This window comes from Opisthocomus hoazin, chromosome 1 (assembly GCF_030867145.1).
Source record: "Opisthocomus hoazin isolate bOpiHoa1 chromosome 1, bOpiHoa1.hap1, whole genome shotgun sequence".
NCBI classification, from domain to species: Eukaryota; Metazoa; Chordata; class Aves; order Opisthocomiformes; family Opisthocomidae; genus Opisthocomus; species Opisthocomus hoazin.
In genome coordinates this window covers 138656050-138792712 of record NC_134414.1, presented here as the reverse complement: position 1 = coordinate 138792712, position 136663 = coordinate 138656050, and the positions used below count along the sequence as shown (strand labels likewise).

Here is a 136663-nt window from a genome sequence, read left to right as displayed (position 1 = left end):
TTGGTCTGTTACCAGGGCCACCAGCGTAAATCAAACCATTTGAAACCAGTCTCGTTACGCCTCTAAATACGGCTAATGTGGACATGCTCAAGCCCCACCTAAGACAGCACATTTTGAAGTGGCATAATTAAATTTGGTGAGTCCTTCAAGCAAAGGATGAGGCACCTGCTCACTCGGCGCAGTCAGACGGAGAGCCTGCGGGCTGCATGGCTGCCTGCCCGGGACACTGACGCCCCTCCTGTGCCCGCTCGCAGCAGGCGGGCGCTGAGCCGCAGCTATCGCCCCGGCAGAAAGACGGCTCCTGCTCCCCGGGGCAGCAGATGTCCCGTTCCTCTGCGAAAGGTGCGAGAGGCGGATGGCTGCCCAGCACAGGACCTGCTGTGGGGGCTGTGGAGGCCGGGAGGGGAGGAAGGAGTCCCTCTCTACTCAGCGCTAGTGAGGCCCCATCTGGAGTACTGTGTCCAGTTCTGGGCTCCCCAGTTCAAGAAAGATGAGGAGCTACTGGAGACAGTCCAGCGGAGGGCTACAAAGATGATTAGAGGACTGAAACATCTCTCCTACGAGGAAAGGCTGAGGGAGCTGGGCTTGTTCAGCCTGAAGAAGGCTGAGAGGGGACCTTAGAAATGCTGACAAATATCTCAAGGGTGGGTGTCAGGGGGATGGGGCCAGGCTCTTTTCAGTGGTGCCCAGCGACAGGACAAGGGGCAATGGGCACAAACTGAAGCACAGGAAGTTCCGTCTGAATATGAGGAAGAACTTCTTCACTCTGAGGGTGACAGAGCACTGGAACAGGTTGCTCAGGGAGGCTGTGGAGTCTCCTTCTCTGGAGATATTGCTGAGCCACTCTCCATCATCTTTGAGAGGTCCTGGAGGACAGGAGAGGTGTCCAAGGACTGGAGAAAGGCCAATGTCACTCCAATCTTCAAAAAGGGCAAGAAGGAGGACCCAGGGAACTACAGGCCGGTCAGCCTCACCTCCATCCCGGGAAAGGTGATGGAGCAGCTTATCCTGGAGGTCATCATCAAGCAAGTGGAGGAAAAGAAGGTTATCAGGAGTAGTCAGCATGGATTCACCAAGGGGAAATCATGCCTGACCAATCTGATAGCTTTCTACAATGGCATGACTGGCTGGGTAGATGAGGGGAGAGCCGTGGATGTTGTCTACCTAGACTTCAGCAAGGCTTTCGACGTGGTCTCCCATAATATCCTCCTAGGGAAGCTCAGGAAATGTGGGCTGGGTGAGTGGTCGGTGAGATGGACTGAGAACTGGCTGAATGGCAGAACTCAGAGGGTTGTCATCAGCGGTGCTGAGTCTAGTTGGAGGCTGGTAACTAGTGGTGTCCCCCAGGGGTCAGGACTGGGCCCAGCCTTGTTTAACTTCTTCATCAACAACCTGGATGAAGAGTTAGAATGTACCCTCAGCAAGTTTGCTGATGACACAAAACTGGGAGGAGTGGTAGATACACCAGAAGGCTGTGCTGCCATTCAGCCTGACCTGGACAGGCTGGAAAGCTGGGCAGAGAGGAACCTGATGAGGTTCAACAAGGGCAAGTGCAGGGTCCTGCACCTGGGGAGGAACAGCCCCATGCATCAGTACAGGCTTGGGGTGGACCTGCTGCAGAGCAGCTCTGTGGAGAGGGACCTGGGTGTCCTGGTGGACGACAGGTTGACCATGAGCCAGCAGTGTGCCCTGGCTGCCAAGAAAGCTAATGGGATCCTGGGATGCATTAGGAGGAGTGTAGCCAGCAGGTCGAGGGAGGTTCTCCTTCCCCTCTACACTGCCCTAGTGAGGCCTCATCTGGAGTATTGTGTCTAGTTCTGGGCTCCCCACTTCAAGAAAGATGAGGAGCTACTGGAGAGAGTCCAGCAGAGGGCTACAAGGATGGTGAGGGGACTGGAGCATCTCTCCTATGAGGAAAGGCTGGGCGAGCTGGGCTTGTTCAGCCTGAAGAAGAGAAGGCTGAGAGGGGACCTAATAAATGTTTATAAATATCTCAAGGGTGGGTGTCAAGAGGATGGGGCCAGACTCTTTTCAGTGGTGCCCAGCGACAGGACAAGGGGCAATGGGCACAAACTGAAGCACAGGAAGTTCCATCTGAACATGAGGAAGAACTTCTTCACTCTGAGGGTGACGGAGCACTGGAACAGGCTGCCCAGGGAGGTTGTGGAGTCTCCTTCTCTGGAGATATTCAAGACCCACCTGGACAAGGTCCTGTGCAGCCTGCTGTAGGTGACCCTGCTTCGGCAGGGGGGTTGGACTAGATGACCCACAGAGGTCCCTTCCAACCCCAAACATTCTGTGATTCTGTGAGAGGGGGAAGTGGCTGCCGGCAGGCCCTGAGAAGCGGGATGCCCCGCTGGGGTCCAAGCGCAGCTGCAGAGGTCGGACCAGCTGCCTTAGCTCAGACCTCCTCCCACAGCTGCCTCGCCATGAAGCGCTGTGCTTCACGCTGGAGCAGGCGCCGGGCACGCACACCTCCTGCTCTGTCGCCAGGGCCGAGAGAGGAGCAATTCTGCTGCAGCAGGTCAGTCGCGGACACCCAGGGGACAGGAGTGCTCAGACCGCAACGAATTTTGCTCGGCGGGTGTGTGCCCACACCACAAGTCTACCCAGTTAAAGACAGGCTGGAAGCAGCTGAAGTTCCACCTCTGCACTGGGCATTCACGATGAACAGAGGTAACATTGATCCGAACACGTCAAGTGCAGGCGGTATCGTGTGGACCATACGTTGCGAACTACAGCCCTGCGTTAGCTCAGCATGGCACGGCCTCGCCTGGCCCTTCGGTTACTCTCCAGCTAAAAGCAGCGACAGACAGCCATCTTCCCCAGGACGCAGACTGGAGACCGACTTCGTGGGTGCCCCAGCGCAGGGAAACGTGAGAACCAGCGAGTGGGGAGGGTTGTCAACAGGGCTCCGTGCTTCCAGGCTCCGAGTCCGGAGCTCCTTTCCCAAGGCCGCGGAGCACTGCCTGCGTTCGCCTGCTTGCTGCTTCCTAACCGATGCCAGAACACCATCCGCGAGCAAGATGCGTGACAGGCAGCAGAAAGTGCGCGGTGCTTCACAGGCTGCGCCCTCCGCCGCCACGCGCTTGCCTGCAGGCGCTCTCACTGCCGACGGATCTGCCACAGGGGGACTCCCTGTGAACCTGTGAAACGCCGGCTTTGCAAAGGGGGCTCCAGCATCCGCCACCGGAAAGCCACCAGACAAAGGGACCACACCTCACCAGGACCACCAGCAAGGGTGACGGCGGCTGCCCGTGGGCACGCGGCCGCACTCCCGGCAGACCCCTCCCCGCTTTCACCGGGACGAGGCCCGGCAGAGAGCCTTCCCCCCGCAGCAGCGGTGGTGGGTTTCTCGCCGGGAACACAGCATCCTTCCCGCCTTTCCTGGCGGCAGCGTCCAAACTTGCTACCACTGCTCTTCTAAAACCTCATCCCCATCCGTGTTCCGCAGGGATCTGACCGACTGCGTCCCCCCACCCTGCTTACCACCATGGAAATGCCCCACATGACTGTCTCCCAGCCCACCGAGAGACTTCTAATCCACAGAGTCTGTCATTTTGGAGCCACCGTTCCGGGTGCGGGAAATTGCGGGTTTTTTGATTCTTTTCTGCACACAAACCTTTCACACGTCGGTATTTCAGCTTTCGGGGTTTGCACTTTGTGTTCCTCCCCGAGACACCGGGACACTTTCACTGGCTCCAGCGAGAAGTCGCAAGTGCCAAGCCGTAGTTGTCAGGATGGGTAGCGACTACGTTCAGTAAGACCAGCAAGCAGCTCAGAAACGCCCCCGCCAGCGTTCCACACACCAGGGGCACAAAGCTGCCATGGGGCTGAAGGCAGCACCCGAGGGCAGCGGTAAAGACCCCACTCAGCAGCAAAACATGCTCACGCGAGTTGGGGGCAAGGCGAGGCGCTAACTTCCACGGCAGACACGTAACGCCGCCACCAGCGGATAGCAAAGCTTGCTGCGAGCCGACTGGAACGCGGCGGCCGGAGGCGAGGAGTGGGGACGGCAGCACGGCACCCGGCAAACTAGGTCAGGGCTCGGCAGTGACAAAAGCTGTGCCAGCGCGGCCCCGGTGCCCAGGGCAGCAGGGGCTGCGTGAGGACGGGGCACGGGCAGGCGACCACCTTGCCGTTGGGCAGCATGATGGGCTCGCTCCAGCTTTGCGCTGTTCGGCTGAGTTGAGGGTGGCCAGGGGACGGCGGGCAGCAGAGCCCGGGGGCCAGGTGGCTGGGCTGGCAGGGAGGGAGGGGGCCCGGGCAGGTTGGGGAGGCCCCGGGCACGGCTCTAGGAGGGCGCGGGACCGAGGCCGGCAGCACCGGGAAGCCAGGACGCTGGTGGGCCCGGGGGCCGCCCGCCCACCAGGCCAGGGTGAAGCCAGCCCGGAGCCGGGACCAGACGGCCCGGTGGCAGTGAGGGGGGAAGCGGGGAGCCCCCCCGGGCAGCGGCCGAGCCAAGCGGGGCCGCCGAGGTACGGCCCACAGGGTCAGGCCTCAGCCGCGGCTATTATGGGATGGCGAGGCCCGGGGGGGGGGCAAGCGGCGGGTATTATGGGATGGCGAGGCCTTCTGCGGCGGGGGAGGGAGAGCCGCGACTATTATGGGATGGCGAGGCCTCCCGCGACCGGAGGGGGGCAGGTGGGTGGCAGGGATTATTATGGGATGGCAGGCCCTCCTGCCGCCGGGTGAGTATTATGGGATGAGGATGCCCCACGAGACGGGGGGGGGCGACGGCGACTATTATGGGATGGCAGGGCCCGCCGCAGCCGGCGGGGGGGGGGGAGTATTATGGGATGGCACCATTCCCCGCGCGTGTGACCGGGCGGCTATTATGGGATGGCTCTGTACCTACGGCCGGCTGCCTCCCTGGGAAATATTATGGGATGCGGCGGGAGGCGGGGGGAGAGGGGGTTATTATGGGATGCCGGTGCAGCCTGGGGTGGGGGGGAGGTGGCGGTAGCAGCCCCAGGTGGGTTCCCTGGCTGTGCCCGCTGGGGCCCCGCTGCGTCCTGTCCCGTCGCTCGCCCAGGGCCTCCTGCTGGTGCCCCCGTCCCGCCCGTCCCGGGGCCCCTTGCCCGGGCTCCCCCTCCTCTGCCTCTCGGCGCTCATAACCAATAAAGCCGGCGGGGTATTATGGGATGGCTGCTCCACGGTGTGGGGATGGGGGGGGGGGTGGGTGGGTGGTTGCTATGGAGCGTTTCCCGTGGGTGGCTATTATGGGATGGACTCGCCTTTGTGAGCTATTATGGGATGCGGCCGGCTCGGCGGGGTGCGGCCGCCCGGGGGGGGGCTGCTGGGGGCCCGGGCCCCGCCGCCCCTCAGGGCAGCAGCCGGGGGGGGCGGGTGATGAGGGGCGGGGGGGTCCGTGGCTGCCAGCCTCCTGTGGGTGCTGTGGAAACCCTCGGCTGGGGCCCGGGGATGGCGGGGCTGCCGCTGGGTGCTCCCGACCCCGGGGAGTCTGCGGGTTCAATTCCGTTGCCTTCGTAGTTGAAGAGGAAAAAACACCCGGTCCGTCGAACTGGGGCTCCAGAGCATCCCAGTGACTGGCAGTAAGAAAGGCACTTAAACATTGGTCCCAAGTGTGTCTCTTTTTAAGAAAGAACTTGCCGTGCGAGTCCAAGCGTCGCAAAGCTGGGAGCTGGCCGCCTGGAGAAACGCACGTGCGTGGCACAAAGCAGGACCCGTCCCTGAGTGGTTCGTCTGCGAGCAGGACCTGGTGTGTGGGCATCGATTTCTGCACTGCCCCAGAAATTCCCCGGCTGGTTGTCACCTGTTACGGAACGAGAGAAAACCTCCTCCAGGCGCTCGTGGCCCTGGCAGCTGTGCAAACCCCTGGCTGGTTTTGGGCTGAAGGTGCCTTGCTAGGTATCGCTGCGGAGATTGGAGTCTGGTATCTCCTCCTCCCCTCAAGCAGAGCCAAGCCCGTCAGCTCTGCTGGGCAGCAGTGGGGCTCACCCCCAAGCGAACGGGGTGCACAGACTCTAGGCTGATTTGCGCTGCTCCCTGTGGCACGGTTGTTGCTGGAAACACCTCTCCCGGATCCAGCTGGAGGTAGGAGGTGAAGCAGAACTCTGTCCCAGCCTGTTTTTTCAGTATTTCTGCTAACTGAGCTGGAGAGGAGATGTGTTTCAGTGTTAGTGATTCTTGCCAGCATGTGCCAGCTTTAAAACAGGGTGCAGAACTAGGTATCACAGCATTGCCATCCAGGCAGCTCAAACCAACAGGCCGTTGTTGCCGTCCCTGTGAGACCACTTGCTGCTTCGCTGACTGGATCCAACCGTTTGCTTCGTGAAGAGGGGAGCAGGGCATCTCCATCTAAGGTACTTTGGGGAAAATGGGAACCTAGAAACGGTAACTAATAAGCATCCTTAACTTTTGGGTATCGCTTCCAGCTCTCATTACTCATTATATACAAAATCCTACGTTAAAAGACTGGTAATGTTGCAAATTAAAATTTTTATAATTGCAAAATAACATTTGTTTCTTACGGCTTACTAAGTGCCTCCATCTTCAGAAGAAAAAAAAAGGTGAAGATAAGCATGGAAAATTAGAACCTCAATGTCTGATGTCTGGCAAAGTTCTGAAGAACTGAAAACAGACTTGTGATGGAAAATACCGAGTAACCTTAGCTATAGGTGTCGTACCAAGTATGTCTCTGATGTTTTTTAAAGTGAGTAAACTGGCAAAGCACAGAGAGATAGAGATCAGCAGTTCAGATTTACAGGGGGCTGAGCAATCCCCCGATCTTCTCCGTTTCTCCCCTAGCCTCAGCTCTCTGCCGCCGGCACTGCTTCATGCACGGTGCACGTCTGGCTGACGTGGTGTGGCTCTGGCTGCACTGCCGCGCCACTCGCCCTGCCCCCTCCTTCTCCTGGCAGAACAGGAGACGAGGCTCATGACGAGCGCCGAGCGAAGCCTGAACTGCTGGTCTGCTAACGGGAAGTAGATGCAGAGTCATGCTGGCATGTGGGCAGTCCTCACCTAGGTGGCTGTTAGAGAGGCTGGGTCCTCCGCTGACACCAGCATGCTGTTCTCAAAAAAGAAGCACAAATCGTCTGTTCGGCGGTTCTTGATCCTATTCGGGTTGTATACTCCCAAATTCTCTGTGTGCAAGGCGCGCTCTGCCTCTTGTTCTAGTGGCATTTGTTTGCTGCAGGAGCAGCTTCTTGGACATGACAGAAGGGGCTCTTGTCTCTTCTCCACAAGACGAGGAGACTGTTTCTTGTGTCATTTTCTTCCGTGTCTGACACCAAACCAAAGATAATTCCATTGTGCTGAACAGATAAGCTCATGCTTTTCTGTGAAAAACTAAACTGAACTAGAATAGGATGGGGGGGGAGGGGGGATGATGAAGAAAGCAAGAATGGAAATGGATCATTTAGATTTTCTCAGCTTGCCATGGAGACTTTGCAGAAATCTGGAATCGGAGAAGAGTATCTTGGGCACAGAAAAGAGCTTTGTGGTGTTGGGGAAGACTTGCAGAATTCAGGACAATTGCTTTGGCTAGTGTTGGGGACACAGGATTCTCACAAGATAGTCTAAAAACTATTCTTGTTTGAAGAGACACAGACTCTAGGAAAATAACTGAATACGGAGAGAAAGTTTGGACTAGTTTCTTACTAATTTCAAGGTAGTTGCTTATCTGGGAGTTTGATACCGCTGCCCTCTCAAAATTCTTGCGAAAGAAAAACAAAAGGCGAGACTTCCCAGAAAACCTGAGATCTTCGAGGTTACTTGGCAGAAGCTGTAAGACTTCATCTCAGAGTCATGGCGAGCACCAGTATTATCAGGAGAGCCTACAGGCTTGCTGAGCAGAAACCATGAGGGGTATGTCCATTTACGTTTGCTACAGATGGTCAAAGTGGGTTAAAGGAGGAGGTGAAGTGTAGCTACAGCCTTTGAGGAACAGCATCACGTTTAGGGATACATCGGATGACACCGGTTTTGCACAGATACTGAAAGATGTTTTAGGTGTCACTATTTGTATGTAACCTGACAAAATTTGTATTACAGTCAGGCTAGAACAACCCTTAGTCAGAGGAACGGCAAAAACGAAGAGTAAAACAGAAGTACGTCTGTATCCCAGAACCCAAATGAGGCAATACAGGGGCAGCGTCGCAGCGTCCTGCACCTAAACCCACTGGCACCTCTGCTCTGTTACTGGACGCGAAAGGAGTCCGACACAAAAAACAACCTGAGAGGCTGTAAACTGACCTGTAAGGTCTCCTTGTCTGCAGCCTCGGGAAGTCATGCTTACAGTCTGTTATCTGTGTCCTACATACGAACGGTGCACGCTAGCCTGGGAAGTCTCCCTGGTCTCCAAAATACTCTGGACTCCCTTCCCCCCTCCCCTGCCTCCCACACCGGGCAGCGCCGAAAAACGCTGGACGGAGATTTCTGGCCTCCATCTGTGCCCGAGTGAAAACACCGACGGAGTACTGGGGTGAAACAATGTCACGCTTCACTCCTGTTGTTACCCTGGAGAAACATGTCTCTGCTGAAAGTGAAACCGAGAGCTGGCGCTGGGCCTGATAACAGCCTGGGCAGGGGAGGCTCCGGCGCCGTGGGGCAGGATGCCCTGCCGGGTCCCCAGCTGGGGCCCGAGCCCTGAGTGACCCGGACCACACGTGCAGCCACACAGGTAATCTAGAGCCCGCGTCGGCGTGGTGCTGTGGAGGTGGGCACGGAGCCCTCTTCACGCAGGTCTCCTCGGAAGCGGAGCCGGGCGGAGGCGTGTGGAAGGTCCTCTGGCTGGTTTGAGCTTCCCTAAGACGGGCGCAGCGCTGAAGCGGGGGGATGTTGCAGGCATTTTCCCCGACGGAAGCGCGTCGTGGGGTCATTCGGGGCACTGACGCCGGTCAGCGGGTGGGGAAGGCTGTACTGCGCCGATCTGGCTGGCATTGCTTCCGAGCCAAGTGCTGTAAACCCAGAAGACTCAGTTAAGACAGGTAAGTAATCAAACCACGGCAAGGTAGGGCAGCTTCCAGGTTTAACGCAGCCAAACAGCTGGAAATCTATCTCATGGTGTTATCGTCGAAGGAAAACCTTTAGAAGTCTCCTTTTTTTAAAATCCATTTAATCTACTTGGCCATTGCAAACACTACAAAACACCTTAATCATAATCGCTTATATCCTGCACCGATTTTTTTTTTAATAGAGTGAAAATCAAGGCTTCTGCTGACTGAGAAACTTCAAGTTACAGAGAAAACCGAGTTGGAGGTGGGGTGGGGAACCTTGGGGATATTCATGATAAAAATGTGTTCGGGTGTCGTACAGAGAACGATTGCAGGGCCGCAGCATCTCGCTGGGGAGCTCGGCGCTTTAGTGCCCGAGGCTGTGGGGTGCACGTCGCCCAACCGATAGGAAACAGCCCTCTCTGGACGGTGTTATGGGTTTGCGGGGCAAGGTTTTGGTAGTGGGGGGGCTGTAGGGGTGGCTTATGTGAGAAGCTGCGAGAAGCTTCCCCCACGTCTGATAAAGCCAGTGCCAGCCGGCTGTAAGACGGACCCACCGCTGTCCAGGGCCAGGCCAGTCAGCGACGGTGGCAGCGCCTCTGTGGTAACATGTTTAAGTAAGGGAACAAAGGAAAACTCTGCAGTGAAACAGCGGTGTAGAGAGAGGAGTGAGACGATGTGAGAGAAACAACTCTGCAGACACCGAGGTCAGTGAAGAAGGAGGGGGAGGAGACACCAGAGCAGAGAGCCTTCCCTTGCAGCTCGTGATGAAGACCATGGTGAGGCAGGCTGTCCCCCTGCAGCCCATGGAGGTCCATGGAGGTGCAGATATCCACCTGCAGCCCGTGGAAGGGACCCCACGCCAGAGCAGGTGGATGCCTGAAGGAAGCTGTGACCCCATGGAGAGGCCATGCTGGAGCAGGCTCTTGGCAGGACCTGCGGACCCCTGGAGAGAGGAGCCCACGCTGGAGCAGGTTTGCTGGCAGGGCTGGGGACCACGTGGGGGACACACGCTGGAGCAGCCTGTTCCTGAAGGACAGCACCCTGTGGGAAGGACCCATGCTGGGGCAGTTTGTGAAGAGCTGCAGCCTGTGGGAAGGACTCAGGCAGGAGAAGTTTGTGGAGAACTGTCTCGCATGAGAGAGACCTCACGCTGGAGCAGGGGCAGAGTGTGAGGAGTCCTCCCCCTGAGGAGGAAGGAGCGGCAGAGGCAACGTGTGATGGACGGACCGCAACCCCCATTCCCCGTCCCCCTGCGCTGCTCGGGGGGAGGAGGGAGAGAAACGGGAGTGAAGCTGAGCCCGGGAAGAAGGGAGGGGTGGGGGGAAGGGGTTTTAAGATCTGGATTTATTTCTCACTATCCTACTCTGATTTGATTGGTGATGAATTAAACTCCCTTTTCTCCCCAAGTTCAGTCTTTTTGCCTGTGACAGTAACTGGTGAGTGATCTCTCCCCATCCTTGTCTCAACCCTGGAGCCTTTCATGCTATTTCCTCTCCCCTGCCCAGCTGAGGAGGGGAGCGGTTTTGCTGGGCACCTGGCATTTACCCAGGCCAAACCCAAACAGACGGTAACCTGTCCAGCGAGAGCAGCGGGGACCACCTGTGGAGACTGCCCTGGTAACAGCTCCCTGCGCAGGGCCTTTGCCCGCGACATGCCTCGCGCCGCGCCGCCGGGAGAAAGGGGCACAGGCAGAGTCCATGGGCGCTGCCCGGGGCCGGGCTGCTCCGCATGGGAGCTCGGTGAGGCCGCCTGCCTGGCTCCTGTCAGAGGGGATTACGGCTGTCAGGCAGCGCACAAAAGAGGGAACGAGAAGTCCCGCGGGGGTCGTGTGCACTTGGCAGTGGCGTTATCCGCTGTACATTTCTGTAGCGCCGGATGTTCGGTGCAGAGGACGGATAGTATCCGCGGAATGGTAGTATGGCTCATGCCGCGTGGGGCGGCTGCACGCGTGTTCCACGTTGCGGGGCCACGCTGGAGCACATGGCGGTGACGGGCGCGCGGAGGTGATGGCGGAGCTCGGCGGCGTCTCAGCAGAGAGGAGGCTGGCGGCTGGGTCTGCACGCGCAAATAGGGCAGAGTTTGCTGAGAGCGCGAGGCACCGGGCACGTGGTGGAAGCGCTAGGATGGCGTTACGGAACACCCGCGTGCCCGCCGTGTGTGTGGATGTGGTTTGGCGGGCAACGCACAGGTCGAGTTACAGGATCTGGAGCGCCCTGCTGCAGTCGGTGACAGCAGATCCTCCACTCGCGTGGTGCGGCGTCGCGCTGGCATGGGGCGGCGGAGGCGTTTGTCTGAGGGGGAGTAAGCGCTGCCGCTGACGCCCACGTGTCTACCGGGAGAGGTGGACAGGGCTGTGCCTCTGCATCAAGATGAACAGCGTTACGGAGGTGCTGAGCAGGGGACAGGCAGCGTGGCGGGACGTGGTTTTGTTAATGGGAAATTAACGATACGGTTGCACGTGCGTAATTGGGGTGCATCCATACCTGTGGACCCTTCACTTGTGTATGAACTACGGGTTCGCTGGCGTGTGCCCGGGGTGCCCGACGGCTCTGCAGGTACCAGCGGTCGGGAGGCCCGGTGCTGCAGGCCCGCACTGCAGGCCCACCCGTGCGGCGGGGAGGCGACGGAAGCCTCCATGGGGTCCCAGCGGCCGTGCTGGCAGTGCCGCCAGGGGCTGGGTAGCCGGGGGGGACAGTGGGGACGGGGCCCAGCCCCGTGCCCGCGTGGAGCGGGCGGCGATAACGTGCTCCCGGGGTAGGGCAGGGAGTGAGCGGGGGGCTGCCGGTGGGGAGGGTGGTGCCGGACGGCGCCTGTGTGAGCGGGCGATGCCGGAGCGCTCCGGGCTGCGCGGAGGGCCGGGGCCGGGGCCGGGCAGGTGGGCCGGGCGGGGCGGGGCGGGGCGGGGCAAGGCAGGGTGCGCTGGGGGGGGGGGCGGCGGCGCAGCAGAGCCCCGCGGGCTGCGGGGCGGGCGGCCGCGGGTATTATGTGATGCCTGGCTGGACGGTGGCTCCCGGCGACTATTATGGGATGCCTGCAAGGGCGGGGGGGGGGGGGGGGGGGTGACTATTATGGGATGTGTGACTATTATGGGATGTCCTAGGGGTTACCACAGTGTGTGCCCCCCCTCGCTGCTCGCAGGAGGGACGTGCCTATTATGGGATGGCAGGCTGGGCGGCGCGCGTGCGGGCGAGGGGCCGCGCGGCGGGGGGCGCCCTGCCGCGTGCGGGGTCCCAGTGCGGGGGGGTGCGAGTATTATGGGATGCCGGAACGAAGGGGTACGAGCGTGGGAAGTATTATGGGATGTTTCGGGGGGGGGGGGGGGGCTTATTATGGGATGTTCCCGGCGGGAGGGTTTATTATTATGGGATGCCGGGCCGGGCAATGAGTGGGAAGTTCTGAGGGTAGGGCGACTATTATGGGATGTCTCCCGAGGGGGGTGTTGCCGGGGAGACGGAGGCGGGGCCGGTTGCCGGGACCCCGGGGCTTATTATGGGATGGAGGCGGGAGCGGGGCGGGGCCTGGCCGGGTTTTTTTCCCCTTTAAGAGGCGGTGCCGTGGCCGGAGCCATTTTCCCTTCAGCAGCAGCGGGAGCGGCGGCGGCGAGAGAGCAGCTGGGGTCTGCAGCCGGGTGAGGAGCCGGGAGGGGGCGAGGGGAGGGCAGGGCCTTCCGCCGCCGCTCGGGGTGTCTCTGCCGGCGGGCGCCCCGTCGGCCCCCGGACGCAGCTTTCCCCCGCCCCGGGGCCGCGTCGCGCCGTCCCCCTGCCCGGGCGGCCGCAGGACGTTTCTCCCCTCCCCCCAGCCGCCACCGCGCCGGCGAGCGGCCGCCCCGCCGGACCCCGCAGCCCCGGTCGGCGCCTGCCGCCCGGTCCCCGCTCCGGCGCCTGTCCCTGCGGAGCGGCGGCCCCTCGCCGCATGGGAGCCGGACTTCCCCGCCCCGCGCCCCCGCCCGGGAGACCGTGCCCCGCAGAGGCACTGCCCCCCCACCCCCCGCCGCCCCCGCCCTGCGCCGCGCAGCCCCGCTCCGGGCGGGGGCGGGGGCGCGGCGGGCAGCGGCGCGGGGCCCTGCCTTTGTGTGGGGCGGGGGGCGGCGGCGGCGGCCTGCCCGCGCGGCCGCGGCGGGGTCGGCCCGGGGCCGGCGAGCGGGGTCTGCTGGCGGCGCCGGTTCCGCCGTCCCGGGACGCGCGGACCCGCCGCTCCCCGGCGGCGGCCCGGCTGGCCAGAGGGCTCCCGTGGACGCCCGGCCGCGCCGCCCGCTCCCAGCCCCGGGCGGGAGTAACCGAGGGCGCCCGGCTGCGGAGGGCGGGAGGGCTTTCCTGTGGGACAGATGTTTCGGCTTCCTGGCCGGAGACGAGTTGCTGGCTCAGTTTAATATCTAACGTCTTCAAAGCCTGCTTCATCGCAACTCTGAGCTGATGCTTGCTGCCGGTGTTTCTGCTATTCACAGGCTCCAGATCCGGTGAAGTTGCTGCCTAAGCTTTCTCATAGATCCTCTTGGTAGCACTATTGCATCGGAAAACGGAGTTCAGGTCCGCTGTATCTTTCTTTCATCTTTTCAAGACCTGGCAAGAAGACGGCACCCTGCGTAAGCCCAGGCCTCCCCCGGTTCGGAGGACATGGCTTCGGGCATTGGGTCTCCGTCGCCGTGCTCAGGGGGAAGCGACGACGATGAGATGGAGGTCCTGTTGAACAGCACTATCCCCCAACACCCAGGTATGGAGGGCCTGCAGGACATGCATGTGGAATGGGTTCAACATGTGAAATACATGATGTGCTGAGGAATGTTTTGTTTGGTTTTTTTCACTACCAGCCACGCACATGTTTTTGATTTTGGTATCTGAGTCCTAGGGTTACTTCAAAGTGTGAGGCTTGTGGCTTTGTGTCAAGGTGGAGCTGACTTTGTTCCAAGCTGTTGCAGGTTGTCAGGGCCTGTGCTTTGAGGAGGTACGAGGGTTGGAGGCAGAGTGTCCGATTCTGATGGGGTACCAAAATGCCTGCAAGTTTCGTATTTTGTGAATGGGGATGGGAGAAAGGTAGTGTGTGAAAGGGCAGGATGCCTGGCTCGCTTGCATCTGGGAACTCAGACCGGCTGACGTCCAGAGCAAACTGCCCTGGGCTGTTGCGTGACCCACTTTCTTTCATCACCACACCCAGTTATTGAGATTTGTTGTGGTTCTTGCTCCATGCTGCTTGCTCACCTTTGCTTTTCTTGTCATTTTTGTACCTTGCCTTTTCCCGTGTGTTTGCATCCTCATTATCACCATGAGACTTGAGTTAGAGCCCTGGGTACTCTTTCTGTTCTGGGTTTTTTGTTGTTGCTGCTGCTGTTGTTGATGACTTGCTCTGAGGACCTACATCTGGATTCTCTGCTTCCTGGTGAAGAGGAATAATCTATATCCTGATGCGCAACGCTGGAAGACAAGCTTGAGTTTTCCCACTAACTCATGCTGCAGTGTTGTAGTGTCATATAAGAGAAATGTTGCAACTGGAAAGGGAAAACGGTGTTGTGGGCTTTTTGGTCTTTTGTGTCTTTGTCATTTTTTTTCTTAAGCTTTGACTCTAGGGTTATCTGGCACCTCTGAAGTCTTAGGCAGAAGGGCACTGTCACTAAGCCTCATGAGGAAAAATTGTTAAAATCCTTGCAAACTGGAGAGCTTTAGGGAGCACATTGGAAAGGATGGGGCACCAGAGGCTCTAAATCAGAACTTGGGGAAGAAGAAGAGGTGGGATCCCTGAAGGACCCAGTGTTGCAGGACCACGGGAGCAAAGAGACCTCCATCATTTGGGAATACAGCAGCGGCCAGGTGCGGGACCCCAGGTTCTGAGAGCTCTGCCTCTGCCGCTTCGTGCCTGGCTGCCGTAGCCCCCTCTAACCAGTGGCTTCCCCCACCCTGCCTGGCCCCCGTGGTCAGGAGGCCATTTTCCCTTGGAGGGAGAAGGAGCGGCTCTGGCTGCCTGCGGTGGGCGGGGCGGCGGGGAGGGCGGGTGGCCAGGCTGCGGGAGCAGCCAGCCACAAAGGGAAGGGCTGCCAGGCCACCCCGGCCCCTCGGGCTGCCCCAGGGAAGGGGGCCGCAGGGGCCGAAGCCTGCGGTGGCAGGGAGCCGGCCTGCATTCCGCTGGCCAGGCAGTGAGCTTGCTGACTGTTGGTGCAGAGGGAAGGTTGTCTTAAATCCGGGTCAGAATAGGGTTGCCGAGTAACAGCTTTCCTATGGAGGAGGACAAGTAGTGGCTTACTGGCTCGTGGTTTGCAAGTGGCTGTAGGATGCTCTGTTCTGCTGAAGAGGCTAGCTAGTTGTGGGTGTCTTTGCTGGAGACCCGTGGGCTTGAAACAGTATCCTAGTCGAGTTCTCAAATGTATTCACCGTTTTGTCTCCTTTAGATGTGGCTATCTAGTCTGTGCTTTTTCCTCTTCTCTCTGGGTTGTGGCAAACTTCTGGTTCCCAAGATCCAAGTACAACTCTGCTTGGGGAAGGAATATTGTAGAAATAGGTGGTGCTGGGGGGAGGGGGAAAACCGTGTGTGGTGGTAACTTATGATATGATTACCTAGTATCTGTCCTGAACAGTAACAGAGTAAGCAGTTGTAAACACTTCTATGTTTGTAAGTATGTAGCAAGAAATAGATGAGTGGTCCCTGTGAGGAGTGGACTATGCTGTAGTGCACAGATGGGGTTTCAATGAAGTATCACCTCTTCCCCTCCAGAGCCTGAAGAAGAGCCAGAAGACGAGCTTCTGTCAGAGGCTGACACACCCAAAATCAAGAAAAAAAAGAAGCCCAAGAAGCTAAAGGAACCCAAAGTGCCCAAGCTCAGCAAGCGTCAGAAGAAGGAGGTAAGGAAAAGGATGCCTAAGGTCACATTCTAAAATACGGATATGTGGGGTAAGGGTACTTACCGTTGTTGTTGGCCTTATGGCAGCAATTCTTTGTATGAACCCTCTAGAGCTTGGGGAGACTGGTGTTTAGTGCTTATCCAGGGTATTTTCTCACAGCTGCCTGATCTTCTCTCTCCCTCCCCAGCTGGGGGACAGTTCTGGTGAGGGGAACGAGTTTGTGGAGGAAGAGGAGGAGGTCCTGCGCTCTGACAGTGAAGGCAGTGACTACACTCCTGGGAAGAAGAAAAAGAAGAAATTAGGGCCCAAGAAGGAAAAGAAAAACAAAGTTAAGCGCAAGGAGGAGGAGGAAGAAGAGGAAGAAGATGATGACTCAAAGGTGAGAAGCTACCTTGCTGACTGACTGCTCCTCATTCCCATGTATCTGATTTTTGGGAATCGTTGTGCTCTGCATTTGTGATGGCACACAGAGCTGGGGCTGTTCAGTCTCCTCTTCCTCCACTAGACCTGCTTGACTTGATGATTCTCCCACCTTGCATTCCTTCCCGTCTTCTGCCTTAAACGCACCTAGAATGTATGCTGAATTCAAAGACTTTTCCCACTTCCACTAATGTTCTAGTGAGGCTGTGTCCTATGGCAGTGATAAGTGGAGGGGGGGGGGTGTGGAGGTGGAGAGAAGTCCCCTAGTCCTGACCCATTGGGTCATCTCTAGATGTGTGGAAGGTCTGCTCTTTCCCAGAACAGAACTACTAGAGCTTTTTCTCAAAGTTGCTGCGATTCTCTTTGCACAGGAGCCGAAGTCATCTGCTCAGCTCCTGGAAGACTGGGGGATGGAGGATATTGATCATATCTTCACAGAGGAGGATTACCGCACTCTCACCAACTACAAAGCTTTCAGCCAATTTGTCAGGTGAACTGCAAGCCTGCACTGGGAAGGACTCTGGAGCATGAAAAAAGAGATGGGACAAGGACCAGGTTCCATGTTTTTGGAACCTCGAGTCACATTAAAGACATTAATGTCCTACCTAGAGCAAAAACTGAAGCAACAGTAGAATAATTGATACACGTCGTTGTTTTCAGTGATGGAGGTGGTGCAAGTCCCCAGTCCCCTTTCTTCCTTAGCATGCTAAATTTCATTTCACTTTCCAAGCCCCTGAGCATTTGCATCCTCCACACAGTGAAGGATGGGAGTATAGAGATTCATTGGCTGTTGAGATCGGAGATTAGAGAGGAGTGCAGTTTGAGATAGAGGTGCTGATGGGGGTGGCGGCGGGGAGGAATGATGATCTAGATTTCAGGGTGGTTTGGTAACTCTTTCTTCCTTAACTGTACGCAGGCCACTTATTGCAGCCAAGAACCCTAAAATAGCAGTGTCGAAGATGATGATGGTACTGGGAGCCAAATGGAGGGAGTTTAGCACAAACAACCCCTTCAAGGGAAGTTCCGGTGCTTCTGTGGCAGCTGCTGCAGCTGCAGCTGTTGCAGTAGTGGAGAGTATGGTGACAAATGTGGATGCTGTCCTGCCGCAGCCCCCTGTAGATGTGCCACTCAGGAAAGCTAAGACAAAGGAGGGCAAAGGTGAGACAAAGAATCTGGCAGGGTGGTAGAGGGTGAGTGGTGTCAAGGCAGTAGTCCTTTTGACTTGCAGGCTCCTCTGTTCCCAGGACCCAATGCCCGGCGGAAGCCAAAAGCCAGTCCTCGTATTCCTGATATCAAGAAACCTAAAACAAAGAAGGTGGCACCTTTGAAAATCAAACTGGGTGGATTTGGTTCCAAGCGTAAAAGATCATCAGTAAGTGATGCTCCTTCCTTGACCTTCTGAGGAGGAGGTGACGATGTGCTAGAAGTGCTGGGGTGCGTGTCTGATTGCTGCCCCCAGCATGTGTGCCTGAGTAGCATAGCTTTTTTTTTTGCATACGTCAGAGTGAAGACGATGATCTGGATGTGGAGTCAGACTTCGATGATGCCAGCATCAACAGCTACTCTGTTTCAGATGGGTCTACGAGCCGTAGTAGCCGCAGTCGCAAAAAACTCAAAGCTGGGAAAAAGAAAAAGAAAGGTATTGTTGCTCGCTATCAGTTGGAGACAGGAGCAGAGCTAAGTGTGTAGAAAGACTACAGAAATGTCTGAGCAAAATTTGGATGTTTAGCAGCATACCTGAGGGAGGAAAATTGTTTGCGGAGGAGAACCGGATATTATTGTTGATAAGGAAAAGGCTTTCAGGAGTTCTTTTTCACCTCGGTAGGGGAACAGACACAGTGCTGAGTTTTCCTGGCCTCAACACTACACCTTTAATGGGTGGAAGGAGGCACAAAGGGGCTCCAGCTCTTGCTCCCTGCCCTGTCTACTTACACAGATAGAGCAAGGGTTTTGGCTGTTGGGAGAGTACCCTCCCTTGCTGTAGCAAGCCTGTGGCTTGTCCTGCTGTAACTCCTCACCACCCTCTGCAGGTGAGGAGGACTCCACAGTGGCTGTGGATGGCTATGAGACTGATCACCAGGACTACTGTGAGGTGTGCCAGCAGGGAGGGGAAATTATACTGTGTGATACCTGCCCTCGTGCCTACCACATGGTTTGCCTGGACCCAGACATGGAGAAAGCCCCAGAGGGAAAATGGAGCTGCCCACACTGTGTGAGTACTGGATTCCTTGAAACTGTGCAGGGGATCATGGAGGGGGACGACCAGTGACTTGAGGCTGCTCTTCTGCTGTAATAAAATAATCACAAATGCGTAACTTGGTTTTTCTGGTTTCCCTCTCATATAGGAAAAAGAAGGCATTCAGTGGGAAGCAAAGGAGGATAACTCTGAAGGTGAGGAAATCCTGGAGGATGTTGTGGGGGATGCTGAGGAAGAGGATGACCACCATATGGAGTTCTGTAGAGTCTGCAAGGACGGAGGAGAGCTGCTGTGCTGTGATGCCTGTCCTTCATCCTATCACATCCACTGTCTGAATCCCCCATTGCCAGAGATTCCCAATGGAGAGTGGCTGTGTCCTCGCTGCACTGTGAGTTTCTGCTACTTCCATTCTCCTATTGCTACAAGAGGGGATTGACCTAATCCCTTTGGATCATTGTATTTTCCTGGAAACGCTTAGGCCTCCAAAGGCTCTGTCTCCTCTCACGCTGCTGTCATAAAACATCGAGGCCTGGCTTTTTGTGGCTGGGTTGCACCTTGTCGTTTGGCCGCTTTCTCCAGACAGCGGAAAGGACAGGGTTACAGCCACTGAGTCTCCTGAGGTTTGCCCATGTGCAGAGTAGTGGGGCAGTTTTGGGTCCAGGATGCCAAGCCTCAATTTTCTTGGATCCTGTATGTATGTAGAAGTAGGAGAATGAGTGCAAGCAAATTCAGTGCTTAAATAAATATTTTAAACTGATGCTGAGCCAAGCTGGTGGTGTTTTGCACTGCAGGCTCTGTAATGCCAAGCCCATTCTTCGGTGTTTGGGAGAGATGTCGCGCTTCTCCAGGAAGTTCTTGAAATGAAGTATTATAAATGGTGTTAGGTGATAAGGACTTTTAAGATGACTAACAAAAAAGCTGCTTTGGGACATATCCCTATGCTGGGCCGATAGTTCTACAGCAAAATATTTTCTCTACAGACTTTCACTGGAGTTGCGGTTGGATAGACTACTGGGCTTGTCAAGCCTAGCAATTTCTGTATTTCATATAGAATTTCTGAATTGATGTGGCCCTGGGGAGACAACTAAATTGAGGTGCTGAGTTCAGTTTGGCGTTTGTCAGGCCTAGGAAAAACGACAAACTGGAGAAAGCTCAAAGAAATGCTGGTGATAAGAGGGTGAAAGCTTCCAAGTCCAAAAAGCCAATTCCATCCGTGTACTGAAGCCATAACTAAGGAAGAGAACTGTAACTATGTTTCTGCTCCTCAGTGGTTGTGTGTTAGAGTGTGCACACTCTGATGTAACAAGCTCTGTTTAACTTTTCAGTGCCCATCTTTGAAAGGAAAGGTGCAGAAGATCTTGATCTGGAAATGGGGTCAGCCTCCCATTGGCCCCCCACCACCACGTCCACCTGATGCAGACCCCAATGCTCCTCCCCCTAAGCCTCTGGAGGGTCGGCCTGAAAGGCAGTTCTTTGTCAAATGGCAGGGCATGTCCTACTGGCACTGCTCTTGGGTGTCAGAGTTGCAGGTGAGTGGAGGACTCTGTTTCATAAGGATGCGGATAGTTGGGAGGAAAACACATGCTAACTGCTGCTGTCCTGACTTCAGCTGGAGCTGCACTGCCAGGTCATGTTTCGTAACTACCAACGCAAAAATGATATGGATGAGCCACCCTCAGGGGACTTTGGAGGGGAAGAGGAGAAAAGCCGAAAGAGAAAAAACAAGGACCCCAAATATGCTGAGATGGAGGAACGTTTCTATCGATACGGGATCAAGCCTGAGTGGATGATGATCCACAGGATCCTTAATCACAGGTAGGGGGAGGCTGCAAGGAGAATTTTCAACAAAGACCTTAAGCAGGGCTAAGGGAGAGTAGATGATCTAAACTGCAATATGACTGGGGGAAACAGTGGGAGTTCTGTTGTTGGTGTGGCAAACATTGTTGTTCTGCTTCTGTTGCTTCATTAAGGGATCCTTTCTTCCTCTCCCACTTGAGTGGATTGAGTGAATACTGTCATTTCACTGTGCTTAAGACTTACTGGTTTCTTCCGCAGTGTGGATAAGAAGGGGAATGTCCACTATTTGATTAAATGGAGAGACCTGCCCTATGACCAGGCATCCTGGGAAAGTGAAGATGTGGATATCCAAGATTATGACCTCTACAAGCAAGCCTACTGGAATCACAGGTAAGACAAGTGTCTAGAGGTTGTGTTCCTTTCCCTTCCCTCAAGAGAATTTACTGGAGTATGTCAGCCCCTAGCACTGGCTGGATTAGTATATGGAGATAGCCAGGAAGCATCTTGTTGCTGACTCCTTATTGCTTTGGGCAGGGACCTTGTGCCTCTCCACCAGTTCATGAAGGTTCTAGCCCTGTTTCTTGAGCCCATTTGAGTTGGGCATTTGCCCTCTCCTATTCTTTGCAGTAGTTTTCCCTTGATCTATTTCAAAAGCCATTAAACTTGCACATTCTTGGGATTGTCTCTCCATAGGGAGCTGATGAGAGGTGAAGAGGGCAGGCCTGGTAAGAAGTTAAAGAAAGTGAAGATGCGGAAACTGGAAAGGCCTCCCGAGACCCCCACAGTAGATGTAAGTTACTGTTTATTGCTTAGGAGCCATCTGATACAGCTGCTTATTTTGAGGGGGGAGGCAGGTAAATAGGAAACTGAAGAGTGAAGAGCATATGGTGTAGAGTTCTTTCCTAGCCTGGAGGGTGAATGGGTCATCTATGGCCTTCAGACAAAAGCCCACCTTGTCCATTGGGTGAGACACTGGCTGGCTCTTGGTGAAAGGGTTTTGCGAAAAAAAAAAAAAAAAAAAGCTTTGGCCATTTGGGACTTTTGTCTGGTGCTAGTCTGGTCATCATCTGTGAAGTCTCATCTGCACTGGGGAATGTATGGGTGACTGGGAAGGAAGTCTTCGTAGCTGTCTAGCAAAGGTGAAGGATCTCAACTCTTCCTTCTTTGCGCTGTAGCCAACAGTGAAATATGACCGGCAACCAGAGTACCTTGATGTAACAGGGGGAACCTTGCATCCCTACCAACTGGAAGGACTGAACTGGCTGCGATTCTCTTGGGCCCAGGGCACAGATACAATCTTGGCTGATGAAATGGGTCTGGGAAAGACTGTGCAGACAGCTGTATTCCTATACTCCTTGTACAAAGAGGTGAGAGCTGGAAGATCACTACCCAGGGAGATTCTGCCTGTGTTAGTGACTGCATTCGTTTAATGCTCTTACTGACTCTATTTGTAGGGCCACTCAAAGGGTCCCTTCTTGGTGAGTGCCCCACTGTCCACAATCATCAACTGGGAAAGAGAATTTGAGATGTGGGCCCCAGATATGTATGTAGTGACCTACGTCGGGGACAAAGATAGCCGGGCTATCATCCGTGAGAATGAGTTCACTTTTGAGGATAACGCCATACGTGGAGGCAAAAAAGCATCCAGAATGAAGGTACAGAGCTCTGCCGCAACGCAAGCCGGAACTGAAAGAGGAGGTGCACTAGACTGGCTTTCAGCAGCTGAGATTCAGATACTCTGATGTTCCTGGGAACTGATTACACTTATAGTTTCCAAGGGGAAATAACTACAGATTGATGACTAGTGGGTGTTTAGACTCCTGCTCTAGACTGTTTAAACACTCCTACTAGTCTGAACTAATTCAATACTGGAAAAAGAAAGAGCGTTGACTAAGATAATACTGACCGTAGGCAAGTCTCTCTGTCTCTTCTACTTAATCTGTGTGGTTGTGCATCATTTCTGCACATCTAAGTCAATGTCAGAATTGCCTTTGTATGAAAAAGACAAAACATACAAAAAAAGTATGAACTTCTTAATGTCTCTGACAAGCTGGCTCACAGTGAGGCCATACCTAGACATCTGAGAAATTGCAATCTGTGCCCAGACAGGAAGGAAGGGCCTGAGTTAGGTGGCTAGTTTTTGCAGACCTTCAGCCTTTCTAGTGAAAGCTAAAGATTTACCAGTGGCAAAGATAGATAGGACTCCTTTGCTTCCCTTGAAATTGAACTGCATTAAGTACTAACGGTAACTTAAAGTTCCACAATAAACTACTTGCCTTTTTAAATCTTGGCTTTTTGATGAGCCACTCTTCTTCAAATCTCATTTCCCTAACATGCCTTTATTTGCTGTTTTGTTGTTAAACTTCTCTGTTGCAATGTTTGGCAACTGTCTGGAAGTAGCAGGTAGTGAGGGGGTTGAGGAGGCTTACATGTGTTAAGAGAGTAATGGAGGATTAAAAGGCTGGAATGGTTTAGGTAGCATTTTGAATCTTGTGACAGGAAACTGTGGGTGTGAAAAGTTTTTGATGTGCCATTTGATCAGGGCTCATCAGAATAACTGGCTGGAGAAACGCTGCATCTACTTTGTCCTGGGGCATTTCCCTATCCCATCACAATGTTCATCCTTTTCCTTTGCAGAAGGAGGCTGCTGTGAAGTTCCACGTGCTGCTCACCTCCTATGAACTGATCACAATTGATATGGCCATACTAGGCTCTATTGACTGGGCCTGTCTCATCGTGGATGAAGCTCACAGACTGAAAAACAATCAGTCTAAGGTACAGAGAAACATAGATGGTTTGTAAACATGGCATGTGCTGCAGGGGTGAATGGGCAGTGAGTGTTCAGGAGATTAGATAGCTACTCCAAACCACAGAAGCTTGTTTGTCAATTCTTAGTAATTTGTTCAATAGTCATGTTGAATAGTAAATTTCATGTGTTATTAAAAAAAAATAAATCAATAGCCTTCGTCTGGAGATCGATTATCATTGGTAACAACTTTCATTCATATCACTGGTTAAAACAGCTTTCTCTCTGGGTGAATAGGCAGTTGGTGTACACTGGAAAACAAAAAAAAACCAAATGCAGTTTCTTCAAATACAAATTGACTTCTCTGAAAGCAGATCATATATCTGCACCACCTCTATTCTGTAAGGATTTACCATACCGAGCATAAAACAAGCTGCATGAGCACAATTATCCTGCTTCCAGAGTAAGCTTGCTCTCTGCATCCACCTAGCTTTGTAGCAGAACTAATTAGATGTTATAGAAATGGGAGAGGTGGGCAGAGGTGTTCAAAAATGCCTGGGTAATGCTGAAAGACGTACAACTGCTTTTGTATGAGGCTGCACCTCAGCTGAGCTTGTTTGAATTCAGCAGACTTGACTGTATTTTCTTAATCCAGCCCCTCCCTAAACTCTTGTGCCTTAATTCTGGTATTGATTTGTCTGTCTTCAGCTGGATTCTAGTGCTCAGTATGCTAAAAACAATTGTTACTGGAAATCTGGTTTTATAGGTTCTTGGAGGCTGTGTGAAAAAAAAATTGCCTCCTGATTTTTTGGGGGTGTTTTTTGTTGTGTTTTGTTTTTGTTTTGTTTTTTTTTTCTTTAAATGGCTTTAGGTTTTTAGATCTTGGTGTGAGGCATCTTTCTGAGACATCACAGCTGTGCTTGCAGTCCAGGTTCCAGGTCTCTTTTTATTGTAGGCCCTAGGAGTGGATGCCGTTGTATGCTTAGCATTGAAAAGCTTTGGAAGTAGTAATGAATGCCTTACTATTAATATTCATTAATTGAAAGAGGATGTAAAGGCTCAAGGTTGCACTATGACTGATAGTTACAATTGGTTTTCTACGAAGACCATGAAATCTCCCTTTTTCTAGAGCAGTTTCCTGTCCCGTAAGGACAGCTTTGGGTGTTTGGCTGCAAGACAGGTCAGATACTTCATGACAGATTGTGTTTATCTACCAAAGTTTTGCAGATGTAATCAGTAGCTTCCATATTTGATTCCAAAATGAGAATGTTTTTTGACTATAACTGTGTAGAAAGATAGATCCCCATGGAGACCACTGGAAGGATCCTTTTGGGTTGCTTTTCTTTGGGGTGGTGTTTGTTTGTTTGCCATCTTTTACAAGCTACTTTCAGTAAGTTTGACCTTGTGTTGTGCGAAGTGTAAAATAAGCAAGGAAATGGCCAAGCTCTTAATTTTCTGCTTTATTGTCAGTTTGTGCTGGTGAAAGTGGCACGCTTGTGCTTTTTTTTAGTTCAGTACTTTCACTGCTTGCTACCTCTGTCTGGAATTACTTCGTTGTTGTGAAAACCAGCACAAATTACCTTAAAGACACATTGGTAAGCCCTTAGCTCTTTTTCTCCTCTGCTTGTTCAGAGCTCTGGAACATTGCCAGAATTTATATGAATAGGAAGAGTGACTTAGCTATTTCTGGAATTCTCAAAGCAGATAGTTGTAAGAATGTGGAATGCTAATCTAGCAAGAAAAAGTACATAGCGTAGCAGTCTGGAAATGTGGTGGTCTAAAAGAGCTTGTAATTCAAAAGAGCAATGGAAACCTACCAGCACCTGATGGCTTGTAGGAGTTGTTGCAGTCATGTTTTACCTACGCAGAACAATGATCCAAATGAGATCAGTCTAGTGACCCTGACTGGAATGTGAACTACTTGGAGCTTTTGTCCAAACAGCTGATGTGATCTAAACTGAACCCTAGCTTGGTATCAACTTTTTTTTCCTAGGAGAAAGTACTTTTTTGTAGGCCTATGACTTAATAAGCCTTTGATGTGTTTGTGTTGCATTGTTGGGCGCTTTTCCCCACCGTTTCTTCTCTGCTCTCTACTTCACAGTTCTTCCGTGTGCTGAATGGTTACTCCCTCCAGCACAAACTGCTGCTTACAGGAACTCCCCTGCAGAACAACCTGGAAGAACTGTTCCACCTGCTGAACTTCCTGACGCCAGAGAGATTCCAGTATGTCTTGCAGTGCAAGTAGTCAGCCTGCCTGTCTTGTCACTCCTATCCCCTTCCTTGTTTTTATATCTCTGTTTCTGTTGTGGCTTTTGCTGAGTGTCTGTTTCTCTGCAGTAACTTGGAGGGCTTCCTGGAAGAGTTTGCAGATATTGCTAAGGAAGATCAGATCAAGAAGCTGCATGACATGCTGGGCCCACACATGCTGAGGCGTCTCAAAGCTGATGTTTTCAAGAATATGCCATCTAAGACTGAACTTATTGTCAGAGTGGAGTTGAGCCCCATGCAGAAGTGAGTGTGAGGATGAAGAGAGCACCTGCTATTGAACTACTGTTGCTCTGTTCTGCTGTTTCAAAGAGGATGCTGAAACAGCCTCATGCTCGCTATAGGGCTTTCTGCACAGTGGATAGGAGGAAGACTTCCTGCTGCCACTGTAGCAGAGGGAGGACTAATCCTGTGCTCTGCTGTAAGGGATAAAGAGATAGTGAATGCCACTGGCAGAGCCTAGGGTAGCTGGCAGGTAATGCCAGGAGCTGTGCAGAGTTTAGCAAGAGAGTATGTTATTCATTCTCATGAGGGGTGTCTGAAGTTGTTTGGTTTTTTTTTTTCCCTTTTCAGGAAATATTACAAATACATTTTGACGAGAAACTTTGAGGCACTGAATGCACGGGGTGGTGGTAACCAAGTCTCCTTGCTCAATGTTGTTATGGATCTGAAGAAGTGCTGCAACCACCCCTACCTCTTTCCTGTGGCTGCTATGGTACGTCCAGTCACTTATTCTGTGTAAGCAAATTCCCTGCTGGCTGTTACCAGGGAGCCAGTTAGCTCCCTAGCGATGCATGGAGGGGTTCTCCTCCTTCTCTTTCTGCTTCTATGTTTTTTCATCCTGTCTTTATGTAGACCCAACATGCTGGAAGGCCTTTCCTTTTCTAGTATCTTAGTATGACAGGTAGGAGCTATCTTGTGATTCATGCAAGTTGGTGAAGACAGGAAGAGCAGGGACTAAGTAAGAAAGAGGACATCTAGGAGTCAGACTGCAAGAGAAGAGGCACAGGGTATGTTCCGTAATAGTGCTACACATTGTGGTTGTGCCAAGGTAAATGACCAGACGTGAGTCAGCATCTGATGAACACAGCTAGGGGCTAAGACCAAGCTACATCCCTTCAAGCTGTTTTCTTCCCCCACCCCTTACTCCCTCCCTTTTCTCTTTTTCTCATCAGGAAGCTCCAAAAATGCCGAACGGCATGTATGATGGTAGTGCTCTTATTCGAGCCTCTGGAAAGCTGTTGCTGCTCCAGAAGATGTTAAAGAACCTTAAGGAAGGAGGTCACAGGGTGCTCATATTCTCTCAGGTACATGGGGAAAAACCTCAAGGCTGGGGATTATTTTTCTGAGAAAGGAGCCTGTTGATGTGGTGTCCCCTGGTCCCTCACTCTTCTCTGGTGGTGGTGTTCTGATATGCAGATGACTAAAATGTTGGACCTTCTAGAAGACTTTTTGGAACACGAAGGGTACAAATACGAGCGGATTGATGGAGGAATCACAGGGAACATGCGTCAGGAGGCTATTGATCGCTTCAATGGTATGAAGTCTTCTACTTTCTTTGCAGAATTAAAACTGTTGTGTTGTATGTGCTTAGTGGCCAACATGGGATTGTTGTGGCCCAAGTCTTCCATTGCTCTCCTGGAATCTTAAGTTAGTAGTGATTCCCCCTTAGGTGATGTGGGTTGGGTACAAATCCTTGTTTGAGTAATTCACTCTCCCTTGATTACTTTTTTTTCTCTCCTTTTATCTAAGCTCCTGGTGCTCAGCAGTTCTGCTTTCTGCTTTCAACTCGAGCTGGGGGTCTTGGTATTAACTTGGCCACAGCAGATACTGTGATTATCTATGATTCAGACTGGAACCCCCACAATGATATCCAGGTGAGCCTGAATGAGACCACTCACTAAAGAGTAATCTTAAGGAAGAGGGGAAATAAATTATCAGGAGGAGTGAAGGAATGTGAGACTTCCCCTCTAGAAATATGCAAAATTAGAGCAGTGAGGATGGGTAGAGATGGGAAGCGAAATAGCAGAGGGTTCTTCCAGGTCCCAGCCTTCACTGATATTAAGAGTCAACATGGAGGCAACTGGGAAACTTGTGGAGGTAGGCGGCGTGTATCAGACTACTACTTGCGTAGCTCTAGGTTGTTCTGAGCACATCTCTTTTCTAGGCCTTCAGTCGTGCACACAGAATTGGACAGAACAAGAAAGTGATGATATACCGCTTTGTGACAAGGGCCTCAGTGGAGGAGCGTATCACTCAGGTGGCCAAGAAGAAAATGATGCTAACTCATCTGGTAGTGAGACCAGGGTTGGGCTCCAAGACAGGCTCCATGTCCAAACAGGAACTTGATGACATTCTCAAATTTGGCACTGAAGAGCTCTTCAAGGATGAGGCTACTGAGGGGGGTGAGTGCCTGGGAGAACAACTGAAGGAGGTGGGGAGGTCTGGCTCCTGATTTAGCAAGTGACTGTAGGCACAGTGCTGATTATAGCTCTACAGAGAGGTCTAGGGCGGTATTCCCTTTCCCTAGTCCCTTGATACCCACATAGCAACTGTGTCTGTGCTCTTCCTTCAGGGGATAACAAAGAAGGTGAGGACAGCAGTGTCATCCACTATGATGACAAAGCAATTGAGCGTCTGTTGGATCGGAACCAGGATGAAACAGAAGATACAGAACTTCAGGGCATGAACGAGTATCTCAGCTCCTTCAAGGTGGCCCAGTATGTGGTTCGTGAAGAGGAGATGGGGGTGAGTATGAGGTGGATGCCAGCTAGTATTGTCTCGTGAATGACCTAGGATCAATTAAGCAAGCTGAGCTCTGATGCTTTTAAGGGCAAGCAGGCATATATCTGCTTGGAGGGGCTGGGATTTGGAGCGGAGGTGTCTAAATTTGCTACCTCTCTGTGGCAGGAGGAAGAGGAGGTTGAACGGGAGATCATTAAGCAGGAGGAGTCAGTGGATCCTGATTACTGGGAGAAACTGCTGCGTCACCATTATGAACAGCAACAGGAGGATCTGGCCAGGAATCTGGGCAAGGGCAAACGTATTCGCAAGCAAGTTAACTACAATGATGGCTCGCAGGAGGATAGAGGTACAAATCCACAGGAACCTGAGGGAGAAATGGGCGTAAGTATATGTTGCTGGGAAGTAACGGAGTAGCGTCTCAGGCTCACGTGCTGTTTTTCTTTCAGACTGGCAAGATGACCAGTCAGATAATCAGTCAGATTATTCAGTTGCTTCTGAAGAAGGAGACGAGGACTTTGATGAGAGGTCTGAAGGTAAGTTCTGGTGAAGCCAGAGTTCCTGGGTCACTTTCTCTGAGTGTGGGAACAGCTGGGACTTGATTTGGGTGATTTGTACACTTTGTGGTGCTGTTTTGCAAGGGAAATATTCACACAACAATATGCTGTGCGTTGTCTCTCCTCCTTAGCTGCGTTTCTCTCTTCAGCAGCTCGTCGGCCTAGCCGCAAAGGCCTAAGAAATGATAAGGATAAGCCTCTGCCTCCCTTACTTGCCCGCGTGGGAGGGAACATTGAGGTAAGTAGTACAAGGGTAGGTGTTTACATCCTACATGCTTCTGTGTGGCACTTGCCATATCTATCTTCTCCTCAATTCTAGGTCTTGGGTTTCAATGCTCGCCAGCGGAAGGCCTTCCTCAATGCCATCATGCGCTATGGAATGCCACCTCAGGATGCCTTCACCACTCAGTGGCTTGTTCGGGACCTCCGTGGCAAGTCAGAGAAAGAGTTCAAGTGAGTCTGCATCAGGCAGGGATGGAAGACTGACGACATCTAGTCCCTCTGGGGAAGAATGAGAATGGGGCCTTTTCTGGCCTTTCCTTGGAGACTACATTTCCTTAATGTATTGGCTGATTCTTCGTGGGGGAATGAAGTATAATCTGGGAGAGACTAGGGGATTGTTCCTAGTTCACTTCCTTGGACTCGACTCATCAGTCACCAAAAGCAGATGCTGTTAGAGGAGCAGCATGGCTGTGCAAGCATGTAACAAATTCTCAGTCCCTGAGTCCTTTTTGCACTTATGGTTGTTTCTGGCTCAAGACTTGTGGGTCAGCTGTGTGTCCTTTACATATGTGTTAATTCTGTTGGGAAATTCTCCCTTGAACAAGCCTGGAACCCCAGAACTGCTGTTACTATGGGTTAGGGGTGATTTCATGTGTGTTGGAAAGGGTCTGCTAATGCGTGCCTCCTGCTAACCCAGTTTATGGTCTAACTGCTTGTCTTTTAACTGCTCCAGGGCCTATGTCTCGCTGTTCATGCGCCATTTGTGTGAACCTGGAGCTGATGGCGCAGAGACCTTTGCAGATGGGGTCCCACGGGAAGGTCTTTCTCGACAGCATGTCCTTACTCGTATTGGAGTCATGTCACTTATACGCAAAAAGGTAGGTGCCCTAGCAGAGCAATGTAGCCTTCGCTCTCCACACAGCTTGTAGTCACTGGGGTCCTCAGCTAGTGAGTTACCTGTCCTTTCACACCTATTTCTGTTTTGTGCTCAGTGGTCTATCTCCTCTGGTTTGAGGACAAGCTTTGTATGACTCCTCCAGTGATAGGTCTTTCTCTCCGTCTCGTACAGGTGCAGGAATTTGAGCATGTGAATGGCCGCTGGAGTATGCCAGAACTGGCAGAGATAGAGGAGAACAAGAAACTTTCACAGCCAAGCTCACCCTCTCCCAAAACTCCAACTCCTTCGACACCAGGGGATACGCAGCCAAATACGCCTGCCCCTGTCCCTCCACCTGGTGAGAGCTCCCCTCTTGTACAGTCCTGCGTCCTGACCTCATCCTGGCTGTTCCCCTCACCGGAGCTGTGGTGGTGGGGTCTGGGGGTGGACGCAGATCAGTTTACTTCTCGTGTTAGGAGGGCTGCCAAAGACATGTGCAAACCCTTAAAGGCAAGAGAGGACACAAGCTTTCTTTGGGTGAGCTGACATCAGTGAGAAGCCCAGCATTTGTAGCAGGCAGGAAAGGGGGGGTTGGGGGATGAGTTTCATCTTGAGTGATGTTGGTCCCATTTTTGTGGGCCTGATCTCTGGGAGCAAAGGAGATGTGTGCTTGGTGACAGTGGAGGGAAGACCCTACTGATGGCTTCTCTTCTTTTGTCTGCTGGGCTGCTCTGGGGTGGGGAATACACAGAAGAAGGAGTAAAACTAGAAGAAGGAGCCAGTAGTAAGGAGCAAGGAGAGTCGTCTGAAGCAGAGAAAGAGCTCAGTGCCTCTGCTGCTGAAACGGAGGTCCCTATGGAGGTGAGTGGTGGGTTGCTCGCTTGCCTTGTGCAATTGCAAATGTCTCTACTTCTGCCCCCTCCTCTGTGTCGTTCAGCTGCTGAGACAGAGGTGAGTTCTTGGAACGAAGTTTAAAGATGGTTCACAGGCCCTCAGAATCGGCCTGACAGTCTTGTGCTTCTTTGCCTGACAAACTGCTGTGACTGTCTTCTGTTCACATGTGCTGCTTTACCTCACTTCTCACTGATTTCTGGCCTCAGCAGTGTGCCCAGCCTGTAGAGACACCGCCTCAGGAAGCAAAATCCCCAGTGAACTCCACAGAAGCAGATGAAAAAAAATTAGAGGAACCAGAGGTGAAAGAAAGACCGGATGAGCCAATGGAAGTAGAAAGCAAAGGTATCTCTAGGGAGGTTTAATACCTTGCACAGCGACAAACCCCCCACCTCTCAAATGCTGTTTTCCTCAAACTATGTTGTCTTTGCTTCAGCACTTTATCCTAAAGAAACAGGTGTAAATATAGACAGTCAGTGGGGCTATTCCAGGACTTCAAGCAGGGAGTTAGGGAACAGTATTAGGTTTCACCGGCTGAAGAACAAAACCTTGGACTTGCCATGTTCCCGTGCATATCATGTTCCCCTTCTCTCCTGCAGCTGATGGGGAGAAAGTAGAAGACAGAGCATCTATTGAGAATCCCCCTGAACCTCCTATAATCACTCTGGATGAGAAAGGTGAGTCATGATAGTTCCAGTCTCTTCCTTAACCCCTCTTCTGCAAGGATTCCTTGTGGATCCAACTTGCTGTGGTGTCTGCTGTGTTCTTTCCAATAATTTCCTGTGTGTACAGATGAGAAAAAGGATGATGATAAGAGGGATGTTGTGATGCTGCAGAATGGAGAGATGCTGAAAGAGTCAGTAGACGAAAGGCACAAGAAGGCAGTAAAGCAGCGCTTCATGTTCAACATAGCAGATGGTGGCTTCACTGGTATAAGAACTCTTTACATGCTTGAACTTGTTTATACGCCCCTGCTTGTGTTTGTGAAATAACTTTTAACTGTTCTGGTGTCTCTTGCCCTTCCAGAACTACACTCTCTGTGGCAGAATGAAGAGCGGGCTGCAACTGTCACAAAGAAGACCTACGAGATCTGGCATCGGCGTCATGACTACTGGCTCCTTGCTGGGATTATCAAGTATCCTTAGCCTGACGGACAGGTTCTCTGCCCTTGTACAGAAACTGTTGTGGTGAAGGTGACTGGTCTGGGTCTGACTGGAATACACTAAGTGAGAGTGTGCTGTATATTTTTTTTTTTTTTTTTTTTTTTGCAAGAGTGAAAGTGATGGTGGGAGGAGGAGTTTCCTGCCAACATAGTTAAGACTTAGCAGGACATAGTTCTCATTCCTTTTCCTTGGCTCCTGTTCCTCCCCCCTCTGCACCCCCTTTCCCCGCCCCCTGTTGAGAACTGTCTGCCTGGGCTGTGTATTCCCTTGTTCTCACTGCCTTTGTTTGCCTGAGCTCATCCCATCTCAGTCATGGCTATGCCCGTTGGCAGGATATTCAGAATGATCCACGTTACGCCATCCTCAATGAGCCCTTCAAGGGTGAGATGAACAGGGGTAACTTCCTGGAAATAAAGAATAAGTTCTTGGCACGGAGATTCAAGGTAAGGATTTCTCTTTGGAGTGATAAGTGCCTTTCAGACAGCTGGACCTCTAAGAACAAGAGCTTGCTGGTCTGAGTTTCCACTAAGAAAGTGAAGGCTTTTGCAGTGCCTTGTCATTTTAGGGGGGAAAAAAACTGAGCAGTATCTCTCAGGATCATGCAGTAGCTCCACGGTGGGAGCCCTTTGCTCTAGAAGTGGTATTGGGGAGCTTGGTTCAGTGCTCTCTCTTCAAGTGGTTATTGAACAACTGGTGTGCAGGAGGCTTAAGGTTCGAGCGGCTGTTTCCATCACAGCTTCTGCTTGATGTGCTGCAGCCTGCTCAACGTGCTGAAGCAGAACTTAGAAACACTGCATAACAGTGGATTGGTGAAAGGGTTGCCTTCAGTCTCATCCTCAACCTACTTAGGAGTGACCAAAACTCAGTCCTGGGAGTGACTGAAGACCAACCCAAATAAAGGCCACGAAGTTCTGGGTCTCGGGGCAGAACCCTAATTCAGTGCAGTCTGGCTGATCAGTTGTACGCTAACAGCATTCAGAGTGATTCCTCCAAATGCCCCTGACATGCCTGACAGTTTTTAGGCTCTTCCTATAAGTAGAATGGGGTACTTTTCACTCACGTTCACAGAGAATGCTCCGTCCTCTTTGCTCCATAAAGAAAGAGTAAAACAGCAAACAACTTGGTCTTCAAGAAGCATCTGAGGAGGAATGAGAATCCTAGAGTACTTAAAGTAGTCTTCTATTACTTGTGTACCTTGCCTAGCTTGATGGAGCCCTGAATTGTTCTGGGCTCTTCAGGCTTTACTCGGCATAAACAGAAGCTGGTGAAAGCAGGTTCAGCTGCAGAATCTGACCTCCTGAGACAGCAGAGAACTGGATCAGGGGAGCCTGAGGCTGCACACAGGCTGGTCTTCAGGTGGCTGCTGAAAGGCCTTTTCTCATTGCTGCCCTGTCTTGCAGCTCCTGGAGCAAGCGCTGGTGATCGAGGAGCAGCTGCGGCGAGCTGCCTACCTGAACATGTCGGAAGACCCGTCTCATCCATCCATGGCTCTGAACACACGTTTCGCAGAGGTGGAATGCCTGGCTGAGAGCCACCAGCACCTGTCCAAGGAGTCAATGGCCGGGAATAAACCAGCCAACGCGGTGCTGCACAAAGGTAGCGCAGGGTGGGAGAGGCATCCAGCATGGCTGTCCCCTCTGGTGCTTTCCCTCTGGGGTGTCCCTCTTCCCCTCCCCCCGAACAGATGTCCCTTCCTCTTGCAGTTCTGAAGCAGCTGGAGGAGCTTCTGAGTGACATGAAGGCGGATGTGACTCGCCTGCCCGCCACCATCGCCCGCATCCCACCCGTGGCAGTGCGGCTCCAGATGTCGGAGCGCAACATCCTCAGCCGGCTGGCCAACCGCAGCAGCGAGCCCCCCCCGCCGCCCCCTCCCCAGCAGGTACCTACCCCCCCCACCCGGCGCCTGGAGCTGCCTCGGGGAGGGGGGAACCCTATCGCCTTAGGCCCTCTTCTCTCTCCCCGCAGGTGGCCCAGCAGCAGTGACTCCCTGGCCCGGTGCTGTTGACCCTTCCGGCCAAGCTGAAGTGACCTCCCCCACCCCAGCCCTCACACTCTGCCCCTCTGCCTGACATTCCTGACTGGGTGCTGTTTCCCTCCGTGGAAGCTGCCACTGCGCCAGTCTCCGGGAGGAGGAGAAACCCCTTCCGCTACCGCCAGCCCGTCAGGGCGAGGAGTGTGCTTGGAGAGAGGGGGGAGGGATGGTGACGGACTCTGTACATAGTGACTGGAGGCCATGGTGCCATGTCTGTTACACGGAGAGCCTGGCTGCGTCGCTCGCCGCCTCTGCCTGGAATTCCAGTTTTTGTTTTTAATTTTATTTTGGGTTTGTTTACCGCGATGAGCACGCAGGCGAGACCAAGCAGAAGCCAGGACAGAGACAAAGCTACCTCCATCAAGATCCTTTTTAATATAAAAACTGACCGGACTTGTCCACTAATAAGCAGCTTGAAGGCAAAAACAAACAAAAAATCGAAAAAAGAGAGCAAAACCTTGGTAAAACTGAAAAATAAAGTTTCCTTGTATTTTACCTTGGTGCCTGTGTGACTGCATCCCCTCCCCGGGCCCAGGCGCCGCAGCCCGGCCCCGCCTCCCGCCTCCAGCGAGCCGGGAGCGGCGGCGCTAGCCAATGGGCGGTGGGGGGCGGGGCCGAGGCCGGGCGCATGCGCGGGGCGGGGCGGCGGGTAGGGCCGCACGTGTGGCGGCGGGCCCGGTGCCGGCGGAGGGAGCCGCGGCGCCATGGGGCGGAAGCTGGACCCCACGAGGAAGGAGAAGCGCGGCCCCGGGCGCAAGGCCCGCAAGCAGCGGGGGGCCGAGGTGGAGCTGGCCCGCTTCCTGCCGCCAGGTAAGCCCGGCCCGGCCCGGCTCGGCCCGGTGCCGCTGGCGCGGGCCGCCTGACCGCCGCGTGTCTTTCCTCAGAGCCGGAGACCGGGAGGAAGAAGCTCTCCAGTCACGGGCGGAAGAGGTGAGGGCGACGGGGCCGGGGGGGGGCGGCGGGGGCCGCTCCGGGGCTGACTGCCGCTTCCCCTCCCGCCCTAGGGCTGCGAAGAGGCGGCTGGGAGCGGGCAGCGGCCCGGCGGGGAGGAGCCCGCGCGGAGGAGGAGGAGGAGGGCCGGAGCCGGCAGGTGAGTGCCGGGGGGGGCGGCCGGCAGACCCCCCGCCCCGCATACACCTCCCCCCCACCCCCCAGGCTCCGGCCTCTTTTTACGGCACGGGACAGGTTCATGTTTCACTGTTTTAAACGAGTTTTTCCCCATTTCTGGTCTGCGCCAGGCGGCAGCGCTGTCTTTTTTGTATAGTAACTAAAAAAAACCGGGGCAGCTGCCTTTGAGAGTGTTGCCTGGCTTTTAACAGCTGCTTCTGCCTTTAGCTGAGGAGCAGGTGCCCCCACAGGACAGACGTGCGGTGAAGGCGGCAGGACAGACTGCTCGGGGCCAGGCTGGCTTCAGCGACGGCAATTCGAAATGGCTGGCTCCGGCGAAAGCCAAGAAAATCCCTCCTAAAGGCAACAGCGTGGAGTTATCCAGCGATGGTGAGGTGGAAGAGGGCAGCTGGGAGATGGAGGAGGAGGATGGAAGCAGCGAGGACATGGTAGATGATTATGGTGCCTTGTCATCAGAGGAAGAAGAGGTAGGAGCTTTTTGCCCTTAATCATGCAAGAAATACTTGACTTTGCTGGCTGAAGGGACTCATCGGGCCCGCGGAAAAAAGGGTGGCTTTACTGGGGGGGGGGGGTGGTGAGGTGGCAGAGGGCTTTCCTCTTTTTGCCTTTACAGGAACAATGTCAAGTTTAGCAACTGATCCCAGCATAACATTCAGTGCTTTTCTTTGTTGTCCTTTGTAAACAGAGCAGATAAATTCCATAGACAGTGGGAAGTAAGGGGTCAGCTGGGGACACTGTTTCATTAATCTTTTTGTCTCTGTTTAGTTGCTGCCTATTGAAAAAGCTGCCCTGAAGCAGAAGTCTGATAGGTGAGGATTTGAGAACATCGTCAGTCTGCAGAGTCTTGCCTGGTTAGATGAGGAGCCTGTGTTGTTCATTCTTGTGTCCTCTCTGCCATCTAAGAAACGGTAGTTGCGAAGTGCCTGCGTGATACTGTTCTCGTGTAAAACATCCGTCCTGTTCTTTGTCCTTAGGGGAGGCCTCAGTGAAGATGAGAGTGAAGAGGAGGAGGAGGAGGAGAAGGCAGTAGATGAGACAAGCAGGCAGAAAGTGGGACAGAAGGAGGAAGAGAGCCCGGATCTGCAGCTCAACCTGGATATAGACGAACAATTTAAACTGCCAACTAATGAACAGATTGAGAGAGAGGATATCCTTTTATCTGTGACATCCATAAGCTGTATGCATGCGACAGCGCAGAGCCAGGATACCGAAGAGCTTCATTTGGTCTTTATCACGAGTGTTGTTTAGCAAGAGCGTTTTGTGCGTGACGAGATATTTTTAGATGAGCTGCCCCAGTAGATAGTATACAATGCTGTGCTTCTGTACAGCGCAGTAAGGAAAATCTGTTAGGCCCTGTGTGGAGCTTGGAGCCTGCCCTGATTTCCTTTCTAGTCTTAAATGCATGTGGATATATATGTGGAGAAAGTGGCTTGGATGGGTGTGCTCTTCACTGGATAAAGAACTGGCTGAGTGGCCGAGCGCACAGAGTGGTGATGAATGGAGTTAAATCCAGCTGGCGGCTGGTCACGAGTGGTGTTCCCCAGGGCTCAGTTTTGGGTCCGGTCTTGTTTAACATCTTTGTCAGTGATCTGGATGAGGGGATCGAGTGCTCCCTCAGTAAGTTTGCAGATGACACCAAGCTGGGTGGGAGTGTTGATCTGCTTGAGGGTAGGAAGGCTCTGCAGAGGGATCTGAACAGGCTGGATTGATGGGCCGAGGCCAACTGTATGAGGTTTAACAAGGCCCAGTGCTGGGTCCTGCACTTGGGTCACAACAACCCCATGCAACGCTACAGGCTTGGGGAGGAATGGCTGGAAAGCTGCCCGGCGGAAAAGGACCTGGGGATGTTGGTTGACAGCTGGCTGAACATGAGCCAGCAGTGTGCCCAGGTGGCCAAGAAAGCCAGCGGCATCCTGGTTTGTATCAGGAACAGAGTGGCCAGCAGGAGTAGGGAGGTGATCGTGTCCCTGTACGCGGCACTGGTGAGGCTGCACCTCAAACACTGTGTTCAGTTTTGGGCCCCTCACTACAAGAAGGACATTGAGGTGCTGGAGCGTGTCCAGAGAAGGGCAACGAGGCTGGTGAGGGGTCTGGAGAACAAGTCTTATGAGGAGTGACTGAGGGAGCTGGGGCTGTTTAGTCTGGAGAAGAGAAGGCTGAGGGGGGACCTTATTGCTCTCTACAACTGCCTGAACGGAGCTTGTAGTGAGGCAGGTGTTGGTCTCTTCTCCCAGGTAACCAGCAACAGGACAAGAGGAAATGGCCTCAAGTTGTGCCAGGGGAGGTTTAGATTGGGTATTAGGAAAAATTTCCTGCAAGAGTGGTCAGGCATTGGAACAGGCTGCCCAGTGAGGTGGTTGAATCCCCATCCCTGGAGGTGTTTAAAAAATGTGTAGACGTGGCACTTCAGGACATGGTTTAGTAGGAATGGTGGTGTTGCGTGGACGGTTTCATCTTTTTCAGCCTATGATTGTATGATCTTCTCTTGTAGTTTGTTCCTCTGTACCCTGATTTCCCTGGCAGGTGTTTGCCTAACCAGTTTGTAGAGCCTCTGAGGACAGCAATTCCAGCATCCAATCCAATCTTGGGCTTTGGTGATTTTAATTTCCTGTCCCCCCCCCAGTACAATTTAATCCTACCTCTTTTCATTCTCCTCTGTACCTCATAGTTGCCCTTGGGGTACTTCTGGTCTCCTTTCTGCTACGGGTAATGTTTTCAGTATTAAAAGACTTCTTTTGTTGTTGTTTTGTTTTCTAGTTTTTTTTGTTTATCTGAAGTAACTAATCAAATTCTTTTAAATGCCTTGTAGTTCCTGCCTTGTGAACTTTTTCATCTGGTTCCATCCTTTGAATCCCCCCCTTTGCTGAGCTCTGACGAAAGCGCGTTCCAGCAAGGCCCTTCTGGTGCAGGTGCTGTTGCGATGCAGCAGCCCTGCGTGACCAGTGGCGCTTGTAAAGAGCCTGTGTGTGAGTTTCTTGGCTGGCTGTGATTCCTTAATGGTCTTTCTACCTGCTGAGCCACCTGACCTGCACATCGTTCATCAGCGCATCAAGGGCAACATGGAGGTGCTGCAGGACTTTGGGGAGAAGCGGGAGGAAGGACGCTCACGACAGGAGTACCTCGCATTGTTGCGCCGGGACATGGCTGCCTACTATTCCTACAGTGACTTCTTGCTCACGAAGTTCATGGACATCTTCCCGCTCCCTGAGGTAGGATCCTGTCCTGTCCATATCTTTGCTGACTGGTGAGGATTTGTCTGCCTCCCAGGTCTTCATTTTTATTTCTATTCTCTTTTTTTCCCCTCTATTCTCTGTCCCTTCTTTCATCCAGCTGATAAATTTCCTGGAAGCCAATGAGGTTCCTCGCCCTGTGACCATTCGCACCAACACACTCAAGACGCGGCGACGGGACCTGGCGCAGGTGAGCAGGGAGCAGGGACCTGCGGTTGTCTTCTGCACTGCCTGTCCCACGGGGCGGTGTCTTAGTCCCGTCTCCTTGTCTTGCAGGCTCTGATCAACCGTGGCGTGAATCTCGACCCCTTGGGGAAGTGGTCGAAAACGGGACTTGTTATTTATGACTCCTCCGTGCCCATGGGTGAGATCGCTCTTCCTGTCGTAGGGCTGAGCTGACCCACTCTTGGCTCCCTTTCTTTCACGTGTCATCTTCCGTTCTGCCTTCCCCGTCCAGGTGCCACCCCTGAGTACCTGGCTGGGCACTACATGCTGCAGGGAGCCTCCAGTCTCCTCCCTGTCATGGCTCTGGCTCCACAGGAGAACGAACGCATCCTGGACATGTGCTGTGCCCCAGGAGGCAAGACCAGCTACATAGGTACCACTGGAGGCTTGGGAGGGATGCTCTGCGAAGTCACGAGTTTCTGCTGGTCTGTGCAGGAAGGGGGAAGAGAGGGGGGCTGAACTCGGGGAAAGGAGAGGGTTGGCCATCCCCGTGGGCGAAAGCACAAGAGGTTTTCAGCCCCTTGCTATGTGTTTTGCCCTCTGGCAGCTCAGCTTATGAAGAACACGGGTATGATCTTGGCCAACGACAGCAATGCTGAGCGGCTGCGTAGTGTGGTAGGGAACTTGCATCGGCTGGGAGTCACCAATGCTATAGTGAGTAACTGCGATGGACGCCAGTTCCCCAAGGTATGTTCCTGCTTGCTTTGGGGCGTCCATACCACGCTTACCTAGAACTGCTGTGCTGTCACTTTAGCAAAGCTGTGTTCTCCAAAGCCACTTGTCACAGGACAATGAGCAGAGCTGCTGGGGAGGGGTTTGTTATTTGATATGGAGACAGGAAGGTGGACAAGGAGGAGTGCATGATCTTTCCCGCATTCCCAGTCTTCTGGTTCCCTTTCTAGTCTTGGTCTTGCTCTGAGTCCCCACCTGTGAGCATAATTCCAAATGTCCGTCTGCCTGTAGGTGCTTGGAGGATTCGACCGTGTCTTGCTTGATGCTCCTTGTAGCGGAACAGGCGTCATTTCTAAGGATCCTGCTGTCAAAACCAACAAGGTGAGTGACCAGCAGGGACACAAGATGGGTACTCAAGCATGAGTCACGAGAGGAAGGATTTTGGGGCAGCTTTGTTCTTGAGAGATGCCTACAATAGAGATGCTGATTTTTCTTTTTTTTTCCTATTCTGCATATTGTACCAGAGCTAGGTTTTTTGAGGTTAGTTCTGCAGAAGACTCTAGAATCTTCTATATCATACATGCTTTGCTCTCCTGTCATTCCTCCATCCACAATAGAGGCCTGGGGTGCTTCCCTGTGCCTCTGGCATCCTAACCTGTCTTTCTCTTGCAGGACGAGAAAGACATCCTGCACTGTGCTCACCTGCAGAAGGAGCTGATTCTTAGCGCTATAGATTCAGTTAATGCTGCCTCAGAGACGGGGGGCTACATCGTCTACTGCACTTGCTCCATCATGGTAAGTCCCTTCCACGCTCTGCTGTGGTCATCTCCTACTCAGGGGACTGGTGAGCATTGGATCCTAACGCTTAAGTCTCCGGCAGGTGGAGGAGAACGAGTGGGTTGTGGATTATGCCCTGAAGAAACGCAACGTTCGTTTGGTGGCCACAGGCCTGGACTTTGGCAAGGAGGGCTTCACCAGGTGCGTGCCAGGTCATAAGCTGCACAGGTGACTCTTCCTTCGTGGCCAGGTTTGAGCAGAGGTTATTCTATCTCTTCTCACCCCGCTTCCTCCTCCAGGTTCAAGGACCGTCGCTTCCACCCCTCCCTCAAGTCTACGCGGCGTTTCTATCCCCACACGCACAATATGGATGGGTTCTTCATTGCCAAGTTCAAGAAATTCTCTAATGCCATCCCCCAGGCACAAAAAGGTAACCTAGCGCTGGAGCTCAGCTGAGCTGCCTGGGCCTGCTCTCACAGGCTGCTTCCCCTGCAGAAGCGCCGTGGGTTCTTCTTACAGCACTTTTCTCTCTGCTTTCAGATGAAGAACCTGCTGTGGAAGCAGCAGCTCCGTCCGCTGTCCCTAATACCACCATGGAGCCTCAGCCAAAAAGGAAGAAACTTCAGGGGTCAAAAGCTGACAAAGAGCAGAAGCCGCCACAGCCTGCTTTGAAGAAGAGGCGTTCGTTGCAGGCGCAGAGGAGACCCTTGAAGGCTGGCCAGCCCTATCCCAAAATGATGCGTCCTCAAGCCCCTACCAGGAAGAAGCATAGAGTGAAACCGAGCGGACAGTGAGAGGAACTGCTTTTCCAGGTGTTGGTCCCCTCCTTGGAGAACAAAGGCCGGGGGCTGCTGCAGCTGTGCGTGCGCCACCTTGTCTTTGCTGCTCCGTGCCGATCATCTCGGCAGCACTGAGCGCCTGGGATGGCTGTAGCCCCAGTTGCTCCTTTCCCTCAGCATCAGGGACTGGTGCGCTGACCCATTAAAAGTTTTATACTCTTGCTCCTTTTATACTCTTGTCCTTTTCCTTTGAACACGGAATACAGAATGCTGCCGTGCCCCCTTACTCCTCTGCAACAGAAACCCCTTCCACTCCCATCGATGCCCTGGCATTTCCAGTGTCTGTCCTTACGCTCTGCAACGTGGATGTTCCTGAAGAAACAGCGGGAGCTGAAATCCCAGCGGCCTGGATGAAGGCTGTGTTCTATGGTGCCGCTCAGCAGAGTGCTTCCTCAGGGCAGGGCTGGAGCTCCTCGGCCAGCGGTCTTGTGCTGGTCCCCAGCAGACTCTTGGCCTCCCAGGCTGCAGCAGGGATTGCTGCTGTTCCTGCAGCTGTACAATCATCCTCTTTTATTTTGCCTTTTTGTTCACCTAGATGTGGTTGCTTCTCCTTGAGACATAACAGGCAGTGGTCTGGGCTGTTTCTATTCCAATTTTCGCCCAGGTCCCTTTCCCTTGTCAGTGTGAGTTGATATTCTCTTCTTTGGCTTTGCTCTCCAGTGAATAAATCTTTTTCTAGAGCCAGTTCATTAGTAACTTTTCTGCCAAGTGTGCTCTCCAGCTTCTGTTCCACCACAGTGTGTGTGGAGTTGGGTGTGTAACGGACCTGAGGCATAACTCTTCTTTCTGCAGTTGTCTTGCTAGCTCAGCTCACGTGAGGCTTTGCTTTGATTTGTTTTGCTCGCCGAGCTTTGGGCTCATGCGAGAACTTGATGCGCTATTCCAGTGTTTGGTGTTAAGGCCAGCTGAATGCAGTGGACTGTAGGATCTAGGGAATCCTTTCTGTCCTGGTCTGCTGTGTGTCCTGGTCTGAGGCTGCTGCTTTCCCGTCTTGCCAGGTTCAGCAAGCAGCGAGTGCTCTCCGGGAATTCCCTCAGACATGTGCACACACGCCACAGATGTGAGCAGACACAGACTGATGGACAGAAGCCGAAGAACGGTGCTGGGGCGCATGCCCAGGAAAACAAACAGCACTCACAAAACATGAATGGCAAAAAAGGGCTGATCCTGTTCTTAGTCCCCGGGCCGTCAAACCTGGACCACGCTCGTGGATCGTGTGCGCGCGCTTTCATGGATCGCTGGGAGCTGATCCTTGGGCTTGTGGTCTGTCCGGTCAGACCTCTCATCCTACTGACGGGCTACTCCAGCTCGCAGTTTGCTGGCAGGTCACAGATGCGCAGGCATGCAGAGGAAACGGATAGGATTAGTTTAATACGAGGCCAGGACAGATGGTGGTGATCAGGTGCGGGGCTCAGCCAGACAGGCACGCTGACCAGCAGCCAGTCTCACTGCGACTGGCCCCTTCTGTTTATTCTCCTTTCCATTTCCCATGCTCGCTTCTCCCGGATCCAGCTTGATGCCTCGCTTTCCCCTCCTTCAATCCTTGCCCTGAACATCCCGTAGTAGGGTTTGCTCCCACAATCTTCTTTACAGCATTGCTTGATAAACCTCGCACGCTCCCACAATCCCCCTCCAACATCTCATAATAAATTTGCTCTTTCCCATGAAAGTCACAATAATTTTGCTTTCTTACCAGACGTGAAGTTTCTGGTGGAAGCTCTTCAAGGCTGCACTTGAGTGGTTCCTGTAATGGCTCAGTCTGTCAGTGTATCGGGAGTCCCAATCTTTGTTACAGCCCGCGTTACCTTCTGCTTATGTGTCCTATGGGTTTAATTTATTCTAACTGTTTTGGAGGGGTTTTGACTTTGTCATTTTATGTTGAATAGCCATTAACCAAATATCCTTATAGGTGAAAATTGCTTTTCCCCTGGCCTTCCCAGTGAATTAGGGCAGGGAGGAGCCTCTGAACGCGACCATCTCCAGGCTTGTGTGGGGATGTCTCTGCATTGCCCGACATACGGGACCCGAGGGAAGTTTTCTGGGATCTTTCAGAAAGGTTAAATAAATGCTAGGTGCTACTAGGAAAGGAATTATTAGGTAGCAAAATGAAGAAAATTATTACCTCCCTGTGTAAAATTACTTCCCTGTACATGCACTTCAATACTGCATTTCCAGTGCCCTCCGTCTGAATAAGGGCTGTAAAGCTGGAAAATGTTCAGGGAGGGCAAATGGATCCTCAGTTACAGTGTGGTTTCTGTGAGAGGAACAGCTAGAGTCTGGGCCTCGTTAAGCTGGGAAAAGAGACCATGTGATACAAAGAAGTGATACAATGGTGTGTTAAAATCGTTAGTGGCATGGAGAAGATGAACAGGGAACAACTGCTTGCTCTTTTCCAATAACCACAAAAAACCCCAAACCCTAGGACCCATGGAGTGCACCAAGGGTGTAGGTGACTGTGAAACTCCTTTCTGCAGGCAATGATGGATGCTAGAAGCTTACATGGGATGAAAACCCAGCTGTCTGCATAAGGGAAAGGTGTTTTTTGTAAGAGCTGGTAAACACAACCGGCTCAGAAGATCCCCGAGCTGTGAACTGCTAGAGGCTGGCAGAATGCTGTGCGGAGGGATCGCCGCTCGCTTGCCCTGGCCACGAACCCCTCTGTCCTCATCCTGTGCTGGAAACGGGTTCCTGGGCTTCGATGGACACATCAGTCTGACCCACCTTAGTGGCCTTGGGGTGGTCCCACTGCTGCACCTGCCCCTTAGTGCTCCCGAGGCAAGTCCTGAGCTCTGCCTGGCATCCCATGTGCCTCAGCTGGGTCCTCGCCGCACGAGGCTTGCAATGGCAACGGCAGCTTCCAGGTGGGCCAAGCCCTGCCCTCTGCTCCTCCAGCCTTATTTCTTTTCCAGTTTTAGCAGGTTTCCCTAGAGAGCGATGAAATACAGGATTCCAGCATACAGCTGAAAACTGGAGCCACGTGGCAACCTTCTAGCTATAGGGCCACTTGTACCTAGCAGGGCTTTCATCTCTGCCAAGCCGTGAGCCTCTCCTTTCGGGAGCGATGCTGACCTCTCCCACTTTGCTGCCGCTGCCTACTGAGATTCCTATGCTAGCGTATTGTCTCGGCTTCATAACCAGTTTATCTTGATAACCCCAGCAGCAGGCAGAGAAAGTTCTTGGTTGGGATCCCAACGTAACCATTGGGTTTCTAGGGGATCTCCAAATTGTGTCAGTCCCCTCTGAAAGGTGGGAATATATGCTGCTTTAACCATGTCAGTCAAACTGCTCTCTCTTACTGAGCATCATTCCGCTTGCTTTGCTTGCCTGCAAACCTTTTGTTGTAGCTGGGGAGAGACAGAGGAAACTCTCAGCTCTCTTTGGTGGTTTGCTCCCCTTCTGCTCTGTGTTTCAGCCATCACAGTTGTCGCTGCTCAGAGAGGTGATGTTGAGCATGAAGCTGGAATGCTGCGATCGATGGAGATGGAGGCCTGGAGATGCAGCAGCTGGGGACGAATGTTGGCAGCTTCCTTCTGCGTTCTGGTACGAGGCTGCTGGTCATGCTAGGCTTGTGTTTGCAGCTGCCTTCTTACTCTGGGCATCTTCTGTTACCTGAAAGTTGAGATTTTTGGCAAATGTGACTACTGGATCATGTTTTGGTACCTTCCTTTAATGTCTTTGAATATCTGAAAGCTGCCGCTAACGTGGCTTGTGAGAGCTGAGACAGAGCAAAGCAAGAACTTAGGCAAAGCAAGGGTTGAAAGCAGATCTGAGAAGTAAAAAGGCAGTCATAAGTTAAACGCTGGTGGAGAGAAGTCAGTGTAATGGGTTGTGGTATCTGTCCCACTGTGCTGTGCACGAATATTACTGAGGTGGTATTTAATGACTTGGAGGGAAAAAAAAAAAGGGTAAGCAGTTCTGTAAGAAGAGTTGCCACATGCTGTGAAGTTATTTAGGCTAAACAAGGCCAGAAGGGTGCAAAAAAACCTGGAGCACGGGAGAGGTGAGGTTCTGTGTTAGTGACTGCCAGAGCAGTGGGAGAAATACCATGCACATTGTCAGATCTTGAATTCAGTGGGGTTTCTTCAAACCCTTCTCCCCAAACAAAGAGGAGCGGGTCTATCGGAGAAGCCTTATCAGGGTGCGATGAAGTCAGCCAGCTGGCAGCTCCTGCCTGCCAGGCTCCGGAGCGCGGCCCGCTCCCCTCTGCAGACAGGGAGGGAGAGGTCGGGCGCTGCGCTGTGGCACCCTGGGCCGGGCGGAGAAAGGACACCAAAGGCTTCTGGGGACAACGGGACATAATGGAAAGAGAAGAGACTCCGGCAGCAGTGCGGGTCGGTCGCTAATTCCAGCAACGTCGCACGCTGTAATGTCGCTCTGTGCGGGCAGGCAGCCTGCAGTTGTGTTGCCTTGTGTCAGGCTGTGTCCAGGGGAAAGACTGAAGCCCTGCACTGCACGTTTCGGGGACTTGGGTGTAAAATTTAGACCCCCCAAGCGCGCCCTGTTGCACATGACCCCATAGATTTACACACTTTTGTAGAGGCTGCATCCACAAATGACTAAGCCTCCAGCAGCAGGTTTTGCTGCCCACCCCTGCTAGGGAGGATGTGGAGAGCCCCCGCAGAGGACGCCTGCGAGTCCTACCTGCCCGATGTGGTTGATAGGGAGTTGCTGAGAAGAGTAAGGCCAGTTGGGTCCCCGGCTCTTGAGGAAGCTCCCTCCTATACTGGCCTTTGGGATTTTTTTAAAAGAAAATCCATTCCCTCCTTTGCTGATAGAGAGGGACATTTCCGTGTGTTGGTTAGTGCGGTGATCACCCAGCTCCTGTCGGCAGCTGCTCCTCTGTGCCAATTTCTCCCCAGTCGCACCCAAATCTAGGCAGCTAACTCTGGGCTGCCAGCTTGGCTAGGCAGCATAGTGCCCAAAAGTTGTGCGTTCATCTGTGGCACCTGCCTCTCCTTGTGGACAGGAGCAATTTTAGGGGTCAGTTTCAGTGAAGCATCCTGAAAGTTGGAAGACTTGGAGAGCTTACACTGAAGCGTTCCAACAGTGTCGTGCAAGGGAGAAGGTAGCGTTGGGGTACCCAGAGGGAAGGAGAGCAGGGAGGTGGGTGATATGCACACTGATGTGACCTACGCCTTCAGAAAACAGCCTCGAGGGAGCTAATTTGAACAAGTTTCATCTATGAAGCACCTTTGCAAGAAGGATGCGCTTAGCTAGTAAAAAGTCCTGTGATCGGGGAGAGTGGGAGCATCTCAGACTGGCAATGGGTGTGAAAGCTAGGCAAATTCATATGACAGGCATGGCACGTGATTTTAATAGGTGGTTAGCCATCTAGGGAATCCACCTTGATTTGCCTGTGAAGGGTAATGGTAGAGGCTCAATCTCTTTTTATCGTGCTGTCAGCAGCTAGAGAGACAGTCCCACACAAGTACCTGACTCAAGCTGCAGAAATTTGCACCGTGTGTTTCGCATTGGGGTCAGAAAACACGATGCTTCTTTCTCAGCCTTCAAATCTGTGGAGGTGAGATGAGCACCAGCACGCCTGGTAGTAAGCGTCTGTTTTGACGTTGTCTACGGGCATGATTTTACGAGACACGGCGAGGCGCAGTGAGTAGCTCTGCACATCGGCAGGTGGGGTCCACGGTGCTGCTGCTGAGCCTGAGCTGCTGAACGCAGGGCAGGAGCTGTTGGAGGGTCTGGAGAAGTGCCAGGGGTTTTGGTGAAGGGAATATGAGGAGGAGGAGCTGTTGTGCTGGGGTGAGGCTGAGGCCCAGCAGAGGAGCTTTCTGGTCCCCTGGGTAGCAGGATTGTCTCTGGGCTCCGGGCTTCCTGTGGAGTGACCAGAAGAGGTTGGCCCTTTGTCCCAGCCATCTTCTGTGTCAGAAGGAATCCTTTATGCCGGCAAGTATCCTGAGCAAGGGAAGCTAGGAAAAAAAGGAGGCTCCATACTGCCCTGTCCTCCCCAGGAGACAGCAGGGGTGTCAGTGGGAAGAGGTGCTGCAGGGCTGCAGCCCAGCCCTGTGCTGTAAGCAGGGCTGTCCCGGCGCTAGGTCACAGCGCTGGGGCTTCGCGTTGCTGAGCCCTGAGAACCACCAAGGATGGAGATCCCACCACCTGCTCCAGTGCTGCGCCGGCCTCCTGGTGAAGGAGCTTCTCCTGATGGATGGCAGTGCCTTCCTCCGCTGGCATTTCATGAATCAGCTCTGCTTGCCGAGAGTCCCCAGCAGGACAGAAGGTGGTGTCCTGGGTTTGGCCAGGACAGGGTTAATTTTCACCGGACTCCAGGAAGGGGCACAGCCGGGGGGGTGGGGGCTGACCCCACCTGGCCAAACAGAGCCCGGTATTCCATACCATGTGACATCACGCTGGGTTCCCGGGGGGTGGGGGGGGAGGGTGGCGGCGGGACACGGGGGGGACGGGACAGTGCGGCGGGGACTCACTCGCGGCTGGGCAGCGTGCGGCGCCGGTCCTGTCCAGGAGAGCGGGTCTGTGGGGTCGTGCGGTCTGTTCTGTGTATTCCCCTTATCTGTATCGTTGTTGTTGTTCCCTTTGTTTGCTGTTCTGTTAAACTGCCCTTATCCCGACCCACCAGTTTCTGCCTGTTTCTTTCCATTCTCCTCCGCACCGCGGCGGGGGGAGGGGCGGCCGCGTGGCGCTTTTGTTGCCGGCGGCAGCCGAAACCAGAACAGGTGGCCAAGCAGAGCTTAGGAAAGTGCTTGCTCCGTGTCTTGACCCTGCTTGCCCAGGCACGTCAGGAGGGGGTTGCAAACAGGCTGGCAGGTACGAGGGGTAAGATCAGGGGGACGCGGGGGGGAGGATGCTGGCAGAGAACACGGGCGGCCGTGCGTGCGGGCAGGCTGTGGCAGCGCGGCGGGCTGGCGAAGGGACGCGGCAGCAGGTTTGGCTGAGACCTCGGAGTCAGCAACCGGTTCCAAGGCACATGCTGGGAAGCCGCCAAGCAGGAACTGCCGCCGCTGGTCCGAAACAAGCTTCTTCACCAGGATCCCTCTTGTCCGTCTGTCCTTCCCTTTTCCCCGGCTGTTTATTTGGCGGTGTTGCTGCTGGGCACGTGGATCCCTACCAGCTGCTCTTGCTGTTGCAGCGAGGGTTTTTGGAAGATGGGGATCTCCTGTGTGCTTGGGGAAAACCTTCCTGCCTTCCTCTTCCCTAACAAAAGTACTGCTGGCCATGGCTCAGCCTCTCTGGTCAGGGGCAGAGCAAGGGAACAGCTGCTTAAGAAGAAGGAAAATGTTAAGAAGGAGGGGACAGGAGGAGAAGGAAAGCTCACTTCATTTCCCGCCCTAAGCCCGTACGGGAGGGATTGAAATCCCGTTATGACTTGTAGAAGTCACGGGTGTGCTGGGGAGGCTGCAGCCAGGCTGCTGATGGGAGATGAGGTGTTACAGATGAAAACAGGGGCTGCTGTGGGGGCGCAGAGTCACGGGCAGGACGGGGAGACAGGCAGGTGACGGGACAAAGAGGATGCTGGACACAGCAAGGCAGCAGAGGGGAACAAATTTGATTTGTTCACCCTCAGCATGTCTGGGAAGCTTCTGGCAGCGTGGACTGAGCAATACCCCAGCTCCCAAGGGAAGGGCTGCGGCACACCGCCCCACAGGAACCTGCCTGCCTCCTGCCACAGGGTTCAGTGTAGTGCAGTGCTGGGCATCTCCTGAGATTCCAACCCGTTGCAGGCTCATCGCTTGCGAATGGCTCAGCTGAGAGCACGGAGGCCGGCCTGTGCAAGCACCGTGCTCAGCTGCGCGGTGCAGGTCCTGGGGAACACAGGTGTCTGCACCCATCGATGTTTCTGCATCCATTGATTCGCGCGTGGCGTCCTGCCGCCGGGTGGCGGGGACGAGGGACCACACGCCCCTGCTTTTTGCAACATTGACCTGGGGTTGAGGTCGGGGTCGGTTGTAGGAAAGGGCCTAAAGATGGCTAAAATGGGGGGGCAGGAGACAAGACCCGAGGCCGCTTTGTGAAGAAGGGAGCCAGTGGCAAGCCAAGCGCGGTGCTGGGGAGGCCGCCTGCCTCCCCACAACCTCCTCTGCCCTCTGGCTCGCCGTTGCTGGGCGGCAGCTCCCCGTAGGCAGGGCTGCCTTCGGAGGGGATAACGAGGGGGCCTCGGGGTGTGGAGGGCGAGCTACGCCATTTTTAAGGGGGGCAGCACTGGGGAAAGCACTAAAGGCTGTGCAAAAGATAATAGGAAAAGAGAAGGGAGAGGAGAGGAGAGGAGAGGAGAGGAGAGGAGAGGAGAGGAGAGGAGAGGAGAGGAGAGGAGAGGAGAGGAGAGGAGAGGAAGCGAGAGGAGAGGAAGCGAGACGAGAGGAAGCACAGGCGCAGTGGGTTGGGGACGGGAATCGGTGCCCGGCGGGGCTTCAGCTTTCGGCGCTGGAGGGGGCCGCAGTCCCGCCGGCCCTGACCGCCCTCCGCCCCGGGGAGCCCCGAAACCGGCCGGGGCGGAGCGCGGGGCAGCCGAGCCCCCTCTCCCGGGGGGGGGGGGGGGGGGGCCGGGCGAGGAAAGGGAGGTGTCTGCCGCCTCCCCTCCCCTGCCCCGCTCGCTCCGCCCGGGGCTCTCCGCCCCGCCGCCGCATCCCCGCCGCAGCGGAAGCCGCACCCCCGCCGCCGGGCCCGGCCGGGCGCAGCCCCCCGCCGCATCCCGCCCCCGCCGGGCCCCTGATTGGCGCCGGCGGCCGCGGCTCCCCCCCGCGTCCCGCTCGCGCCGTCCCGCCGCCGCCATGAACCCGCTCTTCGGCCCCAACCTCTTCCTCCTGCCGCAGGAGCAGCAGGGGCTGCCGGGCCCCGAGCCGCCGCCGCCGCCCGCCCCGCGCCCCGCCGAGCCCCTCGGGGCTGACCTGGCCGCCCCGCCGCCCGCCGGCCCCTTCCCCGCGCCGCCCGCCGCCATGGCCCTCCGCAACGACCTGGGCTCCAACATCAGCGTCCTGAAGACGCTCAACTTGCGGTTCCGCTGCTTCCTGGCCAAGGTCCACGAGCTGGAGCGGCGCAACCGGCAGCTGGAGAAGCAGCTGCAGCAGGCGCTGGAGGAGGGGGGGGGCGGCGGAGGGGCGGGGGGCAGCCGGGGCCGCGGACCCCCGCGCCGCGACCAGGCGGTGCAGACCGGCTTCGTCGGCCCCATCCGCACCCTGGGGCTGGGGCTGGGGCTGACGCCGGGCCGGACGCTGGGTTCCCCCGGCTGCCGCCCCGGAGCCCCCGCCCAGCCGCTGCCTCCCTTCCCGGCCGCCTCCCGCTTCGTGCCCGGCACCATCTGGTCCTTCTCGCAAGCCCGGCGGCTGGGCCCGGGGCCGGAGACCACCCTGGTGCAGGGACCGGGGGTCTCCTGGGTCCACCCGGACGGGGTGGGCGTGCAGATCGACACCATCACCCCGGAGATCCGGGCCCTCTACAACGTGCTGGCCAAGGTGAAGAGGGAGCGCGACGAGTACAAGCGCAGGTGAGAAGGGGCGGCGGGGAGCCAGGGGGCCCCGAGGGTCCCCAGCCCTCGCCAGGGAGGCTGCAGGGCTCTACCCGAGCGGGCGCGGGGCTGGGGAGAGACGGCCCCGGCCCTGACGTCCCGGGAGCGCGGGCTCCAGGCGGCGTGAGGTGAGGTTGTGGGGCATCAACGTGGACCTCGGAAAGCATTCCTCTAGGCCCGGGTCTCCTCGCTTGCTTCCCGGTGTTCGAACCCTCCCGTGATGCTCGCTGCGCCCTTTTCCGCCTTAGCAACCCGTCACGAGGAGCTAGAAACGCCTTTCCAGGCGGGGAGGAAATAACGTGACTCCAGGAGCTGGTGCTGTTAAGGGGAGGGGAGCTGCTGAAAGTAGGTGAGGAAGGTGAGCGTGCAGCGGTGAGCAGGTTTGGAAAGGCAGCTGGGAGGAGGAGAAGGAGGAGGAGGATGCTCTGGAGACGTAGGAAGGTGCCGAGAAGCCCCTCGGCAGGGCAGCTGGCTCCCCCGGGCCCTTCCCACCCACCCCCCCGAGCCGGCGAGCCGTGTGGGAGCACCCCGCTCCTCGGGGGGGCTTTCCTCCCGTCCCAAAATAGCTGCGGCTTGGCAGCGCGCCTCGGAGGAGGGCGAAGCAGAATGCAGAGCTAATCTCTCGGCCGGTTCTTCTTTCCCGTGCGGGGCGGCTGCTGCTCTTGCGTCGTGCCAGCAGCGCTTTTGTTTCCAGCCGGTCTCCGAGGCTGCTCCCGGATCCGCACGTAGGATGAGGTCAGGCAGCGGGCTGGCGTCGCTGGGCCAGGGCGCGGGGCCAGGCGAGACCATCGCTGGCGGCTGACGCCCCCCGAGCGGCCGATGTTTTTGACTCACTTTACGATGCCTTTGAAGTGATTAGAAAGTACCTGACTGCGTATCCGAAGGAGCGAAAGGGTGTGCTCTACCCACGGGAGCTGCGCTGCTGACCTGTGCTTCACGGCCGTGGGTTCTGGTGCCCGGATCAAGGCTGGCGATCCAAGATGACACCTGATGTTTTCGGCTTTGTAAGGCCTCGGCTGAGCAGAGTTGCCTGTCGGATGCTGCGAAGGCACCGAGCGAGGCACGCGGAAAGGAAGAGCTGGCATCTCTTCTTTCCCACCAATTGCCACGTGTACCTAATGCCTGTTACTACTAAGCGAGGTGTCGGGCTCCTGCTCCAGGGGTGGGCAGCTCTCCTTCCACGCGTTTCTCAGATCAGGTGGCAGGGAGCTGGAGCCACCTTTTTGGCCTGGAGCGCTTGAGCCTCATCCACTCGGAGCGGGTCAGCCAGGACCGGGTTGGGTCTGTCGGTGCTGCTGAGGCTTTGGGAGAAAGGGGAGCTCTTCAGGTTTGTCCCGCTCTGACAAGCGGGCTTTGGGGAAGGCTGGGGGGGAGGGACACAGAGGGAGCAGGGACGCGGGGGGCAGGCAGGGGGGCACCACGGGCTGCCACAGGCCAGTGTTGGTGGTGGGATCTATTTTTGGACTGTGTTACCAGGAGCTGGGGGAAAGCAGACCCCACCCCCAGACCCTTTCCAACACTGGGAGCTTTCTGATGTGCGCACCCAGGTCCCAAACGGGGGAATGGGACAGGAGGATCCCATTTCCACAGCCTTCTCTGTGCTGAGGGCTGACACCGACATCCCCCTGGGAGCAGAGACCTCCCTGCCGCGGCGGGCTCTGATCTGCCTGGGGACAATGCAGCTGCTGTCCTCCCTTTGCCACCTGCCTGGGGGCAGAGGGAAGAGACCGTGTGAACACAGGGCTTCCCGGTTCTGTGACCCACGTTTTGAGCTCACGCTTTCTTCAGGGCAGCATTGCCACCACGCACCCCATGGCACTCGGAGCGGTGCAGCAGCGGGAGCTTCTCGCTGGATATGCAGGGCCTGAAGCTGAAGTCTGGGGTCTGGGAGGGGTGAGAAGAGATGCAGGAGCTGTGCTCGGGAGGGGCATACTGAGGCTGGGTGGCCTGGAGAGGGGCAAAGGGTCCCTGTGGGTAGCATACAGACCCACCAAGTGCTGGGGACCTGAGAGTCTCGTCAGGTTTGTGCTGTCTGCTACATCTGTATTCCCAGGCGATTTTTGTTTTGAATACTGCAAGGACTCGCTGGAGGTGTGGAGTGAGTAGTGTTACGGCACAGTGTGGTAGGGTGGTTTGGGTTGGAAGGGACCTTTAAGGACCATCTGGCCCAACCCCCTGCCATGAGGTTTCACTAGGTCAGGTTGCTGAAAGCCCTGACCTTGAACACTTCCAGCGATGGGGCATCCACAGCTTCTCTGGGCAACCTGCTCCAGTGTCTCACCACCCTCATCACAAAAGAATTCTTCCTTATGTCCCATCTACATCTGCCCTCTTTCCATTTGTAACCGTTGCCCCTTGTCCTGTCACTGCAGGCCCTGGTAAAAACTCTCTCCATCTTTATGAGAAGCCTCCTTTATATATCGAAAAGCCACAAGAAGGTCTTTTACTGTTGCAATTGTCCTCCCAGGAGGTGCACCAGGCTGCAGGGCATTCGCCATTCAGGTGAAGCTGGAACACGGGAAACGCGCAGCTTCCAGCCCCGAGCAGCCCGCGGGTGCCCCGCAGTAACCGTGTGTGCCTTCTGCGGGAGCAGGGTTTTCAAAGGTGTGGGGGGTTGTTTGTTTTGCTGAGTGAACTTGTGGAGGGGACACGCTGCGGGGGGAGCTGACAGCACTGCATCTTGCCACGTCCCCAGCTTTGGGAGGGCTGGCCTGTCGCCGGCAAGGAGACGGCCGGGTCTGTCCGCTGCTGGGACCCACCTGCCCTCGCTCTCTGCCTTCTCCCCGTGCTGGCGTGGCCCGGTGGCCGTGGCGTTGTGCGGGGCACCCTTGGGTGCGGCTGGCAGCGGCCGCCGGCCGGGCTGGGCTGCAGGCGCCGTGCTGCAGGCAGGTTGTTATTAGGAGTGGTGCATTGCAGGAGGGAGCAGGGAGGAAGGAGCCAGGCAGGAGGCGAGCGGCAGACAGGTTCGTCGTGGATGGGTGTGCAGATGCCTCACTCGCAGGCCAAATCGCTGTTGCCTCCTGCCTTTAAGTCAGTGTTTATCTGATCTGTGCTCATCTTCCGTAGCACTAGTGTGAAGTGAATCCTTCCAAGGATTTGCAGCTATGCTGTACTTCCCCAGTAAGTCCGGGCTACGTAGAGATCCGGAGGGAGGCGGGGACCGAAACAGAGAGGAAGCGCCGTGCTAAGAAAGATGCTGAAGATTTTTTTCTGGTGGTGGAAGGCGTTTTACTCCCTGCGGAGGGAGGCCTTGTTTGAACAGTTCCCATATAAGGGCAATTCTACCTTTTCACTTTCTCCTTCCCTCTCTCTTTGTCTCGCTCTGCCCCCAAAGCGATAGGAACCCCCTTTGACTCCCCTTCTGTAGCTGCGGTATGGAGCCAATGCTGACACGAAGACTGCACACTTTGTTCTTGTTTGAGTAAGGAGCAGCGTCACCAGCCTTAAGAGCTGAGAAATTCATAAGCCGGGACTCTCCCACGTCGTCAGACTGTCCTGATACCCCGAGATAACAAGTGTGAGGGCTTTTCGTACGCTTTCCAGTCTCGTAGACCTTAGGATCTATCTTTCAAACTTAGTGTGAGTAAGCGAGAGGAGAGATTTTTCACATCCTTGTGCAGGGTCGCAATGTCTGTGTTGGTGCTTGCAAGCATTAAATAGAAACCGGAGAGCACAGCACCAGGCAGGGCCCAGCTCCAATTGCTCTCCCAGAGAAATCCTGCTTCCTCGGAGAAATCTGGCTCTCCCAGAAGAGCCAGGAGCCGGGTAAGAATGCAACAGCCCTGCCCCATGCCGCACCGCAGTGCGTGCCAACCCGTCTGCTCTATGGGATAGTCATTTAGCAAAGAGTGGTGCAGCCTGGTGGCCTCCCAACAGACCGTGGACTGGGCCAACACCGCAGTGTGGCCCAAGATGATGATCTCATGCAGCAAAATATAATACAGTAATTGCTAGGCGATGTGTCTTTGTATAGAAGTGCCGGACACCTTGCAGCTCAGCCTTTTGCAAAGCTGCAGAGCCTAATATAGTACCCACCAGCCAACCCAGCATAAACCGGGATGATCCCTCCTGCTTCCTTGTAGGATGAAACGAAGTTCTTCCATCCAACCTGTTGTGCAGCAGTACAGCCATGGAGATGTGTCCCTGCCCGGGTAGCGTGGCCGGGTGCGGGGCAGCCCTCTCTCTGCGTCGGTACGGGCAGAAGAGCAGCCCTTCGCGCTGGCGCACATCATGGCCGCTCACGCTGTAACATGGTTTGGCATTGGGTTGGGTTTCCTGCTTCTGGGCAGCCTGAACGGCAATGCTGCAGACACAGAAATGCAGTTGCAAATGTGGTGCAGATAGGGGCAACTCTGCGATAGCTGCCAGCCCCTTACTGAGTCTTGGAGCTGAATCTGACGTGACCCCAAGGGCCTCAGGGATGGGTGGGGAGGCTGGTGGGCTGCGTTGAGCTGTGGGCTGGCGCCAGGCAGCTGCCACACAGAGCCTGCGGTTGGTGTCCCCGGCTCCCCCTGTCACGGAGCAGGCCAGCCCATGGCGAGGGCAGCGGGGAGTGTGGTGGGGCATGGTGCGTGGCTGGGGGGGGCTGATGGGCATTTGGCAGCTGCTGTCGTCTGGAAACGAGCGGCGATGCATTCCTGGGCACGTTCTCCTTCCCGCCCTGGTGCTGTCATCACCCGCTCTTGGATGGCTTTGGGGTGCGCAGCTGCCGCTCCCTCCTTTCTGGCAGCCGGCGAGGCGAGGCCGGTTGGATCTGACTAGCGCGTTTGTCTCCCTAGATGGGAAGAGGAGTACACGGTGCGTGTCCAGCTTCAGGACCGAGTGGTTGAGCTGCAGGAGGTGAGCATCACTGTCCCCCCTTTCGCGTTCACCCCAGCTGCCCCACGCTGAGGCTGATTTGCACGTCTCCCTCTGCCCGGGGCAGGAAGCCCAGGAGGCTGAAGCCTGCCAGGAGGAGCTGGCCATGAAGGTGGAGCAGCTCAAGGCAGAGCTTGTTGTCTTCAAGGGACTGATGAGCAATGTGAGTCCTTAACCCCTCTCCGACCCGGCAGCAGTGTCCTGCCCGAGCCGTGGGCTTCGCAGAAATGCAGTTCCTTGGGGGGGCATGTCCAGCACGGGGGTAGTCTGGCAGGGTTGGTCCAGGGTGCAGTGAGCAACGTGGGGATGCAGATGCAGTTCTGCAGTGCAGGGGGGAACGTGAGGGCTTTGGTTGCCCTTTGCCTTGCCTAATCTTCCTCCTTTATCCCCCTCCTGTGGCGCCACGGCTTCAGAACATCACAGAGCTGGACACCAAGATCCAGGAGAAGGCCATGAAGGTGGACATGGACATCTGTCGGCGCATTGACATCACTGCCAAGCTGTGCGACGTGGCGCAGCAGCGGAACTGCGAGGACATGATCAAGATGTTTCAGGTGAGAAGTGCCTGCCGCTCCAGGCTCAGCTGCTGGCTCTGGGGAGGAGAGTTCGTTCCCCAAAGGAGGTAGAAGAGACAACACCAGCCCCCTGCTAGGGGAGACGCTTGGTCACCCTCACCCTCGCTCCTTGTGGTCCCTTGCTCTCTGTCTCTCTCGGGAGGACCAGGCGAAAGGGCACGGAGAGGTGGTGGAAAGCTCCAGATGTTGCTTTGGGCGTCGAGAATGCCCTCAGCCTCTCGCTGAGCTGTTGCGTTGGGCCGGGGGACCCCGCAGTGGTAGGGGAGCAGCTGCAGGAGGGAGACGAGTTGCTCGAGTGTCTGTCTCTAACTCCATCTCTCTCCTTCCCCTTCCCCTCTCCGTCATCTTCTCTCTGTCTTTTCTCTGTCTCTGTCTCTTTTCTCTTTCTGGATGTTGCTGCCTCTCTGTCTCGCTCTCTTTGTCCCCACAGAAGCAACTGGTTAGTTTCATTCAGTTGGGAAAGTGTACAAATTTTAAATTTTCTATAAATAAGGTCGGACTGTAAATATTGACATATTTCATCTTTTTCAGACTCCGTCTCTTTTTTCCTGTTTCTGTCGCTGTGTTTCCCTGTCTTTGGACTGGGGTGGTGGGCGATTTGAGTTTTTCTGCAGTTAAACCACATTGTTTTTTCTCATCGGATTCATAGATTCCATCTTTAGTTGCTTAGTTTTAATTTTAGAAAATGCTAAAACCATGTTTTATCCATTGCACCATCTTTAACCTGATCATAATGAGCCCGTCTCTCTCTTTCTTGCTTTTCTTCCTTCCTTTCTATGTTTCTTTCTTTTTCTCTCTCTTTCTCTCTTTCCCTGCCTTTCTGTCCCTCTGCCATTCCTTTCCCCTCCATCTCCTCCCAACTACCTGCTCCCGACCTTGGACCCGGCCTCGTTTCTGTAGTCTCTGCACTTGTCTCCCGTTAAGGTCCCAGCCTCGGTGGGGCGGAAGCGGGAGCGCAAGCAGGTCAGTGACGAAGACACCTCGCTGTCAGAGAGCGATGCCTCCCGAAAACCTGAAGAGGAAGAGGAGGACGAGACCACAGCCATGAGTATCAATGAGGAAATGCAGAGGATGCTGAACCAGCTGTGAGTGCGGCTGCTCCGCACCTCTGCTGCCAGCGCCGAGCGAGGCCCCGGCACCAGGCTCCCCGCCGGCACCGGGATGGGGAGGGCGGGGGGGGTCTGTGGCTCCCCTTCCTCGGGGAGGGCAAGATCACAGGATCGTAGAGACAGGAGGTGCTGCCATGGGGTATGTACTCCCTGCGGTCTGCGGCGCGGTGGGACTCGCCCCAGAGAGACCCGAGCCCACCTGTGCTGTGGGTGGGAGCTGGTCCAGCTCCTCCGCTTGCCCCCCTTCCCACCTTTCGGGAATCCCTGCCTGAGTTTGTTGGGGCTCCCGGCCATAAAGCCAGACCCTGCCCCATCAGCTGTTGGGTTTGGGCACACTTGAGCTCACGCTGGCCAGGCCCCTGAGAGTTGCAGCCCTGCCTGTGAGCCGGGGCAAGGCTTTCGGCACTGCCACGGCCCCCCCCTTGCCCTGCCTGCTGGTTTTTCCTGCTGGGTGCTGACGTGCTGTTCCCTTGCCCCCAGGAGGGAATATGACTTTGAGGATGACTGTGACAGCCTCACGTGGGAGGAGACAGAAGAAACGCTGCTCCTCTGGGAGGACTTCTCTGGATACGCCATTGCAGCCGCAGAGGCGCAGGGGGAGGTAACGGTGGTGTCGGGTCCCCTCGGGGATCCAGCCCTGGGTTGGGACACTTGGTCCTGCCTGAGCCTGGGAAGATGCTCCCTCCAAGACCAGACCAGCCTCTCCAGCCCTTGCAGGCCTGTACAGATGCTTCCCCTCTACACCCCATCTTCTCTGTGTGAATACGTTACTGCATCCTTGTGAAGGTCTCCTTGTTAGACAGACCTGTAGCCTGAAAGATGTGCTGAGGGCCATGGCCCACGCATGTGGGGAGAGCCACAGCCCTCCCAGAAGAGAAGACCTCCTGTGGCTGGTCTGGTCTCTGGTGGTCCCTTGCTCGGGCTCTCCAGCCTGCCTGCCCCCTCTGCAGCAACACTGCCCAAACAGAGGCCTCAGTCTGGCCAAAGCCGTCCCGTGTCTTTGGTCCTCAGCAGTCCCCTGGGGACATGTCATGTTTGGGGACGGTCGGTGCTCTCCAAAGCTTCTGTGTGTTGCTGGGCTTGCTCTGGGCTGACGTGCTCACTGCCCAGTGTGGCGAGTCCCGGGTCTCTCTACCCCGTGCTGGCAGGACTGACTCGTGCCTTATTTGTACTACGCTGCTTATGTTTCTTCCTCTTTTCCCAGTGCTGCCAGTTCTCTCTCTGATTTCTCTCTCTCTTGCCTTTGGTTCCTCGTGTTGGACACCTCCCTGCCTCTAAACATGCCGTCTGCTCTCCTCAACAGCAGGACGACAGCCTGGAGAAGGTGATCAAGGACACGGAGTCGCTGTTCAAGAGCCGTGAGAAGGAGTACCAGGAAACCATCGACCAAATAGAGGTGGGCGGAGGAGGAGGAGAAAGTGGGGAGGACATGGCACAGAAGGGGGTGAAATGGGGGAGTGGGTCCCTGGGGGAGGGAGACACTATCCTGGAGCAGGTGGTTGGTAATGGGGGGTGACAGCCTCGGGTATAGCCGTGCCCCCTGCCCTGCACCGCACCGTGCCCCGGGCTCATGTCCGCACCTTTGCCCTTGTGCAGCTGGAGCTGGCCACGGCCAAGAACGACATGAACCGGCACCTGCACGAGTACATGGAAATGTGCAGCATGAAGCGAGGCTTGGACGTGCAGATGGAGACTTGTCGGCGGCTCATCACCCAGTCTGGGGACAGGTGAGCTTCAGCGGGAGAAGGCGGCCAGATACCCGAGGGTGTCGGAGGGCTGGGATGCCTGTGCTTTGGGTGAGGACTGGAGCCGGGGTGGTGGTGAGTGGGAGCTGAAGCATGGGGTGGTACTGCTTCTCTGCCCCTGTGTGGCATGGAGAGAGGGCAGTTCGGGGAGGTTGTTGGGCTCGTGGTGAGCAGTCTCCATGCAGGTTGGGGTGCCACCTCTGCAGAAGGTGGGCTGCGCACCGGAGTCGGTTTTGACAGGTGAAGCCAGACACCCCCAATGGAGAGATGAGGTGGCATTGTGCGGGGACATCCCCACAGGCGTGTGGAGCCAGCATGTGTAGATCCCCACAGGCGTGTGGAGCCAGCGTGGCTCCAGGCTGGGGACCTCTGTGGTGAGCTTTCGCTGACCCCTAGCCTTACATGCTGTGGCAGGGTCCTGCTCTGGGCGGGCTCCTCCGGCATCTCCCCCAAGCCCTGCTTCACGCTCTGGACCTCTCGGCTGGTGTCCTCTGGGACACCCTCCCCAGCACCCCAGGATTCCCACGCATGCCCAGGGGAGCGAGAGGGGCACTTTGGCTTCTCTCCGCCGTGCTCTGGTGCCCCCTGCCCACACCGAACTGGGTCCTTTCCCCCCACCCTGGGCAGTGCTGTGACCGCTGCCCTTTGCTCTTCTCTGCAGAAAGTCTCCTGCCTTCACCCCGGCCTCCAACAGCGAGTCGGCCCCGAACGAGGAGAGCGAGGAGTCCGACCGCGACCCCCCCAGCGACGCTTCCATCAGATAATGAGGGGAGGCCCCGCTCCCTCGGACCCCCTTTCCTGGCACGGGGGTGCCTGAGCCGCGCCTGGGAGAGACTGTCAGGGACGTGGAGCTGCTGGTAAACGTCTGTCGCCCAGGCTCGCTCCCGTTTCGGGGTGCTTGGCAGATTGCGCACCCCCCACCACCGGATACCTTGCAAATGGGAATAGCCAGATTGTCCTGAGGGCCCTCGCCGGGCCGCTCAGCCTCCAGCCCCTTCGCTATTCTCTTCCCCTGCTTTGGTTAAACTGCGGTTCGGGCTGGGAGGCTCCAAACTTGCCACGGTGGCGTTCTCCAGGACCTGTCCCCAAACCCATCTCCTCCGTCCTGGTACGCTTGACCTGCCCCCTGCCCTCCCTGCACCACACGGAGCCGAGCGAGAGCCCTACCTCCTGCAAACTGGACCTGACACTGGTGCCAACTGGACCGAGCCCGGGGCTCTCCCTGCCCTTGCTGCTGGCTGGGTGCCCGCTGGTCCCCATGCCGTGCCGGGCACCCCGAGGCCCCCCACCAGGGCCAAGTTCCGCTCACCGTGCACTTTGCTTTGCCGCACATCGGCGGCGCGCTCGCGTCTGTGTTACGGGGAAGAGGGATCATTAAACGGGACAGTTTCTTTTTCTACAGCTCAGCCAGGTGTGGGCTCTCCCTGGGCTGCCACGGGCACCGCATGGCTTGGGGCAAGGGGTGTCCTCCACCGGACCTCCAAGCCCACGTCAGTGGGGGCCTCCCACGGGACGCTTCCATCCCTTGCGCATGCCAGATGGGACTGGCAGACGGGACAGTGCTGACATCCCTGTTCTGGGAGCTGCGGGCCCTCGGCAGGCCATGTGTGGCATCGGTGCTGAGTGGGCTGCCTTGTTCTTAACCTGGAGCATCAGCGATGCCGAAGGGTTGGAAACTAAGCCGAACGTGGCTCGCGACTTGTGGACCTTCCTCTCCCAGCGCCTGGTCTTCCCTGCCACACAAGGGCATCCTAGAGCATGTTCTCACCTGCCCTCAGTCCCACATCCAACCTTGGCGTAACCACGGTGGGGGTTCCTCTGTCCCACCATCTCTTGTGGCATTTGCCTGGCTGGTGCTGCACGTGCTCCTCTGGTGATGGGAGGCTGGGGCCCGGCGGGGTGGCAGGACAGGGGAGCAGCCGGAGGCTGGGACCTGGTGGGGTGGCAGGAGCAGGAGCAGCCTGCCGAAAGGCAAGAGTTTTGCAGGGCTGAGCACTGGACCCAGGCTGCACAGCCAAGGCAGGTGAAGCTCCAGAGAATGCTTCTCACAAAAGATCCTGAATGGGAGAGAAAGTAGATAGTGGTAGAGTTTTTGGAACATACCTAAGATTAGGTAACATGGATAAAATAGGGGCTGGGGGATATAAGAGTTTCTCTCTAGGTTTGGCTTGGGTGGGTGATGCTGCCATGCAGTTGAGCTGCGAGCACCGGCACCACAGCACGTAGGGTGGGCATTTGGGCAGGGAGAGGTCCTCTGCCTGTGCCTGCAAGATGTGTTATGGCACGTGTTGGCGTTTTGGTGTGGGTGAAGCCGGTGGGTTAGAGCCAGCCAGGAGGTGAGGCTACATAGCTGGCGGGAGAAGTCAGCAGCCGAGGAAACCTCCAGGCCAGGGCGCAGCCGGGACATGGCCGCTGGCACCGGGGCATGGCCGTTCCTCCGCTGACAGTCTGCTGTGGCTGGGCTCCGACTCGCGAGTGCCGCCCTCGCCTCGCACGGGGAAGCTGGGAGAGGGTGCCCGGGTGCAGCGGGGTGCTGGGTAGCAGCAGGGCTGTGCTCGCTGGCCCGGGCTGCGTGTGGTGTGCGGGCACATGGGCGGTGCGTGCCCCTGAGACAGCGCCTTCGCCATGGGCCTCGACTCCGTGCCACCTTGCCTGTTTCTATTTCTTTCCCGCTTCCCTTTTTATTTTTCTTCCTAAAAGAGCTAAAGCCAGAGGAAATATTTTGATCTGGGCTTTTTCTTTCGCATGATGATGCCTCACACGCAGTAGATCAGGGATCACTTTCTGTCCTGCCTGGAGGCTCTTCTGGATCTTGCAAACCCCCCTTCCCGTATGCATCTTTGCAGCATTTTCAGCTCTTTCTCTGCTGCGGAGATCTCTGTGAGTGGCTGGCCGAGCCTGGCTCCCCTGTGCATGTCCATGACATGCGCACCTCGGCCTCTCAGTGCTGGTTAAGAAACCCACAGGACTGCAGAGCATGTGCCCTGAGGGATTTCAGGCATGAAGCATAGGAGGACCAACATCTCTGCCTCGTGCTGTCGTTGCCCAGAGGAGCAGCTGGTGTTGCCAGACGCCCATGTACCAGGACATGTTGGGGACCCCAGTTCCACACTGCTTGTCAGAACTTCACTGAGATCTCCCCCACCCATACGTGCAAGATGCTGTTCTCTAGTGAATTGTATCTGCAGCAACAGGCTCCGTTCCCCCACCAGCGCAACAGCCCCTGAGGTCTCACTGGCAGGACATGCAACACTGATCCTTTGCCTCGGCAGTTTCTCAGCATGGGAAGCACAGCGCGCGGACTTGTGTTAGCTGGACCATCTCCACTGCATCTACCTGTCCATCTGTGGCGACCCCACATCTTTGATGCTGGATGTGAGGAGATGTGGACCTTCCATCTAGTTAACTCTTCTCTGTGGGCTTCTCTCCATTCTTTGGGGATTATCTAGCCTGCTTTTCACCACCATGAACCCTGGTGGGATCCGTGGTGTCTAGGAACTGCTCAGCGCTGTGTTGCTTCTTGCATCCCTAACCTCGTCCATTTTCCAGGACACCTCTCGGCGGCACCTGCTCAGGAAGCAGTATCAGAAGAAATCGTCTAGCAAAGACTCAAGTCTTGGCTGCTTGATCTTTCTGAACAGCTGCTGGTCTGTATTCATCTCACAGGGAATAATCGTATCTCACCCTTAGACCCCAGACCGTTCAAAAATCTTTGTTTGGCCTAAACTTTCTGAAAGACTTGGTTGCAGGGGCAGCTTGGCCATGGATGGAGTGGGCCTTCTCCTATTCTTGACCAAGGTGATGAATTGATGAAATGAGCTTTGGAGGAGTGGGTCAGTTACTCATTCCAGCTGACCGTGCTCACCCATGAGCGTGTTGCAGCTGAGTCTGGTATTGTCCTTAGTGCATCAGATAGACCTTGGCATGCAGGGGACAAAGTCCTGTCTCACTCGGTGTCCATGCATTAGTGTGAATATTTATTGCCCAAGTACAGTCGAAGCACGGATGTGGCTGATTGAAAGGAGTTCCATGGCAGAATGCATCTGGGCAGGCTCTCTGTCAGCATCCATCTTGGGACCATGACTGTTGTCTGGTGACCTCCATGAACATTTGTCCAAGACCATGCTTTTAGTATCATGTCTCTCTGAATTGACAGGGAGGTCTTGCCGTTGAATATTTAGACAGGCTGGTTCAGCTTCCCTACCCTACAGAAGTCAATGTTGGCAGAGACTTACTCGGGCAGACTGGAAACCTGCTAGTGATTGCTTTGGCTTCTCTCTCCCCAACATGTGGACTGTTGCATCTAGGTGAGGACAGGGACGACTTTTATATCGGCAGTGGAGTGGCACGAAAACGCTCCCTTGTGGCAAGAGCTGTCCCTGGGCTAGGACAGACCTGCTTGTGAGCAGCCTACCTCCGTGGGGTGCTGAGGGACACGATCAGCCTTGGAGCTGGGGTGAGAGACGCAGTTCTCTGCCGTGGCCACTGCGCTCCATGCTTCCTGTGCTGAGATCAGCCTCTTGGCAAGGGACTTCAACAAACGGCGCCAGGCATTTTGCAGAAGTCAGCCCTGGCTCCCTGCTGAATGCATTTCTAATCCCGTGGCGTGCAGAGCGGCCACCCATGCACCTTCCCTGGTGAAGTTCCCTAGGACTCATCTGAAAGGTGAGCTCTCAGCCTCAGAGACCCTGCCTGGCAAGGTAGCTCTGAAACCAGGCCCACTGAATTTCTTGATGAAGACTACCAGAGTTTCCCACAGAGGGTGGGGAGCATCACCCTCGTTGCACCTCGCCACATGGATCTGGGATACTCTACTGACTCTAGAGAGGATTCAGTCAACCTAAACATCAAGGATCCCAGATCTTCTTTGCTGTGTTAAGCAAGCCAACTCCCTCCCTTCACTCCTTCCTGGTTCCTATCTATTTTAGGTCGTATCTCAGAACTGAGAGAGTCTGACGTGTCTGTCTGTTCAGTTATGGTCCTGTATTTTCCACCCAGCACCCTCCTGCTGAAGGCACTTTGTAATCTGTCCCACACGACTAGCTTTGTGTGAGTTAGCCTTTCCATGTTTCAGGATTCCTTAGATGGATGTAAATGTGATGCTGATAGCCTTCGCTGGAGCAACTTTGATTCCTTGGTAACCTGTTTATTATTGTGTTTACATTGTCTTTTAGCCAAGAGGGTGGGAGAGATTAAAGCTGCATAGAAAGTTGTTCTTTTTTCTAGATTTGAGCTGGGAGGTGGGCTTTCTAAAGCCTTGTACCTCTGCTACAAAAGCCCTCGTTCTCAAGAAGGCTGCACTTTCTATGTATTTATGGTTGCTGCTGTCTCCTAAGGATAGATCTGCAGGCCTGCTCTGCAGAAGAGCTGAGGATAGCTAACAGGCCATGTTTAAAATCCTGCAGTGAATCAGCCAAGGTAGAGCTGCAGCAGGTGATAAGATCCCTTCACCAAAGCCCTAGCTGTGTCAGTAGCTTTTAATCTCCAGCTGCAGAGTCAAGAATGATTCTGCGAGCAGCTGGGAGTGGTGCAGACTGGTGCTGAGGTTGTCTACGTGACAAACTCCACCATTGCCTTCAGGATTGAGGTGGGATGAGTGGCTGGGAGGACGTTTCTTCAGTTCCCTCAAGACTAGAATAAGAGATAGAAGAGGGAGTTAATCACTAGAGCTGCTTGGGACCTGCTGAACACACATACACTTGTTCTGGAGCCACCTTACCTTTGCTTGGCTAGTCTCATCTCTTTCCTTTGAAGAGTAGGCTAGAAGGAGCAGAGGTCATGAAGGAACGCTGTGCCTGGAACAGCTGTTTGTGGGCCTGGCATGTGGGGCAGCAGGGAGTGCCCTATGCATGTGCTTCTCAAGCTAAAACAGGTCCCAGTCTCAGGTACTTGTGGCGCAGGGTGTCCTATAACTTGCATGTGGTGATCAACTATGTCAAATACTCTGCTTACAGGTAAGAAACCTCCTTTTGAGAGGAGTGGTCAGAATTAATGCAGAACGCAGTGGAGTGCTGTCTCCTTGGAGATGCATTTGGATGATGCATGGACAGGTTCATGAAGACATCTGGTCAGCCCCTGTGCATGGTGGATAGTGCTGGGAGCAATAGTAAGACAGCATGGAGAACTGGATGGGCTACAGACAGCTTTAGAGCAGCCCAGTCACCATTGAATATCTTCCAGTGGATGTATGAGACTGTGAGAAGTGTTTTAGGCGTGAATTTTCTGAATGCTTGGGCTGCTTTTCTTTTGGGACGGGAACAAGGAGAGGGTGTTGTTGAGGGGATATAGATTTTTGTAGCTTGGAGAACAGCTGAAAGAGCTGGGAAGGTACTAAAGGTAACGCTATGGAAAAAGAGCTCAGGTGGCTGCTAAAAGACGTTACGATCAAGTTGAACCAATATCACGACAGATGGGAAGAGGCAGCAGTTTCAGCTTCGATGGCAGACTGCGTCTGGGCAATGTGCAAAAGGAAATAGAAATTCCCAGGGTAGGAAGAAATGTGGTTAACTGACACTTTTAGTGTTCACTGCCACATCGTAGATCTGCTAGCTCACCAGTGTAACTTATTGATGAAGGTGGAGTAGTGAGGGAGTGAATGGAGGTCGCAAGCTGTGCTAAAAATCACATTCACTCTAGAGCTAACAGCCAAGCAACGTGAGCTGACACACAATTTTGTCAAGGCAGTGAAGGGTCTTTTATATCCTCCTGAATCACCAAACAAAACACGGTGATTTATTTCTCAAGTACTTCTGTGCTTTGTGTGAAAAGGTAAATTATGTTGTCATGGGAGACTTGGGCAGGGGGTACCGAAGAATACGCTGTGCCATGGAGAGTTTCTCATCAATTTACAAATGATGGCATGTCCAAGTAAGGCGAGGATTTTAGATGGCCTTGTGACAGATGAAGACTGGGTTAGAATTAATGGTTGCCTAAAGACAAGGGATCAACTGGGAAACAAATCAAAACATCACCCAGGGCAAAAATGCTGCAACAGAGAACTGCATGGTGTTACGTAGCCTTTCCTCACAGTGAAATTGTTTAGGGGTAGTATTAAAAAAATATGATGAAGTGGGAGATCTTTGGAAAGAAGAGAGTTTTTCCAGTTATCCAAAAAGCTGCGATTTAGTATGCATGAGAAGATAGCTTTCAGTAAAATACTTCCTTGAGTAAGTGGCCATGTGAAAATAGTACTTAGAAATAAGGATAACTAATAAAAATAATAGATCTTGACCTTAATTAATAAAAGTAAAATTGAAGCTACTACAGTGAATGTGGGTGGCGGAAGAGGAATACAGGGCCAGCAAAATAACTGAGTTGCATAAAAAAATCTTCATCTACTCATATCACCTCAAGAAAAAAATAACAATAGCTGAATGTCCAAGGACACTAGCAAGTTGTTCTACTTATATTTACAGAAAAGTCAATCCTAGCAGCAATATAAACCTTTTTTCTTCACGGAAATTGGAAAAAAAAAAATCTAAATGATGTGAAAAATGAGAAGTGCTAACCAGATACGTCTGTTCTGCATTTTGGGAAGAGCAGAGTGTGGTCAGAGGGGAATGATGAAGCACTTTCCAGGCCATTAGCAATTAAGGAGGGTCCTTGACAGGACCTTCTCAGAATAAACATGTCTGCGTTTCCGGGCACAGATGACCTAGAGCAGCGCGCTGATGCGGAGAGGTGCGCAGGCTGCCAGAGCGGTGAAGAAGCCACTGCACCAAGCCTGAGGCGGCTTGGAGAGATGGAGTAAGTGATGCTGGAAAAAAAGCACAGCGCTGTCGCTGCGTTCCTGCAGACAGTGTTTTGCAAGGTGATGATGACTCAGTGGTGATGAAAAAGCGTTGGCTGCTGAAAGCTGTGGTCTGTGATGTCAAATTTTAAACGCATCAGGGAAGACATTTTAAAAAAAGACTGGATGAAGGGGTGACCAAGTAGCATCAGTGATTAGCCTGACAGCCCGTGTACGAAAATCAATGAGAAACCAGTGGAGGAGGGTAGAAATCATGAAAGAATGGAAAAAATCGGCACGGATTTGTGGAGGGGCAAGGAATTGACAGACAAAACTGGTACAATTTTTGATACGTAGAAATGATATAGAGACCCTCAAAAGGAGTGAATATCTCAGTCAAAAATGCCGAGGCATTAAAATATATTTTTAAATAGAGTCAGAACATAGTTTCTATTGCCATACATATGTAGCCATTACTTAAGCTATGAATAGATACATCTGAGAGCAAGAAATACTAGTGACTAAGCATCCAAGGGCCAACAGGAGGGTTGGAAAGACTTAGGGAGCAGGACTCACAAGCAACCTCGTGCAAGTTCTTAGCCAGACACTAAAGTTGATGGCGTCTTTAAACGTCTTTTATCCCCATGTGACATCAGTGTGCTTTGTCCTGCTTTGCATCACAAGTTGGAGCAGACGGAGCAAAGCCTTCTAACCATGCTTCTAGGCTGGAGAAAAACGTTTGGAGAGTGAAAAGGTTAGTTATTTTGCTCCTTAAGAAAAGGGGAGCGAGCATTTTTGCCCAGTGCCTAAAGCCATTCCATGATGATGGTCTAGCTGGCTGCTGAGCCAGGCGTACTAGGAGGCTGAGGAGAGGGGGAGCTGGAGGCCACATGCATTCAGTGCGATTTCGGTGTGTGCGTGGGGTCCAGCACCTACACCAGTATGGAGTCTGATAACCAAAAACCTAGAGATCACAGAGATTACAAACCACCCAGGTTTGTTTTTATTTTTGTTCCAGGACTTGGAGCAAGGCCAACAAAGGTTGCTTACTCGTTTGGTGGAGAGTTGGGCAGAGTTGCAGTAGGGCTTTGAGACCTGCAACATCAGAGTTGTTGTGTGTCTGTCTCTGTCCCGTTCCCCCCCCCCATGTGTATTACTTCTCATTTAGCAACCTGGAACGGCACCCACCACTTTAATAACCTTGTCACTTGGTGTCAGGATCCTTCTGCAGCTTTCTGCGGGCTGATTCAGTGTTGAGTGTCCTGCATCATTTTGCATAAACAACAAACCTTGGCAGGCCGTGCACCAAACCGCTCTGAAGCTGTTGAGTGGCAATGGCCCCAGGGCAGATGACCTCGGCCACTGGCCACTCGCACCTTCCCTCTCAGTCACCACCAGCCTTGCCACTAGTTTTCAGCCTGGAGATTGTGGTCTTCCCTGTCCTGGGGCCATTCAGGTTCTTTCAAAGGTTTTGCCAGTCTGTTTTGCCTTAAATCCCATTGTTTTTCATCATGTGGCAGCGGGGGAGCTGATGTGAGTGGTGAATTACTCACAGCTCGGCTCCCTGTTCATCCCCTTCGTGCTGGAGACCTCCCGAGTCTGGCACTTGGTACTGAGGGTTTGCTGCCCTTCGTGTCACGGGCACCTTCTCAAGTCCTGACACTTCGGTTTGCAACGGCGGCTTCATCTCATCGCTGCTGAGGAAAAATCTCTTGTCTCAAAATACCTCAAAGCTCTCCTCTGACAGCAAAATATCAGTTTTCATTTTCTGCCATGGCCTTGGCTTCCCCAACCACCAGCCCCCCCCCCCCCCCCCAATCTTACAGCTTTTTGGCAGCTTTCTTGTCTCCAAGATGCATTTGAAAAAGGTTTTCATGCTACCTTTTCCATTTGCCATATAGTTTCCTAAACAAAATCTGCCCTTCTTTGGCTCTTAAGTTTAATGTGCCAGTATTTATGAGTTTTTCTTCTATTTGCATTTGACTACAGCTTCAGCTTTTTGACAGCTGCCTTTTCAAATCTTATGCAGTAATGTATAGGCCAGTACTACTGTTCCTTCTAGGAAGACTTAATTGCGAATAACTAACTCCCTCAAGAAGATGACACTTCTATAGTAAGATGATGTAGGTAAGTTAGCTGTCCTCTAGTAAGAAATTACATTCAGCTCAGAAGAGTAAGTAAATTATTTGGTTTTGCAATGCATGTACAGTATGATTGCCCAAAAGGAGGCAGCTTGTTTTTGATGAACTGCCCACTTTCTGCGAGTGCTGCTGGTGCCCACAGGGGTGTTTGCATCCGCTGCATCAGGGGTGTCTGTCAGAAAGCAGCCTGGAACATGATCGGTTGAGATGTTTGTCTTACACAACTGTCCAGTGTACGCTACGCCTTGTGTCATAGTCTTTCCTGTCAGAGACCTGTATCTCCTCTTCCTCACGCAGAGCGTGTCGATTGCTTTGCTCAAAGACTTGTTTGCTTCAGAAGTGGACAGGGTATGTTTTTAATGGCCGAGACCTCTTTTACTGTCCTTATGCAGTCACCATTTTGTTACATTTTGGTGTGATTTTTTTTTTTCTTTTTGAAGCAGGCTTAATTAGTTTCCACATCTGCTCAAGATGATTTTCACTACATGGCATCTTCCTTAATGCTGAAATTTCATGCTGACATCTTAAGAAGGTGGTCTGAGGTCAACTGGCCATTTCTCAGGCGAGTAATGCATGCACGATAGTGAGTGCAAATGCCAATGAAGTATAAAATAATTTCTCTAAACATTCAAAGTTGCCATAAAAGGGAATTTTCCTGTGACACCCCTACTAATTACCATACCGCAGCATCACTTGAATTTCTTCTGTCTTAAAAAAGAAAACAAAATGTGCAGCTCGCCACCCCTAGAAATGGTTGGCTGCCCAGCAGCGTTGTCATCCCTTGGGCCGGCTGGAGAGGCCCTGCAGAGGAACGAACCCCTGTCCCAGGCGCATCCCTCTCCCAGCGCGGCAAGCCCTGGTGCTGGGCCACTCGAGGAAGGCAAAGTTGAGCCTTGCGCCAGGACTGGTGTCTTGCTATGCATTTCCCATGCAAGGCGCTCAGAAACTGGGATGGATTCTGGCTTATGGCAGCTGCTCTTAGAGCCGGTTTGTCCTGGCAGAGCGGCACGATCGCTTTCAGCTTCTTCGCTGAACAAGAGCCTCTTTATGTCTGGTCGAGCACCTGCCTTCCCTGCCCAAGCGCTTCTATCAGTTTTCCTTAGAAATGCTTGAAGAGCAAACCTCGAGCTCCTCTACTTAGGAGAAAACTCTTCTCCAGAGAGAGAGAAGCAGCTGCCACAGCAGATCTCCCATCTTTATCCCACTGCCATCAGCAGTCATACACGTCAATTTGAAAAACTGATAAAAAAAAAGACAGGGAAAAAAAAATATTTTTTCAGACAGGGTTGTGCAGCTCTTGGACAGGCTGGGCACCCAGCTCGCTCTTCCATCTGTCTGGAGGGGCCTTGCTGTGGTGCCATCTGCAGGCACAGCGTCTGGATGCAAAAGGAGGGTTTAGGGGAAGAGCTATGCTCTTTAGGGAGCTTGTATGAGATGAGCCAGAAAAATGCAGCCCTTCGGGCAGTCCGGGGGCAGCACGGCTTGTTTGCCGCACTCGCTCTCCCTGTTTCCACACAAGAGCAACCGTGTTTTAAATTCTGCCATTCCTGGCTTGCCTCACCTAGATGCTGTATCACTTTTCCAAGAATTTCAACCAAGATTGTAAACAGGTTGAAAGAGTATTTTAAAATAGAGTGAACCTTTATCTGAGATATTCCCAGCAATTGCTGGTCCAAGAGCACATACTCTGCCTCCACCCCACCCCCCCAGGTTGTATGAATTTGCTCGTTCCCACAGCATTTTGATCTCAGCTTGGATAGGGCTTGCTCTTGCTAAAAAAACAAGAATTCTTTGCTCTAGGTAAATTTTCAGGCAGCCTTATCTTCCTCACAAAACATAAAGCTTTTTAGAGGAAAAAAGGTGACTTGTTGAAACGTTCCCACTTCAAACCCAGTTCAAAATACCTTTGTATTACAAACAGGCATCCCCCCCAGCAAGGTGTTCCCATAACCTCTCTGCACTTCCAGTTTGTCAAGCAAGGCGCTGGCTGGCACATGCAGGCAAGCAGCGCACGGGACGGGCATTCGAAGCACCCAAGCACAGCAACCCAGGGTGGGACAGGACCAACCCAAGGCTCATTTGTAAGGCTGACGGGCCCACAGGTTGCACCTCTCCCCCACAGAAACCCAGCTCCCCTCAGCCTCAGCATCAGATAGCTCCCGTTTAACTTTGGGTTACCTAAAGCTACCCCGGGGCTACTCGTGTGGTAAGCCATGTATTGCCACTGTCCCAGGGCTAGCAAGCTGCTCGGAGTCCCAGCCCGTCCAGAGGCAGGTTATTCAACCTTTTCCTCTTTGCAAAGAAACTTTGAGTCATTGCCCTCTAGTCCAGTAAATATTGAATTTTTTCTGCAGCCCAACAGCTAGACGTAAGTGGCTCCGGGAAACTATATCCAACATACCTTGATCCCGGCAGCTTAAGTCCTTGCTCCAGATCAGGGTCTAAAGCAGGTGGGGGGTCCAGACAACCACTCTGACCCTGCCTGCCAGGGAGAGCATGACACATCACCCCAAGACAGTGAATCGAGCCCCTGAGAGCAGAGGGCCACAGGATGTCGTGGGGGTGCGCCACTGCTCTAGCCTGGAGCTCCCAGGTTACAGAAGGCTCAGCCCCGGCCCAGCAACGCTCGTTCACGCTCCCAGGAGGAGGTAGCACAGTCCCGGGCAGAGGGCTGACACTCACCTTGTGGAGATTTGCTGCTCAGGAGCTTAACTGCAACTGCCGCTCCTTCCACGCAGAATTAAGCCAGAATTAAGAGCAGCTACCACCATGCTGACACTGGCCTGTCACACGTCCCCAGGCAGCCATTTCCTCCTGGGCAAGTGGATTCATTTGAAGAGGTAAAAGCAAATGAAAAATCCTCCTTGCAACATTTCTAGTAAGACAGGGGAAGGTGAAGAAATCATTCCTGTTTCTTGTGCCTCTTTGCCAAACCGAATGCAAAAAAAAGGCACCTGCTCAGCACTTCATTCTGCACACACCCATCAGACAAGCAAATCCAAAGAATGGCCTTCTGCTCCACCACACAGCAGCCCTGCCAGTGCAGCCCTCCCCCACACCTTGTTTTGGCTCCAGGGCAGGAGCCTTGCTCCCGGCAGAGGCAGCTCCCCAGTCTGCACAGCTCAAACTGCCTCAACACCCCCCCAGGCGCTTCCCACGGCTCTGCCACACAGGTTCACAGTCCCAGCAGGGTGTCAGAAGAGCTGGTGCAGCAGCTGCAGCCAGGCTGGCAGGGCTCCCCCATCTCCAAGCAGGCACCTACATCTGCTTGTGACCCCCACCTCCTCTCCCAGGGACAGACAGACCAGGCACTTCAGATGGTGATCACTTTTATTGATGTAAGGTGGTACACAAACAGATCAGTTTCTATCAGCCTCTCCACCTCCCCCAGGCTCGGGGAGAAGTTGGAGGAGTGGGGGAGACAAGGGAACAGAACTGGCCTCTCACTGCAGGATGCAGAGCTAAGCGGTGGTGAAGAAGGGCAGGGGCTCCAACGACAGAGAGTCCTGCTTCCCTAGGCAGCAGGGGGGCTGGGCTGTGTGCTCGGCTCACTCCTTGGATGCCATGTGGACCATCAAGTCCACAACACGGTTGCTGTATCCATACTCATTATCGTACCTGGGGACAGAAATAAAGTGCTGTCAGGTCTGACCCATCACCTTCCTCCATTGTCCCTGCCCCTCTGCCCCACCCCACACAGCTCAGCTTCCCATCCGCTTCCAGCACATAAATTAGGAAGCCTCTCACCCACGCTCCAACAGGGGAAGGAGGAGACTACAGTCATGTCAAATAACCAGCAATCTCACTCCACAGAGGTTTTTACATGCTGAAGCCACCCTACTCAGCAGGGGTCCATATCACACTGCACCGCCAGCCAGCAGCTATGAACAGGACCAACATCTGTAACACCTCTATGCCAGCCCCTACTCCAGCCTCTCCCCACCACCCCCCATGCTGTGCCTACCAGGAAACCAGCTTGACGAAATGGTCGTTCAGTGCAATGCCAGCACCCGCATCGAAGGTGGAGGAATGGCTGTCACCATTGAAGTCACAGGAGACAACCTGCAACAGAGGGGAAATTCTAATGCTTACAGCTACCTACAGCCTGAACCACAAGTGCCGAACCAGGACCCCAGCAAGGCTGCTACCACCAAGAAAATGAGGCGAGTGCCAGTAAGCACAGGCCGAGAGACCAGGAGTTACTTACCTGGTCCTCTGTGTACGCCAGGATGCCCTTCAGGGGCCCATCTGCAGCAGCCTTCACTACCCTCTTAATGTCATCATACTTGGCCTAAGAAGAGAGAAATTTAAGATGGTCAGATCCCAACTCACACAAAATGTCCGCCCAAGGGGGGAGGGGAGGAGAAGAGACACATAGGAGCACCATGGCAGGTGCCATTTTCACAAAGATGGCATCTTCAGGAAGAGATGGATGCAAGAGAGGGCAATTCTGGGCAAAAGATGGAGTTTAGAGAGAGCAGGGGCAGGTCTGGAGGCTGCCAGGGCCTTGCCCACACCACTTACTGGTTTTTCCAGACGGCAGGTCAGGTCCACAACAGAGACATTGGGGGTTGGCACACGGAAAGCCATTCCAGTAAGTTTCCTGTGAAGGACACCAGTCAGCAGGGAACAGCAGCCGGCCAGGCAGCAGCTGCCTCCTCCCAAGGAGGGACAACACTCACCCATTGAGCTCAGGGATGACCTTTCCTACAGCCTTAGCAGCCCCAGTAGATGCTGGGATAATGTTCTGGGCAGCACCTCTGCCATCCCTCCACAGCTTCCCAGAGGGCCCATCCACTGTCTTCTGTGTGGCTGTGATGGCATGGACAGTGGTCTGGGGGAAGAGAGGACAGGGGTAAGAACACAGCCAATACTCTCCAGAAAAAGCATCCCAAGGGACCCAGGGAGTACAGATGGTTCTCCCCTCAAAATGAGGGGACCTGCGGACAGGGCACCCTCCTGAGCAGCAAACTCCAGACCTACCATAAGACCCTCCACGATGCCGAAGTTGTCATGGATGACTTTGGCCAAGGGCGCCAGGCAGTTAGTAGTGCAAGAGGCATTGCTGTAGAAGAGAGAGAAAGGCTCATGAGCCAGAGGCAACACATCTACAGAGGTGAGACGAGACTACATGCAGCTGGTGAGAGCTCCAGGCCAGATAGGATCTCCCCCTCTCCTTACCTGACAATTTTCAGAGACTTGTCATACTTGTCATGGTTGACGCCCATCACAAACATGGGAGCATCAGCTGAGGGGGCAGAGATGATAACACGCTTAGCGCCACCCTTCAGGTGAGCCTGCAAAAAAAGCAGAAGGAGATGAGATAACCCAGAATCCCTCCAACAGCTCTCTTCTCCCTCCCAGTCCCACCCTGAACAACTCTGCACAGGCAGGAGCAGCAGCACCTCCTCTCCTGTGTGTGGCATACTCACCCCAGCCTTCTCCATGGTGGTGAAGACACCAGTGGACTCCACAACATATTCAGCACCAGCATCTCCCCACTTGATGTTGCTGGGGTCACGCCTGAGGAGGGACAGAACAGTAAGAGGTGCTCCGCGAGACACCTGCTTTCATCCTCCAGAGAACGAAGAGAGATACTTACTCCTGGAAGATGGTGATAGGATTCCCGTTAATCACAAGTTTCCCGTTCTCAGCCTTCACAGTGCCCCGGAAGTGACCATGAGTAGAGTCATATTTGAACATGTAAACCTGTCAAGGAGAGAGGTGGGCAGGTCAGGCACCCCAGCTGCCATCTCCACGATCTCGGCTCCCCACCTCCTCATTGACCTCGTCCAGCTGCTGCGCTGTGCTCGGCTCTGCCAAACCTCCCAGCTCTGTGCCTCTACCCCACACCCGGTTTTCCTAGGAAGCTACTAGAAGGGAGCCGGAGGAGCCGTACTCGAAGGCGCCCGGAGGGGGCACTGCATAGCAACTCACCATGTAGTTCAGATCGATGAAGGGATCGTTGATGGCCACCACTTGGACTTTGCCAGAAAGGATGGCAGCCCGGGTGACCAGGCGGCCGATGCGGCCAAACCTGGGGAGAAAGAGACACGGGTGAAGAGCAGCAAGACGGAATCTGCCGGGCCGGGCATGGCCCGCTGCCTTCCTGTGGGATCATCCGCCTGCAAGGTGGGAGGGAGCCCAGGGCCGCGTCCAAAGGCCAAAGCGCCTCGGTTAAAGATTAGGAGCGACCCCCGCACCAGAAAGGTCAAGCGCTAAATTTACTGAGGGCCCCGTGGATCCGGTTACTCCTCGGCCCGGTGGGAGAAGGTCACGTCCCCCACGCCGCCGCCGACACACGATCCCCCGGGCGACCTTTAGGCAGGGGCTCTGCCGCCCGCCGGTGGGGGTGCGGGGACCCCCGGCAGGGCCGCGGCGGGCCGGCAGCGGCGTTTCCGGGGTGACTCACCCCGAATCTGCAGGGGGAAGTGACTCAGCAGTCCGCCCGGCCCCACACCCCCGTACGGGGGGCGACGCTGGAGAGGAACCCGCGGGGCGCGAAGCTCCCCGTCCCAACCCCCCCTTCCCCGCCCTTGAAGCGACCTCCCCCCCCACCCCCACCCCCCCAGCCGGGCACCTCCCGGTGCCGCCGCCTGGCCCCGGCGCTCACCCGTTGACTCCGACTTTCACCATCTTCGCCTCTTCGGGATGTTCCTGGGGGCAGAAACCGCCGGTGAGTCGCCCGGCGCGGGGGATGGGGAACCAGCCACCGCCCGCGGCGGCCCCGCCTCGCCCAGGGCACCGCTAACGTCTCGCCCACCGGCGGGGTGGCGGGGGGGGAAGGATGCACGCGCTCTGAACCCGCCCCCCACCAGTCACACCCTCCCCCCCCCCCCCAGCCGCCTCCATCTTGCGGCGCATCGCTCCGCACCGCCTTTGTGCCCGCGGGCCCCGCGGCCCCGCTCCGCCCGGGGGCTGCTGCCCCCCGCCGCCGCGCCCGCGTCCCCCCCCCTTCCCCGCGGATGGATGAGCCGGGGTCGCGTGTGCATGCGGCCCCCTCCCCCGCCTGCCCCCCGCCGCCCGTTACCTGCCGCCCGTCAGCTCCCCCGGCACGCAGTGAGGAGGTGGCGCAGCGCCCCTCCGCCGCCCTTTATAGCCGCGGAGGGGGCGGGCCGGGCCCCGCCCCGCCGGGCCGGCGCCGAATGGCAGCGCGGGGGCGGGACCGGGCTACGTGCGCCCCGCTGCGGGTGCGGCTGCCTGGGCAACCCTGGCTTTTTCCCCCCCAGACCCCCAACAAGGCCCCGCGCCGGGCGCGGGGGGACTCAACGGTCCCCACGGGGCCCTGCGAGCCACACCCGGGCGCCGGGGCTGAGGGATGCCCCGGTCCCGGAGGCGGGAGGGGGGTGGGGTGTCCCCCGGGGCGGGGAGGGCCCCCGGTGACAGCCGCAGAGGGGCTGGCTGCCCGCGGAATGGCGGACGCTGCTTCCACCTGGTAACAAAGGCGAGACACCCCACACACACACCCCACCTCGGCTGCAGCCCGCCCTGCTCCCCCAGCACGGCGGCGAGGGCAAAGGGGCCGCAGAGGTGGGGCACCCCGAGGGAGCAGCGGGTCCCCAGGCGCCTCCCGCTGGGGGAGAGCGGCTCCCCGGGAGGGTCTGGTTCCCCGGCAGGCCGCCCGCCGCAGCGTGAGCACCATCTCAATGAGGCACTGCGGCACCGCTGCCGCCGGCGGGACGTGACGGCGGAAATCCTGCCCGCCCGCATGGCCACTGCCTGGCCGGCCGCCCCCCGCGCCGGGCTCCATCCCGCTCCCCCCCGCCGCGGCGCAGCGCTTTGCACGGCCCGGGGGCGGCGGGAGCAGCGCTGTCCCCCCGGGTGCTGGGCCGCGGCAGGGGCTGCGGGGATGAGGAGGGAGGAGCGGGCTGGGGGAGCCACGCAGGTACCGGGGTGGGGGGCACGGCGGGGTCAACGCAGCGCGAACGTAACCCAACCCTCCCGCTACCGCTGCCATTGGGGGGGGGCGCCGGCTAAGTTTAGCGCCGGCCGAGGTGACGACCTTTTCTTTAAAGGCCAGGGGACGGGGGCTCCCGCGGCGCCGGAGAGGTGCGAGCCGCCGCCGGGGTTCGCGGTGCCGCAGTCCGGGGGGGAAGGGGGGGGGCTCTCGGGGGCAGCTTCTGCCGAGGCCGGAGGCCCCTGTGTTTGCTCGGCAAACAGGGCAGCGCCGGGGGCAGAGTGCGCCCGGCATGATCCAGCGTGGCCCCTGCGCCCGCCGACCGCTCGATACCTGCCCACCCCCCCCCCGCCACCGCGCCGCAGCCGCGCGTGCCGGCTGCCCCACGCGGAATGGCGGCGCGCGCGCGCGCACAAACATGGCCCCGCGCGTTGGGGGGGGGGGGGGGGGGAGAGCTCTGCCGCCACCGCCCGGCCCCGCCCCCCGGCCGCGCGCGCCCCGCCGCCGAGCTGGGACGCGGCCGTTGGCAGAGCTCTGTTTAATGCGCGCGCCGGGCCTGAGGGGACGGGGGTCGGGGTCCTGTGGCTGGCGCTTCCCCGCCGCTCCCCGTCCGCGCACGGGGATGGCTCCGGGCTTGCGGCTGTTGTGCTGGTTGCGGGGCCGGTGCGGCGGGCGCCTGGGTCCCGTCTGGCTGCGGGGGAGCGGGGTCGGCCGCCTCCCGCCTCGGCCAGGCCCCGCATTGCCGCTGGTCCCGCGTCCCTCCCGCCTCAGCGCTGCCCTCGCTTCTCCCCTGCCCGCCTGGCCGAGCGCTGGCAGCTGGCTCGTGTCCCGCCCCCCCCCCCGCCGAGGCTAACACCCCAGACCACTGAAGGTCCCGATCCGGTCCAGTTTCAGCCCAAAGCAGCCCCTGGGCATGGCCTTCCAGGCCGCCCGCTTGCGACTGGCGAGGGCCTTGCGCCAGAGAGAGAGACGGGCGGCCCTGGCCCCAGGCGGGGGGAAGGGCAGGGTGGAGGAGAGCGGCTGGGGGCCGGAGCTGGACCCCTCCATGTCCTCTTCGCCCGGCGTGGACTCGGGCTCCGGGGGCAGCAGCTGGGAAAGGAGCGTCTGGGATAAACAGAGAGGAGAGGGGGGTGAGAGCGGAGCTGCCTGTGCTCCTGGCGATAACAGGCCTCATACCCCCTCGTACTCCACCACCCACACCTTCCCTGGGGCTCGGGCAGGACGCGAAATGGTGCCTGCGCACTGTGACGCTGCATCCAGACGCGGGGAAGCAGCAGCTCCTGTGGTCTGAAGCGATGTTGCTGCCATCCAGGAGAGCAGGCAGGTGGCTGCTGTGAGGCTCTGCCTGAGCCCAGATTGCCCTGCTCCCGTCAAACCCCGTCCCCCTCTGCCTGGAAGGCAGCGCAGGCTTCAGCCCTTGCTCCTTGTGCTGATGCTGAGCACCTCCATGTGCTCGGGCTGCTCTGCTTTTTTACAAGGGGGGGGCATACCTGCCCCAAATGCCTGCTGCTAAAGATGGGGAGGAGGCAGGGGCAGCATCGCCGGGGGGAGCGGGTGTGAGGAAGCAGGGCTCCCCATCTGCCAGGGATCCCCCAGGTTGTCTGCACGGGCAGGCACGTGCTGATCGCACACCCCTGGCACCACCGGCATGGGGAGGCGAGGGTCCGGAGCTGCGTTGGGCACAGCGGGGGCACAGCATGGCTGCCCCGGGGAAGCAGCCTGCAGCAGCCGTTCCGCATCTGTCCCCCACATGGGTGCTGAGCTGAGGCTGAAGGTGCCTTTGTGCAGCCCTTTTTGGTAGCGAGTTAACTGGAGCGGACACGAGCATCTTCAGCAAGGAGTGAAAGCGGTGAGTCATAGCAGGATCTGTCTTGTGATTTTAGTTCATGTCCTGACTGCTTCCCTGTAGCTTTCCCGTGATGACGTGAAGGCAGGGTGTTGGGGCTCAGGTTAGGATTTGGGTAAGAGGGAGCCGGGCAGATTTGAAAGCCAAATGTTATTGCTGTAATTGATGAGGGTAAAAGATTCACCCAAGCGAGGAAGCCCTTAGCTGGCATCCTGACAGGGGCTCTTCGCCTTAAAGAGGGGCTAACGGAGGATAGTACTGAGCTTAGGAGTGAAAATCACAACCTAACAGGATGAGCCTTCCCTCTGAAACGTCAGAACCGGGGCACTGAACGTGATGAGGGACACGACCGTAATTTCTGGTGGCTGCTGACACGGGGCGGAGTTAGACAAGACCGGTCTCTTTGCCATTAAAAACCTCTGCAGGGGATGTGGGGAGTCCTGCAGGCAACCTGCCCCAGACCGGAGAGCACTGGAAAGCTGTTGTCCTCTGCTGCTTTCTGATGCTGATGCCCCTTAGGAGCTGAGTTATAAAGGTACAGTCACCCTAGAGCTGAGGCTGTCGGACTGAAGGGGAAGGAGCAGTGAGGACAGACAGCAGGCTCTGGTAGCTGGAATTCAGGACCCCCACTCGTTCCAGGTTCAAGCACAACCTCCCCAGATTGCCCCTGCCACTCCTGAAACCTCCCTCAGCTCTCTCCCAGTCCCTCCTACCTGTAGCCTTTGTCCTGGTAAGGACACAGTCTGAACGCTGGCAGAGAGCAGAACTAAGAGGAGGAAAAGTGAGCGAGGCCACGAGCGGAGCCCCGGCATCTTCTTTTTATCCCAGGGCTGGTAGGAGGCAAGGCAGGACCTGCAGCATCCGTGTCAGGTGCAGTCCCTAGCCGCGCTTTGCCTTTATAGCTTTGGTTCTGGCAGGCGCCTGGCCCCCAGCTCCCTGCTGAACCACCCCCCAGAGCTCCTTAACCTTTCAGCCCCTTTGTCCAGGGTGATATATTTCAGGGTGAGCTCAGCAAGGCCCCTTCCTCTAAAGAAAAAGGACACAAAGGTGTTTGCTGAGTGTCTGGGAAGACAAATGCGAGTTGAGCTGCTGCTGGCCAGGACCTGGAGGTATCTGACAGAGTCAGGAATGGGGTGACACTCCAAGACACGTCCCGAAGGAGGGTATTGAAGGCTGCATTGTGTAGTGATATTGAACATAACTCCTTGTAGGCAGAGTGCTGTTAATGCTTTTTGTCTAATCAGCGTGAGCATGAACTAGTGGCAGCCAGTCACGCTGCTGGCTGCACAGAGCTGACACACATTCAGCTCTGTCACAGTACAGACTTTTGTTTTAATATTTATATCCTGGTGAACTGGTTGCCTTTGGTATGAAGAGCTCTTGCTGCAGAAGGTGTGTGAACTCCAGCAGTAACTCCACGGGATTTGTGGCGGTGATGGGAGCGTGGGTCTAGTACTAGCGGGCGTATAAACTTGCAGGCTGATTGTCCTGAGTCACCATCTGGAGGGCTGGGCTGAGTTTCCAGAGGAACCAGCACAGAAAAGAGCTCATCGAAGCTCAGCTTGCACTTTCTCAAGCTCGGGCGCACAATGGAAGCTGGATGGCAAGGAGCAGATTCCTACCTCCTAAATCTTCTGGCCATTAGTTCCCCCCCGCTTTGTTTACCTCTCCCATTTTACTGTAGTTTCTCACCAGTTGAACAAGGCAATGAGGTCACTGTTTGGAGATCAGGGTGCACAAGTCAGCCTGGGTGTGAAGACAGAGACTAATCAGGAAAATTTGTCACAGGAGAGGAATGGGGGGGCTGTACCCCAGTACAGGATCTGCAGTGGGTGTGCTGGGTGAGTTTAATGATGCCTTAAACTTCCCGCTCTTCAGTACTGTTGCATGAAGCAAGTGGGTTGAATCTCGACAGACACTGTTTTGCTGCTTGCTTTTGTTTATTATTTTCCAAGCAAAGAAGAAAGTTAGGAAAAAATTTGCAGAGGTAACCAAAGTCACAGTTCAGATGCCTGCCCTGTCTTTCTTTCCCTCCTTCCCTCCCTTCCTTCCCAGCATTTTGCACTTGCAGATGCAGATTTGCGGGTCCCTTTCTCCCTGCCCAAGGAGCCAGAAAATTTCATGAACCGTTTTGCATCCAGTCCATGAAAAGTGAGTGTGGGGCTTCCGTCTGGAGCGCTGACGCTGGAAGCAGGAGAGGCTTCGCACAAGCCGGGGCAACTCCACGTGTGCCAGCTCCACCCGATACCTGCAACCCGTGGGTGGTGCTGGCTGCAGAGCAATGCTCTGGTGATGCTGGCTGGCAGTCCCCTGTCACCCCCTCGCTGGGGCGACGGAGGAGAATGGGAAGCAAGCACATGTTCATCCCACATGCGAGAGGTCTCAGAAGATGTTGTTCTGTGCTTCCGAGTCACATTTGACCATCCAGAAGGAGCTAAGTCAGTCTCCTGGAGCATTCGTGCTCCCAGCAAGACAGCCCCAGGCAGATGCATCTCAGGTTGGATGCACTGGTGCCAGCAGTCAGCAGTTTCCTGGGCAAAAGGTAAGTACAAAAGCAACAACGCTTGTTTTTTTGGTACGAAATGCAGTGGTGGTTTGATCCAGCATCACCTGAATAAGGTCGCCCCCATGCTGCAAGAAGAATGCCAGAAATGTGTTTGCAACTGCTCCAAATTCCAGGCTGAGCCCTGCAGGGACAGACAGGCTCTGAGCTCTCAAGTGACGGGTCCCCTCCTCGGGTCCAGCAAAAGCTGGGGCTGGCGAGAGGGAAGGAGTCATCACTGTCCCATAATAAGCGAGAAACTCTAGAGACCAGAGAAAATTTGCAAATTTTCTTTCAAATTGGCAAATCCAGCAAAGCCTGGATAAATTGCAGGTGCTCAGTGACTCAGGTGCCTCAAAGCTGCAGCTGCTCTGTGTCCCAGGTCCTTGCTGGGACAGCAGTAGAACTGAATAGTTACTCTGACATGTCCTGGCAACGACCGTGAAGTGAAAAGGCTTTGGCAGACAACGAGTCCCCAGTTGCCCCAGTTTTCTCAGACTCAAATAGGTTATTGTCCTTCTTTCCTCTGGCGCTAACAAGTTTTCTCTATAAAAATCTTTCCCCTCTGATGCTGGGGCGCTGGTTCTGGAGCTTGCAAGATCACCGGAAAAGTGGTCTTCTGCTCAATCACCACCAGTCTTTTGCAAACAGTTGCTTGTAAAGGAAAGGATCACAGCAACTAGAGAGTGGGAGGACTAGGGACTGGGTGAAGTGCCTTGGGGGAACAACCCTTGGCCCACAGCAATGGAAAGGGCTGATGGTTGCTGCAGGCTCTGGAAGCAAGGACAATATTCACATCATTTCACTGGTACCACTTGTAGGAGTTTGGAGCCCACCATGGTCAGGAGTCCCAGGGAGAAAGGAAACACCACAGATCTTGGCACTGAGTAATCCCACTGGCTCAGAACATTCCAGTCATCACAGCAGCCACCAGAACAGCTGCTTGCAAGTAACAGAAGGGCAGCAACCGGCTGCTTCAGGCACCAGCCACTGTGGAGCTGTTCAATCCCCTCTTGGTTTTTGCTTCATCTTCCTGCAGGGCTTCCTTTGTCAATGACGTGCCAATTCCTCCCATGCCAGGAGAGGCCAGGGAGGAGAGAGGGATGCTCCACCAGAACAGCCCGTGGAGAGGGACCAGCAGGAGCTCCAGCTCACTGACCTTCCACTCTCACTTGACCAGGCAGTGCTGTGCCCAGGAAAGAGCGGAAGATGGACCACAAAGCAGCGACCTGTCAGTCCAGTCATTGCCTGACAAACCCTCCTTCTGCCTCTGAAAGGCGTCTTTCCTCAAGGAAAACATTTAACCACTTGTAGTGGAAAAGTGTGGCCTGAGGGTAGGGCAGTGAACGCTTGGAGAGTTTTATGGCCACCTTGCTTCGTCCATCCACCCATTCATGTCTCCCTCACTGCAGTATTGTCAACATATTGTCTCCCATATAGACGAGACTTGCTGCACAGTGCCTGGGTAGAAATCCATACATGCTTTTTTTTTTTCCATTCCCATTTGCGAGTGACATAGCCTGTGGGTGGTGGTGGGGAATCACGTACAGCGAGCATGACTGTCGTATTTACTGTTCATGCCATAGCTGCTGCCTGTCTCCTGTAGCCTTCGCCAAGTGTTTCAGCAGGGGGGATGGGCAAGAAGGACAATATTGCTGTAGCTTTCTGATCTTTCTACTTCATGGGATTGTCCTGTTCTTACTGGGGTGCTCTGGAGTTGGGGAGGGCGTCTATATTGGTATCTGGCTATTATACAGCAGCAGCAAGGGGGTAGATCTTTCCAGTGGGTCATGGGACTCAAGCATGGTGTTTGGCCCACCTTCCCCAGCCCAGTAAATACACCTCTCATCCCATCACTCCCTCGTCTACTTGTTTCTACAAGCATCTAACACATTCATGTCCATTCAGGTATTGGTATTAAAGAAAAAAAAAATTATTCCCAGTTCCCTGCAAAGCTATTAAATTCCTAATGCTTCTTTTTTTTATAAGGAGCAAAATAAACTCCGGTAGCCTTTTGTCATTACTTATGCAGCCAGGCCAAATGAGAACTGAGCAGCAGGCTCTACTTGCTGGCAAACTACAGGTGACCAAGCTGACTGCAGGAACTTGGTAGCTCCTCAGAGACAGAGAACACAGAAGATCTGCAGGAACCTGCTGATAGGAGGACCCTTCTGATTCCTGCCCAGCTAGTCACTGCTCTGCTTTCTAGGGAACTGGCAGGTAGGAGGAAATAATTCTGTGCTAATAGCTCTGGGATTAGTGCCAATGTGCCTGTGAGACAGAAGGTTAAAGGTTGTTTATGTGATTAACACAAATTCAAATTTAGGGCACTTTGTATTCACATGGCAATCCAAAGAGTGCCAGGACTGACTTGATCACTGATGGGGCATTCCTGGAAGGAAAGAGATTAAGTGCCAGTTGTATTTGAAACATAACTGGACGTGCAGCAAATACATTCCAAAAAGTGCAGTAAGACAACCAAAGTTACCAGTATATTTGGTAACTTGAGTCATGCAAAGATAATTCTAAAGTTTTTACAGGGTTTTTTTGACACCTTTTAAAAAAAATAAAATTAATTTTTTTTTTTTCCCTGCTCAGTTTGCATTTTCTCTGTTGAAGCACCCTAGCTACAGTCTTAGCTTTTCTTCCCTCTCAGCCCCAAATCCCTCAACTCTTCTTTGAGGAGATCTGTACAAAAAAAAAAAGATGCAGGTAGCTTCCCCTCAAAGCCTTGCTGGGCTTTGCAGGGCGAGCACTTCAAAAAGGATCAAACATAAAGGCCTAAACCCAGCAAAATCGTTATCGGTCTTGTGTTAAGAGAAGCTCAACAGTGCATTTACAACCATGTACGAAATGGGAAGGGAATGAGCATTTTTTTACTCAGTGGTGAGTTTGGCTCTTCTTAGAAAGACTGTCTTCCAAAGATTTTTTTTTTTTTTTTTTTTAAATCAGAGCAGCTTACTTTCATCGGCAAAGCCAGGGCAAAAACAGTCCAAGGGGCAGCTATGTTCATCACTGCCTTTCTTTCTGGAGATATCAAAAGACAGGCTTTGAATTGTTTTAGCCTGGTGTATAACTCCCATTTTGTCCTCTTTTAAAGCACTGTCACGTTATGGGGTAGTTCAGACAAGAAAAGATGACTGTTGCATAAAACAAGTTTTATTTTTAAAGATAGTGGCAGATGGTTCTCTCACTGCAGGCGGCGGGCTGAAGATCTGGTGATGGGAGTTGTTTTGGTGGGGGTTTCTTCCTCTTTTAATTCTGCCAATAGCTCTAAAAGAGGAAAAGGTGTCAATAACCAGCACCCCACGGCCTTGATTGAACAGGGAAATCTACAGGCAGCCTAAGCAGTGCCCTGGAGCCCGACACACCTTCGGCCTGTTACGGGCTAAATCTATAGTCTTTCTCCACTTGCAGCTTTTGAGCATACAAGTACAATGCCTTACCATCCTCAGAGCTGTTCTCATCACTGGAGAAGGTGATAATAGCTTTTTTGGCTGGAGGGTGCTTTTGGGCACGCTTAGGATTTCGGAGAGCGCGAGGCTGGGGCGTTACAAAATCTTCATCCCTGTTGGCTGCACTCAGGGGCTGGCGGCGTGAACCTGCCAAGAAAAAATAAGCACACACAAAAAATGCCCTGAGAAAGGTAGCAGCCATTCTGTCTGTAAGGGTGAGGAAAAATCCCTAGGTGTCTCTGCTAGACTGCAGGATCGGGGGAAGGCTGCAGTCTCACAAAAGGAACGTACTTCTTGTCGGTTTCTGCTTGGCCGGCTCTGGCATTGGAGTTCCGCTGCCTTCCTGGCATGTCTCTGCCGAATCCAGCCCTCGGTTATGGGAGGCAGACAGCTTCTGCTCCAGCTCTTCAGCCAGAGCCTTATGGAGATGGGGAAAAAAAGAAGGAAAAAAAAAAATAAAAAAAAGAGAAGGTCAGAGGGAGAGAAGTATTACATCCATAGCAGAATTGCCATCGAGTTCTCCAATAAATTGTTGGGAGCAAGGAGTAGCCTGCTTAGTATGGAGAACTGCAGGGCTTTCCAATCATCGTGTGTAAAAAGCAATCGTTTTCCTGGCCTGGACACGCGTGCCCCGTCCTTACTTTAGTCTCAGGTTTGCTGCCTGCTCTACGGAATCGAGCCAGTACGGTTTGGAAGCAACTGTAGACAGCTGGGTCTTGGAGCTTGTCTGCAAAGCAGTCAAAGTTGTCCTGCAGCTTGTGAAGGCCCCGCTCCGAGAGGGGAAGCAGAGTAAGGCAGTGAGACAGATCTCGATATTGACGCTCGGTCCTGGGAAAGACAAAGACTACCCTTAGCTCTTATGAAAAGGGGTGTGTATAAGGATGAGCACATCCTACCTAGAAGTACAGCACATGAGGATAAAGCGTTTCCTGCAGGTGCTTCTGCCCTGCAGAACATGAGATTCAGGTTGTTCTATTACAGGTCAGTTACAGAGTGCTGTGCTGTACCATCCCAACCGCTTCACAGCCAGCACTGTATTCCATCGCAGACACCGCCTTAGTGCCTGTCAGACAAACACGACTGCTTCACTGTTAAAGAACACTGTTGCTTGTTTAAGAAGTGACAGAAGTTTTTCCCTCCTAGCCAGCAATAATACACTCAGTGAGGCAAGCCTTATTTCTTCTGGGTGAGCCTTATTTCAACTGAACAATAAAAACCCCCTAAACCTCTGGCTGCTCATTTTTGCATGTTTGAGATAGTCTTTATTTGATGTTCCTGCTCTCTTTCCTGGCCAGTTACATAAAGAAGGCCATTTTCATTAAGATATAAAGTGAACAAATAACAACTGCTGGTTCAAAGGAGAACTATATTCAAGTTCCAGCAAAAGTTACTAAAAAAAAAAGGAGGGCAAAAAAAGAAGTGCTAACTAACATCCTTAATGTAGCTCACTGTGATGGAATGGGAGCAAAAAAAGCTAGGCCAAATCCCCTATTATCAGTATATACAAAGCGAAAGTCCAGAAGTCTGTCTTGCGTACACGCTCTCAGAATGCACTGTCCAAACACAGACAGAAGGAGAACAAAGCTGCAGCATCCAGGTGCTTCCAGATCTGAAGTCTGAATGATACTTGGCACGTTGCTATGTTTATAGCTCCAGAAATGCTGAGGAGGGTGATGGTGGCTGCAAAATATTTTCTGATAAGCTCCTGTTTTAGCCCAGAGGGAGAGTCTCGCTCTAGCATTACCGTTAGTGTGCATTACACCGATCATCTTTGTGGTACAGAAATATTAGGGCATTTTAGTAAAGGCTACATATGGCAAACATGCAGATGGTTCTTTACAAATGTGGCGTGAAGAGCTCACCAGCGTTCCTGGGGGGCAATTTTGGAGAGAGGGGCCACCCTCCATTCCAGCTCAGGAAACAAAATCCAAATATTTCTGGGGAATATGCAACTCCCTGAGGCAGCTGAGCAGGTCACATGCCCAGGCACTGTGTACAAGTGGCCAAGATAAGCAGACACAGCTTAAACCTCAAGGGCAAAGCCACAACGATGGAGAAGGAAAACCACAGGAATGGAGGAAGGCAAGGTGCATCGAATCCAGTGGAAGGTAGAAGGAAAGTACATGACAGAGGCAGATCAATTTCTACTATCTTTTTGGGGGTCGCAGAGGGAGTGTATGTCTGTGTCAGTGAAGTTACAGCTTAGGAAAAGGAACAACAAAAAAAACACCCAGGAAGCAAAACCATATCCCAGATTCACAGGATGGGTCCTGAACTGTGTAATCAGCACCACGAGCAAGGCGCACGCATCTTGCGGACAGAGTAGAGCAAGGGCATAAATGTGTAGTGGCACAAGCCCTTGAATAAGAAAACAGAGTCCCAGGCACAGAGTTAGTACCTAGCAGCCCATGCACACAGAACCAGGACAGGCCTACACCAACCAGACAGCTGAGATCAGCCCAGGCAGGATTGCTGGGGAGATCCCAACTTCTCAGTTGAACACACAGATTTCTTAGCTGAGATGCAAAGGAACAGCCTGTGGAGAAGGACTACAAACATGAATAAAACCCACACGTGGGGTGTCTCCTCGTTCAGTTGTAATGCCAACCTAAATTGTCACAAAACCTTTTCCCTAAGAGGGGCCAATCACAGTGTAATAAGGCCAGAAGCCTTAATTTATACATATTTATTCATGTATTTTTAGGAAGAAGATAGAAAAAGGGACCTCATCCAGGTTATGTCAGCATTTGTCACTTTGCCACTTGAAGAACGTGATAGGAATCTGTTAAAACCACTGTATGCAAGCTAGTTTCTTGTAACAATTCCTAAGAAGCAGACTTGCTTGTCAGGAAAATTAGGATTACAACCCACCTGGCAGTCCGGAACCGCTGACAAAGTTTCTCCACCAAGCTCTCTGTCTGTTTGTCTTTTGTAATATATGAGAAGAGATGTCTGCAAAGGAAAAAAATGGCACAAAGTTGAGAGCCCAGACAGGAAACCCCACTTCTGCCTACACTATGGGATGCTTGCAGCTGTCCTATCCAGTGATCAACTGGGTAGTCCCTCCAAAAAAAGAAAAGAGAGCTCTGCATGCCTCAGACTTGATTCAGGAGAAGCTATAAGCATATATATATTTCAAATAGTAATCACAGTCCCTGCTGGGGGACAGCTGCTATGACATAACACATAATTGAAACTGCACGTTTGCGTAGTAGCACCTGCCTAGGATGAAACTAAGAAACCCAGCTAAAGCAAAGAGCCTTGCAGGTCTGGAATGAAAAGTGCTAATGTCTGTGCAGGGTCTGAGGTAGGAGAGATGCTGGAAAGGCAGCAGTGTTGACTTTTGATCAGCCCTTCCTTCCAGTTTTGAGAGCGTGCAACACCTCCAGACAATCTCCTTGCTTCACGAGTTGCACTGGCAGACTAGTGTGTCTGATGAGCAGACTTCGGGGGGAATAGGGTGGCATGAAGTATTTCCCCCCTCCCTCCCCAAACCGTTCCTGTGACTTTTTTTCATTATCAGTTTGCCAACGATGTGTTGCTGTATTTTGGATCAATGTGAAAGTGAGCATTACTTTGCGCTAAAGTGGGAACATAGAACTTAAATGCTAACTTGATCCCAAGTTCTTTGCTTTAGCTTCTTGTGGAATAGAGACATATAGATTTTAACACAGTTAAGTACTTCCCCATTTTGCATGATGCCCTCAGAAATCACTGAATAACTTCTATTTATTAAGAAGGTCCTGCTGGCCTCCCTTTTTTGTGTATCAACATTTCTGCTAACTTAAGCTCAGTCAGGTTGCCACTGGCCTTGATATAACTGCTCTAAACACATCCTTGTTCAGTCTTTGTTATGTCTACAACCACCACACCAAGCTTCTTTTCTAAGATATGGAACAGAGACGGGATCAACAGTCCTCCCTTTGCATTTGTTCCAGCATTAGTTCATCTTTCTTTCACTTAAGTGACCAGAACTGTGGCAGCATTCCAGGCAAGGTCTCACCACCACTGCCAACACTTCCCTTTACATAAACAGAAATAACTTGACTGCTAAAATACCAAGTGGAATGCATCTCTAGCTTTAGCCATAGCTTTACAGAACAGGTTAAACAATTTCTATCGTTCAACCTTACACTTTGTTCTGCTAGCCTTCATCTCAGTTATTACTGTAACCCTCTCTCATTCTCCACAAGTTAGTCCTTTAACAGTGATGCTTCCCCCACCAGCCCTATCTTTTTGACACCTCCCTGTTCTCCAGTTTGGCAAATATCCCTGGAGCACTGCTTTCTTCCTAGCCTGTGCTTTTGTCCAGCATGGTTTCCGAGTTAAACCGGATCCTATCCGCAATGTAAGCATTTTGTATAGCGCTACATGGGGAAATAGTTCAGTTTCAACTACTATTCCCTTTCTTCCCATTTAAAGGATATGATGTGGTGTGCTAACTGATGATCAGGTCGTCTTTAAAATTAATTAGGCTTAGACTAATTTGACACTGGTCTACTTTGTTAAATCAATACTTCCTTTTCTCTTATTTGCCAGCCATCTCCAGTTTTCTCCCTGTATGTTGCTGGAAGTCAGAAAAGTCCACCTACAGCTGTCATAACCACAGTAATCACATTTTAACACAAGTACTACACTTATCATTCTCTAGGTCTGTGCTAACACCTCCAGTTTGACATTCATTAAAAATTGTACTGAAAAATTCAGAATTATGTCCCGTTCCTTTTATACATACTGCCCTTCTTGTTTCTCTGTGATGGTTCGCTTCCACTTCAGACACTAACTGCCCCTTCTACACGTGCGGTCAGTAGCCACATGCTGTATTTGCCATTATTTCACATTACAGTCCTTATTAAAAGCTGAAGCAAAACATCCTTATACTTTTGTAGCCATAAATTATTTTCAGCCTCAATGTCAGCCTCACTAATAGACCTTAATAGGCACCTAATGTGCCTTGTAATTCCTACCTGTCCAAAATTCCATCCCTCTTCCTATATGAACTGGAGTCTCATGGACAGAAAGAGTAGTTGAAATTTCACTGGAGACTTCTATTGTTCTTCTCTTCCGCAACAGCAATACTTTTGTTTTGTTCAACACTCCCCTCTGTAATCCACATGGATTCAGGAAACTCAGAAAAACCCTCATGTGGTTAAGTTTCAGACATGAGAGGAAAATTTCTGTAATTTACCACGAAAGACATCCTTTGTACTGTTTATGAGCAACTAATACCCTCAGACTGATATATTCCAACATGTCTCTACACTATAGAGTAAGGCTTTCTTGAAATAAAACACAAAACAAAGAATCCCCAAACTCAAATCTGTTACCTTAACTAGAGCTTTACTAAAACTGCTTACAAAAATCCAATAGGTCACCAAAATGACAAAGGTGGCAGAGTCTTTAAAAACTGTTGTGTTCTCCTAATGTTGCATATCAACGTTCCCATTCATAAACCCAACTGTTTTCCTTTTCTAGAGGGAAAGTAATTTTGAATGAGCTAGGGGAAACTCTTTGTGGAGTCTCTCTTCACCCCCAACGATGTGGCTTTAGAATCGATTCTCCTCAGCATGACTCCATTTCAGATGCAGACTGAAGAAGTCAGATCAAGCAGAAAAACTGAAAAAGCATTTTGTATATGTGACTGTAGTTTCTCTTCCCTGGATCTGGCACCCCCTTTGCATAAGTGTAGTCCTGGTCAAAAGAGATTTCTTCAGCCCCAGAATACCTCATAATAGTGTGGAAGGATTTCTCTTCTACGCCACAGTTAGGATCCGAGAGACGACTGATTATGTCTGGAAGCAGGTTATAGATGGCATTACCCTGTGCAGGATACAAGGTTCTACATGAGATACAGAACTATGAAGGACAGCTCGAGTGAAGCCAAATAAGCTACCCACTTAAAATTATCTCCCTTCTCTCCACCCCAAATCTACTGACTGTAAACACCAGCTTTTTGAAACGAGCTGTACACAGCCAGCCAAACCTATCTGGGACTACTTGGCTTAGGCTAAGGGTGGAAAAAAACAACCAACCAACAAGCTAAGAGCAACTGCAACCCTTGGTTTGCAACAGCTCTGCTCTTCGGCAGACTTGGATGCAGTGTCTTTGCTTTCCAACCTTGTCACAACCCAACAAAAAAGCTTCCTGATAAAGGAAACTTACACAGCAGTTCAGCTCAAAGAACTGCCTCCCATCTTGCCTGAAAAAGCCCAATCCAGATTCCTTTTCCCACTGCTTTTTCATGGTTTTATCACAGACACTGCAGGCAGCAGGCTCTGCTTTCTGCACAGCGAGCCAAGACAGTAAAACCCCAGTACCATTGCAGCTTCTCAGGCAGTAAATTTCAAACTCTGAAGGGCCCACAGCAGCCTTCATGTTGAAGGAACAGCATACATGGGCTAACGTTGCTACTGTTCTTACCTGCTTGGTCTGTAACTGCCTCAAATGCCACACAGCCAAGAACAGCTTTGAAAAGTTTCAGAGATGATACAGTGCCTGAGCCATAAAGTCAGGGAACTCTATTGTAAGGCCTAAAAGTAAACTGCAGAAAACTGTTCCCAACCCTGTGCTAGGCGTATGCAAGAAAGAAGAGGGACAAGGCACTGGTTTGGAGCCTGCCTTCCAATGTGAATGGATGAGGTCAAGTTCAGCAACACTAGGGCTGAAACAAAACTCGTGTTGCAGAATTTCCTTTATCTACCCTCATTTAGGCAACAAAGAGGGACAGACAGCTGCTCTACACCACTGACACACCTTCTCCAGAACTCAACTCTTGTATCATTGACTCAGCCTCCACCAGCCCTTTCCCATTCATGTGAGCTAAGGCCCCTGAGCATTCACTTGCCTTGTTGGAGAGTTCACTGAAAAAATTCTGTGCCACTCCCATGATTGCCTCCTCTGGGTCTATAAGCAGAGTTGCCATTTCGCTTACTTGGCCCTTCACCTTTACCATGTCTTTGAGGATGAGGTGAGTCATCACCAGTCCAGCTGTCTGCCTCACGCTTGGGCAGGGGTCCCGCAACCTGACAGAAGCATATAGTTACCGCAGAAAGCGGCCGAATGAGTATCTAAGTTACCGATACCCAACAGCTCTCATCACCTGTCCTCTCCCAGCAATGAGTGCAGCGCTACCTGGCATAGAGATGCGATGTCCAAGGCTCCACCAGGTTGGGGAAACGGATGGCCAGATCTCCTGCTGCAATAATGAGATTGGATCTCACACCAGGCAGAGCGGACTTCTCCATCATAGTGAACAACAGGCGCAAGTGGGAGTCACAGAACTCAGAGCTGAGGAGACAGGGTACAGAAAAGAAGGCATAGGTATCAAAATTCTACCTCTCAGAGAGCAGCGAGACAAAAAAAACCAAACCACCCACAACCAAAAAAAAAATCAATCCTTTGTGTTTGTTCTCTCCTCAGGAAAGGAGCTGCAATGTTTGCTTGTGCTTTAGCAAGGCTGGGAAGAGAACACGGGCATGGCTAGGCACTACCTGATCATGCAGACTTTGCCAAGAGTCAGGGCTGCAGCAGCCGAGAGCGCCGGATCACTGTAGAGCCCAGGGTTGTTGCAGATCTTGAGAACCAGGGGGACAAAGGCAGAGAACAGGTGCTTCCCTAGACAGCGGGGATAAAGACTGCAAGTATAAGTGCGCTGTTTGCATATCCCTTTAAGAACAGTTACTCAATTTATCCCAGAGCTCCTGCAGACTACAGAAACTGGTTGACTCACTTTCACCATTGAAAAACCACCTCCAGAGAGGCAGAGCAAAGAAACAGACAGCCTACATAGAAACTGACACCGGACAAAAACGACAGTTTCCTTCTGAAGGAAACAGCCTTCCTCCTTCTGGATCTGTTACCCGCTGTGCCTGTTCTTTCACACAGGCAGACGGAGCCAGTGCTCCATGGTGGCAGCCACACTTACCATCTAGAAGTTCTGTCTCACAAATACTGCGGATGAGCTCAGCCTCAGTGTCATCAGCAGAGGCTCCCACGAGGCCCAGCTCCTCCTCCATAGTGGTCTCGTTTCCCGTGCTCTGTGCAGAAAGGAAGACTGTAAAAAAGATGACAGGCAACAGTAACTCCTTCCTTCACGAAGTACTCTTCCGTTGGGTGAGAGGTGCAAGCAAGTTACCAGCAGCATGACGGAAGTTGAGAACAGACTGACAAGAGAGTTTCATAACCCACTTTTCCCTGAGAACTGAATGAAGCTGTGAAGGGTAGTCCAGGATTTGCCAGTCCACGTGCCACAGAACACCAATGGAAAGAAAGCCTAAGCTACTGAAGCTGCTAAGCTGAGACAGACATAGGACACATCTGCCATCAGTGCCCGAGTCCGGCACAACTTAAGGGACATGCCAACACAAGGGAAGAGACATGGGCGTTGCGCAGCGACCAAATCTGCATCCAACTGCTGCTGCTTGGAAAATCTCATAGTAACCTCCTCCTGTGTGGAAATGGTAGCGACACTGATAAGCAGAATGCATGAGGAAATGAACTACAAACTTCTCTGGACATAGCAGCGTAGGCATCTAAGAGACTGGATACCTAGGGACACACAACTTTTTTCAGTTCTTACCCAAGAAAGACAGCCTCACTACACTCTGGAAAACATTCTGAGGTAGACCTAACCAAACAGGGTATTTCTGGCACACAGATCCCATGAAGGCGGCCACTACTGAACTTCCATTATTACTACCCAAGAGAGGACAGGAGCCTCAAGCCTTATGGACCAAGGTTCCAGAAGCCCTCTTCCAGAGCTCGGGACACAAATGCACCACTAGCAGCAACTGCTACAGATTGCACTGGTAAGAAAGGAGGCGATGAGTAGAAAGGCAATGTCTGCCTGAAGCAAGAAGATAAGCGTGGCCAGGACATGGCTCTTCATGCCCTCCCCTCTGTCTGTCCACAACCCAAGAACAGTGTGAGAGTTTTATTGAACAGGGTCATTCAAGGACCTCAGCTCTCCTGTCAATCCTGACCAACGCATGTTCATTTCTATTCCCAAAGCGCGCATTGTTACCCCGGACCTCATGCGTTCTCAGGAGTGCATTCTCCAGAAGTCTGCTGTGGCAGTAGCTGGGACACTAGAAGAGCCGCCCACAGGACAAAAAAAACCTCAGTTCTCACCCGGGGTCTCTGCTTCTTCGTGCTGCTGTCAGAATGCTTTTTGGTTTTCTCCTCCTCTCTGAGGATGCGGCGTCTGCGTAGCTCTGCACTCACTAACACTTCCAAATATGCTACCTGCTGCAGTGCCACCTGTCCCACAAGTGACACCAGGTGCATCAGCAGGAATGTGGGAAGACTGCTAGCAGCATCAGAGACTCTGCCGGGAGAAACCCCTGGATCTGGCAAAGAAAAATCACAACAGTTCGGTGTTGATCTAGACCTCTTCCCCATCAGTTACTGCGAAGTCTCACTGCATAATCCATCTCCTTGCTCCTCAGACTCTTTCACAGCACTTGCACCCTTCCACACCAACACCTCTACTAGCACCTCAGCACTGTTCTCCTGCAGTTACTCTAGGCCACCTGATCGCAGCACTAGAAATCATGGGTACAGATCTCCTTCACCAGCTTTTCTCCTCACCAGCCTGCTGCCCATCAGCCTCCTGCAGCTTCTCCAGAGCTTGCTGACTGCACACCTGCACGATGTGAGCACAGATCTCCTCTGCCCCTTCTGCTAGCTGGTAGATGAGCGTTACCGCTGCCTCCATGAAGGGGATCCAGTTACCACTTGGCTGGGCAAAGCCTGATGAGAAGAGGGAGCCATGTACCACACATACCAGCAACAGCACAGGCTGTCTCACAGCCCAACCCCATCTCCTCTAAACCTACTGCTGACTCAGTCTCACCTTTACTCACAGTCTCACTCAGGCACCCAAAGAGCATATGGTTCTGCGGCAGTCGAAAAGGTGCACTGCTCTTTCCTAGAGCTGGCTGCAGAGAGAACAGATGAGTTACCACATAAGAGATCCCCACCATGCCCTTCCCGGTAGTTAACCTCGCTACGAACACAATGCTAATCAAACCTATGCTAAGCCCGTGGCAGGGACATCCAGTACTGCTCTGCAACTGAACACACAGCAGGGGCATTACTGTTACTTTTGAAGGTGTGGTGGCAGCACTGGCTGGATTTAAAGCTTGGCCAAATAATTATCCCAGGCCAACTCAGACAGTTCTACTATTTCACCTTAAATCAAAATAACTTTTTTGAAATCTCAAAATTACTCTTTTTAAATCTGGTATTATTCACTCCTTCTCCACAATGAATGAAGAGGGAAACCTTTAGACCATTTTCAGAGTTACCAGCAGTAAGTCAACTAGATGCCCTTGACCAGGGGTACTCCAGAACCACGAGGTTCTGGTTGAAGGCAAAATATCCTCAGTAGAAATAACAGAGGATAGCTCTGGATCCAACAATACCTCACACTTTGGCTGTTGCATATGCTCTGTATCAGTCCTAGCACATTTTAGGTTGGGAATAAGATAACCCAGAGAACTACAAAACCACGTATGACAATGCCTGAGATATCCTAGCACATCTGTGGCTGTCTGATCAAGATATACTTGACCAAAACCAGCTACTGCTTGAGAATTTACCATCTTTCAGTAGCTGGAAACAAAATTTCTCAATTCCCTGCAATCCTGCTCTCTGTAGTGAATTTTGGGGGGGAGAGCAGGGGGGAAGAGCGAGCTACCACTGTCATTCAGGTATCTACACTTCAGTCCCTTCTCGCATACAAACTTAACTGCAGAGTTAAGACAACCTAAAATTGAATTACAACCGTCTTCAGAACATTTAAGAATGTTGTAATACACATTAATTCATGAAGGTCCTGCAGTAACATCCCCAGCAGAAGGGGCAAATGCAGCATGACAGTGCTGTGTGAAGGAGGGCTGCTTTTATGTTGGAACTCCTGAACCAAAATGCCCTAAATGCTTGAGTTAAAAAACAAAGAAGTTTGGTTTGTTTTCTCTCCAGTGCATTAAAAAAAAAATATATATATATATAAATTGTTCCCCAGACAAAGCAGCTGTCAAACATCATGTTGTTGTAAGCACAACATGGACAGGTTTGAAAACCTTTGATGTTTTATATTCAGCTATACAGCTGACAACTCCCAAATATCAATTAATAGGGAGGGCAAAAGAATCACAACACCAGAAAACATCAGTAGAGGAAAGGGCTTCATGGTTGAGGAAACACAAATCAGCTGGGAATCTGAGGAAGAGACCTGAAAGAAAAACAGATTTTCTTGTGCACTGAACTCTTTACTAATTGAATTCAGCCTGTTGCCTAATGAAAACTCTTTTATTACACGTTCACTGATGTGTGCTAAGCTTTCCAGACAGTGCTGCTGAATGGTCTCAACCTATTTAACTTCAAAATGGGTAAAAACTTGATCGCTTCTCTCTCTTCCCAGTACAAATCATTTTCTCCCTTTCTTTGTTTCTGGATAACTCTGTTTCTAGATGACCTCAAGAACAAGCTAAGAAGTCTTACCTTAGGGTTACTGGCAAGTTTGGAGATCGCATTGCATACTTCTTGAGCCATTTGATAGTCTTCACATACCTTCTCAGACAGCCCTACTGTCACCAAGACATCCAGGTTGCTACCTATGATCTCTGGCTTCCCTCTACGGAATGGAAAGGATGGGAGCATTACAGGAGTTGCTACTGAAAGGTTACAGAGGTACGCGTAACCAACAGAAATATTCCTTGTGCCTTGCAGAAGGCAGTGGTTTGAGTAAGGGGGAGGGGAAATAAAATCCATCCAATGACTCAAGCTATAGCTATAGGAGCAGCGTGTGATATTCCACAGAAACTAGCATAATCCATACTCCACTAAGCGAGGAGGTTCTCCAAAGTGAACAACACTGGGCATACTGTCTCTCTGTAAAGAAAGATTTTTCACTCTGCTTTCTTATCAGAAAGGAGCAAAACTTAAAAGGGTAAGACAAATCAAAAAACATTGCAAAACAGAAGAGTCCAGCAGCTCAGGACTGCTGATGTGTGACACTTCCTCCCCCTACTGTGGGAAAGAAAACAAAACAACAAACTCCCCCAAAACACACACCCACACACACCTCCCTTTCTACCTCTGAAAGGCAGGATTATGCAGGCCTGGTCTAAGGAATATAAAGTTAACTGGGTGAAGAAGGCAAGAATAGAATCTAATATATTTAAGAAGAGAATCTAAAAAAGTTCGTACTGGCCATCCATAGGACAAAAGCAAAATCACCTCCCTTGTCAGATTTGTGAAGGTGGTGATGCTGTCCTTATTTCACACACCCACCCCCCCCTTCCCCCGAACTTGACACAGTATCTCATGGGATATCCCAGAAATCTACAGTTTTCTGTAAATCCCATGATTTTAGGGAAGGATATTAATTTTGAGATTATGTCTACAGTTCCACTGCAAGCATGTGGGATGGGGTGGTAGAGATACCTTGGAAGGAATATCTAATACTCAAAATGCAGAATTGGCTGTAAGCTCCAGAAATCGCTCCAACTCTAGAGCCAAGAACTTTAAGTTCTTAATAACCACCATTATATGCAGGCCTATTTTTGGCTGATGAAGGACTGAATTAGGAAGAGCAAGAAGAAATCAGCAGGTAAGCTAAGTGTCAAAGGGTTGCTGGGCTGGGAAACTGAGGAAATGAAAACCTTATAGTGCAATTACACTCTTTCCACGCCCAGAAAGGGAAGCAGATTAATTTCCCTCCATAGTAAAGGCTCCAGACATCTCTACTCATCGGGTTCTCACTGTTCTTACGCAAAGACAAAGCTGCAGAGCTGTGACACGGTAAACGCAGAGAAGGGATGGACATCCAGAACACAAAGAATGTGATGTTGTCATACTCATTTGGAGACGGTGCTGGTCAGACCCAGCACAACTATGTTTAATTCCAGGCTTCGCTACCCCAGGGGCTTGTTACTAATTCTGAAGCTGCAGAACAAAGGGTCAGCTGATGCAGCACCCACAGTTCTTCGATAAAAATCAGCTCCCTGTACCTCCTCCCACTCACGGGATTAGATCGGGCCCTGGGCTCACCGTGCCATCATCCCCAGCAGCATCACCGCAGCACGTCGCTCTAGTGATGAGCACTGAGATTTTTCTGTGAATCGCTCCCAAAGCAGCTGGATCACAGCAGGCTTTATTTCATCTTTCTGTACAAACTCTGAGATCTGGAAAAGAAATGCAATAAAACAAATAGGGAGAGGCAGAGAAGGATGGACTTCAAACCAACACAGACATTAACTGCAATGACTACCATTTTCATATAACAGACATCCAAGATCACAGTCCAAATCCAGACAAGGCAAGTACTCACTATTTCTTCTAAGCACTGTATTGTTCCTAGCGATGCATCCACCATGATGAGAGAGAGAGAATTCACCAGGCCCTGGGCCCTGGCCCTTTGAAGGGGGGAAAAAATACAATAATAATAAAAAAATCAAGAGGTAAAGAAAAAGCAACTGTCACAATTACCCTCCTATTCAGAGAGCTGACGATATCTGTTAGATAACAGAGCTGGTCCCTGGGGACAGGCAAACTTCCCCCTCCACAAGCTGGAGTTCTCCAGCTGGCCCAGCTCAAGCAAAAATGGGCATGACATGGGCTCGGAAGTCCACTGCCTTGTGCACTGTCGCTCCTCCCAGTGCTCAAAGGCCCAACGAGATGCCCTCACCAGCCACTTCCCAATTCATTCTCAACCACAAGTCAAAGTACTATTCCCTAGCAAGAAACTGGAAATCTCTCTATGAAGAAATAAGGCCAGAGCTCAAACTGCAGGAGAGTCATCTCTAGGCAATACTATCAAGAAGAAATAAGCACTAGTGAGTGCTTTTTACTGTCCTGATGGTACAAATGAGGGCGAGGTGTGGTGCATCTCACCAGGAATCACACTTATCTTAGTGACCGTGTATCTAACAGGATTTACATGTAGGCAAGTGCTAAGAAAAAAGAGCAAGTGCGACAGGAGAGAGGAGACACAGCTCCTCAGCAGCGTGAAAGAAACAAGCGTGGAAGCAGTACCCAGCTCCCACCTGCAAATCCTCAATAAGGATCACCAAAGACCCCATCAACATCCTCTCATCTGCTGCGCGCAGAGATTGGTACAACAAGATTTAAGAATCAAATTAAAATAAAAATGCGTGTGAAAGCACCCAAACAACAATAATAATAGCTAACCTTTCTAATGCAAGAGATAAAGAAACGGTGTACACTGAAAAATCAGGGACACAACTGACAGTAGGACGACCAGTAAACACTGAGGAATGCGTTGTTTAGATCAGAAGCAGAACGCCCACACTCAGATAAGGCCACAGCATGCACGACTTGTCAGAAAAAAACCTGAGCTCCAGTAACAAAAAGATAGCTCTAACTTTAGACCACACTGTATACTATTCCTCTTAGTATCCCAGCAGGATGAGTGACTACAGCCATAAGCCCAAAACAAGGGAACAGACACTGGGCAACAACTGCCCACAGAGGGTGAAGTATGCAAGACACAGCCATGGGATGGCTCCGTAACAGCAGTTGACTCTCAAAGGTGTTGAAACAGCCACCCAAAAAAATCAGTTAATTGTTGCCAATCATGAGCCCAGCTGACATGATGAACATTCATAACTGACACCTCTTGTTCCCTATCACATAGTGACCCTACCCAGATCATTTGGGCATGCATATCTTGGTGCAGTGCTTTGTAAAAGGGTGAACTTTATGAGAGACACTCATTTTAAGCATGAGTGTCTGATAACAGTTTCGCTTAAAATAATTCTCAGTTTCTCCTTCCATAAGATCTCAGATGGAGTTTTGCTGCATGAATTTTGTACACCTGAACACTATGACAAACCAAAAGCAGAAACTCAGCAGTAAGTCCCACAGGAAGACTGGGATACGCAGATATATAAAAACCACCTTGGAACTGCACAAGTTTTGGTAACAGCTTAAAGAGAAAGCGTCTTTACTAGTGGACATAAACCTTGTGTTTCAGCTCAGCATGCAGCATGGCAAATTTGATTTCTCTTCCTATCTGTACCCTGTTCCCAACAGCTCCCCAAAAGAAGAAACAGGGGAAGAAAAAAAAAAACAAACCAAAAAACTTTCTGATGAGGGAGAGCCATACCTCTCTGAATCCCCACTTGGGCTCAGATAGAGCTGCCTGTAGGCATTCAGCACAGCCTCTTTAATACCAGGCTCCTTCGACCATATGAGGGGCAGCATCCTGCGGACTCCAAGCAGCGCCTGGGGCACACCAAACTTCGAGACTGTCACAAAGAACTCAATGGCTTCCTGTACCACTGCAGAGAAAAGAACAGTTGTGTTAGTGCAGTTATTTCCTAACCCCCATTAGAGAGGCCATAAAAACAAATTCATAGGCCGGCTGCTCTCCTGCTCCCACAGCAAGCCCTACAAGCACTGAAGACCCCTGCTACTGGCTGCAGAGGGCCAAAGTCAGAATGGGGTCACTACTACAAAGATGTAGATGTTCTCGAGGAAATGGGCAGAGGTTAACAATATTACAGCTAGATGTAAATGTGATACATTTAGGAGACGAGCACAGAGACCATGTCTGAGAAAGAACAAAATTCTCTTCTGGGAAACAGCAGCTTTGGGAAAAAAAGATCTCATGGTCACAGCAGATAAAAGCCACTGAATGTAAGTCCCAGTGCAATGTTGTAGCCAGAAGAACGAAGCTATTTGACATATAAATGGAGTAAGGAATAATGTATTTGATTCCAGCTTAACTACTCCTGAAATATACTGTCCAGCCTTCTGCTCATAAGACAAGAAAAAACATTAAGTTGGAGAGCATTCACAAGAGAGCCACAGTAGTGATTAGAGAAACTGTACAATGAACAGTTCATAGTCTGACCTCTGGTTAGGTGGGATCTTACACCAGTAGAAGTCCTAACCTATAAATCTGAATAGGGGATCTTTATTCAGATCTTTATCAGACACATGTCTGTATCTAGGCAAGCTTCCCCTGCTCCAAGTCACACCAGAAGATACGCATTTGCAACAGAAAAAAAAATATCTTAAATCTTTAAATAAAAAAATAAAATCTGAGCACGCACATCCCTTACCACCACCCACTCACCCAGCAGCATACTGTCTCCAAATGGAGTCAATGTCTCAAAACATCCTGGCTGTCCAGACACCCAGCTTACTTTCCTTACACTGCAGCACAGGACAACAGGGAGGTGGAAAGTCAGTAAAATTTGCACAGCCATAAGAGAAATAAGCCAAACCCCAGGTGTTCAAGTATCAGCTGAGGGACACCCTCTCAGCCTGGAACTTCAAATTACCTATAAAGACACTGAACTCAGGAGCTCATGTTTTTGTGTGCAAACAGCTAACGACATCCAAACCTTGCTGGGGAAGCCCACGCACTTATTATGGGTAACACATGAGTTCTTAATACAGCTGAAGCCCCAGAAGTGTTTGCTGTAGTGCCCAGGCCCATCTGTACCCCAGAACCATGCGAGTGGTTGGCAAGCGGATGAGCCAGGGAAGATGGGAGAAGAGGGAGCTGTGCCCCTCCATGCCCCAGCCCCCTCAGGGGTGCTCATTCATGACACGCACTTAAAACAGGTCTAACTGGTTACAGTAGTTTTAATGTTTAATAGGAATAGCTGAATTAACGCAAAGGCCTACTCACCAACCGTCTTTCACTACAGTACTGCAGAAGACCAGGCCATAGAACCTGTTGATCAGGACCACTTTTAGCTACAGAATAAAGCTTAAGGAAAGGTGAGGTGGATGAGACAAACTGCTCAGTTCCCAGCACAACACCTGAAGCTGCATCAGGGCACGGAGCAGGTACCAGAACCCAGCTTCAGTAGCCATGCTTACTTTGGGAGAACCTGAGCTGAGATGACAAACATACATCCCCCCCGTGGGAGGCAGGGAGCTTCCGTAAATTAAGTCATTTTGGTCACCTTGGTTTTAAAAACACTTTCAACCTTGATATTTAAAAAATGGATTCCTAAAGAGCCCGTTCATGCCCTAACACAACCCCTTCACTACACCCATTTAGATGGTGCTTGCTTTTCCTATATGCTGGAAGTGCCCATGACATTCGCTCAGTGAAGAGCCGCTCGTCCAAGATTTCCCTTGGAGCTCCACCACTCCCACGTCCCCCCTCCAGCAAGGGGAAAGATCTGGAAACTCTGAACAAGGGAGGAAGGGCCCCATGGCTATTCCACAAACCTGAGACACAGTTTTCATACATCATCTTGCTGATCATGCTCATGGCTTCTGTGATTTTCACTGAGAAGTTGTAGGCATCTTGAAGGTATTGCACCAACATCTCCTGTTTGATCAGCTCTGTTTGAGGCTGCTCTTCTGGTACAGCTTCTTCAGTATTACAGCTGCTGTTGCCACGTGGAGGATCCTCACTGTTCTCACCTGGGCACGAGCCTGCACAGTACAAACACTTGTTTGTGAGCAGTATTGAAGGTACAAGAGAAACAGGCACAGTTCAGGGCGTTTAAACTCTTCTCTCTCCACCCTACAGTGACATCTTCCGAGAGCCAGACTTCCACAAAAATCAAAATTCTGCCATCAGACTTAGCTACAAAGACAAAAATCTCAACATGCTGTAGATCAAGTTCCAGTACTACAAAGTGATTCACCACAGAAATGCCAGCTTAACACAGGGATGGAGAGAGGCATGGTCCAGCTGGAGTAAACTGCATTAAAGTGCTGAAGGGTTTAATCTGAACTTGACAGCCCCTCAAAGATGGATGAGGCCCTAAAAGGGAATCAGGGCAGAGCAGGAAGAAGGCAAACACAACTACTCTCTAGTAAAGTTTGTGCAAGTGTGGAGAGTTGACAAAGGTAAGAAGATTAAATTATTTAGACGGTAGCCTTTTGACAAAAATGAGCTCAAGGGGATTGGCTCGAAAACCTTATTCTGAAACAAACACCAAAGATAAAGCATGTGAAGTCTTAAAAACACATCCAGAGGCTTGGGTCCCAGATAAGCAGGACTTTTCTTGAATCAGATACTTGGTCAAGGCCACCAAGGGTAAGCATATGTGCCACCATCTACCTGTTCAGAACACAGAACTCCTAACAAATTCAGACAGGACAGAAGGGTGCAAGTGGATAACACTGGCTTCACTCCCTTCAGCAGATATTATGTGAGTCAAAGCATCAGCAATGCACTTCTGGTGGGAACATGGAGCTATTATGACAAGAAGTGAAATAACCGTACTACTGTGATCCAGCCAAAATGCCAAGCTACTAGACAAGCAAATAATCCAGAGATGGTGCAGCTCTACGAGCTGTCAAGTACACACAGGTCAAGCCCCACAGGTCAGAAGGAGGGACAGGGCATTCCAGAGGGTTTTGGTCTAGCTCTGGCTAGATAAACTTTGTCTTAGGGAAGAGTCAGAGTGATCTGAAATAGTTACCTGTATAAAGTTTCTTCAGAACACCCAGTACTGTTGCCTCCTCGTTTTCTTTTACAAGGCCAGTGAAGGGCTCCTTCCCCTGGAAGCGACACAGGGCCTTCTGCGCAAGGCGGGCTGCGCTCCTGGACAATGACATTGCCCGAGAGAAGAACATCAGCAACCCGTTAGGGCAGAACACAAGGGAAATCATCCAACTTCGCCCTGAACACCTGAGAAAGCAGCTCCTGCCAGCACCTGGTGCTGGGTGCCCATGTCAATCTCTTCCTATAGAGCAATATTACTGGAAATCATTCCTCTACCCTGGAGCTCAAACCTTTCTTGAACAGAGAACCAGAGACCAACATACCCCTTGGGATAAACACCATCTCAAACTACAGAGCCTGCTTACTTGTAATTCAGCTTCCTCAGCAGCCCAGTGATTTGCTCCGATGTACTCTCCAACGTTTCCTCAACTTCCAGCACCTCCTCTTCACCTTCCTGCACTGGCTGACAGAGCTGCTGCATGGCAGCCCTAACTTCTGGCAGCATCGCTTCCCACTCTTCCTCTAGGGTGATCGCTGGAGCTATTAAAAAAACCAACAGCAGGAATGAAGAATACAGAGACTCAAATGACACCCTAAATGGGGAGAGAAACTCATCTGAACTTAGGAATTCCACTTTCCTGCCTTGCCCCAGGCGGACACTGTTCCTGTTGCTCATCCCACCCAGACTGCAGTAAGAATAGACAAGAACTCTTTGGCATAAAATAAAGAAACCACTGAGGGTAAAAAAAAAAAAAAAAAAGACAGGTAAGAGAACCATCACTTGCTATTTATTGTTTTGTAGGCAGCACCAGGTCCAAGGCTAACCAAGTTTAAATTAATATCTGACCAAAATTATGGCTCAAGCAGTCCTCGAATGGTTGAAAATGGAAACCTGGGAGGGTGTTCATAGGTATTTTCAGGTCTTACCCTGAAAATAGGATATTTAGCTAAATGGATTGTTGATCTAGACATGGATATTCATATGGTCCTTTTATAACACCACTATATGAAAAACTGTGGTGAGTTTAATCCCAGTTATCTGGCCTCACCGTCTAACATGAGCAGGATCTGAGACAAAAGCCATCACAACTTGGGAGCAAATCTAAGATGAGGAAAAATAAGGCCTGGTATGCCCTAGGAAGGGGAAAGGGGAAGAAGGGAAATCACCTGCTGTGGATCTGTCACGGTCCCTCATTTCTTGCAGCTTCTGCACCTCTTTCTTCAGCGGGTCGGCCAAGTCACCACAGCTTAACTGAAGATGCCAGGAAGAGAAGAAGGAATATGTTACTTATCCTCCTTTTTCTGAAATGCTAGAATTCTCCTTTCTCTTCCCCTCCCTGCTTTAAGTTGTCAATCCTCTCAGATAACCCTGTTTTTGGAAACTGGAACAGTGGACTTTGGCCATCATCCTAGAACGGGAACCACTGTCAATTGCCCATCTGAGGCTCAGAAGCTCAGAAGGTACAGCTAAACACAAAGAGCCGCAGCTCTGTGCAGAATGTTGCAGAATGTAAAAGACTAATTCTGATCCTAAGGAAAGAAAACCCACAGCGGGTTCAAATCAAACTGCTGCAGGGTTTTCCACAATCAAACACTTTGCCCCTGGCCTTCAGCACACCTACCAATTACACCACGCTGGGAAAGAGCCAGCGAAAGCAGAAGATCTGAACTTGGCAACACCACCTGTAGAGTCAAAGGCTACGTTGTCCCTCCCAAAAGACACAGAAAGGCTGCTGCCATGGCTATAGCACACTGCAGATGTTCAGCCTGCAAACAGACATCTAGCATATCCATCATATCAGCTGGAATTACCTTGCAGGAGAAGGGATTGTTGGACAAAAACGCAGCCAGGAGCTGGATCGCATTTTTAACTACTACCACAGATTTGTCTTTGAGACGTCCGACAGCCAGTGACACCACAGACTGAAACTGAGTCAAAGGCAGGGCCTAGCACACAATGAGAGTGTAGACAAAGTTATCAGGAAGGTCTAGAGACTCACAAAAAGTTATTTTACTGCAGACATGTTAATGTACTAAAAGGCACAGATCATAGAATTATAGAAAAGTCTAGGTCTGAATGGACCTCTGGATAACTTCTAGTCCAATCTCTGTTGAAAGCAAGGACTTAGATTAGGTTATCCCAGATCCTGTTGAATCGAGTCTTAGTATGCCTAGTGAGGGCAATGTTTTCCCATACCAATGTCCAAAAAGAGCTTGTGTACTGTGGTCTTCCTTCTAGTCTGTCCCAGCAATAAAGAGCAGCATTTAATTTCTGTTCCCCAGTTGCCTTGCCCCTAGGATCTCCGATCTCTTGGGAGAAAGGAATTGCAAACACCACAGTACACGGGGAAAATACCTTTCTCTGTTAAACTTCAGTCTCTGCAAACAAAGGGCAGGGAGACAGAAACTCCCTTAGAAAACACAACAGCAGAAGGGATGGCAACGCCATTTCCCCAGCACAGACTTACCTTGCACTGAACTATTCGAGTGAAAATCTGCAGCACACGGCTACGCACAAGGCCATTGATGTCACAGACGTGGGCCTGCAGGATAGTCAGGAACTGGTCCCGAGTACCACGGGCAGCTTCCTCCAGCTGGTCACCATTCAGCACCTGCACCAGCACTTCTGCCATAGCTGCAAGAACGGCATTCCGCATCATATAACTCTGCAAAAAGAAGAGTTGTTGAACCAGGAACAGACAAAAAGACATGACTTGATACGCCAAAGGGAAGGATGGCCCAGAGTTTGGACCCTCTAAGTGCCAGGCTCCAGCCTTAAGTGAATTTCTCCATTATGAACTTTGTATTAACCTCAGGTGAGCATGCCTGTGCCTGCAAGACAGAGCAAGCCAACCCTGCTATCCACCTAGGTCCACAGCAGCCAAGAACTGGTATGAGAAACACATAATGGCTTTTAAGGGCAGTGTAAGAACAGGTAACACAACGACAAACTCCTTAAGTACTGAAGAACAAGGGACAACAGCTAGGATCTCACAGAATCTTTAAGGTTGGAAAAGACCTCCAAGATCATCAAGTCCAACCGTCAACCCAACAGCACCATGCCTGCTACACCATGGCCTGAAGATGTGCCACATCTACACGTTTTTTGAATGCCTCTAGGGATGGCAACTCCAACACTTCCCTGGGCAGCCTGTCAACCATCTCCCGTTCTCTGGTATCTGGGAGTGACAACCAGACAGTAGATGTCATGGTTTCTGTTCTCTTTGCATCATCTAGGTAAGGGCAGAACCTGTTCCAAAAGGCAGGTTTTGGCTACTTGATCTCCATGAAAGAAGTTCTGTTTTCAGACAGAAAAACTAGATAGCGACACCTCCACCACTTGAATTATCCAGAAAGGCAATATTGTAGAACTGCACCTCCCCATCCAAGTGAGGCAGGAGAACGCTCATGTTGGATAGCACCAGAGCTGGAATCTGTTCAGCCAGTCCAGATACAAAGGTAGCATAACCCTTGATTCCAGAAGCATCACGAGCCAGATCTGGCGAGCATTTCTGTCCGATTTCCCTGCACAGAAAGATGAAACAAGGAATAGAGTGCCTCAGGTTGCCAGGGATAGAAAGACAAGCCTCAGGGTATTTTTCTCACCTTAGCAATTCGCCTACCAGGCTTTTCAGACCATACTCTGTAGCCCAGAGGCTCACAGCCTGCACAAACACTGGGGCGACATGTTCAAAGTGCTGCAGCATCTGCGTGATCTTCAGAGTGGCGCCTTTCACACACGAGGAAGAAGAAAGAGGTCAGGAAAAGTAACAGGGAATGACTTCAGGAACAGGGCAGAAGGGCAGGAACTCACTGAACATGTGATCATAGTAAGTCAGAGCTGCAGCAAGCAGATGTGTCACAGCCTCCCGTGTGGCCCGGTACTTCTGCAGACCGATACTTGGATTCTCCAGGATACGGTAGCAGCTTCCTGTCATTAAGCTAAAGCCACAGAAGAGAGACAGTCAGCTTCAGTATCACAACCGGAACCAACATCATTCTAGCACACTGCACTAGGCAAACATTTCTTTCAAACCAGAGAGATGCTCCAGTATCCTTAAAAAAAATGATCAAACAACATCTGAATTCAAGGCCTACATGAAGAAAGGAAATGGTTCCTAAACACATCGCTATTGTGCCAAGATGGTTTCCTTAGTTTCCCAGTGACCTGCACGCTGCAGAGGGCTGTAATACGACCTCACTGGCAGATTCAACGTTCAACCCTCCCTTGCAGAAAACCACTGTCACCCATCCCACCTCTAAATTGGTTAGATGGTCACATCCAGAGGGGTAGTGGTCAACAGCTCAACATCCAGATAAAGGTTGGTGACAAGTTGTGTCCCTCAGGGGTCCATACCGGGACAGTACGGTTTAGTGGGCCCATGTGAAGCTCATGAGGTTCAACAAGGCCAAGTGCAGGGTCCTGGACCTGCGTCAGAGCAACCCCTGGTATCAGTACAGGCTGGGGGATGAAGAGGTTGAGAGCAGCCCTGCCGAGGACTTAAGGTTGGATGAAAAGCTGGACATGAGCCAGCAATGTGCGCTTACAGCCCAGAAGGCCAACTGTACCCTGGCCGGCACCAAAAGCAGCGTGGCCAGCAGGTCAGGGGAGGGGATTCTGCCCCTCTGCTCTGCTCTGGTGAGACCCCACCTGGAGTCCTGCATCCAGCTCTGGAGCCCCCAGCACAGGAAAGACATGGACCTGTGGGAGCAGGTCCAGAGGAGGCCACAAAAATGATCCCAGTGCTGGAGCACCTCTCCTGTGAGGAAAGGCTGAGAGAGTTGGGGCTGTTCAGCCTGGAGAAGAAAAGGCTCTGGGAGACCTCATAGCAGCCTTTCAGTACTTAAAGGGAGCTGATAAAGATGGGGATAAACTTTTCAGCAGGGCCTGTTGTGACAGGACAAGGGGTAATGTTTTTAAAGTAAAAGAGGGTAGATTTAGACTGGATGTAAGAAAGAAATTATCTACCATGAGAGTGGTGAAATACTGGAACGGCTGGCTCAGAGAGGTGGTAGATGCCCCATCCCCGGAAACACTGATTGTCAGGTTGGACGGGGCTCCGAGCAATCTGCTCTAGTTGAAGATGTCCCTGCTCACTGTGGGGAAGTTGGACTAGATGACCTCTAAAGGTCCCTTCCAACCCACACTATTCATCCACTCTGTCCCATACCTGACAAACTCTTCTTCCACCCCCAAACCACCCCAAAGCTGATGGAGCTCGAGCTGCAGCAGCTGCGTGAGCAGCCGCAAGAGTGGCTCCCTCTCCTCTTCCCACAAGGATCCAGAGACCTTGGTACGGTTCTTCTTGTTCTAGAAAGGAGATCATACAATACAATACATCAGCAGCTTGACAACAGATAAAACACACCATCGCCACCCTGCTTCCCTCAAAAAAGAACGACTGTTAAATGCTACAGCATTAAGAGACATACAGTGAAACGTATGAGAAGCTTATATGCCCACCTAAAATTATCATCACTGTCATCTTTGACCACAGAAAAGAACTCTTCAGAAACAACTGGCACACCAAATACCAGCCAGACACTGAAGCGTGAAACCCTGCTGATGTTTAAACACGTCTTGTCCCTTTGGCTCTTTTCCACGTACAGTTTCACAGAAATCCCAGTACTCCACGTTATGCACTGCTCTTTGCCGGCACCATGTTTAAATAAAACCAGCTATAACGTCAGACAGATACCACAGAGTTCAACAAGCTTACATATTTTCTTTTACCATCTTCTTTTCCCTACAGTCCCCTCACCTACCTTCCCCCCAGGATCCACCTCCAAACCACTCCTGCAGGTTTCCATTTCGAAGGCTTCCGCCAGGCCAGTCAGCAAATAGCAGTTCATCTTGAGCGCGTTGAGGTGAGCAACACGGTCTGCATGGCTCAGCCCAGAATCACCCAAGATGGCAGAAAGTTCATTGGAATGATGGGACACCACTGGAGAGAGGCAGAAAGTCATCACCGTTCCTCGCCAGGCCCCTCAGCCATCCTCTCCTTTGGAGACTCAGAGCAGCCATCAGATTACCAAAGACATGTGCTCACATCTCACCAGCTGCAACGTGGGCTGTCCCCTGCGACCCAAACCTTGGAAATGCTGTGCTGCCCTGTCCCCGCAGCCCCCCCTTCAGCTCACGCAGACGCTCGCTCGGAGCTGCTGCGTCCCAGAGGTGCGTTTTCCCAGGACGCGAGGAAGGGGATTTTCTGTCGGCCTGCCCTTACAGCGAACACGCACAGCTCCGCACTGTCCGCCAAGATTACAGGCCCGTACGACCGGAATGGGCCGAGGGTGCAACCCAGCTGGTGAAGTCACATCAGCCTTTACATCATCACCGAGCCGCCGGGAGAGGAGAGCGACCTCTCTGCCTCTCCTGCTGCGGCGGGAAGCGGCGGGTACCCACCGTGCACCATCAGCTCCAGGGCGTCCTCCCTGATGGCGGCCCCCACGGTGCGGAAGTGGCTGCGGGGCAAGCACAGCGCGTGAGGGCAGGGAGCAAACGTCACCGGGGAGAGGCGCGGGCGCACCGGCCTCTCCGCGTCCCCTCCCCCCCACCCCCGCTCCGCTCCCGGCCCCGCACTCACTGGAGCAAGCTGTAGAGGGGGTCGAAGTGCTGCAGCACCGCCAGCGCGCCCCGCGCCCGGAAGGCGGCCCGGAAGGCTGCGGGGAAACGGGACACAACTTAGGTGGTTACGGCCGCGGGCCCGAGGCGGGAGCGGGCCGGAAAAGGCCTCACCTGCGAGGGCGGGAGGGGGGAAGAGGCCTCACCTGCGAGGGCGTGCGGCAGCTCGCGGGCGGGGAGCACCTCCTGCACGGCGTAGCGCCCGGGGCCGCCATCCCGCAGCAGGTCGGCGGGGGCGAGGGGCAGGTGGAACTCCCAGGCCGCCGCCATGGCGGCTGCCGCCGTCGCCTCAGGCCCAGGCGCTCAAAACAGCGCGCGCGGGCCGCACTCTACCCGCCCCCCTCCCCCAGCCTATCAGCGCCCAGCAGCGCAGGATCCTGCCTGCGCCTCGCCCAATCGCCGGCTCCCCTCTCCGACCGTTAGCGCAACGTCACTCGCACGTCCTTCCGCCTCCCGACGGCCGCAGCGGCCGGAAGGGGCGGGGCCGAGGCGGCGGGACGGAGGGCCGGGCGGCACCGCTCCTCCCTCTCCCCTCCCCCAGCGGCGGGGGCCCGCCCGCGGGGTCACCCCAATGGCGGCGCTGGTGCGGGGCGCAGGGCGAGCCCTGCTGGGCCGGGCCGCGGCCCTGGTGCGGGCCGAGCGGAGCATTAGCGGCGGCGGCGGGGCGCGCTGCGGGCCCGTGCGGCCCGGTCTCCCCGTGCCCCTGTCCTCGCCCCTGGCCGGGCTCACCCGGGCCTTCCGCATCAAGGAGCCGCCGAAGCCCAAGCAGGTGGATCGGTGGACGGAAAAACGCGCCTTGTTCGGGGTCTACGACAACGTGGGGATCCTGGGTAAGGCCCCGCTGTGGCCCCGGGGCAGGAGGGGGGGAGGCCGGACCCACCTGCGGGCGAGCGGCTCCTCCAGCAGTGAGAGGGATCCGGGCCTTGGGAGCAGCCCCCCGCCAGGGTCTGGGCTTCATCCTCTCACCTCTGCCCTCCTCTTCTCAGGCGGCTTCCAGATGCACCCGAAGAACCTGATCGTGGGGCCCAGGTGGCTGCGAGGCTGGCGGGGGAACGAGCTGCAGAGGTGCATCCGGAAGAAGCAGGTGGTGGGAGATCGGATGTTCGTAGAGGACTACCACAAACTCAACAAGAGGATCCGCTACTTGTACAAGCGCTTCAATCGCACTGGGAAGCACCGCTAGGAGCAACTGTGGAGCTCGGTTTTGTGGCATCGCGGTCAGAATAAAGCCATCTTTCACACGGTTGGTTCCCAGTGCTTTCTGCAGCGTTCGCTGGGCGTTTCTGGCTCAGTCCTGAGGTCCTGCTGCTACTCCAGGCCTGAGCTCCTCTGTGCAAGTTCTGCCCCTCAATCATTTCTCTGACATACTTCTCACAGACATCTGTTCCAGCCTGCATCCCTGAGCCTGACCTGGGAGTCTGCTATTTTCTGGCCAGGCTTCGAGCATCTTTTCGGTTGCTGTGAGCCCCAGGTTCTCACATCCTGCCTGATAATTTGAGTACACTCCAGCTTCTCAAGTTGGTGCTAAGAGTGCCTGCTAGCGTGTCTCCCTGCTTGCCCCTTTACCCTCCGTTTATCTGCGATTAAGCGTGAATGATCCAAGCGTTAGTCGAAATGCGTCAAAACCCACCTTAAGAACAGGATTTGTCATTTTTCACACCCATGATGACTTAGCCCTGTACTAATGACACTTACTGACCAAGTGGCCTTTTGCTTATAATTTAGCCAGGATTTGCAAAAGTAATTCAGGCACTTAACTGTTTGTAAAAACTCTAGCTTCTCATTCTCCGTAACTGATTCCTTTAGAGGAGAAGTCACAGTGCTTCAAAGCTGGTATCCCTCCAATCCAGCATTACAAAGACTGTTACGTACTTCAGAAAAAAATCTGTACGACGAGCAGGCATTTGCCTGTCTCTCTTCCCTTAGTTGTTAATTCGTCTGCTAGGTAGCTGGGGAGTTATCCGCTGGCTTGATGTGTCCTGCTGGAGAGCAGCGCTACTCTGTCTTTAAAAGCACTTGGCTGGAAGCAGGAGGGAAGGAAAAGAACTTCCTTGCGGTCTGCACCTGAGGAAGGTGAAGCCAAAGCCTCTGTTGAAGCAGCTGAAGCCCACGTTCTCGGGAGCAGGGTGTCAGGCCGGTGGGGCCTCCTGCCAGAAGGCGCTGCAGATTCGGGGCCACGTGCGCAGATCCAGGTGGGAGAACAAGCACGCGCCTGGAAGGGAGCAGCCGAGGGCTGTCACACGCGTAAACCCCGGGGGTGTCAGATCCGTGGCTGAAGGTGGGTCAGAGCACGGCGACGCGCCAGAGGAAAGCGCCTGGCGCCCTTCGTCAGCTCTCCGTCCCAGCCTGGCAGGGCTCAGCAGTTCCGCAGGCTCCATCTTCCGCCACGTGCAACGGTTCCCGGAACGGCCCTTGAGCCTCGGTGCAGAGGTCGCTCCGCTACAGAACCTTCTTCCGCCGCCAAGGCGCAGCCCGAGAACCTCCCGTCCCTGCACCGGGTCGCTCCGTCACCCTCCGCGGTCCCAAACCGCCTTGGCTCCGGTGACGGTCCCGTGCTACGGCTTCACCCCGGGGACGGGGGGAAAGGCCCGAACCGGCGGCTGTCGCGGGGGCTGCTGCCGGACCCCCGCCGCTCCCAACGGGGCTCTCGTTCGGGCTCCCCTCCCGCCGTGCCGGGCCCAGCCCCCAGGGAGAAGGGCCCGTCGGTACCGGGAGAGGGGCGGCAGCCCCGCCCCGCCCCGCCGCTCACCGGGCCCTCCGCAGGGGCGGGGAGGGCGGGCTCTGCTCTCATTGGGCGGCCTCAAGGGCGAGCCACCGCGGGGCGGGGCTTGTCCCCTCGGAAGTCCGGAGAGAGGGAGGGGCGGGGCTCCGCTACACCGCCGTCTTCATGGGGCGCCTCGCTCCGGCAGGGCTGAGGAGCGCTGATTGGCTGTTGAGGAACCCCAGGGCGGTGCTGATTTGCTGTTCCTGGAGAGTCCTTCCTACGCCCACTTCTGACTGGCTGTCGGCTCTAGGGGCGGGGACTCGTCGCCTATAAGTTGTGGGTCCCCGCAGCGCTGGTGCTGGCGCGCAGCTGGGGGGGTGCAGGCACTGAGCTGCCTGCTGCGGTGTGCGCGGGGGTCCTGGTCCGGCTCAGCGATGTGAGTGTCCGCCGGGCCGTGGGTGGGGTGGTGGCTGCGGCGGCGGGTGGGCGTGTGGCGTGGGAGGGAGCGGGCGGGCGGGCGGGCGCGGAGCCCGCGGCCTGGCCGACGGCGGGGCCGAGTGGCGCATTGCAGCAGCCGCAGGCAGGGCTGCCCGCACCGCCTCCCCCCGCCCCCCCGGGCGGTCTCGCTCCCTGCTGCCGCGTGGGTCGCGGGTGGGGGGGGTGGGTGCACCCCAGCGGTGACGCGCGGGGCTCCGGGCCGCCGCCGTCCACCGCAGCGCTCGGCCGCCCGGGGGTTGCCGCCGCCTTCCCCGTCGCCGCAGCCCCGTCCCCCTTCCTCCTGCCAGCGCTTGCGGCAGGCTGCGGGCCGCCTCCCGGTCACCTCCGGGCGGCTCCCAGCCCCCCTCCCCGGCCCCCGGGAGCGCCGAGTGCGGCCCCACCCGCGACCCCCCCGGGAGGGCCGGCCCCGGAGCTGCTGCCAGCGCTGCCCCAGCCTGGGGACGCCGGGTTTGGGGCGGAGTTGGGGGGGTGGAGGGGCGCTTCTCTCTCGGCTGACCGGTTTTTGTCTTTGCCCCCGTGTGTGTTTCTCTAGGTCTGACGCAGCTCAGCAACCCGCTCCCGGGGCCCCCGAAGGGGGAGCTCCTGGTGGGGGCCCCCCCGGGCCGCCCCCTAACCTGAGCAGTAACCGTCGGCTGCAGCAGACGCAGGCCCAGGTGGAGGAGGTCAGTCGTGCTGCCAGCCGGGCTGGGTTCCTCCGGGCTGCCGGGACCCTTCTCCGCAGCAGCGGTGTTCTTGACAGGCATCTGTTGCCGAGGGGGTGGACGCTTTTGTCGTGCCAGTGCTAGAAGTGCATTAATAATACTCGGGTATGATGGCAGACCTGTAAAGATGCTGGAGGAGGGATTGCTTTATGCTTAAAAGCCGCTTAATTCCAGATATGACTTCTGAGGAGCGGGGCCTGGTAGTTTTTTGGTACTTTGCATCGTGCATCTGTTATGGAAATCAAGCTGTGCAGCGTCCAGACCAGCTCCGACTGCCTGCCGGCTGCGGCGCGGGAACAGCAGCCTGCGTGCCGGCTCAGGGTGTGGGGAGCCTTGCCCGGGTCGGTGCCCGTGGCCTGGCTGGTGACATGCAGTAACGCCTTAGTGCCTCGCTGGGGCAGCAACACGTAGCTCTAGGGTATATTCAAGACCCACCTGGACAAGGTCCTGTGCAACCTGCTCAGGGTGACCCTGGTTCGGCAGGGGGGTTGGGCTGGGTGACCCACAGAGGTCCCTTCCAACCCCAAACATTCTGTGATTCTGTGATCTTCGCAGTTACCGGGGAGCGAGCACGCAATTACTCTCATGAGGGGGGTGAGAGCTTTGACAAAGGGGTGAGAATGTGGGCCTGAGGACCTGGTTTAAGTGCACTTGAGCTGATACTTTGACAGGGGGTCTCAGGATTTTTTTTTCCCCGCTTCAAAGTAGGCAACAACTGGAAAGCTCTTTCTTACACTCAACTTTTTGCCTTGTTTACAGCTTTCACTTGTTAGCATCAGAGTGTTAGTTATTGGCCAAGTTACTCCTATTACTTTCTCAACTCTTTACCAATACAACTGCTGCTACTCTTCTTCCTTCTGCAGGTTGTTGACATAATGCGTGTAAATGTAGACAAGGTGCTGGAACGAGACCAGAAACTGTCAGAGCTAGACGACCGAGCAGATGCACTCCAGGCCGGTGCCTCACAATTTGAAAGTAGTGCGGCAAAACTCAAAAGGAAGTACTGGTGGAAGAATTGCAAGGTGAGTTTACTAGTGCTGTGATCTCCTTCATCAGAAGGAAACTGGGCTAGTTGTCCCCTGGGGGGCTTTGAGAGGATAGTTGGGGCTTTAATTATTCCAAATGCATAGAATTCTTTCACTGTGAAGAGACTTTGAGGCCTTGTCTGTCCTACCTTCAGGGCCTGGCTTATGTTCCATGGCTGTCAGGGAAGATGTGAACTTGTCAATCTGTTCTGAGTACTACTCTTTGACAATCTCTCTCTCCAGATGATGATCATGATGGGAGTGATTTGTGCCATTGTGGTGGTGGTGATTGTAAGTAAGTACCAAAAAGAGGAGGATCAGAGGTGAAGAAGCGCCAGCTTTAGAGTATTTTAAACTCCAGTGTTTGAGATCTGGAGTGTCTTGGTTGCATAAGTGTTAACTTCAGTCCTCGGGGAAGGGAGGTGGTGATGCTGGGACTCCCACACTTACTGTGGAAATGGTATGCCTTACATCGTAATAGAAGGAACTGGGGGTGGCCATCATTGTAGAAATGGGAAATTCTGACTGCCAGGTCAGGTAAACCTGTAAGTACGAGGGGCGTTTACCCTGGAGTGGGTGGGTTGGCAAGTCCCTTCCCTGGTGGGGGATTTGGAGGTCTCTGGGGGACCTTTGGTGTAACTTGCCCTTTTGTTCTTTCCTTTTTTTTCCTATTGCTTTGTCTCCAGTTTACTTTTTTACTTGAATGTAGCTCCTTCAGTCTGCAGCCTACTGTCCCCTGTCACCTTGCCTGTCTCTTCTTGCCCCTAAATCTTTCCTTCCCTTCCTTTCCGCCTAGCTTCTTCATTGATTTCTTTATTGGTTTTAATTTGTCTTCTGTATAGGACTCTGAAGTGCTCTGCTGAACATGGTTATACTCTTCAACAGCTGTTGCAGCTTTAGGGAGGGTCATCTGAGTCTAGAGGAAAGGGAAATACAGGAGGAGTGTGTAGCTATTGCTCCTGCTCTTCTGCGGGGAATTTTTGTGGTTTATTTTTGGGTGTGAGCTTGTCAAATAGTGCCTGTGTGGACTCTAGCAAAATAAGAATGCCTTAACGCAGTGCCTTTGGGGATGAAGGACTTCAGCATGTGAGATTCTTTAGTGTTCTGCCTAAAAAGAGTGGCAGCATGACTTCAGCTTTTCGTTGAGCTTCTGAAATAAAGGCCAGTTTGTGTTGGTCAGTGACTGTGAGCCATCTGACTGAGCTAGAAGTAGTCATCTAGATTTCTCTAGCCATGGAGAGATGAGCACTAAAAGAAATGATTTATTCTGCCTGTCCTTACTTTCAGATGACTTGCTGTCTGAACACGGCCATTTCGGTTATTATAAATGAGAGCCTACATGATTACCTCAGTCAAGTGCAACAGACTAAATACAGTTAAGTGAAAGGAGTTTTGTTGTGATCAAAAAGGTGTATGTGGGAGTAAAATCTCCTGCCAGAAGGAAAAAACGAACAACAGTGAGGAGTCTGGTGGAGGGTGTCAAATATTCCTTTCATCTATGCAGACACAAGCCAGGACCCTGTGGCTTTCTACTTATCTTGTAGCTTTCTGGAAGACTGTGGGGTAGTGGCACAGTGGGAATGGGTTTGTTGCTTTTTTGTTACTGGGTTGAAAGTCAAAGGAAGCCCACTACATAGCAGCAGATGGAGGTGAAGGAGCCTGGAGGTATTCCAGATGAGACTGAACAAGCCACACAGCTTTCTGATTATGAATACCTGTTCTGTTTCTGCTACCACAAAGCCCTATCTTTTCAGCAGGAGTTAGAAAATACTCAGAATAGTTAGCTGGGGATTCAAAGGGAAATGCTGCTCTGGGCATGGGTATTGCAAAGTGACATCAGATGTCCCAGTTTGGCAGCTTAGGTCTCCGGAGATCTTGCCTGTCAAACTGAAATCCTCCTACTTGCTATGGGTTCTGTTGGATTTAGATCCAAGGTGGTCTCTGCTGGAAGTAAACTTGCAGCATGGAATGCTGTGGCTTTCTGTAAGCCAGCTCTTTGTTCTCCTTCAAAAATAACAAGAGCTGTGAATTGCTTGAATGTGTTGTCAAACCTGGGGTTAAACAAGTTGCCCTCTTCATCAGTTTCTGCAGTCTTCTGAGGAATGTGCATCTTGTCTTTTTTTTTTTTTTTACAAGCTGGGCTGTAGCCTGTAATCTAGACTGGAAAGAGGTCACTCCTTTAATTTAGGAAGCTTTACCTCTGTTCTAGAGTACAGAGACCTGTCTAGGCTTCAGAGGATGCAGGGAGGTGGGGGAGAACATCATTGGAGTTCCAGACGGAAGTACAAAAGCTAGGAGGAGCAGATGCTTTTTGTTTTGTTGGGTGTGCTGGGGAAGCCCCCTTTCCTCTTCACAGGACATCTGGGACGGGGCTAGGTTTTGCATGCTCACTTCCATGCCCCAGCATTTCATTTGTGCTGAGTTCATCTCCCTGCAATTCCATCCCTCTCCACCTTGGGTGAGGGCAGAGATGAAGATCTGCAGTGAAGCAGCCCTCGTCCCCTGAGCACTTCCCTGATTCCCTGTGGAACTGAGATGTGATGGACGGTCAGAAGTGCATCTACTGAAGAGGAGCCAGGGCCTGCTTGTACTACTTACTGCTGTCTTTTTAGGGGGTGGGCATACAAGCTTGAGGCCCCCAGACCAGCAATTCTCTTGAACTCTTCTAAATGAGCCTTTGGTGCCCCATTCCTCTGGGGGCTGAGGTCCCCACAGGCTGTCTCTTCCATTTCTTTCTCTTAGATGTTGTATGTTGCCTCTTCTGCTCCCTGTCCTCTCCTTTATGTCTCTATGCATGGGCAAAAAAAGTCACCAAGGCCCTCTGAGTAAAAGCAAGGGACTCTGCTGTCCACGGCATTACAGCCACTCACGCACGTGCAGTTATTTCCTTCCTCTGTAAACACAACTGTAATCTCCTCTGGCATGTTATAGTAATCAGCTCATGTACTTTAAATGGTCTCTAAGAAACACAATTCACCACCTTACTGAGTCTGTCTGGTCTGTCGGTGGGAGGGGAAGGGGCTGGGATATCAAACTCTTTCTGGAACATCTTTTTTTTGTTGTTGCTGCCGTACTCTGCACCTGAAGTTCTGGCCCTCAAAGCAGTGGGTAGTCTTCCATTGCGATGTAATTCCAGTTGTACTGGAACCGTGTGCTGGACTGACTCTCTGCTAAATCTGTAACAAGATGTATGGACCGGCAGCTCTGAGGAAGAGGCTGCCCAGTCTGACTCTGCTTCCATCCACCAAATGTCCAGCCACTGCATAATGTGTGGGGAGGTAGTCCCCTGAACGTGGAGGGTGTGTTGCCGGTAGCTTTAGTTCCTTGGGCTGTGGCGCTTGCTTTTGCGTTTCAACAACCTATCCTTAGATCCTTCAACCCAGAAAACAATTCTCCACTGGTGTTGGGACATGTGTTCGTGATCCAAATGAAGACCTCCAAGAGTAGGATGCTGTTCACAGCATTATCTTGGAGCATGGCTGGAATAAAGGTACGTGCCCCCTTGTTTTGCTTCACTGTACACTTGAAACTCATTAAAAAGACATGACAGAGCTTTGTCCAGTGTAGACCGGTGTTAAAATGAGGTACTCATGCCCTTATCTGTCCCTGCTGTCACAGACTGTAGGGTGTAAAACAATACTCCCTGTGGCTTATGGTTCCCTCATGACCAGTCTTTGTCCAATCTTAAACATCACCAAAATCGTTCCAGAACAGCGTACGGTCAGTGGTGAACTGAACTGGAGCAGTGCAGCCAGGGTAGTTCTTGCAAAGATGAAAGCCTTCCCAGGAAAGGAGGGCATCTGGACTGGCTGGTGGATTAAAGCAGCGTGTAGAGTCTAAACAGCACAGATCAGGCCTGCACAACCTGAATGAACTAGTCCTGCTACAATTCCTGCCAAGTCATGTGTTGTCTTCCTCTTTGTTCTCAGCTTTGTTTATGTAGGGGGGTAGGAAAACTTTTTTTTTCTTCAAGCAGATGTTTCTCCAGACCAGTGACTACTCCAAGTCCCTAGCCAAACCTAGGGGCTTGAGTGCTCGCTTCCCAGAGCTGGCCAACTGCTCTTGGAGCACACCGCTGGGGCTGAACGTGCTGCTGAACGTTGCCACAGGGCTATGCCCAACTCGGGAGTTGTGTGCAAGTTTGTGAAAAAGAATTGCATATCTAACCAGAAATCCTCCTGTAGGTGTTTAAAGTACTATGCTCTGCTGGGAACTCGCCTTCTGAGGTGCCATCCTTTAAACCATCCACACCGCTCCTGCAGAATCTGTTGTCCTGGATAAAACATGGTTCTAAGTGTGTGCTAAAAGCAAGATCAAACCTTTGGCAAACAGTAGTTCTATAAAAGTATGATTAGAAATTCAAGCTCTGCTGTTCCAACATGCAACTGCTATATCAAATCCTTCATTGTGACACCTTCATTTTTGGTGTGGCCTCAACTCTACTGCCCTTAAATGGATGTGTCTTAAACCTCCATGTTTCTAGATGCCCTAGTCCTTGTTCTGGTTTTTCCTGAGGTTTCTGTGTACTCATTGAAGAAGGCTGTATGCTGTCATCAGCTGGGGGTGTTGGGTTTCTTGTCTCAGCTGGAGAGTAACCAAATGATAGCGGGGAAGACACAGAACATTTTTCTTCAGTGTGGGAATGCAGCATCAACGCTTATTTAACAGACTTGGCTTCCCTGTGAAGCAGTACAGGTCCCTGCTGTGAAGTATCCCCTGGGGTTGGAAGCCTTAGCTTAGTGGAGAGAGGCAATAATGGGGAAGCACAGAGGTTTTATCTATCTTCTCAGCGCTAAGCAAATAGAGATAAGAATATAGGTTTTACAAAGTAGGCCCCTCATTTGTCTGTCGGATACATGAGTTCAGCCAGTGAGTGTTTCTTCCCGGTTCCCTGCAATGCCTCCTCTTGGAAGATGTAAGTGGGTGCCTTTCCAAAACTTCCCATTTATAGGCCACAAGAAAGTTGCACTTCGGCTGCCATACTTCTGATAACCTTTGACCTATTTTTTTTGTGCCACAGTGTTATTTAGAACACCCTTATTTGCTCCCCAGGTTTCTGATATGAACAGCCCAATAACATCCTTTCCTTCAGTGTGTAGACCCACTAAATGATTCTTGCAGAGGCCATAATGACTCTTTTCATATTCTCTTCTGCCAGGCTTGTTTTCCAAAAGCACTTATACTATTTTTTATAAATTTCCCATAATCTCCAGATACTAAGGATTTTTAGTTTGTTGCCTTTAGGCATGTACTCGGAAGCTGAAGGTGCTTTCCTCTCTTGTGCTCACAGGACCCTTCCAAATATTGCACATTGGTAAAGTACAGAACTGCAAGGCTGAATGCAGCCATCCCTCTGGTGTGTGCTTCGTCTCTGTGGTTTCCTCTGTCCTTTCAGCAGCAGCACTGCTGTACTTTTCATTTCTTAATGTAGCATATCTCCACTCCTTAGATGTTACTGAACCTGTCCCAAAAGCCTGGGAATCCTTTCCTCAAACTCCTTCTAGGTTTGACCTCAGTCTGTGCAGTCAAACCTTGCACCTATCTTCTCTAAGCACTCCAGCAAGCAGAGTTTAGTTCTAAATGTATTGCTTTGTTTCTGAAGTGGTTGTTTTCCCACTTTCTAGCTTCTCTAGACATTTACACTTACCTTGTACTTGCATGCATTTCCTGTATTACAGAATCACAGAATGGCAGGGGTTGGCAGGGACCTCTGTGGGTCATCTAGTCCAACCCTCCTGCCGAAGCAGGGTCACCTACAGCAGGCTGCACGGGACCTTGTCCAGGTGGGTCTTGAATATCTCCAGAGACGGAGACTCCACAACCTCCCTGGGCAGCCTGTTCCAGTGCTCCGTCACCCTCAGAGTGAAGAAGTTCTTCCTCATGTTCAGATGGAACTTCCTCTGCTTCAGTTTGTGCCCATTGCCCCTTGTCCTGTTGCTGGGCACCACTGACGAGAGTCTGGCCCCATCCTGACACCCACCCTTGAGATATTTATAGGCATTGATAAGGTCCCCTCAGCCTTCTCTTCTTTGGGCTGAACAAGCCCAGCTCCCTCAGCCTCACCTTGTAGGAGAGATGCTCCAATCCCCTCATCATCCTCATAGCCCTCTGCTGGACTCTCTCCAGTGGCTCATCATCTTTCTTGAAGTGGGGAGCCCAGAACTGGACATAATACTCCAGATGGGGCCTCACTAGGGCAGAGTAGAGGGGTATTACCTTAGTTCTTATGACAAAGATAGTTTTGGTATCTGTCAAATTGTGAGTGCCACTCTGTGAAGGAACATGTTTTCAGCAGATAGCAGGGCATGCCTGGCTGTGGCTTTGTGTCCTTCTGTTCCCTGTCCTGCAACCATCCTGTAGTTAGTCTTCCTCCTTCCTGGAGGGGCTGGCCCATTCTTCCCTTTCTTCCAGTACTTTTTTTCCATTCCCCAGTCCCACTACAAGTTTTCTTCAGAGTTCTTGGCTCCTCCAGATTCATCTGATCTCACAGTTGGAGCCCTCAAAAACAGCAGTGTCCCTACCTTTCACAGACTGTCTGTGTCCCTTTTGTCTGCTAGTACATGACTTCCAAATGCTCTTAGCCCTTCATCAACTTGCAAATGTCTGCCACCACCATGGTGTCGCAGACACCGGGGCCCTTTATACCCTGTCTCTGGGTTGTTCCACATCTCCAAAGAGCTCACATCTTGTGTGTATTTCAGCAGCACCAAACACTGCAGCAGATCCTCTGCTATGGGTTTTAAGCTTTTAAACACTCATCCCGCTTCTTCCTCTGTAATTTCTCTGTTGTACAAACCTTCCTTTTTCTCATCCTCATTCTTAAGCACATGGAACTACCCACTTCTGTGCTGCTTGCTGCTGAAAACCAAGCCATTCTAATACTCCAGCTTACCCACAAAATGATTTTTCTGCTCTTGCGCTTTCCTTACAAGAACTTGTATTCTGACTTCTCTACCTTCTGCCTGCATGACAGATGCTCCCAGTCCAAAAAGACCCAGCTTGCTTTTCTTCAGGGTCCTGTGACCTACAGTTGCTCCTTGCATCTTTCCTGTGTTCTCCAAATAAGTGTGCTATGCTTCTAATGTATTCATGACTGCTGAGCATTGACATCCCCATAACTTTCTCCTCTTGGACAAATTCACCCCAGCTCAGACCTTTAATTTGCCTTTTGCTGACTGACAAATCCCTCTAAATGCACACCTTCCCCTTTTTTCTCTAGTATTTCACATTCTCAGTAAAACACTCCATTTTCCTTGCTCTCACACCAGCACCGCTGGACTTGTCTCGTTTTCAGCCAGACATCACTATACATCAGTTGAGCTTGCAAGTTGTGGTCTTGTCAGCCTACAAGAAGTTTTAAGGGATGGTCCTGGGAGGATCACCTGATTTCTCCCAAGATGGCCATTTTTACACTGATTCTCAGGCTAGGGAGGGCTAATCTATTTACTAAATTGTGTATCAACTTCATGTTTATACAGGCTTTTAGCTATGGATTTACAGCTACCTAGAATGGGGCCATTACTTTGAATTCATCACTCAAAGCCCATTTTTTTACATTTTAACACTTTTACAGAAGAGGGAAATAATACGGCCCAGGCTTCCTCTAGGGACTACATCACCTCCTACAGCTACATTTCCTTGACGTTGAAGAGAATTTAATGTTTCAAGTGGTTATGCCTCTGATTAATCTTCCTTTAATTGCCCACTTAACTATGCGTGATGCAGTGGGTCACATCAATTTTATGGTTATCAGAAGATACTGTGTGATGTGAAGAATCATGTCTTACTCGTTTGGATATTCCGGTAAGATCACGCTCAACATATGAATCATTGTATGTTTATGATATAGAGAGACTGTTTCAGATGTTGCACCTGCTCTTTCTCCTTTCTTGATTGGGAGGTGGTTTTGTGAAGCAAAAACCTTTGCGTGTCCACTGTCAGGTTTTTGCTCATCCATGTGCTAGAAACTACCCAAGGCGGCAGTCTGTTGTACTGAATTTGTGACAAAGATCTGGGCTATGGGTGCAGCATCGCAACTCCTCTATTTGCCTTTCTTGTTTTAATTGTTACCAAATTTACTTTTTTTTGTTTTAGCCGCTAAACCTAGCTTTTAACTCTGCCTTTTGGGCAGTGTTTTTACAGAACATGAAAGTCCCTTCATTAAGGCACCTTTGAGACTTCATTGCTTCACTACTCTCTTTTATTTCATTTAAAATCACCCATAAACACAGAAAGTGGATTTTTTTTTTGTGTGTGTGTTTGTGGAAGTCCTCATTTTTTCTAGTGAAGGCCTCCCAGGGGGAATACATGTTCCCACACGTCTAAGTGCCTGTGGTTGCAGGGCTCTCCCTCCTGCTGGGCTTCCCCCCTTGCTGAAGGACACCCCCTGAGTCGCTTGCTTCCATTTCCAGCAGAGACGTCATCTTCACTTTCAAACAGGGGTCATCAGCTGAGCACTGGGATAAAGCTTGAAAAACCAGGAATATTTGTGTAATAAAGAATATAGTGTTCATGTCTGTGAGGAGGAAGAAAATCACCGCTGGGAAGCGAAAAGTGCATTTAGGTAATCAAGATGAGCAGTACAGCAAGCATGTGTTTAACATTTCAAAGGGAAGAGTTAGGCAACAGTTTATATACTGCAGTAAAATCCTCCATCTTCCCAAGGGCAGTGCATCTACCTTAATTTTTAAAATATCTGAAGTTTTTCTTTTGTTATGATTAACTAGCTTTTAAATTCAAAAGAGGCCGTTTCCAATGTGATTGGGTACATCGTACCACAGGTCTTTGCCTAAACATTCTGGTATCCGTGTTTGTGTCCGGTCAAGCGGATAATCCTGTTTGCTAAGGACATCACCCTTGCTCTCTTGATACCATATAAAGTGCTGTGTAAACACCATTGCAGCAGAAGACTGAGTATTTGTAAAAAATAGTATGGCAGGCTTACTGCAAGAAATAAGATGTGTGCTCTTCTATGAAGATCCTCAAGTCAGTTCCTGAGAAGAGGACCATCTTTGTCCTGGCCTCGATTGTCTATGTGGTCGGTCCCAATAGGCTAAAGCTTTCTCTGGAAGGATCTTAGATTAAAGCCTGCAGCATTTCTCCTGTGCTTCACAACCCTCAGCAGAGCCTCTGCGGGTGAACCAGAGAAAGGGTGAGTGAAGCAGAGCAGGCACTGCAGGACGTGCGCTGTTGTGATCCAGCAGGATCTCGTGGCAGCAAAGATACTGTTTGGGATGGTTTTACGGGTGTGCATAGCTACTCTGTTTCCACAGCTGCTATGTAGAGATCAATTTATCCCAAATGCTCTGGCAAACGGTCAAATAGCTGGACATACATATCTATGGTATAGCACACGGAAGGAGACTGCTATACAGCTAAGATCTACCAGTGCTATGTAGGCAGCTTAAAAAGGGAGACCTTATTCTGCCAGGAGTGTTTTTCCCTGACCTGAGAGAGGTAGTAAGCGTCAACCACCCCCCTAGAGTATTGTGCATAATATAAATTGAGATTATGTCAGCGGCTGTCATCTCTTGGGGCTATACAAGTAGCCTCTCCTCCCTGGGAGGAGAGGGTGGGTGGCTTGCTTTTTGGGTCAAAGCTGGACATCAAGAACTAGGAAAAAGCAGCCAGTTCCCAACCCTAGGGAAAGCTTAACAAAGCTCAGCCCGTGTAGAGACTTGTAGCCCAGATGAGACGCCATTCCTGTCCCTTGTCATAGCACAGAGGAGGCCAGACATGCCTGCCAAACCTCTTTAATTAACGACAGACCGAAACTGTGGCAGCATCTTTGTTGCAGGGAAAAGAAAGCATGCATGCACATGTAGGTGTGCACGTGCAAGGAGTGTAAGGAAGCCAAGCTGACATCTCCCCCATACGTACATTAGATCAACTCTCATCCCTGGTGATCCCCAGAGCAACAGTATTTTATGAGACCGAAGAAGTCACCTACAGCAGTGAAAGTAATGAACCCAGGCCAACCACAGTGCAGCCTTCTGCTATGGTCCAGGCAGAGCACCCCAGAAACAAGGAAATGCGGGTCCCATGGAGAAAGCATGCAGCCTCTGCTCCAGTTGCCACCCATCGCAACTGTGGAATAAACCACTGCCTCACTCGTGTCCCACTTCACCATCCCGGCTCAGCCCACGTGGTTCCAGGCTGTTGTAGGACGGCAGCGTGGTCACTACAGCCTCAACAGTGAAGCGGTGTGGAGCACTGAGACCTGCTGCCTCATCTTGGAAAGCAGTGTTGTCATGGCTGTTTGGAGGGGGTCCCGGTGGGGAGAGCTGCTGCCGGGAGCGGAACCAGCGTAAGGCCAAGATAAAGGTGATGGCGATGAAATCCAGAACCAGCTCTGCAAGCTCCATCACAGACAGGACAGAGGAGCCAAACCAGAGACTCCACTGGTTCCCAAGTTGGGAGAGCAGAGTCACTACCTGCAAGAGATGGAGAACGGGCAGTGAGGATGGCCCTCGTTACAGCCTTTTGCCTCCCCACCTGCTCCACCCAGCAGTGCTCCGTGGCACTGGGAGGTCCCTCCCACCCTGCTGCAGGAGAAGAGACTGGGTGGCCAGCAATGCTGCTGGAACAAACGCCTGCCAATACAGAGGGACATCGTGGGAACGGGTGGCTAGAGAGGACGTTGGCAGTAAAGTGTGTACCGTGAAGGCCGGAGACTCCCCACTGGTCTTGTAGTTCCACTCCTCAAAAAAGATATTCACTTTGGCAACTCCGTTCCTGTAAAAGAAAGATGGGGCTCAGTAACCCTAAATCTGCAATCGCAGTAACCCTAAATCTGCAATCGCTGCATTTCTTCGCCAAAGCTTCATTGTCTTCTCCATCCCATTCTGCCCCCGTCCTCCTCCCACATATACCACCCAGGGGGTTTCTCCCTGCCTCCGCAGTTCCCTCATTCTGCACTAAATGCAATCTTTGGCACTTACAGTGCACTTCTGAGACTGCGCTGTGAAACCCAATGTTTGTGGTGTCCTACGCTGGCTCAGTACAAGCTCCCGTGTGGCTCTCCTTCCCACCCTTTCACCAGCCCTTACTGTGACTCTGGACCACATGGCAGCAGCCTGGGGCTTACTATTTTCATACTAGCGGCTGACATTTTTCACACTCTTCACCTGGATTCCCAGTCCTTGCTGAAGTCTCAGTTTATCTCTACTCTGACTCAAATCCACTGGCCTTGTCCACAAGTCCCATGCCTAATCTCTTCCCGTAAGTGATTTAATCTGAACTATGACCCCCTGACACACACACACACACATTCCCCTGGGATGGTTTCTGGCTCAGATGCAATCTCTGTTTAGGGGCTCTCACCTCTTGGAAGTGATATTATATTTGTTCTGTTGTGAAAGCATGTAAAAAACCCAGTCCTGAAACGAAAGTGCAATAAATTGCGTTACGTGACCACAGTCATCTCCTGTAGGTTTAGTACCATTTGAGGAAGGACTGAACGGGAGTTCGGAGCAGTGCTGGGGAGCCAGGAAACCCTCTCCTTACCTCTGAGACAGCAGAAGGCCAGCGGGAGTATCCAGCTGACAGCTGGTATTCTGTCATTCTGGAAGACAAGAGGCCATGTTAGCTGTTGAAGCTGTAGGAGCCACAAGGCCAGGTCTCTCAATCCCCAGGCACACCTGGAAACTCCCTCCCATGCTGAAGTTCTGCCCACTTCCCACTGAGCTTCTGCACAGAACTCAGGAGCTCACCCCCAAGCCGACACTGATGTTCCTCAGCCATTTTGGCTTCCTGATGGGAGAAATGTAATTTTGGGTCGCAGCTCAGCTATCGACTCAAGCTTTTGCCCTAGTCAGTGAATGCTTTCCAACATCTCTAGGAGTTCCCAGGCTACCTGACCAAGGATCAAACTTACTTGCAAGGTTTCCGACATTTGTGGAAACAGCGCAGCTCGTCAGCTTTGAATTCAGCCAGGAGTTTGTAATAGCAGTAGCCTGAGCGGCAGAGAAAGTAAATCCAGGTAAGCGCACAGTATCTGTATACAAAAGGTGATGTGCAACAGCGAGGGCAATCCAGAGAAGGTTTCCTTCCACAAGCCCAGAGGGACCAACCATCAAAGACAAGAGTGTCTTTCGGATGTCCCACACCAGGAAGCTCACTGAAGACAACGAGGAGATGTAACAGGACATGAGGTGGACCAAACAGGTTCAGGTGGGCATGAGCTTTACCATTCCTCCTGTCCACTTACCCCAGGCCACGTGCTTTGTGTAGTCACAGTACTCTGCTCCAGTGGGTAAGGGATAGAAGTAATACGCACACCCACAGCGCTCTACCATGTTGAGCTGAAAGCAGGAGCGAATGCAGACCTGGAGGCATATGAGGTGGAAAAGGTTGAACAAGGGAACCAAACCCACTGCAGCCTGTATCACATCATACTATTAACAGCGCCCACAGCCAAGTGTGGCTGTTAGGGAACTGAAGCACTTCAGGAAAGCAGGCAAACGAGCCGGCACAGGGCGAGTGACAGCGAGTTACCTGTTCGGTGTAGCGGGATGAGTACAGATTTTGCACTGGCACGTCACTGCCATCCTCTGTGCAATCACTGTAACTGCCCCCAAGACGCTCTGTCATCTCCTAGAATATCAAGTAGTCATTACACAAAAGAACTGGCACTTTGCTGTCTTCCTTCTACACTTCCATGCCGCTCGCTGCTTGCCCATCAGGACCTGCTTTTTATGCTTTCCTCTGGATGCCAGCTCCCCCTGCTTCCCTCTATTTCGTTGTTCACTGCTACGCTTCCATCAAATCTTTCTCGTCTAGTCCAGTAAGCTCCTCTTCCTTCCCCTCCCTCCAGTCCATGTGATTAACCCTCTCCCTAAACAGAGTCCATGACAACCCATCTGTATCTATCATCTACTGAGTTAATCCTCCCCCACTGCAGTTCGCATTCCCACGTCCAAAGCTCTTGCCCCGGCTGCTTCCTCACCTTCCTCATGCTGATGGAGGTCTCAATACCCGGACGCACATTGAAACCCCCATCATCCATGAAGGCTGGCTCATTCTGATCATGGACCATAACCCTGGCTCCTGTCACCGTGGACAACAGAGGGATGAAATCATTCTGTTCGGTGCGCACCACCAGAGAGAGACCTGAGGGAATGTCAGAGAGCAAGGGATGTCACGGCTGGCCATCGTGCGGGAGAGAAGAGAGAGCAGAAGGGTTAGAAGTGAGTCTGTAAGAAAGAAAGGAAGAGAAACATCAATCAGGGCTGCACTAAAGCTGGGAAGCAGTGGAGGGTAGCTGGAGGCCAGAGACAAAGCTGGAGGCTCCAGGAGAGGCCAAGGAAAACTGGATTTCTTCACTGTGCCTTAGAAAAAGAAGAACAGGCACCTGAGAGAGATTTCATGGAGAGACTTGGAGCCAAATGGAAGAAAAGCCAGAAGGTTGGATCTAGGAGGTTTGGGAGCACAAACAGGTCAGTTGCTGTGAACAGGGAAGTGGAGCAGGAGAAGGTCAAGACCGGGCTCTCAGGAGCACAAACAGGGGACTTCAGGAAGGGCCAGCACAGGTCGAGAGGGAACAACGAACGTAAGGATCAGGCACTGATGGGAGAGAGAGAGTTCAGCGGGGCAGCAGCAAGGGACAGCCATCTCTGCACGCCTGTAACTCCTGGGGAAAGCAGGGCTGAGCTGCTCTCCTTACTCACCAAAGAGTGCCTCTCACCCACCGTTATTGATCCCAGGCAGCGAGGATGTCCACAGGCTGCTGCTGTTGTCGTTAAAGGTATAGCAGTTCCCATAGAAGGGATGGTGGAAGTGGGTGTAATTCCTGAGACGGGAACAGAAACATTCACAGGGGGTGAGAAGGGCTGCCAGACCAAGGGGAAGGGCTTTCCAAAAGGAACAAATCTGTTCTCCGCCTGCAGGGAGAGGGGCTTACAGCAGATGGGCAGTATTTGTTATGTAAACTCGCTCGAACCGGGAAAAGCAATTACAATGTGCTGTAAAAAATGTCCTGGAGCCGGGCAGGTTTTTACACCAGGTTTTTCATACTGCTAACTCTTGAGAGCCCAGATGGGTTTTAGCAGTCTAGTACTGCTGTATTGTCTTCTTAATATTGACAAAAATCTTAGCTCTTCCTGCCCCTTTTCCTTCCTTGCTTGTGGGTTTCATTTCACTACCTCTCTGGGGTTTTTTGACCATAGTGGCAGGAGAGAAGTGGGATATTGTTTCTACTCTCTTTTTCTAACAACTCTCTCTTTTCCTCCTCCTGTATGTGGGCCGATAAGTACCACTTCGCCACTGTACAGAGCAGAATAAAGAGACTTCTACACTGTACATCTTTGCCCACTCTGGGGTTTGGACCAGTATAAATATTTGTGTAAAACCTAGGGAAAGGAAAAACCATCCTCCGAGGTCCACAGTTTCACGTCACAGAATCTGTGACCCTGGTGAGCACAACCCACAGGAAAGACTCATGAGACACCGTCTGAGACGACAGGAACCAAACAAGGAACAATCCCACCTTGGGAAAGAGGTTCTCTAACGCGCGTTTCTTGAATTCCCCTCAGACCCAGGCATGAAACATGGGTGTTGTTAGGAAGACACGGTGGGATGCTTCCACCACTTACGCCTTGTCACATGTTGCTTCATTGAAGCGGCAAGCATAGATGAAATTCTCAAAGTCAGACTCATCCAGGGCTTTCGCATCAGGCACCTGAGCCAGGATATTGATATAGTGAAAGCTGTACCATTCCCGCACGGCATCCACCCCTGAGGAGTACGCCTGATGGAAACAGTCGTCGTTGTTTTCACTGCACTGTTAAGAAGAGAAGGAGAAAACCAGCTACGTCAGGGAAGTCTTGTCCAGGAGGCGAGGCTGTGGCTGTGGATTAGCTGTGCTCCCTCAGCACAGGCAGGAGATGAACCCTACAGAGTGGACCAGCTCCGCAGGGCTCCTGCGCTCGACCAAAAGGTGATCAGCAGGATGGGGAAGAGCAAACCCGGGGCAGCTCCTGGGTGGAAGGGAAACACCAGGTAAATGAGCAAGGCTGAGTAAAACCCAGGAGGCAGCGAGCTGCAGTGAGGTGTGCAGGGTGATCTGCTGCACATAAATTTTACGTGGTACAAAACCAGAAGCTTTTGATTCTTTCGTGGAGAGTCTTTCCTTCAGGGTGTGTCCAGAAAAATGTGTGTGATCCCGTGGGAACTCTACTTAACTGGCAAGCGATTAGCTTCAGTCCTTCACTGCCTTTTTAAATGCAAACACAAGCTATCCCCAGGCGAAGAAGCTGCTACCTAGGAGCGAATGGGACCACGACCATATTTCAAATGGCCCACAGCCATCCACTACTTTCCCCTTCGCTATTATTGGGCAACACTGTGGCTGACGTTAATAAATGGCTCTCCAAAAGGCAACTGCAAGGCTGATGCAGCTTTCAGGAAGGTCAAGGTTCCCTGCCCTACCTAGGAAAAGACGGGCACTGACGTGGACAAGTCTCCTGGGGCCCGCATGAACAGGGACAGGACTTGGAGAACAGGATTGCAATGGGCAGAGTATTAAGCTCTACCTTTATCTGTAATTAGCAAAAGCCAGTGCAGATTAATCAGATTAATTAATTCTACGTAGGAAAAGGCACAGCCAAGGATCTAACAATAGCTACACAGAGGCCAGAGTGGGTAAGACACGGCGTATCTAGGGATCTCACCAGAACAAAGCCAATTTTCCAGTCATTCTTGTCCACTGAGGGACTGTTTTCTGGCAAGTTGACTAAATTATCCCGCTTCTGCCTTCGCAGCGGATGGCGCTGGACATGATGGAGCAGGCTCCTTGAGCTACGCTTTCGCGTGGACAGCGTGGACCAGTCGCTTCGTGCCAGAGACATGTTGTAGTCATAAAGGTCTAGCAGTGTCTGATGGGTGATTTGGTCCAGCTCATCCAACTTCTTCCGGATGGCGCTGTATCTACAGGGAGGGGGGAGAGAGGAGCCTGCAGGTTTAGGGCCGGATGCACATAAACAGCTCTGAATAAGACACACGGCCAAGTTTACTGAGGTGATCCAGGCCATTCCTGCCACAAGCTGCAAATCCAACCCCTTGCTGGAGGCTACCATCCTTGTAGGAGAGAAGCGAATGTGTCTGCTTTTGCCCTGTGGCAGTTCACAGCGTGGCCCCGCTAACACGCACCACCAAGCAGAGCTGCCTAAACTAACCTGCCTTCCTCTAACCCCCCCCCCCGCAGCAGCAAAGGCCTGCCAGAAGCGTCCTTCCCACCGGCACTGCCACAGAAGGGGACAGTCAAGGACCACGAGGAGAACAACAGTACGCGCTCTTATCCCACGCCCGCAGAAGTCAAGGCGGTCGAGAGCTCCAGGAGTCCGTTTCTTACCTGTAGGGATTGAGGGTGCACAGCGTCACGGCTGGGAAGGTCAGCCTGTCCGAGTTGAGGTTGAGGTTGAGGCTGACAGGGTAGCTGAAATACTCCCTGTAGAGGATCCCGAACTGCCAGTACATCAAGCCGAAGGTGAGGAAGAAGAGCACGGACCAGAAGGCTGTCTTCATCTTGTTCTTTTTGGAGCACACCAGGCGGATGGCCCCGTGGATGGTCGTGTTGCTGCAGAAGAACTGGAAGAGCTCCTGGTAGGAACTGTAGAACTCGATGAGACCCTCCCGCTCCTCTTCTTTCTGCCGCCGCTCCTCTTCTTGCTTACATTGCCCCGTTTTCTCCCCTTCTGGCATCTTGCCTGCCTTCGCCCAGCCACCCTACAGCACAAATTCAGAATTAGGGGGGTCGCCCTGCAAGACCACGGCTCCGGGGAAGCTGCTCCCAGCGCAAAACCTTGCTCGCCATCGCCGTCTGCCCCAAACCTGGAAGCCCGCACCCCCCTCCTCCCTCACCCCCATCCCAGGTTGCAGACCCCCAGCCCTCCCCCCACCCACAGGTGACACGGGGGGGGGGGGGGAAGATCCCCCTCCCGCTGTCGTGTCCCCACCCCCCGGGGCTGACGTGCCTGCGGCGGGCGGCGGCTGCTCGGCCCGGGGCTGGTACGCTCTGCCCGAGCGCTGCCGCCCGGCTCGGCTCTCCCGCAGCCTCCCCGGGCCGGGCTGGGACCGGTTCCTTTCCAGTTCGAGCCAGCACCCCGCCCGGCCCCTGCCCCGCCAGCCTCGCCCCGCCCGCCCCTCCTTCCCTCTCCTCCCCCGGCCCCTTCCCCCCGGCGCCGCTCCCGGGGAAGAAAAGCCTCTTTACACTCTCCGGTGTCCGCCCCGGGCACGGCGGCCGAGGGGGCCGGGGACGCGCCGGGAGCCGACCTTGGCGGAGCCGGCGGGGGTCAAGGCGCGGCCGCCGCGCTCCCGGCGGGCCGCAGCCCCCCCCCCCCCGTCCCTCCGTCCTCCCTGAGGGGAGCCCTGGCCCGGCCGGGTACGGCTGCCGAACAGCCTGTTCCCTGCTCCTCTCCTCCTCCTCCTCCCCCGGCCCCCGCGGCGTCCCGGGGAGCCGAGGGGATGCCGAAAGTTGGCAGCGCTCGTCTGGGACCCCCCCCCGCCCCTCTCCTCGGTCCCCGGCATCGTCTGCGGGGTTCGTCGCCAAGTCGTGCTTCCCAAGGGCAAAGCCCCGGTGGATGGGGGCTGTGGGGTGGGATTTGCGAGAGGGACGGGGCTGGAGCGGAGAGGGGTGGTGGTCTGGGTGAGACGCGTGAGGTAGCGTGGGCTTTGCTGGTTCGGTAGCTGAAGAAATGCTTCGTGTCGGGAGCTGCCTGGCCCAGGTGTGAGTGGGGACGCGTTGCACCCATCCATGCCTGGGAAATGAAGGCCTCCCGTCATCACCCAAAGCCTTGCGGCGTTTCCTCAGACCGCAGAAATCAACGCCCGTACCCAAACGCAATAGGAGTCCCCAGCAGCCCTCTGCCGCTGTAAGAGCAGAACCGCTTTCCCAGTCCTTCCTCCAAGTGGTTTTCTCCCAAACTAGTGCTGTCTGAAGTTTTCACTTCTTGCTTTCCTTCACGAGTCCCTCCCTGAGATCGGTGCTTGTTCAGGCCCCGACATCTGGCACTGCATTTCGGTCCTTGCTGGAGTTAGCAGTGGTCTGGTTAGTGACACAGCCACTTGCAGCTCTGCGTATTGCACAATACCGTGCTTGAAAACAGCAAGGAGTACATTTCTGAGGCCAGCAGTGAAGCGACAGCGTGCCAGGAACAGCCTTGTGACGGCTGCTTGCTACAAACCTGCAGCCACGACTTCAGAGCTTTCCCCTCGCTCCGTCCCATCCCAAAAAGCGACGCGAAGCAAGAGCACCGTTCCTTCTGCAGTTCTAAGCTTCATTATATCTCAGGCAATGTATTTCCGAACTTTCATCAAAGATGAGTTGCAAAAAGCAGGAGGGGTGGGGGAAATGAATTAAAGTCGTATCGAATGCCTATTACAAAGCAGCTTCCACAGAGCACTGGAAATGCCCTCCTGGGTCGGACCGCTGGTCTGTGAGCTCCGTATCCTGTCTGGGGCAGTGCCACAGGAGATGCCATTTAGCAGAGGGATGTGAGCTCTTCTGATTTGTGCCATTTTGTGCACCCAGACACGTGAAGGATCCCTGAAGATGAGCATCATCAGCCTTTTGACCCAGCCGTATAGCCTGTGCCTTAAACTCTGAACGCATGTAGAGGTACAAACACCTACTCAGCGTCGGCGCTTACGATTCCCAGTGTCACCTACGGAGCTACAACACAGTCACTTCATGCAAAGCGTGTTTATAACTTGTCTGACTTACATTACTGTAATTTCCTGAAATTACTCAGTCACACTAATGGACCGTCCTCCAAAACAGCCTCTCGTTTACTGGAACTGTGCCTGTGTCTTACTGGAATGACAAAAATGATTTTGCCCCTGAAAATGCCCATTTTACACTCAAGTTAACAGCACCCACAAAGCAACCACAGCTGAATTTGGTATTGCTGACAGTTAGGCTTTCTCTGATTTCCACAGTGTTTAAAAACATTTCAAACTGTCTTCAACCGATCTTTGCAAATGAATTCAGAAACACGGTCCTTCTTGCTGGGTGTGAGACAAAGGTAACTTACCTTTTCTGATTTCTTTTGACTTGACGAATAATTAAAAACCCAAACATCTGGACCAATTTGCTGTATGCGAATGACAGTCTAAAGCAATTTTCTCACCATTTTGTCATGGCTGACAATTTCCATCACCGTGTTGTTTGGGAGAACTTCTGGCCTTTGCCAGTTTGGACAAGAATAGCAGATAATTTGGGTGTGGGTGCATGTATTGTATGTTTTATTGTTATGTGCGTAAAAATGATAGATCATATCTCTATGTATCTCTATATGCTCATCTAGATACATATTTGTTTTATTTTTCAGAAGACTTTTAGCATATGTTGTATTTTTTTTCCTAAAGAATTAAAAAACCGCTCTCTAGCTCTTTCACTGTTTCCAGCTACTGTGTCAGCAGTGATCTAAACAATTCCCCTTTCCCTCTTTCTCCCGCCGGTGAGCTGCTCAGGCTGCTGTCCGCTATCTGCTGTTGTGGCACACCTCAGAGCACGTATCAGCCCTGAGGTGACGTCCAGTCGTTTCAGTCATGTGAATATCACGCTTCGGCCATGGCTTTGAAAAAGTCCTTACCTTCCTGTGGTCCCGTACATGTGCTGCAGATTGATTGCCAACTCACAAAGGAAGCAAAAATTGATTTTTAACATTTCTACCACCAAAATTCCTGCTTGATTCCCCAAATACTTTAGAAACGATGCAAACAACAAATCTCCCATTGCCTTCTCAGCTGCCAGTCTCAATCTCCATTTGCAGAATACCAGAATTTGCTTCAGTTTTTCTTTTTTAAAAAAAATTATTTTCATCCTCCCAGCTTTCATTTGATTTTTTTTTCCCAATGTGTAGATGAACTAGATAATATAAGTGACCATCTTCTGGCAGAGACCATCAGTCATAAACGGTACCATTTTCCCCAGGCATGCTTCACTGTGACAGCAGGTAGTGACATGGAATTACTCGTGTACTTTGCAAAAACAGCTCCTGTTGATCATTTAGTGATTAGGTACACTCTTGTCTCAAACTTCCCTCACCACAAGGGTCTCTGAGCCCATCCACAAGTTTCTGGGTATTTATTCGATGTATCCACCTTTCAAGGCGAGTCACACCTGATGGAACTGGTTTTGACACGGGTGGTTATTTCCCCCACCCCCATTCAGGCTCAGCAATTACAGGATAAATGGTCTTCTGAAATCCCAAGTCTTGCGTTAGGATGAAAGATCTCCCATCAGGCACCACAAATCCTTTTTGGAAGTTTTGATTCATAGTATTTACTTCACCTCTAACGACGTTTTGAATCCCAGGAGCTTTGTACTGGAAAGATCCTTTTCTTTCAGATGCTTGTCGCTAGGTCCTTCACTGTTGAAATGGGAAGTGCCCTGTTGTTCTGGGCAGTGCTTCTGCATATTATATCTTCACAAGCTGAATGCATGATTGCTTTTTATTGCTACTCAGCAACCTTTGAGTAAACATGAATCATTTTTATGGCACCAAATTTGAAATGTTTCCTTACCAGCTATGTCTATTATCTGCCTGGGTAGGAATGTGATAGTGATCTGTAATGCACACAACATTTTAAAATAGAACAAACTTTTTTCAACACGCTGCTACTGTGGTAAGGAAAAAAAGGAAAGGTCTCTCCCCTTCTGGTCTGGATTCCAAATGTAACAAATTATGTATGTTTTTGAACTACTCGAAAGATGCTTGATCAGTTTAGTTCTTTTGCATATCCATATATGCCATTGTTTTCCTTCTACTGCAAGGCAGAAGCTAGTGATTATTCTGGGTTAGCTACAGCTGATTATACTTTTCTGCATTAAAACTGGCAACATGTGCTGTCAAAGAATAGCAGCACGGATCGTGCTTTAAGTTTAACTGAAGTGTTTGGCCAAAGAAATACCAGCCTAGTAGCTGCTAAAGATGGGTAGATGTGAGCCTACGCTTCGTATCGCTGTCGATTTTCAGTGGGGAATTACTTACCCAGGATTTGTGGACTCCCTTGAGGCAGAGGTGGTGATCTCTGAAGAGGATCGTTATTAAAAAGCCATCAGGGATTTGCAAACCAGCCTAATGGGCTGTTGAACGCCTTCTCCCTTGCTACTGATGTAACCTGCCAGGCAGCAGTGGTGTCTGTCCCAAATAGCCAGTGCTACTACAGCAGCAAGAGCGTGTCCGTGTACGCAGTCCCGCACCTTTCTGTCCCGAGGAGGCTGCTTTTCAGTGTATTTATTCATATGTACCTTGTAGGAGCAGAGTGCCTGCAGGGAGCCGTTCTGGTGATGCAAAAGGGAGCCCTGAGGGAAAAACCAAAGCAGCATGTGTTATCCCTATATTTCAGCATGAAAGGTGGAAGGCTAGGGTAGAGCTCATGAAAATAATGTTGTAGGACTGAACAAATCCTACTGGAAACTGTGTGGAAGGAACCCAGTCTCTCTTCCTAGGAGAATGAAGTTAGCATGAGTGAACTTCAGAAGACCTGTATGGATCCTCTTTCGTTGCTGTCTGCACGCTGCAATGCAGTTCGGAGCCCGGAGGAGAGCCTGTACAGCAGCTGCTCACGCTCTGCCTCAGCTGGCAAATCTGAGTTAGCTCCTGAAAGATGTAGCACTCTCCCATCTGTTGCCTGTATTGCAGGACACGGGATATTACCTCTTGAATCAGTTTGGGGTGCTGAAGCAGCCCGGTGATCCAGACCCCATGGTGTGTTAGCCATACCACGTTGCGTCCGAGTCAGCAGCCACCTTCACCGCTAGTGACCTGTCCTCCGTGGGAAAATCACCAAGCACTGAAAATGGATGAGCCTTTGAGCTCTGCCCCTGCTGCATAAACCCAGGGTCTCACGTAGGATCACTCAGCCAGATCGACAGCTCCTCAGATACTGATCTCAACCCAGCCCTCTTGCAAGAGGATCGGCTGTGGAAATGGCCGGATGAAAACTCCCGCCCACTGGCATAGCTAAGCTAAGGCTAATTAATGCCCGCCTGAAATAGCAGAGAGCAAAGCTATAGGACTGGATGTCAACACCAGTGATTTCTTCATCTGCTTTGTACTGAGGGGCAACTAATGAGTGGGGAGATCAAGATGGAGTCTCCTTGAGTTCCTCCCCCCTCAGTGCCCTGTTCTCCCCAGCTGAAATCTTTAATTTCCTCATTCCAGCCCTAACAATATAACTATTATCGCAGCCACCTGACTCCCCAGGCTTGTGTCCCCACCCCTTTCATGATCTCTCCTGCGTGTTCCTGGAAATTCGAGGCAGATGCAGCCACCTCAGACCAGTTTTTCTCCCGACACCTGCTGCTCCCCGGCCGATGGAGATCGCAGGGTTGGGCTTGGTCACCCTCCGAGCCCAGCGCAGCACCCGGCACGGCAGGCATTTGCTTGCTGGGCACAGATGCTTGCTGATGCCCACCTGGAGCTTTACTAGAGCTGACGTTAGGACAATGTGGTTTATGTTTACCTCCCATTTTTGATGCTGCCTCATGTAATTCTCCAGGTACCCCCCTCAGTCACTCCCACCTCAGTGGTTTCGTGTTGCTTCTGCTTCTCAGCTCTGCTCTGTTGATGGGGTCCAACAGAGCCCCTGCTTTTGGGGGCCAAAACTATGCTCTCAAAAAGGGAATCCACAGGGAAGTAAGCCTTTAAGAAGATAAGTTAATCTGTAAATTCTGTTTCTTTTATGAGTAAGGCCAGATTTAATAGCCAAATGCC

The 136663-nt window shown here is 52.6% G+C and overlaps 8 protein-coding genes and 2 non-coding genes across 20 annotated transcripts; 5 read left to right on the top strand and 5 right to left on the bottom strand.

The window, feature by feature from the left end:
- Positions 1–12488: 12488 nt before the first annotated feature.
- On the top strand, positions 12489–33733 carry LOC104327392 (chromodomain-helicase-DNA-binding protein 4). 9 transcript variants are annotated; one of them, XM_075438102.1, is made up of 40 exons: positions 12489–12591; positions 13408–13673; positions 15663–15790; positions 15978–16169; positions 16582–16700; positions 17127–17368; positions 17455–17582; positions 17714–17849; positions 18241–18422; positions 18556–18795; positions 19733–19936; positions 20017–20222; positions 20463–20594; positions 20898–20994; positions 21380–21571; positions 21659–21859; positions 22842–22979; positions 25052–25173; positions 25288–25461; positions 25789–25930; positions 26391–26522; positions 26635–26752; positions 26968–27092; positions 27383–27620; positions 27791–27963; positions 28126–28306; positions 28383–28493; positions 28667–28752; positions 28834–28967; positions 29470–29614; positions 29806–29971; positions 30365–30474; positions 30714–30849; positions 31104–31181; positions 31297–31434; positions 31531–31639; positions 31978–32110; positions 33068–33263; positions 33371–33546; positions 33633–33733. In XM_075438102.1, the coding sequence occupies exons 2-40, from the start codon at positions 13577–13579 to the stop codon at positions 33648–33650; spliced, it is 5775 nt and encodes a 1924-aa protein (XP_075294217.1). In that variant the 5' UTR covers positions 12489–12591; positions 13408–13576; the 3' UTR covers positions 33651–33733. The 9 variants fall into 9 exon arrangements, with proteins under 9 accessions (XP_075294217.1, XP_075294224.1, XP_075294209.1 ...); XM_075438109.1 differs by having other exon boundaries at positions 28664–28752; positions 30717–30849; XM_075438094.1 differs by having other exon boundaries at positions 28664–28752.
- Positions 29999–30138, top strand: LOC142364379 (small Cajal body-specific RNA 11). Its single transcript, XR_012766269.1, has one exon.
- A 602-nt stretch (positions 33734–34335) lies between the features above and the next one.
- On the top strand, positions 34336–40741 carry NOP2 (NOP2 nucleolar protein). The gene is made up of 16 exons (XM_075438059.1): positions 34336–34509; positions 34584–34629; positions 34704–34789; positions 35035–35294; positions 35593–35636; positions 35802–35974; positions 37837–38036; positions 38158–38247; positions 38334–38421; positions 38515–38655; positions 38830–38969; positions 39246–39335; positions 39627–39749; positions 39835–39932; positions 40031–40161; positions 40272–40741. The coding sequence occupies exons 1-16, from the start codon at positions 34404–34406 to the stop codon at positions 40523–40525; spliced, it is 2070 nt and encodes a 689-aa protein (XP_075294174.1). The 5' UTR covers positions 34336–34403; the 3' UTR covers positions 40526–40741.
- Positions 40742–49248: 8507 nt separating this feature from the next.
- IFFO1 (intermediate filament family orphan 1) lies at positions 49249–59732 on the top strand. 3 transcript variants are annotated; one of them, XM_075438045.1, is made up of 10 exons: positions 49249–50024; positions 54824–54884; positions 54970–55065; positions 55316–55456; positions 55908–55970; positions 56378–56562; positions 57067–57187; positions 57890–57982; positions 58183–58313; positions 58993–59732. In XM_075438045.1, exons 1-10 carry the CDS (start codon positions 49312–49314, stop codon positions 59093–59095), a joined length of 1707 nt encoding a protein of 568 aa, XP_075294160.1. In that variant the 5' UTR covers positions 49249–49311; the 3' UTR covers positions 59096–59732. The 3 variants fall into 3 exon arrangements, with proteins under 3 accessions (XP_075294160.1, XP_075294153.1, XP_075294145.1); XM_075438038.1 differs by lacking the exon at positions 55908–55970 and having other exon boundaries at positions 56402–56562; XM_075438030.1 differs by lacking the exon at positions 55908–55970.
- Positions 59733–71513: 11781 nt separating this feature from the next.
- GAPDH (glyceraldehyde-3-phosphate dehydrogenase) lies at positions 71514–75294 on the bottom strand. Its single transcript, XM_075438008.1, has 12 exons — positions 75232–75294; positions 74815–74858; positions 74139–74238; positions 73804–73910; positions 73634–73724; positions 73383–73498; positions 73185–73266; positions 72884–73035; positions 72726–72804; positions 72409–72492; positions 72166–72263; positions 71514–71819 (listed from the first exon to the last, which is right to left on the bottom strand). Exons 2-12 carry the CDS (start codon positions 74835–74837, stop codon positions 71750–71752), a joined length of 1002 nt encoding a protein of 333 aa, XP_075294123.1. The 5' UTR covers positions 74838–74858; positions 75232–75294; the 3' UTR covers positions 71514–71749.
- Positions 75295–76947: 1653 nt separating this feature from the next.
- On the bottom strand, positions 76948–78756 carry LOC142360470 (C-type natriuretic peptide 2-like). The gene is made up of 2 exons (XM_075412919.1): positions 78658–78756; positions 76948–77202 (listed from the first exon to the last, which is right to left on the bottom strand). The coding sequence occupies exons 1-2, from the start codon at positions 78754–78756 to the stop codon at positions 76948–76950; spliced, it is 354 nt and encodes a 117-aa protein (XP_075269034.1).
- A 4838-nt stretch (positions 78757–83594) lies between these two features.
- On the bottom strand, positions 83595–109979 carry NCAPD2 (non-SMC condensin I complex subunit D2; the record flags this gene model as incomplete). The annotated part of the gene is made up of 31 exons (XM_075414505.1): positions 83595–83759; positions 83933–84088; positions 84233–84359; positions 84583–84769; positions 86813–86893; positions 89667–89761; positions 90786–90963; positions 91073–91228; positions 91432–91555; positions 91866–91977; positions 93071–93288; positions 93530–93691; positions 93795–93879; positions 95447–95579; positions 96998–97131; positions 97278–97362; positions 99075–99249; positions 101162–101371; positions 102370–102491; positions 102758–102932; positions 103560–103644; positions 104205–104339; positions 104861–105058; positions 105770–105917; positions 105999–106122; positions 106207–106334; positions 107564–107703; positions 108159–108337; positions 108799–108857; positions 108980–109055; positions 109898–109979. Coding segments are annotated over 31 exons (4152 nt in total), but the record flags the coding sequence as incomplete, so codon positions are not given.
- Positions 108412–108735, bottom strand: LOC142364396 (small nucleolar RNA U85). The gene has a single exon (XR_012766273.1). It is a non-coding gene; the product is annotated as a small nucleolar RNA U85 (small nucleolar RNA).
- A 2052-nt stretch (positions 109980–112031) lies between the features above and the next one.
- VAMP1 (vesicle associated membrane protein 1) lies at positions 112032–116926 on the top strand. Its single transcript, XM_075438019.1, is given in 6 exon segments — positions 112032–112157; positions 112752–112881; positions 113784–113942; positions 114189–114240; positions 115873–115925; positions 115928–116926. Coding segments are annotated over 6 exon segments (513 nt in total). The 5' UTR covers positions 112032–112155; the 3' UTR covers positions 116045–116926.
- A 5210-nt stretch (positions 116927–122136) lies between these two features.
- SCNN1A (sodium channel epithelial 1 subunit alpha) lies at positions 122137–130762 on the bottom strand. The gene is made up of 12 exons (XM_009932201.2): positions 130294–130762; positions 129614–129869; positions 128537–128724; positions 127634–127734; positions 126892–127055; positions 126441–126539; positions 126154–126271; positions 125821–125899; positions 125451–125508; positions 125268–125323; positions 124604–124679; positions 122137–124378 (listed from the first exon to the last, which is right to left on the bottom strand). The coding sequence occupies exons 1-12, from the start codon at positions 130641–130643 to the stop codon at positions 124052–124054; spliced, it is 1872 nt and encodes a 623-aa protein (XP_009930503.1). The 5' UTR covers positions 130644–130762; the 3' UTR covers positions 122137–124051.
- Positions 130763–136663: the final 5901 nt, after the last annotated feature.

Coding starts and splice junctions, on each gene's coding strand:
- LOC104327392 (XM_075438072.1), top strand. CDS start 13,577: ATGGCTTCGGGCATTGGGTCTCCGTCGCCGTGCTCAGGGGGAAGCGAC. Junction 17,850..18,240: donor TGGGAAAAAGAAAAAGAAAG/GTATTGTTGCTC, acceptor CACCCTCTGCAG/GTGAGGAGGACTCCACAGTG. Junction 20,223..20,462: donor CACAGGATCCTTAATCACAG/GTAGGGGGAGGC, acceptor TTTCTTCCGCAG/TGTGGATAAGAAGGGGAATG.
- NOP2 (XM_075438059.1), top strand. CDS start 34,404: ATGGGGCGGAAGCTGGACCCCACGAGGAAGGAGAAGCGCGGCCCCGGG. Junction 34,790..35,034: donor AGGAGGGCCGGAGCCGGCAG/GTGAGTGCCGGG, acceptor TTCTGCCTTTAG/CTGAGGAGCAGGTGCCCCCA. Junction 39,336..39,626: donor CTGCTGTCAAAACCAACAAG/GTGAGTGACCAG, acceptor TTTCTCTTGCAG/GACGAGAAAGACATCCTGCA.
- IFFO1 (XM_075438045.1), top strand. CDS start 49,312: ATGAACCCGCTCTTCGGCCCCAACCTCTTCCTCCTGCCGCAGGAGCAG. Junction 50,025..54,823: donor CGCGACGAGTACAAGCGCAG/GTGAGAAGGGGC, acceptor TTGTCTCCCTAG/ATGGGAAGAGGAGTACACGG. Junction 55,971..56,377: donor TTAAATTTTCTATAAATAAG/GTCGGACTGTAA, acceptor TCGTTTCTGTAG/TCTCTGCACTTGTCTCCCGT.
- GAPDH (XM_075438008.1), bottom strand. CDS start 74,837: ATGGTGAAAGTCGGAGTCAACGG. Junction 73,499..73,633: donor CCACCATGGAGAAGGCTGGG/GTGAGTATGCCA, acceptor CTTTTTTTGCAG/GCTCACCTGAAGGGTGGCGC. Junction 73,267..73,382: donor AAGTCTCTGAAAATTGTCAG/GTAAGGAGAGGG, acceptor TCTCTTCTACAG/CAATGCCTCTTGCACTACTA.
- LOC142360470 (XM_075412919.1), bottom strand. CDS start 78,756: ATGCCGGGGCTCCGCTCGTGGCCTCGCTCACTTTTCCTCCTCTTAGTT. Junction 77,203..78,657: donor TACCAGGACAAAGGCTACAG/GTAGGAGGGACT, acceptor TGTTTATCCCAG/ACGCTCCTTTCCCAGCTGCT.
- SCNN1A (XM_009932201.2), bottom strand. CDS start 130,643: ATGCCAGAAGGGGAGAAAACGGGGCAATGTAAGCAAGAAGAGGAGCGG. Junction 129,870..130,293: donor TGCACCCTCAATCCCTACAG/GTAAGAAACGGA, acceptor CCCTCCCTGTAG/ATACAGCGCCATCCGGAAGA. Junction 125,509..125,820: donor AAATGTCGGAAACCTTGCAA/GTAAGTTTGATC, acceptor CTTGTCTTCCAG/AATGACAGAATACCAGCTGT.